This window comes from Pieris brassicae, chromosome 11, assembly GCF_905147105.1.
Source record: "Pieris brassicae chromosome 11, ilPieBrab1.1, whole genome shotgun sequence".
NCBI classification, from domain to species: domain Eukaryota; kingdom Metazoa; phylum Arthropoda; class Insecta; order Lepidoptera; family Pieridae; genus Pieris; species Pieris brassicae.
This window is the reverse complement of record NC_059675.1, coordinates 4,223,060-4,367,238: the sequence shown is the minus strand read 5'-3', so window position 1 is coordinate 4,367,238 and position 144,179 is coordinate 4,223,060. Positions and strand designations below refer to the sequence as shown.

At 32.7% G+C, this 144,179-nt stretch overlaps 10 protein-coding genes, 1 long non-coding RNA gene and 1 other non-coding gene across 21 annotated transcripts; 5 read left to right on the top strand and 7 right to left on the bottom strand.

The window, feature by feature from the left end:
* The first annotated feature begins 6,627 nt into the window (after positions 1-6,627).
* Trnav-aac lies at positions 6,628-6,700 on the top strand. Its single transcript has one exon. It is a non-coding gene; the product is annotated as a tRNA-Val (tRNA).
* An 18,075-nt stretch (positions 6,701-24,775) lies between these two features.
* LOC123716606 (insulin-like growth factor-binding protein complex acid labile subunit) lies at positions 24,776-72,466 on the bottom strand. The gene is made up of 3 exons (XM_045672435.1): positions 72,270-72,466; positions 40,342-40,418; positions 24,776-28,609 (listed from the first exon to the last, which is right to left on the bottom strand). Exon 3 carries the CDS (start codon positions 28,579-28,581, stop codon positions 26,854-26,856), a length of 1,728 nt encoding a protein of 575 aa, XP_045528391.1. The 5' UTR covers positions 28,582-28,609; positions 40,342-40,418; positions 72,270-72,466; the 3' UTR covers positions 24,776-26,853.
* Positions 72,467-78,994: 6,528 nt separating this feature from the next.
* LOC123716060 (adenylate cyclase type 2) lies at positions 78,995-94,224 on the top strand. 7 transcript variants are annotated; one of them, XM_045671570.1, is made up of 21 exons: positions 78,995-79,009; positions 80,013-80,146; positions 81,950-82,132; positions 82,719-82,865; positions 84,137-84,302; positions 85,478-85,674; positions 86,944-87,093; positions 87,380-87,498; positions 87,995-88,139; positions 89,158-89,294; positions 89,422-89,571; positions 89,856-90,000; positions 90,065-90,142; positions 90,504-90,631; positions 91,017-91,187; positions 91,532-91,841; positions 91,912-92,275; positions 92,347-92,525; positions 92,593-92,860; positions 93,017-93,141; positions 93,469-94,224. In XM_045671570.1, the coding sequence occupies exons 2-21, from the start codon at positions 80,144-80,146 to the stop codon at positions 93,895-93,897; spliced, it is 3,594 nt and encodes a 1,197-aa protein (XP_045527526.1). In that variant the 5' UTR covers positions 78,995-79,009; positions 80,013-80,143; the 3' UTR covers positions 93,898-94,224. The 7 variants fall into 7 exon arrangements, with proteins under 7 accessions (XP_045527526.1, XP_045527524.1, XP_045527527.1 ...); XM_045671568.1 differs by having other exon boundaries at positions 85,478-85,680; XM_045671569.1 differs by lacking the exon at positions 78,995-79,009 and having other exon boundaries at positions 80,035-80,146; positions 81,953-82,132; positions 85,478-85,680.
* Positions 94,225-94,255: 31 nt separating this feature from the next.
* LOC123716062 (general odorant-binding protein 56d-like) lies at positions 94,256-94,944 on the bottom strand. The gene is made up of 2 exons (XM_045671575.1): positions 94,769-94,944; positions 94,256-94,615 (listed from the first exon to the last, which is right to left on the bottom strand). The coding sequence occupies exons 1-2, from the start codon at positions 94,823-94,825 to the stop codon at positions 94,256-94,258; spliced, it is 417 nt and encodes a 138-aa protein (XP_045527531.1). The 5' UTR covers positions 94,826-94,944.
* Positions 94,945-97,279: 2,335 nt separating this feature from the next.
* Positions 97,280-99,331, top strand: LOC123716276. Of its 2 annotated transcripts, XM_045671934.1 has the most exons (5): positions 97,280-97,389; positions 97,712-97,947; positions 98,136-98,286; positions 98,704-98,769; positions 98,913-99,331. In XM_045671934.1, the coding sequence occupies exons 2-5, from the start codon at positions 97,735-97,737 to the stop codon at positions 99,005-99,007; spliced, it is 525 nt and encodes a 174-aa protein (XP_045527890.1). In that variant the 5' UTR covers positions 97,280-97,389; positions 97,712-97,734; the 3' UTR covers positions 99,008-99,331. The 2 variants fall into 2 exon arrangements, with proteins under 2 accessions (XP_045527890.1, XP_045527891.1); XM_045671935.1 differs by lacking the exon at positions 98,704-98,769 and having other exon boundaries at positions 98,913-99,329.
* A 716-nt stretch (positions 99,332-100,047) lies between these two features.
* On the bottom strand, positions 100,048-112,065 carry LOC123716275 (N-alpha-acetyltransferase 35, NatC auxiliary subunit). 3 transcript variants are annotated; one of them, XM_045671930.1, is made up of 15 exons: positions 111,861-112,065; positions 111,741-111,784; positions 111,315-111,397; positions 110,963-111,114; positions 110,507-110,730; positions 110,158-110,335; positions 109,653-109,842; positions 109,025-109,206; positions 108,138-108,347; positions 106,646-106,786; positions 104,230-104,393; positions 103,288-103,474; positions 102,540-102,697; positions 100,705-100,798; positions 100,048-100,188 (listed from the first exon to the last, which is right to left on the bottom strand). In XM_045671930.1, exons 2-15 carry the CDS (start codon positions 111,773-111,775, stop codon positions 100,048-100,050), a joined length of 2,139 nt encoding a protein of 712 aa, XP_045527886.1. In that variant the 5' UTR covers positions 111,776-111,784; positions 111,861-112,065. The 3 variants fall into 3 exon arrangements, with proteins under 3 accessions (XP_045527886.1, XP_045527887.1, XP_045527888.1); XM_045671931.1 differs by lacking the exon at positions 111,741-111,784; XM_045671932.1 differs by lacking the exon at positions 111,741-111,784 and having other exon boundaries at positions 111,971-112,065.
* Positions 112,066-112,589: 524 nt separating this feature from the next.
* LOC123716462 lies at positions 112,590-116,808 on the bottom strand. The gene is made up of 6 exons (XM_045672226.1): positions 116,712-116,808; positions 115,962-116,068; positions 115,497-115,644; positions 115,022-115,114; positions 114,044-114,201; positions 112,590-112,796 (listed from the first exon to the last, which is right to left on the bottom strand). Exons 1-6 carry the CDS (start codon positions 116,806-116,808, stop codon positions 112,590-112,592), a joined length of 810 nt encoding a protein of 269 aa, XP_045528182.1.
* Positions 116,809-117,942: 1,134 nt separating this feature from the next.
* LOC123716461 lies at positions 117,943-122,476 on the bottom strand. Its single transcript, XM_045672225.1, has 8 exons — positions 122,404-122,476; positions 122,011-122,166; positions 121,843-121,932; positions 121,421-121,765; positions 120,285-121,304; positions 118,674-119,186; positions 118,257-118,425; positions 117,943-118,189 (listed from the first exon to the last, which is right to left on the bottom strand). The coding sequence occupies exons 1-8, from the start codon at positions 122,474-122,476 to the stop codon at positions 117,943-117,945; spliced, it is 2,613 nt and encodes an 870-aa protein (XP_045528181.1).
* A 2,484-nt stretch (positions 122,477-124,960) lies between these two features.
* On the top strand, positions 124,961-127,484 carry LOC123716460. The gene is made up of 5 exons (XM_045672223.1): positions 124,961-125,024; positions 125,895-126,041; positions 126,332-126,424; positions 126,866-127,088; positions 127,268-127,484. The coding sequence occupies exons 1-5, from the start codon at positions 124,961-124,963 to the stop codon at positions 127,482-127,484; spliced, it is 744 nt and encodes a 247-aa protein (XP_045528179.1).
* LOC123716193 (pancreatic triacylglycerol lipase-like) lies at positions 127,321-130,982 on the bottom strand. Its single transcript, XM_045671804.1, has 6 exons — positions 130,888-130,982; positions 130,118-130,253; positions 129,552-129,700; positions 129,063-129,311; positions 127,918-128,248; positions 127,321-127,755 (listed from the first exon to the last, which is right to left on the bottom strand). Exons 1-6 carry the CDS (start codon positions 130,937-130,939, stop codon positions 127,698-127,700), a joined length of 975 nt encoding a protein of 324 aa, XP_045527760.1. The 5' UTR covers positions 130,940-130,982; the 3' UTR covers positions 127,321-127,697.
* Positions 130,983-132,480: 1,498 nt separating this feature from the next.
* On the bottom strand, positions 132,481-136,721 carry LOC123716693 (pancreatic triacylglycerol lipase-like). The gene is made up of 6 exons (XM_045672550.1): positions 136,530-136,721; positions 135,171-135,222; positions 134,810-134,958; positions 133,490-133,732; positions 132,795-133,143; positions 132,481-132,581 (listed from the first exon to the last, which is right to left on the bottom strand). The coding sequence occupies exons 1-6, from the start codon at positions 136,576-136,578 to the stop codon at positions 132,524-132,526; spliced, it is 900 nt and encodes a 299-aa protein (XP_045528506.1). The 5' UTR covers positions 136,579-136,721; the 3' UTR covers positions 132,481-132,523.
* A 1,509-nt stretch (positions 136,722-138,230) lies between these two features.
* On the top strand, positions 138,231-140,810 carry LOC123716565. Its single transcript, XR_006754575.1, has 3 exons — positions 138,231-138,491; positions 140,058-140,357; positions 140,626-140,810. It is a non-coding gene; the product is annotated as an uncharacterized LOC123716565 (long non-coding RNA).
* The last annotated feature ends 3,369 nt before the right edge of the window (positions 140,811-144,179 follow it).

The following is a 144,179-nucleotide window of genomic DNA, read 5'->3' as shown; positions in this document are numbered from 1 at the left end:
TCTTAGCATGTTTCTACTCTTGTTGCTTAAAAGCGATTGCTTTTGGAATATGTTAAAGCGTAAATAAATGTTTTCCGACTCGTAAAAACAAATTACCTGTCCGTATCGTATCCCAAATAAAATAAACAGATAACCTGATGTTAAGTACCTATGAAAACTCACGTTACCAGAAGGCTCGCAAGTGCGTTGCCGATCTTTTATGAATTGATATGGTCTTTTCCCTGAGTCGAATTGGTTTGGAAACACTTTGGTGGACAGCTACATAGTGGTGGTGTGCGGCAATAATTATAAAAAGCGATCCACAGCATTTACATTATCTTTATTATTTGGTTTTATTGTCTTTTTTATTTCTATATATTATCAGTTTCTTCTGGTTGCCTGGAGAGATCTCTTAGAAGCAATGAGGCCGACTGTTCTTTACTAAACTTAGATTTTCATATTGTCCCGGTTTTGTAATGCTACCAAGTGTTATAATAAATTAGTTTTGAACACATTTTCGCCTTCCTTGTAATGTGATGTTAAAAAATTAAAAGAATTCAAATACATCTGAGAATTATTTAGGTTAATATATAAATTATAGCCGAAGTGCACCCGCATCTCAAAAACTACTAAACCGAGTTTGATCAAATTTGGACTGTTCCCTGTGTTGGAACATACCCGATTGTGAATTTGTGTGTGCCATACCAACACATGTTATCCGGTAACGTACTATTTAAGTCGGTTAATAAAATATGAATCAGTTCATGAATATATTGAAATTAAACTAATATTTTTTAGCTTACACGAGATTACATACTTATATCGCTTATTAAAATTTATGTCGCAGTTATGTACATTATTTCAATTTATTCAAAAGTATTTTAAATATCATTGCAATTGGCCAATAAACCACATCCATTTGCGGTCAACATTTCATTTATTATATTGATTTTCGATAAACTTCTACTTTCAACACGTTGTTTGCGGCTCGCCTATAATTTCAGAAGGGTTTAATTGTTACAAAATGAATGAAAAACGATATCAGTATTAAATATTTGTAGTATTAAAGTACACTACTTTAATACTGCGTACTAAAGATTTCATATAAATTATATTGTTTTTATATTTTAAATAATTTATTGAAGAAATAAAGGAAATACTTTGTATATAATGAGGGGGTGTCAAGCTGGAGGCTCACCTGATACTGGCCTGATACTGAACACTTACTCTGTCTAAAGACTAGCTATTGAATTGCCAAACTTTAAGTATTGTTTCGCTCTTTTCTGGAAGGTAGTGGCGCGTTATACAATGATTAACAAATAAGATTACCCACTATGTAATAAATAACACTTCTTATTAATTTGAACAGTGCATTTTAAGTAAGCTACTTTTAAACCTGAGATCGTGGATTCAAATCCCGACTGCACCATAGAAATCAACGTTGAAAACATTTATATAACGTTGATATCCTAAGGAAACGGGTAGTATTAATATTCATAGGCAGGCACACAAAGCGTGTCAAAATTCTGTTTTGAAGTGGAGGGTTATGTGGGACTCGTTACCGTGCATATCCACTAATACCCCACGGAATCACCAGAAAACACCGAGGCATAACATAACAGGCCCTCTTCGGCCACTAATGATGTAGGCTGAACCTTGACACATCCATACGCACATCGGCCAAATCGCCCTACTTTATAGAGCTGGAGGAAGTCAATTCCTATGCATGCAAGCATGACTTCATACGTAGAAGTAATGTGCAATCTAATATCAACTTGATTGTATCCAAGTCAAGTAACTTGAGTCATTGTAATTTGTTGTTTTGACTCACGTTTATCTGTCGAAAAGGCCTGCCATATATCAACCAGCTGAAGCAGCTATGCATTTGACAGTTGCGTAGGTGCCACTCTCAGTGTAACACCTCTGCAATAAACAAGGTTTTAAATCTTGCAAACAACACAGAAATACGCCTTTCTTTAAAATATGATTAATATAAGTTTGGTGTTATGGGAATACACAACTATCAAATACGATTTATGGGACCAAATTGCTTTATAATATTAAAAAAGTTACATATGTATTAAGTCATAATCGTAAATATCATGACATAATCCATCTCGTGTTAATATAGGCACACAGTATTATCGCACAATACATTAAAATCTTAATAGAATTAAGTAGAATATCGAAGAAGTACTGAAGAGTAAAAAAAAATAGTAAAGATAAATAGTATTGTTGTTAGACATTATTCGATGGACTTCAAAATTATTTTTCTAAAAACATGCGTTTAATTGTGAGCCTACGAATCACAATATTTATAATACATATCATTTTAAAAGTACAATTTAGAAAAACAATTAAACAAACAACTGTGTGAATAACAGTCACGAAATACAATATATCAGACCCTGCCCTTGTGAAATTTGACTTCTACATGTACTACGCACAGATAATTCTGTGCCATGAATAATTCCCGCAGACTGCATAGAAATATTTTCTGCTATGTCGGTATCTAATCTATGGACGTAAGCGGATCACGTCAGCTTATTTGTGTTTGTTATGAGACGGTACCCCTTGGCGCCTGCAAATGTCTTGTAGTTAATATTACAAACTAGTCACCGGTTTGTCTATATCCAGATAAATTAGGTTCTGATGTATCATAGATTTTATTGAGTTTCGCGTACAGTGTGGTAGATATTTTATGCAGAATTTGTCTTTTCTTCTTCTTGACTTTGTTTGTTATTTATAGGCTAATATATGTCTTATGCATTAAATTGACTTTTTGTACTACTGGCCACTTTGACCACAAATGTCTCATCTTTGGTTTGAACTTTTGGTTAAGAATTCCAAATTCAATTTTTAGAGTTATTTACTCCTGCATTTGTTTTTAACCACCACGATACATTTCATTTTCTCGTTTTTCTTACGTCAATTTATAAAATGGAAAACATGAAATATAGCATTATTTACGAGAACGAGATCCACGGTTGCACCAGTGCTGTAGAAATAGCTTGAAGGATTAATGATGATATGGCGGCGGTGTCGCAAAAGAAAACACGGTGCGTTCAACGTTCCAACGTTTTCGTTTTGGAAAACGTTCGACCTGCAGAACAAGCCTTGGAGACGGCTGAAAACCAAAGTTAATAACGAAGAATTAAAGTTTATTGTGGAAGCGGATCCATCGCAAACTACGTCTGACTTAGCTGCAGGCTGCGGTGTTAGTGATAAAACTGAATTAAACCATTTGGTAGGTGAAAAAGCTTAGAAGGTTTGTACCTAACGAATTGAGTAAAGCAAATCGACAAATGTGCGTCGACTGCTGTGTTGCATCACTAAATGAAGGGATCATCAAAATAATTAAGGGATTTTAAATTGAATTATTTTCTGTGACGAAAAGTGGTGGAAGCGCTCATCGCAATGGCTGAAACCAGACGAACCAGCCAAATCGTGTCCCTAGCGAAAATTAACGTCGAAAAGTTACTTATGAGCGTTTGGTGGACTAGTGCCGGGGTCGTTCACCATGATGGAAAAGCTAGCTGATTAACAAATAATCGCTCTAGGCCACTGCTGCTTCACGAGAACACTAGACCTGGAATGTATAAGACTTCCACCGTACTTTTCGGACTTCAGCTCCAACAGATTACCATGTTTTTTAGAAATTCGGATAACTTCTTCTAAGGTATTAAATTTAACTCTGATGGGGCAGCCGAACCCGCCTTCGAAGACTTGATTGATTCCCGTCCGAATGTTTTTTTTAGTAAAGGGATCAATGAACGAATGATTAGTTATGGTACATAGTTTGATTAATTAAATATATTCTATTTAAAAATAATTTACTTTTTATTCCTTCCATACAAAACGCCAATTCCCAAATCAAATCGCCAAATCTGTCTATAAAAATGTAGAATAAACAAATTTCGTCTAGCTATGATTTTCTGAAAATATGCCTGATTTATCTTAGCATACAAACTCAATCTTTACGTATAATACTTATAAAAAACAATGACAATGAGGTCCCAATACTCAAAATTCAAAAATCATTTATTCGTATAGGTAACAAACAAAATGTATACTTATAACCATCAAAAAATAAATATATATGAAAAGCGTCTAATTTTACATTAACTGCCAGTTCTTAAATCTTTTTAATCACCAAGTTATTTTTATTTTACCGTACACTTTTATTATAATAATAGCGACCTATCGCGGCATCATATACCTAGATTAATTTGAAAATAATTATGCATTTCTTAGGATTAATGTAACATGCTAACGGTATGAGATTCTATTTATACGAGAAGAAAGATGAAGATAAATGAGATTGAAATGATTTGAAAAAAAACGAAAAAGGAGGTAGCTGTTTTTGGGGAGACAGAGTTCTACTAAGCCACGCATTATGATGTTATAATAATTTTCTCGCATTATTTATATTGTCATTTGGAACTCAATTCAAAACGTATTTATACGTTATAGTTAATATTACGTCTAGTTGTCAGTCTAATTTCGATCGGCACTGTTATTATTGCGAGGATATTGCGATGCTGAAATTCTGTTACATTTAATTAATTGTCAGTTAAATATGGTGTATATGAGATATAAATTTATAATTAACGTGATTTTAATAAGCTTCTATTATACTTCTATTATAAGAACACTAACTCACACAATGTAACTCTGCTCAGGTATTCTTTGTCATTTGCTCTCAACGGTTAGGAGTACTTTGGTTCGACTCCCAGCGATACAATAATTGATGAGATTGAGGGGCACAGAATAATGCTCACTTGTCTGTGAAGAAAAATTTACTGTGAAATAAACGGGAGAGTATATCTCCCCCATGCATTAGCCGTCAATTTTCGATTCGAGGCTTAAGTGATGTTCATAAGCGATATAAGTGATTTTAAATAAACAAATTTATATTAATACAGACATCTATTTAGAAACATAACAAAGCCTTAATCACAATAACGGATATAGATAGTTACCACGTTTAGGAACTTTAAAGAAAGTAAATATAAATACAAATTATAAGGGAATGCTCCTTGCCTCCCCTTATAAATTGCTTGCATGGATCATACTCTTATAATTTGTGCTTTCAGATTGCTTGAAGGATCTCCCTAAGACGCGTAACTCCTTAAATTTTAAGGTATCATAGTTATCTACGATAATAAAGTTTTAAATAAACCAAACATCTCATAATACATTAAGGAAATGATTTTGTAAGCCCGTATTTGCTGTGTATGGTTCTAGTACCGACACTTAACTGTAGTAAAAAGTTTGGTCAAGTCATACATATAGTGAAAAATTTATTCAGCAGTGGACTTTATCTTTGAGCTTTGTACTAGACTCCCTCGGCTCACTTAAAAGTAAGTACAAGTAAGGAGTGACTTGCATTTAAAATACGTGAACTGCCGTCGATTGGACTTATTCGTTACTTGTCCTTTGGGACTTCTTCGAGATATAGTGAGATGAATCTGTAAATTCGAAGTAGGGTGTTCTATTAAATAACAAGTGACAATCATTATTATTTCAAAATTTCGCAATAATTCAATTTATATTTTCGGCTTTTTAAGTTACACATTTATAGTTAATCAGCATGCTTTATACAACATAAAGCATGCAGTGTCCGTTGATTTGAATTAGTTATTCTAGCTTTTTTTATGTTTCTATAATTAAGCTTATACTGTACTGCCCGTTATGAAAAAAAATCTCATATATTTGACAAAAAGCGACATACTCACTGTATGTATTGTTATGATATATAGATATTAGTTGCATACTTTTTTAAAATTTTGTTATATTTAACATCGTTAACGAAACACAAAAAGTTTGCTTAGCGGAATGCATGGTATCTAATATTCAGTCTTATCTTTCACATTATTTCTGTTTTCTTCACTTATCTGAATTGACAATGAGGTATGTTGAGGCGTGACTGCAGCGCAATAATATATTGATAATATTAAATGTAAATCCACCTATCTGTTCTTAGTGCTACACACATGTATTTGATAAATGCTGTTAAGCCAGCTTCACAAACGGATTGCAATTTAGAAATTTAAATTACTAATATTAATTTAAAAGCGGTCGTACAAATTTCTTACAGTGATAAAGAAAATATATTAACATAACGCAAAAAATACAAAATTAAAATTTCATCGGTATAAACGAATAGTAATAAATTATATTTTTATTAAGATATAAAGTGAATAGTTTTTTATTAATGCCTGAAATGACATATATATTTTCGTTAGCGTAAATTGTAGTTGTATTTTACATTATATGTAAAAATTATAACTTAAAAACTGTTTAGTAAAAGCACAACAGCTAATAAACATAAATTTTACTACGTTTTGACTATTACATTAAAATAATATTTTTTTACATCACAAGCTAAGCTAAGATTTGTTTGTTTCAGACAACCAACGCAATTTTGGCTAAAAAGACTAATTATCTTATGTTCTATCTATGCATACTATATCTATAGTTATACTACTAAAAATCGTTGTTTGGAAAATTCTTTAAAAGATAATCGAATTATATAATAATATTGAATAATAAATAATGATTTGATAAGTTGACAAGATAACTGTACCTTGTTAAACTTGTTTTTTTAACCAGTATATATTCTGTATTTTAATTAATATTGTCATCGTTTCCGTGGTGTAGCGGTTATCACATCTGCCTAACACGCAGAAGGCCCCCGGTTCGATCCCGGGCGGAAACAGTCTTTTTAAGTTATTGAACACTCTCTTGAGTACTCTCTTACGTAATTTTAATTTATATATGTATTTTAGTTGCACGCTTTTTTTAATAATTTCTGTATTACTTTGAATTTTTCCTTCAATATTTTTTTTATTATTTTTATTATCAGCGAGAGGACTGCCCGTTGCCCTGCTACTTATTTTGTATTATAATGCACCGAAATAATACATAAATTTATTTATTAATTAATAAAAGTTTTTTTGCAAAAGTCAAGTTTATGTAAATTAATTGTGTAACTCAAAAATAACTACAACAAAACATTTCTTTAACATAGCGCATAAAATTGTTAATATATACGCAATATACGTATATATTATACGTATCTTACTTAAGGCCAATACATTGACTTTGCGCCTTACTATTATTTCCTGATCAAAATTTATAGCATTAGTTTAACTATCGTATTGAACTGTAATCACTCTATAAATTGGTCTGTTGCGCTATTTCACGCTTCTATAATTATTCACTATTGAAATTCCAAAACATTTTTGCGAACGCAAACTCAATTCAACACTAATGAGAATCGAAACAGACTAAAATCGAACAATTGACGAACACAAATCATTCAAATTAGAATCAGAATTTGTTAACCATTACTCTCCATTAATTAAAATATTAAAAGTAAACCTCATATAATTAGCGGCTGTCAATTAGCTGTTGTAATGCGTACACAAGGCGCTAACGAACCAAAGCACCCTGCACAAATTTGCAATTTCAATTGGCATACTCCTGACGCCCCTGAGAATTCTGTACAATTATTATAAAACTTGTATTGGAGGCGATGATCGATTTTTCGCAAATGCCAACGTGAGAATTGAAACGAAGGCACGCTTTTTACGCTAAAATGTTTTTTTAAACATACATAAATTTTGTTTTGGATTTAATTTAATACATTATTAATGTTTAAACAAGTGTCCACAACTTATTCATTTATAAGTTTTAAAACATGGATGCTTAAAAAATAGAACAAGATTAAATCAGAATATACAAATAATAAACTCGGATCTTCACATCCCACACACTTTGTTAGTCTTTTCTTTTAAGCTTCGGAATTTTGTTCCAAAAAAAACATCGGTTGTAGGATGTCTATTCTACTTTATTTTAAAATTGAACTACAACTACTAATCTTATTTATGGTATTTGTAAACGTATAAAGTACGTCGATAGATTTTTCGTCAAAAATACGTCTCTATAGAAATTATATTATCATGAATCGGATTATAAAAAACAATACATCATTCAAACTAGCACTTGGTAAAATCTACAATCATTTTTATGTATAGTTTATTCATAAACAAGTCTTCGATATACGACTCTGATGGAATCATAAAATCATTTTTATGCGATCTCGTCACTTCTCCCAGTGGGTTTTGTCACAATGTTGTTTTTACGAGTTGAATTTTAAATTGAGTAAGGTGAGACCGACTGTTCACTTTATTTTCTACGTGACTTTTTAGAATTTATCCACTTTTGCGCGTTGTCATATTTTTACATCTGCATTACAATAACGTAGTAGCGACTTCTAGTGATAACTAATTTAATTTTTAATATCTAACAATATAATAAATATTTAAAGGATTTATTAATGATTAAAAGGTACACGACACCCTGTTTTGATCCTTTATAGGGTTATGTAATATCTATCAAACTTTTAAGGAGATATACTTCCACTTTGGTGGAAATGTAGATTTTTATAAATATCAACTTGTAAGCGCTAGCTACTCCAGCTTGCCTATAACAAACTCTCCCATATCAATACCGAAAACCTATAATACATACGAAATTGAAATTCCTGCCGAATTGGCAGGAACGTTCCTTGCCATGCCAACGCGTTATAACTTAGGTATGGGTATGTATTTGATTATAAACTTAGTAAAACTGCCACTTATGGAATAATTTCTCAGCGACATTGAAGGTTGCTTTTAGTCTGTATTAGATTAGTTTGTGTTATATATAAACAGGAGTGGTGTGAATACCTACAGCTCAGTTTCATAGTCGAGACAAAATAAATTTCTCCCGTATGACGACGTCTGTCGCTTTACAATGGTGTTTTAGGCACTAGACGCTGAGAGCATTTATTTCCAAACCAAATATCTTGGATTTTCTGGAAAAGACCGAACGCTTTCTCAACTGACGGCATTACTGGACCTAATGTGAGCCTCTTGTCCATAAGTATATGTTCTTTTTAAAATATGAGATAATATATTATCTTCACACCTTACATTCTTATCAAAACATCAAACCGTTTTAAATACTTAACACTTAAAATGGTAAACCGATGGAAATACATTGTACACGGCTTTATCTCTTTATACAATAAAGAGCGCTTCAGAAATTGGTAGTTTCGCTGTACCTCGCTCGCTCGTTTTATAAGTTTAACAATATTTCAGTTATCTGTCAAACGAATAAACCAGTTTTATTTTATAGCCAGTGCACGATGGACTGTCATAGTTTTATTTCCCATAACGCTATTTCGAAACACGGATATTTTAAATAGTGGCGATTTTTAAGGCTAAATTCGTAATTTTTGTATTGATTTTACTAACAACTTTTACGCATCGTTTCTGCAGTCCCTTTTTGAATTTTGAATGCGAATTAATTTAGAAAACTGTTATTTTTGCTTTAGAATATAACCGTTTAATTGAAAAAAAAACACTAACGGCTTTCGATAATATTTTAATCAATAACAAGCTAAATGGAAAAAAGGTTTATCAATATTATTTCAGCCTAAAAACGTGAATCACCAAAGTTTTAAGACGCGGTTATAATCTCCACTTCGCCTGAGTGCTCGGAGCGTATCTCGAATGTTTTGTTTCAGTGGAATTTTCGCCACTTTGTCGTACTACGATACTGTTAATTAAAATCCAATATTGTCTAACCAAAATTGATCACTAGCTCCTCGCTCCGGTTTAATCTGTCGTCACAACGGGATACAAAGCTTGAAGGGCACTCGTTAAACAAACTGCTATTTGTTACCAGTACTACTGAATACATTTTATTGGAAATACAGGTACTATGAACTCACCAATTCACTAAGAAAGATATTATGCAATTTTTTAAATTTCAGTTTCCCCAAAATATCTATCAAAAATTACTCTGAAGTATTTCTCATTATTATTAAAGTAAGTGTAGCTGTTTAGCTGTCTAATTATACGTGACATTACCTAATTTGACAGCCAAGCGATAATTTTGCAACTGGCGGAAAACTTGAGAAAAACATAATCGTTAAAATCACAACCAATTATACCAATAAGGCAGATATAACGATAACGAAGATTGACCCAAAATGTTTACATGCACCATTCATTAAGGTAACATCATATCAACCATTTCAAATAGTCATTAAAAATGAAAACCAATTTCAGTATCCAAAAGCGAATAATACCTCCAATTTTTCCATTTGTATTAATCTTTCAGCGGCAGGGTCTTTGATTTGGCCATTGAAAAGCGAGCGCCGTAAATTAATCATGTAGACAATACTGACCGTGACACTGGAGTGTTTACAATAAATTATTCATACGCGGTGATGGAATGTAAACAAGATATGATTGGCTATTAACATTGCGTCCCCAGACACGCATACCATATTTATATTATGAACTTAATACGTTTAGTTTTATTAAGCCCAATAAGTTTTATGTTTGCTAGAAAAATTATTGCGAGTGCCTCTATTTATCTTTAAATAATGCTATAAGTTTTATTTTAAAGTTCTTGAACAGTGAGACAAGATGTTGACTTAATTTAGTTTCATAAGCTTTGAAATTTGGCATTCAGCGCCATCATATCTGCTTAAACAAGAAGACCCAAATTAATTGAAATAGTCAATTTGTTATATGTAAGTGTTCATAATTAAATATAATTACAAATAACGAAAGTCGTGTTTATTAGACGAAGCATTCTTTTTTTCTAGTTGTTAAAAGGGTTTATGACTCAAAAATATTAAGACGCCTATAAAGAGGTAACAATTTTATAAAAATAAAATGAAAAAGAATTATATAAAAGTTATCTTTATTTATAATATTTAATACATAACTTTTTCTGTCTAGAATATGAGAAATTATTATTTAACCATAGTAATATTAATTATATACTAAATTTCATTTTTATATTACAGTCAGCGTGTAACAAAATTATGTTTTGGACGGTGTTTATTATTTTATTGGAGAATAAAAATCTTTTAAAAATCATCGTACACCTAAAGTCACTTGTTTATTGCTTTTTAGAATACCTTAAAATTTTATTGAGATTTAAAATACCTCTGGTCAAAGCAAGTATATTACTCGATTTATTTTATCGCTCGTAAACAAAGCCTGTAAACTCTGTCAGTCTCGTTTTGAGGTTTTATTGTAAATAACATTTTATAGTAACGTTCCTGAGCCGCCATCAGTTACTTTCGTAAAGCATTATCACTTTATATGCAAATAGTATGAAGTATCTTATTTCGAATCCAACTTGGGTGGACAATACTTCAATGAACAGTTTGTTTTGTATGTATTGTAATATGAGATGTTCAAACTCACAATAGTAAAGGGCGTGTCAAAAGTTTACAGAATTATGATTTAAAAGCCCTAATATACACATTTTGTATACTTTATTATCTTGTCGTGTAATATTTTTATCAACTTAGGATAGATTATATGTTTGATTAGAAAACGTTTATAATATAGTTTAGCCATATTGTCGAGTACGAATGAAAATGTACCAAATAATGTAAACTGATTAACATCAATGCAATTATCATGAACACATTATGATTTAAATCAGCTTAGTTCCATTACAATTGCGCAACAGGTTCAATTCCTAGATGAATACCCGTTCACCGTGGACTTTCTGTCTATCGAGTATGTAAAACTCGCTCGTACGGCGAAGGTAAACATCGTGAAGAAACCGTTGTGTCATTAGACCCAAAATGTCTATGGTGGCAGTCACAGAAGGCAGATAATCGTGCCTATTAGAAAAAACAAATAATCACGAAACAAATTCAGAAATCTAAGGCCGAGACGCCTATGTTTTAACACCAACAACATAATTAAAAAGGTGGAAGTGTAGTTCTTATTCGGATTTTTTGAGTTCAATTATAAATAAGGTTTACTAAGAAAAATTATTTTACAACCGTGACTGTAATTAGCCAATTAAAAGTTGGCGACGGTTATCAGTAAACATTTTTTATAACCACTAGCTTAGTTCGATTTTCAAATTCTAATCGAGTTTTAAATTGCAGCAATTCTTATCAGAGCTCGTGCCTCGGTCTCGAACTTTCATCTCTCATCTACTGTCCCATTCCTCGTTAGTCGTTAGCTTCTCCTCAAAACTTCGTCTACAACTTCGCCAACTTTTTAACTCGTCCAGAACTCATTTCTCGTGATTAATTAAATTGATTGTGTATGGAGTCATTCTCAACTCGGTCCATTATATCGTGTTTCGGGTCAAGCCAGGGGTTATTTTCGCCCAGTCACCGCGAGAACAGATTTGTCACACCCCGCAATTTCGCCTCTTATTCTGAAAGTTCAAAGGTTTTTTACTAAAATTAGACATCCAATTTCTTCATGACTTTGTTCCGCATTACGTGACAAAGTTTCAACAGTTTTTACTTTATAATAATTCATGTGGTTAAGTTGTACAAGTTGACATATTTAGGTCGCTTTTAGTAATACTTTAATTTTGAACTATAGTGTTATAGCTAGATTAGGATCTCAAATAGCGCAAGAAATATTTTTCATTAAAATTTTGTGTAAATAACCAGTCAACGTTTTAAAGGCCTGTGGTTTATGACACGCAACGGAATGAATGGCTTAATATAGAGTAACTTAGTAGGCACGTTAGAACTTAATCGGTAAAACAAAACCGCCTTGATAACTCTAAACCTAATCATTAATAAAGGTATCTTTTCCGTCTAAGATTATTAAAATGAAAAATATTATGCCGTGAAGTGGGTATTTGCAACTAACCAAAACGTTAAGTACCAATATTGCGGCAATAGATGGCGTTATTATGGGATAATTACAATGGACACTAATCTCGATTAAAAGAAGCTAGAATAACGTGAAGTAAAGTTAAAGGAGCTGCCTAAGACGGAACAGACTGGGGTTATACGCTGGATGCCGTCTGTCAAACACAAGGGACATAGGGATCTTAAGTTATCATGATATCAAATAGTTATAAGTCAGTTTGTAAGTGGCAGTCTCAGCCATAATTTTTTTTTATCAATATTGATTTTTTTTATTACTCTTTAATGTATAATATTCTATGGTTTCGATATGTAAGGCACGTGTATACTAACAATTCAATAACTGAAATGTCTAGTAGTTTTATTCTAGGAGTACATTGTCTTCGCATATAAAATAACTATTTAACTAATGTATGCAGATAGAGTAGTGTTGGCGGATTGGCTTGAGCGTGCGACACTCATCTCTGAGGTCGTAGGTTCGATCCCGGCTGTGCACCAATGGATTTTCTTTCTATGTGTGCATTTAACATTAGCTCGAACGGTGAAGGAAAACATCCTGAGGAAACCGGCTTGCCTTAGACCCAAAAAAGTCGTCGGCGTGTATGAGGCACAGAATGCTGATCACTTGCTTATTCGATATACAAATGATTATAAAACAGATACAGAAATCTGAGGCCCAGACCTTAAAAGGTTGTGCCTTTGTTTTTTTTAATGTACACAGATATTGTAAATCCTATTTTAAAAGAGGAAGTGAGGAGTTTATTTCCCATTCTTGTCCACACGAAACTACCTTTTGGAAGGTAGTAGAAACATATTTATATTGCAAATTTAGGTGGTCTAATTGTAATTAATGATTTGACTTGAATATAGATAGATATAACTGAAGAAAGAACTGAAATATATGTTGCTGTAATGTAATGAATCACAGTTCGCATCAGTTAAAGACATTAAAAACCAGTAGCGCTACAACCTTTTAGGTCTGGGATTCAAATTTATGCATAAGTTCCGTGATGATTTTCTGTTTATGTTTTTTCTTAGTCTGTTTATGTTAAATTCGCACATGGAACCCAAGTCATAGTGCACTACCGGAGCTAGTGTCTACGATCTCAGGGACGAACGCTAAAATCATTAGGCCACTAAAAACACTGCTCTTCAGATAAACAAGTTGTATTAAAATGCGTAACGTTCAAGTAAAACAAGGATAAATTAAAAATTCTTAAATATACTAGACCTATTTAAGCGTATCCATAAACTCTCAGCTGTAAATTACACATCCAAATATTATTATGTAAATATGCCTTAATATGAATCGTGTTATTTCGAAGAGCTCAATATCATAAAGAGAATTCATTAAAGCTCTACGAACGTTCAATAATGATACGTAAATAGTTGTAGCGTTACTACGAGTTGGGGTTTATATGAAAAGGTTTACATTAATTTAAACATGCCAAATTAATATAGAAATTGTAGATGATAAACCTTACTTTGACACAAATATTACAGTTATTATCGCAATAGATTTCATCAAATATAAAGGTTTTAAAACTCCATTGATATTTTATCATTATTCTTTATTATTGAAAATATTGACCTAATTATAACAGAATTGTTTCTAAATGGAATCCAGAGCAATTAAATAAACTTTAATAGCAAGAGAAAATAAATTTTATTCCATTTGAAATTGCTTTATTAAAAGAAAATTAAGAGCCCAAATGCGTTGCACCATTTATTTTTCTAAGAAACTAAAGCCCACTGCAAAGTTTAAAAGGTTAAACAATTTTATAGCAATTAGTTATAAGGGGTCAAATGTTATCATTGATAAATAAATTCAAAGGCACCGTAAAAGGTTTTTCATAATCCACTAATTAATAAAGAGAAAAATGAAATCTGTTCTCAAATAACGTGAAAACACTTTTCAATTTCGAAAGGGTTTTATCAAAGCACTTTCAATAAGTGGGGTTCACAGAACCCATTTTCGGTTAAAAATACTTTAAATCTTTTCATAATATTGTAGATTCCAGTTTACCTTAATAAACTTCACATTGTAGAATCTCAATGAGTATTGAAAATTGTAACCTTTAGAGTCAAAAAACGCCTTCGTTTGTGTCAGTTCAAATAGATTTTTAAATTTCACAAATGCGACTCTTCATTCGATTTCTTTTTAAATTACACAAAATGTCAAATGGTGCGAAAAAGGGTTCGTTATTTTCAAATACAAAAATGAGGAATTGTATGACAAACATATATTCAGAAGTAGTTGCTTTATTAATTTGAATAAACAAAGACAACTGAAATACTTAGGGTATTCATTAAATAACTAGCAACAATCAACAGTGTAAAGGTTGGCATGTTGCCAGTATCACTGCCAAACAGATATCTTTTATTCAGTAAACTCAAAGTTTTCACGACATAAATCTACAAGAGGGTACTTTCATGAAAATGTAATGAGAAAGAACTATTTATGGCTAATCCTTTCGAAATAAACTGTTTGAAACGGTGTCCATTTGAATTTGCCTTTGTGAGAAAGTGTCTTTGCAAAGTGTAACAAAAAGTAATAGTGTGAAAGAGATGTTATTATTGCATCATTGTAGGAGTAAAGGAGATAGAGATAAAGCAAGATATGCTAGAGGGAATTTTTGAATTGCAAATGGGGAAATGAAACTGCCTTGGTCGCTCCCCGCATCTTGAGTTATAATCATCCTAATAACATGGAAGTGATTTAATAAATTTATGTAGCGATCAAAGCAAAAGCCTCAAAGGAGATGTATGGCTGAATTATGTATTCAATTAACATAAGCGGGACAGTTGTTAATTCTTTTAAATAAACACACTTAATAAATCTAAATACATTAAATTACTTTATAATTCATACTAGATGGCCATATGTACTTTAATTAAATTACCAAGTACAATCTTATTGTAAATCTTTTTAATACTAAATACCATCCGTATCACCTCGACGTCTGTCGATCCTCAACTAAGCGTTACTTAAGGCAAATTTTGCTGCGCACAACCACTATGTGGAACCAGCTGCCCACTGAAGTATTTCCGAACCGTACCACTTCTTAAAAGGCCTTCGAACTTGCGAGCCTTCTGGCAATGTGTGTCCACGGCGGTATCATTTATCATTACATAATAAAAAATAGCGCTGAATATGTATTATTAGTTTATGTTCCTAATACTCACATGTGTGTGAAATATTCTTTAACGGTATTTGAAACTAAAACAAATATAGATCTATTTTTTTGAGATTAAATTAGCATTAGTATAAGTATTTAAACATTACATTTATAATTGAATGCAATGTAAAGGACGAGTTGGTACTCGACACTGAGTTGGGTGAATATAATTCAACCGTGTAACATTCCGCCGCAGATTGCATTCCTGGTAACAGCAGCCTTTTTGTTAATTAAGCGAAAATTGTTGTCATATTGTATAATCTAAAGTAATATCAATACTAGTATTGTCTTTTGTTAAAATAGCTTTTACACATTAAGAAAACCACTTTTCGAACGGATTAAAGCTATGTATTATTATTAAAAACTTATAATTATTTACATAATTCTAAATTTTTATTTTTTTTCGACGTTTCGGGTGCTTTTCAGCGTGCGTGGTTATGGTGACTGCAGACAAAAGGTGTTAAATGTCAAAAGTATCACAGCTGCAGAGAAAGTTGTTTTATCTGTATTTATTGCCCCGAAGTTGATATCGACTAAAAGATGATGGATTTTTGCAAAAAAAAACCTCGAAAATAGAGGACACCGTGAGTCATTAAAATTTAGAATTATGTAAATAATTATAAGTTTTTAATAATACATAGCTTTACTCCGTTCAAAAATTGTAGTGTTGGTTTTTCTGTTTTACTAAAGGCCCCCATCACAGGAACTAATAGTCCGGGTTGAACAATGAAAATTCTCTGAATATGTGAATTTTATCTAGAAAACCGCGAGAATGATTAGAGAAAAGTTTTAATTTTTTTTTTTAAATTATTACATATTCTCAGAAATTTCTTCATAGTCACTAAGATTGACAATAAATATGGAGGCGAGGACAATTGACAATTTTAACTTATAAGCCATCAATTTTTGTACAACAGGTTTGCTTTTTCGATAAAGATTTATAATTCTCGTGTCTCATTGTTTATAACCAAATTCCTCCGAAACGACTTGACCTAGGAAATGGTAGGTTTGAAAGTAAGTCACAAACAATTTTAATGGCCGATGTAAGGGTGGTCTACCTCAACTTTTATTAAATTTATCATTAAAAACATATACTAACCTAATTTACGTCGTTTTACATACCATACGATACCACAGCAATATTAGTACTGTAAATCTTTATACTGCAGAACGTTTGCTAGGTACCATAAAAAAACCGTACTTCGAATATACGTCGCGTCAATTATAAATATGGACCAGAGGCAGTAAAAAACAATTACACAGAATAAATTAACAATAAACAATAGAATATGTAAAGGGTATACAAAGGAACGATGCTCGAAAAGTCAAAATGTACTCCAGTGAAGGGCATGCAAATTGATATCACTTGTCGCTACAAAGGGTCTGACTGGTCAAACAGAGCTTTTTAAATGTAATGGAAAACATTTCGGCTTAGGAATAAGTCGACTTTACTACAATTTGGTAATTATAATGGACATCTGAATTTTAAATGACTTCATAATAAAGTTTAATTTTCATAATGATTTAAAAAATTAATCATAAATTATTAAAAATTGATTCTTTTTCTGATTAAAGTTATATAAATAATAATAAATAGTAAATGTTTTAAAAATATAATTTTAAACTATAAAAACATATTGTATAACATTGTACAAATAATTTAAGACGAGAGGCAGAGTTTTGTCCATATTAATTCCCATTATAAGCTTCTTGCTTCTGCATCTCTCAAATCAAAACAATTACAAGTTGAATTTACCTCTAAATTAAAACTCACTTTGTACTGGTCAGTCTTAGTCATGATGGTATGAAAAAAAATGGTTAAATATTAATAATTCTAATTCACATTCATCATCTATTATTTATGGCAGTACCTGTGTTCCGAGTTCTATATTATTAAGACGTTGCCCTAGGCACAGAACAGGTTTAAATTACGAGAAACACGTAGTTCAGTTAAGTGTTCATCCAAATTACCAACTTTATCTATGTTAGTTGATATATTACTCGAATATTTTTATAAATACGGCGAATTAGGGAGCACAAATCATTTTTTATTGATTTCCTTTAACCTTGCATTCTCAAGGTCTTAGTTAGGTTCCCACGTCTCACAGGTTAAGGATTGTATTTAAATAAAAAACCATAAACATAGCCGTATATAAAATAATATCTAAATATATATATATATAAAATAAATTCCCTTGGTCACGGTCATGTAAGAAAAAATAATATCGGTTAAAACAAATGCTTTGATCGAAGTTATTAAATTGATAAAATACATGTATGAAATAAATACAGTCGCTAATTGTTTGTGGTATAAACCTTGAAAATCCATAGTTTTCAGATGGCTGTGATGGCCCCATATGTGTCGGAATACCAATAAAACTATTTATATACGCGCCAGAAAAACAAACAAAGAATGTTAGTTAATTAATCCAATGTTACATTATATTTTAAATCTAGTGCAAGTCAAAAAGGTGGCAACAACCTTTTAGCTCTGGCCTTCGGATTTGTGTATCGTGATCATTTTTTTTTCTAATGGGCAAATGGGTGATATAGGCCTTCTGTACCTGACACACGCCATCGACTTTTCGAGCCTAAGACTACTCAGTTCTGCTGATTACAACTTAGCTACGAAATTTAAAACTCGATCTAACTTTTTAAAAATATTAGATTCCAATTGCATCTACGGTGTATTTAAAACTTTACTTAATGTTTTAATTAACTTATTATTATTAATCCATACAACAAGTGGTCAGTTTATATTCCTTAATATTAGTATTAGTTCTGTTAGTATAAGATTTAAAAATTGTAAGTTAGATTTCATTTTTAGTGGTCTAGTTTTAGGGTAAAAGCCTCCTCCATATTTTTCCATTTCTCTTTGTCTTGAGCAACATTCATCCAGTTTTTCCCCGCTAGTTCTATAAAGTAATCTGCCCATCTTTTCTTTTGTCGTCCTATACATCTCTTTCCAGTAGGTCCAGTCCATATTGTTATTTCTAGTGCCCATCTTTTATCCCGCCCTCTAGCAATATGACCTGCCCATTTCCATTTAAGCCTTAGAGCGTGTATAAGTGCATCTAAAAGTTTTTTTTTTTACGAATGTCAACATATCTTGTTTTGTTTATTCTGCTTAACTTTAAGGTGCTGGAAAGCCATTGCATGCTGGCAAGACAAGATTTTTCTTGTTCTTTTCTTGTTTTAAGTAACTATTAACCCTTAATTAGCAATTGAGTACAGCAGAGTTTTATGTTAATAAAACAGCAACCTCAAACGGTATTAGTTATTATTCTATCTGTACGTATTTAAAATTCATACTAAAAGTTTTTAAAATTTAAATCCATTGAATTTTCAGTGACGCTAGTTTTTCATTCATACTTTCCACTCGATATGAGAGCTTATCTCTTGTTATTCAAATGAATTTTTGAAATATAAAAAAAGTTCATATTACAATGTGACTTGCAATTAATATAACAAGTCGTAGCATATAAAAAAGTCCTATATTGAACTTTAATTTATTTGCCATCTAATTAAAAACTTTTGTTATGATACTATTGATTATTTTATCATTGTTGTAAAATGTGTTCAATTGAAATTATTACAAGAATGATAAAGACAAAACATTCAATGGCTCAGGTATTTAGTACGCGTCGGAATAATTTATGAATCCAGACGCCATTACGAAGTAAAATAACAATCCGTTATTATCGACGCTAGAATACTAGTACCTTTTTCTACCTATTTACAATTAAAATTATTTACGTCTATTGCGAGCAAAATGTCGCATTTTTATTTGTTTGAATGTTTTGCATTATAAAATAAGAATGCGACATAGCTACGATGCGACGCTTCTTTGGGATCGTGACACATACTGCGCGTAACCCAAAGATTCGATTACCGGCATAATAATCATTATTTTATAGGTCCTTAACTCTTAAAATCTTTGTACTCACTGGAATCTTTAACACGTTTTTTCGTATCGCATCACATTCATAAAACAAAATAGTTGCCTATATGGGTCACAGATTTAGGAACACTCCCAAATATTTAGACAATGATTGAATATTAGCTCTAAATATATTTTTCATTAAATATTCAGTTAGAGCAAAGAAAAACGTAAAAAGTTCCGTTAAATTTATCCTTAGTAATTATTGAAAATCTTCCAAAGTGAAAAGGGTTTTGACGTTAATTGAATTTATATATTTTTTTTCTAACCAGTGAAAGATAAGTGAAGTGGCAGAAAGTTAATAAATGTTATAATAGGTAGAGAATATTTTTAATATAGTATTATAAAAAATCAATGGCGCTACAAAAAATGTGTTAGAACATAAGCGCATGTTAGCGAATTAGCACAATTGAGCCAATGCAGTATACTCATCCCTAGGTAGAATTATTGAATTATACACAATGCATATTATTCATCATGCATATTGAGAGATAAGTCATGGGTACATAAACTGAATAACTAAATAAATATGTAGCAGTTGTAATCGTAAGGGCAATTAAGTTTTATATTATTCAGTAAAGTCAGATACAGTAAGATAAAATAATACTTTTTTACAAGATTCAAAAAAAATTATACGTTATAAACAATATCATATACTGAGCTCCCTAAGAGGCATAACCAAAGAAAAATCGGAAATAAATCAGGCTCGTTAAATATTCTCAATAATTATTTCACCAAAAATGAAAAATGTATCCGTGGGAATTATTCATTAAACTGTGATAACACGGCCGTCAAATGGAGCTTTGTTATCCCTCTGAAATGAAAAACGTAATAAGAAATCGTAATTTATTTCTTATTGTAAGAGAATAATAGACGCTAAGAGCCAAAATGTTCCCTATGGACTTACGTGAAATATTAATATTAGTTATTGATGTACAAGAATTAAACATCCTGTAATGTTGAATAATAATTGTCGTTAAAACCAATTTACCATAATATGTTTACTATGATCGATAGATGTATAAAAACCTAAATAAATACATTATATAATGTAAGGGAACTGGACGAAACTGAAACTTGTTAAATAAGATGTGTATTTAAAGAGAGAATTTGTTATACATTTAGTAACATATAGCATAATTCAAGGAAAAACTTAAATACAATAAACTAAAATCTAAAGCTTACTGAACAAGGTCTTGTCAATCTTCTTATTATGTATGTGTACTAGCAAAACTAAATAAAAAGTGCGTGCGTACAAAGTACACACTACAGAAGTGAAACTTTTGAAGCCTTGTTCATATTCCCAGACTTCGATGGAGGGAAAAGAAGATTTATTAGGAATTTTATTGTCATTAAAATATTAAAAGTGTCGATAAATTAATACAAATTATAAATTTAATTTTTGTAATTTATTTCTTAGATATTTACATTATTCGACGCGATTTCTATTGGTATTGTTGTAAAATATGCAATATAAGTTCGTTCTACTCTCGCTCCATGGCTATTTGCTTCATGCCACGTTCGCCCTTTCTCACTCTCTCTCAATCTGTCTCAATGGCTCTCTCCCTTTACTTCGACAAAAACGCTGCGCTACGCTAATATTATTATTATTGCGTTTCATCCGTAAAAGTTTTACCCTCATGCAGCTTAAGAAGTTTTCAGTTCAAAAATACAGATGACAGTGTGTATTACGAGACTTCACTTTGATTACCAATTTAAAAATGTAATTTTAAACATCAAAGGAAAATTCACATTGTCCTAAAGAAGTCGCTTTGCCATTTCATTTTAAAAGGACTCCGCAAATCTATGCAAAAGATAAACACATTTTGGTTGTAATTTTTTCGTAACTTTAAGTGGATTACAATGTTAATTTTATTGATGCAGGCCACCCTTGAGGATAGACGCCACGGCCGCGCCATTAGTATGCTGATGGTAAAAGAAGATAAATTTGTTTCTACAGCATTTAATTTATGCGCTTTTTTGTGAAAAAATTATGTACATTCTTCATAGTCCTCTCATTATAAAGGTCATTGAATTTTTTTAACACTATTAGAGAAGAACCAGGACTTTTCAAACAAAACAATTTAGAGTTTTAAATAATAGATTATTTAAATTAGAATTCAGGTTTTTTCATGCGCGTTCATGAAGATATTTTACGTTCAGACCAAGGTTTTAACGTATCGCGTGATTTACAGTCGCGCCGTAGCGGAAAATGGCTTACGGCCTGTCCTGGTCCTTTACGTTTTAAGGCTATTTATATTTTAAGTTTATTTTCGAATTAGTAAATACAATATACTAAAATTAACTAAAAATATCCAATACTTAAATCTATAATGTATAAATATAATAGAAATAATGTGAAGTAGTTTTTCAATTACTAAGGTAATGAACTTTGATGACTGCGTTTATATCAATAGCGAACTTATATGCAAAGCATCCGTATCATTAGGGGAGTGCTTCTCGTAAAGCTCTCGTAATGGGTTTTATCTCCGACTATAAAATTTATTTACACTCTACCACATTATTGAGTCTATTTCGTACATTGCGAATACTTCCACGTTATTTATTGTACTTCTTTAACGCGATTCTAACCGTACAAGAAGATTACTAAGTAATAAGTGAAGTTATCAACTATGTATGAATCGATCAATTATAAAATTATTCGAATAGAATAGATTATCTTAATACTTTACTCTACTCTACTTTAACCAATATATACTCTATATTGCCTTATTTAAAACAAACCAACTTTGTGATATTTATTTTTGTTATACATAAGTAATAAACAAAGTGCAATGTTGGCCTAGTGGCTTCAGCGCGAGACTCTGATACCTGAGGTCGTAGGTTCGAAGTGCACCAATGGGCTTAATTTCTATGTTCGTATTTAACATTCGCCCGAACGGTGAAGGAAGACATCGTGAGAAAGCCGGCTTACCTTTCACTCAAGGGCCTATTAGATTGACAAATAATCATGAAACAGATTCAGATATGTAATGCCCAGACCTAAAGATGTTGTAGCGCCACTGATTTATTCAATTTTTTATTTTTAATGTAATAAGCAAATACAACAAGTTAGCACTCAGAAAGCCTATCTCATTTCAACCACAATAAACCTTGATCTGCTGATCTATAGAAGGGGACTGCATTCTGTCCCTTCGGTGCCATAACGAGTTCTGTCATGAAATAAATCTCACTACCCCTGAAGCCTCTTTTCAGAAGGCCTTTATGTTTACGCGCTAAAGCCTTCTAACGTAGTTTGATTGGACGTCACGCGTTCTTGACTTTTTTGAGTCGTTAACAACGGTTGGTTTTTATCTGTACTTCTTTGTCACTGTTTAAATGGCTTGACGAATCGAAATGTTATGGTGTCGTATACTCTATAAAAAACGTAATGTTTTAGTAGATTTGGTTATTAGGTAATTAAACTTAGTTCTCTTACACAAAATTGTATAATTTTAGACAAAAGGAATTAAGGTGAAACTCCAACAGTAATGACTCCTCTAGCGCATATTAAAGCAACTAAACAAATTTAAATCCTAATTGGGAAATAAATACCTTACATGTGAACTCCATTATGAGAGTAGCACGCGCAATGTATGAACCCGTCGTAATTTGAGTACTTTGACATTCATTTATCTCTATTACAGATCTGGTGTACCCTCGGCGCCCTCACAGTCGTGCTAAGCATACCTGGCTTATAACTGTTGTGTGTGTGTTACAGCAAAATAAACCTCCACCTAGTGTAATGGGGTGGCGATTATACTGCGCCGTGAAGGTGAAATAGTATATTACGCGTCAATTTTAGTCTCAGTTGATGGTAGGTTATCTATAAATAAAGAAATTAGATTTTTGTTGTAGTAGAAGTACATGCAACTTGGTACGATTTGTGAAATTATTTATGCATTGTTGTTGTATTTGTTACAGCAAAGACAGTAAAAGGTTTTTAATATGAACATTCGTTCGTTTCACAAGAGAGCGTTTTTTTAAGCTTTTGCCGCGCACCACCACTGTGTGGTACCAGCTACCCACCAAAGTATTTCCGACCCAATTTGACTTAGTGTCTTTCTATAAACAGCGAACCAATTCTTAAAAGGCACTGGCGAGCCTTCAGGAAGGGAGTGTCAATGGACGGCGGTATCACATAGCATTAGCTAAGCCTACCTGTATTAAAAAACATTCTCCAATAAACTTAATTAACATAAATGACTGTATCATAATCAACTTGTATCCTGACCGAAATTCATTAGCCGTTCTCATTTATACCTTCAATTTTAAACGAATAACGAGTGATTGTGGATGTTTAATTGCTCTTTATTTCCACATTTTCAGTTTAATTGTTGTATTGTTTCGGCCCAAAACGTAATGGAATCGTGTTGTCAAGGTTTCTTTCAATAAATTAAATGTAGGTTTGTGACAATGTTTGATACTCACTATTCAGTTTTTAATTGTGTATGTTAACATATAATTTCTACGTTGGTTTCGATATATAATTACAAATAAAAAAAATTCGTTTTATGCATTGACTGATTTTAAGTGGCGAGATTTGTTTCAAAGTTTTAATTCTCCATATATAAGTTGTGTTATAAAAAACTTATTTAAAAACATAGTTGAAGAGGACTTGCTGCATGCCTGCATGAGAGCTAAGATATTCGCATTTCGGATTTCATAACACTTTTCGGGCCATAGCGCCAGCGGACTTCTATATTTAAAAGCCAAATATGGTTTTGACAAAATTTCTAAGACGTTTTGGGTGACTAGACTACTACAGTTCTTCCGTGTTATATGGTACAATAAATGGTGTATAAAAAAGAAAGGGAATATGTTATGTATATGTAGATGTGTGAGAGATATGTACATCGCTGTCTTGGTTATTAAAATCTCAGAGGCATGTCAAGACATATAGTAAGGTTTTTGTAGTGGTCATAAGATAAATAATACATCAAGTTAAAATTTTAAATTGTTTATTTGTCGTTTGTTTTAATGCGTACATATTTAATAAGTTTCATAACAAAATTTTAAGGTTATATAAATATACTTATTCTACAGACTGTATGCTAATTCGATTAGTTTTAACCTTGGGTATAGGCAGATACAGGTTAGTTAATATATAATTGTATACTTAGAAAATGATTGAAGGGTAATATGTATTTTAGCTATATTTTCAAGCGTTTATTCCTGAGACGAAAGTATTACTAATAAACTAAGAGTATTGCCGTTTCATTCGGTAATAACTTTCAAAAACGACATTACAATTAATTTTTATTAGTGGTAAATCTATCATTACATTTATAATAATTTTATTGGATTAAAATTTAAAAATTCTAATGAAACTTAAATATATATTTAAAACTGTTAATTGAGTGATCTGTCTTATAGCGCAAATTACAGTTTCAAAGAAAAACACAAAAATACATTATTTTTAGAGTCAATTCTTCAATTTTTCCGAAGCAAAATAATATTTATACATCAAAAGTAACTAACATAATATACTATTTTTATCCCAATAAAATTACCTTCCGTGAGTCGTTTGTTGTTAGTACTTCAAAGGATAGTTAACTTTACATATTAAAATATTAATTCCAAATATCTTGATAACGTGTTGAAAAAGTGTCAAAGAAAATTATAAAAATAGCCAAGTAACATGCTAATCATTTTGTACCCCTCACCATCAGAGCAACTGGTTTTATTGCATTATAATTATCATATTGAAATTTTGGACAAAATTCGGTATCAGTTATTAAATACTTAATACTTTTATTACGTAACTGAAAATAACTATATTAAGAAAAACAGAAATGAAACGAGTGACTCATTAAACTAATTTTTTAAACAAATATAGAGTGTTGATTGTAAACATTAGAAAATTTTCAAAGCGTTCTTAAAATGCGATAAATTAAAGGTAATATTCCAGTTTTACTTTTCTGTTTAACTAATGCAACGGCCGGTAATGAAAAGCAAAAACTGAAAGTAACATCGCAGTTAGCAAGCTGACGGTTAATTATTCAACTTGTTAGTTATGCGAGTTAGTTATTGAAGTTAGAATATTTAACTCGAAATAAATGGCGATTTAAACTACGAATGTTACATTTAGTCGCAAAATATAGTCCATACTATATAAATATAAATATATTGTTGTATGACTAACAATCGCTGTTATCAGCGTTGTTATAGGGCTATGCCCATTTATAGGTAACATATTCAGAAGTGTTAAAGATTCATTGAGTAGCCAAAAAGTATCGTTTTAAAGTTCTTATTAAATCTTTGTTTTACATTTTTTTTTATAAATGTCCTACAAAACATGGAAGTAAAATGATAGAAAATTATTAGAAAATAATCATAATTATTCCAAAAGTTTTCTATTTATGTGATATATTGATTTAATGAGATTTGTACTAACTATCAAAATATCTCGCGCTTATTAATCTCGCATTTCATCCAAAATTTCCATGTGCTGTCAAGCGAATAATTTTATACTTTAACAATACTCTCAATAGTAAAAGTTAACGTATTTTATTATAATATGAAGGAAGTATTCTATATTGCTCATTTTTGTACAAAGTTTTCATTAAATATTGGTGTTTTATTCCAGAAAATATAGTAACTACGATATAATTACAAGTTTTAAGTATTTTAACCCCTATATTAATGGAACTACCCATAATGTCTGAGGAACTACATAAATAACCAAAATGTTAATTATAGCGAATTATATAATTAAAATATAATTACAGTATACACAATTGTAAAACACATACTTGAGGTAAGGAAAGGAAAATCTGTTCGAATCTAAAACATATTAACAGCTAATAATATCTCAACTGTACATTAAAATATCAAGGAAAATATTCACATTATATCTAAACAAGTTAAGTACAAATTCAAAAATATTTAAAAATTAATCTATATACATCTTTATATACAAAGCTATCACATCTTCATAACATTATTTACATTATTGCAGGTTACTCGTTCACATATCAATTGTCTTTTATTAAACGTCTTATAAAATTGTTTACGCTTTTGACAAAGTCCATCACTATAACCTTATGTTACACATACACTATGTGTGGTTTCTCTGGGGTCCTGTGTGGGGGGATTGTTTCATAAGCAAACTGTTGATAAATGTGCTCATCACTATCTTCCTGGTAATAAGGGTTCTTATCCATGGCTTGCCAGGGAGGATTTAACGAATGGAAGTTGTTAGTAACAGACGAACCGATCATTAAGTATTTATCGACCTCCCTTTTACTATCAGTTTCTCTACCACGGGTTGTGTAAACTAATCCGTTCCCCAATTTTGAAACATCACCGTTAAGCATAACGCTCGTCATGACTTGCTTTGATTTGTCTCCTTTACATTTCTTTAGAGGTCCAATAAAGTACAAAACTCCACCAACAATGCTTGTGATGATGCTTACAGTCATCACCACGATAGCGACTATAACCCACCCACTGGAGCAACCAAACTCTGACTCGGGAATCTGAATAAAGTGAATTCCCGTTAAATGCTCTGGTGCTGCACATTTTACGTCTTCATAATCAATTTTAAGTATTGTACTAGTATTTTCACTTTGTCTGCTGCGAAGTTCACATTCTCTTATAAGATTCCATAACCATACTAATGAACAGTTACATACAAATGGATTTCCCGATATTTCAAGTTCTTGTAAAGTATCAATTGGAAAGTGTGAAGCTTCGAGTGTTTCTAAAGCATTGTTTTTCATATAAACGTGTGTCAGCTTCGGATTTCCATGGAATAATCTCGGAGGCACTTCTTTTACTCTTAAGTTTTCATTCATCCATATCTTTTGTAGATTTATATTATCAACAAATGCTCTGAAATCAATTTTTTCTAAATTGTATATCCTACTTAAGTGTAAATGTTTCAAATGAAAGAGGCTTTGGAAAGACAACGCTGATACATTGTGAAAAAAATTTCCGCTCAAATACAAATGAGACAAATTCGACAACTTTGACAAAGCTGATGTTGGAATCGTAGTCATGTTGTTATCGCTAAGATCTAAGTGTCGCAAAGAAGGTAAGTTGTGCAGGCCCAAGTGATCGATTTCTTCTATTATATTATTGTTCAGATCTAAATGTTTCAATTCCTTTAAGTACGGCACCCCATGCTTTGGTATCCTTTGTATCAAATTTTCTGAGAGATCTAAAAACTCTAGACTTATAATTGTCAATAGATTGACGGAGGGTATTTCTAGTATAGAGTTGTTTTTTAAATATAAAATCCGAAGTGAAGATAGTGGTTCAAAGGTATCAGATTCGAAAGTCACTAGTTTATTATTAGACATATCGAGTCTCTCTAATACTGTTAGATCCTTAAAAGTTAGTGCATCTATAGTAGATATTTCGTTATTAGATAAATTCAGATCGACGAGTCTCTTAAGACCAATGAATGTGTCTTTGTCTAACTTTCTGAGAGCATTGTGACTCACGTTTAGATGGGTCATTTCGATGTTGTTATCAAAATTTCTACTTCCTAAGTCTTGTACTTTGTTGTACGAAATGTCGAGGATGGTTAGTTGGGTATAAAAGCCGAATGTGTATAGAAGATTGTCGATAGAGTTGTGGGTTAGGTTTATTTGTGTTGCTTCTGGGTTGAGTTGTATAGGCACTATTTCGAGGCCTGCATTGGCGCACGATGCCGCTCTGAGCGCGTCGTCGCATTCGCATCGTGGCGGACATAATGTGCGCGCTGCAGCGCTCCACGCCCACGCTACCACTACCACCCAGCTCCAGTGTGCTACGCCGCGTGAGCCCATAACATTTCATATAAACTCCACTGAGTACCTGAAAGAAAGAAAAGTTCACGTTAAAATCTCATTTAATACAATGACTATTTAATGTCACAAAGTTTAAGATAATACAGATTTTTATGTTAACTTAAAATTTATCCACAGTATTAAATTATTTTACCCTAGATAATTAAGTTTTAAATCATAGAGGGGAGGCCTAAAAAGGTGAGCTTATCAGTATGATAAAATCTTTGTCTTATTTCTGGGTCGACCTGCTTAGAAAAATACATTCCTCTCCCTCAATTAAGTTATATAAATTGGAATTGTTTGTGGTGAATCAGACTTATAGGCGTAGATTAAATATGTTTTCAAATATTGTTCTAGTCTATAGTTACCTAAATGGTCTATAAAAAATTTATTTTCTATATGAGTAGTACGTATTAGATCACTTTAGAAATGTACCGTTGTGAAAAGAAGTAGTAGTTTGGACTCGTTCCGTTAATCCTCCGCCGCCTAAATAATTCCACACAATACCAACGAAAACGCTTGGCTATTAACAAAGGAGCATTTGGTACTTTAAATTAAATGTTCGGCTTTACAATTCGACGGAATGTATAATGAATAGCACCGTAACATCTGTTAACGAAAGCGAACGATCTCAAAAGTTTTCACGCGCGGGAATAACTAATTGCGAAGGTTGGAATTCAATTTATGGCTTCTAGTGTACCACCAGGGAGATCACGCTACGCTAAAGTATTAATAATGCAAAACAGTGTCACGAAAAGTTTCTGATTTTGAATGCAAATTAAATTAGAAAACGAAGCAGGGTTTGAAACTTTCAGCACTTCAGATATTGTTGGCTTGCTAAATGTTAATCGCGTTTTGTTAACAGATAATCAAATTCCTCAGATAAAATGTAACACGTTTCGGAAAATAAATACAATTCTATAAGGAGTTGGCGTTCGTGTCTTTGTGAAGACGTGAGAAGTCGTTTCTCGTGGCATCCCTCCGCAATTTGATATCGCCCTACACGAATGGATTACCCCATTGCGCCTGAATTACAGAAACCATACATATACGTACATTTGATACATATCAGACCTGGTATTAAGATTAATTCGGGTAGCTACTTTTTACATTCTAAATCACATTAATAGAAAAGGCTTCTATGGACTCAGTGGCTTACAAAATGTACTTATATTATATTTGTTAAACATTTACCAAATAAACATCTTGAGAAATTAAAGAAATCTATAAACAATACTCTGATCATAGCGTTATAGCACAAACGTTCGAAGTGTACGTTTGTCCCCCTTTTGGGTTTACTCAAAGGTGGTCGTGGTTAAGCGGCTCCGATGAAATGGCTAAGGGAGGGCACACCCTCTATTTCCGAGCCTATACTGCCCCGGTCGGTACTCTTTTGTCTTTCAATTTCCTGTCCGCATTACGAGTTAAGATCGTGAATTTCGCTTTCGTTAACATGTTTCGTTCTTTGTTATTACCGAACTTTTCTATTACAGCGGTAAAATGAACCCCCAAATTCCACTTGATGAAAATCCCATTACAATTGTTCCGCAACACGAGCAATGTTTCAAGTCTCGATTTTACTTTTAAGTAATTGACTTCCCAGCTTTATTCTTTTGTCTTTGTAAGTTAAATCTCGTTTAATTTGTATGGTTACAGGACACGTTTAAATTAAAACCAAAATCCGTTTATCACATTACCTAAGTGTAGATACAATATATTGGGATAAATTCCTGGCGCCGAATGAATTCGGTACCCTATCTATTACATGCGACCGCTAACGATTGAAGATGCCGTAATTTACTAAACAGTGGTGAGCGGCAAATTCAATATTAAAGGTGCCGTGCTATTAATAATAGTCAACACTATTGGGTTATTATCAAAACTCTCCGTTTAGTTAGATCTAATTGTGGTATTGTGGCCGATGCAATCAACGCCGAACCGTTCCCACTAAAGTTATCGCACTGGTAATACAACTTGAGACATTACTAGCACAAAGGACGCTTTACGAGGGGTGGAAGACAATAAAACCAGTGTAAAAGTCGGCTAACCACTCTTCCCAGAAAATATCCAAGTGTTTCGTTTTTAAAATAGTCCCTATTCACTCGATGTTGAAAAATTATTGCATGTAGGGGGCAACGCTTGAAAATTATTTATGTTGTGCGGTTACACTTCAAATACGTACGTTTGTGATGGTTTTAAGTTAAGAACGGACTTGTATAATGAGAAAACTTGGTCAGTCAGAGCTGGTACCGCTAGCGAACAACACAAAAAGCGGACTGAACGACAACCGTTCTAAATGCAACTGCAACGTTGAGTTCCACGAAAATAAATGACGGCATTCCTCTTAGGAAGAAATGCAGTAAATGTAGTTTGTAGAATCTGCAACTTGAAACAAATGCCGTACTTACATTGACAGATCAAGATTTTGTAAACTCCCTTTCAAGAAAAGCTGTTTAAACAGAGTTAATGCGAGTTTGTGGAGGAATTTCAGTAGAATAAAAATAATTAGCTGTATCTTTGAAAATTTAGAATAGACTGTCTTTTGTTTAACGTACTAAATTAGTGTAATTAAACTAAAGCGTTATGAGAATATCAATAAACTATGATTAAATAATAATTAGGCAAACCCATAAGCGCGACATTCTAATCGAATTTCAACGTCTAATTAGTCCTTAGGGTAGTTGTAATTACCCTTTATAACGACGATAGAGAGTCCACGCCCTAACCAATATACCGAATATGATCATAACGTTTTGACATTGCTAAATCATTAACTTACACAAGTGCTTGTAAGCTTCTGGCAAAGGTAAAATCCAAAATTATTTATATTTAAAAACAGTCTGACAAGTTTATAGCAGATGGGAGAAATATTTGTAGTGATTTATCATCTTGGATATTATGTAATATACAAGTCTTGCAAGTTAAAAAGCAAACAAAATAAAACCTTAATCTTGCAGGCTAAAAACAAAAAGAAGTTTGTGACTGAGCCCTACACAAGTCCATTTTCTCTTTCATCGCAACTGAGCGAAACTTAGTGAATCAGTGTTCTCTATAGCGCCTTTATAAACGCAATAATGAGAAGTGCTAAAGCGGCATTCAGCCGTGAGCGTAACGAGGGCCGTCGATGAATCGTCCATGAGGCGAACACAAAACTTGCCACTTGCTACGTAATCACGATGGATACCGAGGCTTAAAATCTTTTCTCTACGGTAAAGACATTTAAGATTAGTTGACGATAGCAAAATCGACCAATATTTATTCCAATAAGAAACTAAATATATACTTCTCATTGATATAACTACTGAATCAATTGTCTATTTCAAAAGTGAGTAATGTATTTTACAAACTATCAATTTTATTATTATTTAAAACTTTAATTGTTGTACTATATACATTAATAGGCACTTGATCAATGTAAGGGTTTATAGTATAGTGCCGCCCATTTGCCAAAGGCTTTAGCTTGACTTTCCTCTTTCTATTACGATGCCACAGATGAATAGTCAATGAACGAATTTAGGCCAGAGCGGACGTTGCAGATTAAAAGCATGTTTGTTCAATGGTAACTCGATTAAAAATGGCCAGACTGAATGCTTCATTTAAACCAGGTTTATTCTACCAAGAGTGTAAGGCGTTTCATAACTTGAATATCAAGTATAGGCTTCGTCGTACCGGGGTATTAGAAAACAGAACTTTGTTTACACGAGTTTATACCGCAAGGATTACTTTGAAACTCCATAAGGTATAAAGTATTAAAACTAGTTATTTGAAGTTAATCTTGTATGAAAAATTTAGAAGTTGTTACTTTAAGTAGTATTACTTAAATTTATAGGAAACTTGTATGTATAACTTTAATAAAAATCCTTTAATCTTTTTAGGTTTACATATTAGTATGAATTCGTATTCATACTATTAACGATTGAAAGCGAACCAAATATTCAATATGATAGTGAATGTATGCTGATAAAAATATCTCAAAGATTCGCGATTCCCGCCGGGTTAAATAATGAAATAGCTCATTGAGCCAAAGTCACTCTGAAGCCGTGTTCGGAACGCGAGCCTAGTTCCTTCAGAATCCCAAGGATTGCTTTAAATCTAGTAGCTATAACACTTATTTAATGAAAACATTTTAGGGTAATAAAAAGAAATTCTTCCCACATTGAAAAATGTTGTCAATAAAGCATTAAATAAGCCCCGTTCATTGAAAGAAGCCTTTTATAGCAATAAAAGTTGTAGCCACTTATGGCAAATTGCCAATACGTTAAAGGAAAAGAATAGTTAACGGAATCGTTCTTGTGAACCACAAAAAGCAACAAAATGTGTCTGTATTGATTCAATGCTATATTAGATCCAAAAACGTTTTTGTTCCCTTCAAGTACGCTTATAAAGTATACTTTTCACTGGGTTTTAATAAATGCAAAATGCAAGGGGTTTAACCCGACGGGAGCGAAAAGCTGGCTGCGTCTATAGCGCGCTTAGCTCAGCCGCGCCTCTAAAAGCGTGGCGTGCAACAAAATCCTACGTTTCAGTTTCCATTCGGTATTGCAACGAGGGATTTCCGGTAACGTATTCAAAGTTTACAGTCGAGACTACGGGTTAGGACGTAATGTGTATGAATGAATGCGCGGTGAATGGGAGGATTCCCGAAATAACCATTGGTAAAAAACGCATCGAACAATGCGCTTTGCACTGACGTTCCCAGATACGTGAAAAGTGTGGCTTCTAGATTTGGAGAACAATTGAAAGTACCGAATGGTGGATGGAATTCATTCCGATGGAGTTTTAGCACCATTTTCTTTCATTTATCAAGAGATAAACGTTTCCAACGTGGACGAGCACAATCCACATCTATGATTTAATTGACGAGCTTACATTACATATATGTCTAGATCGTTTAGCATGGAAATTAATTTGAACTGAATTCTCTATTTGTCCCATTTGCGAGGCCGAGTATCGCGAGGTATTTATTAATCAGTGTTCTGCAAATGGTCTGCGCCTCTCAAAGGCAATGCCGAGCTGATTAATTCGATTTGACCTTTGATTGCGTAGCTACAAGACGAAAACCATTCCCCGCATCGAAACGAATCTGTTGATTTAAAAACGTATTTTTTTGGGATTTTTACATTTACACAACCATCTTAAAGATTATTAAAAGATTCAGTAGAACCCGCAATATACTAAAGTATTAATAATGAGAGAGATTTATTTTTTCAGCTAAATAAAAGTATATTCCTAAAATAATTCGTCAAGATAATATTATATTAATACATTTATTGATTTTCATCAAAAAAACTTTAAGTAAATAATTACTGTATGCATTTCATTATAATTGTCGCCACCGTTCGGTTCTTGAGGGCTAACGTAACATTCTTTTGTTTTTGGACTTCCACCCCACTCCATCGATCCAGAATCGTTTAATCGTTAACTCCTCGAACTTCGTGAATGGAGTTACATTGAATTCCTTATTCGAATTACTAATATGTCCATTGATGTTAGTAATATAACGTAACAAACATAAAAAAAACTAACGAGTCTTAGGATGTCTAGCGGGACATATCCTGTACAAGTAAAAAGATTTGTACCGCAAGCTAGTTCTGTTATCAGTCTTCTGGAGGTCAGTACCCTGGCCACAGATAATGTGATTTATTGCGGACATCTGTATTCTACATTTGATTATGTAATGTTATTGATATAATATATTGTCCAAAATAATTATGTTCCTTATTAAATATACTATGGTATGTGGTATTTCTTAAGGCTGTACAGTATAAAGCCTGGCTGGCTGGCCTAGCGGCTTGAAAGCGATTCGCGGGTCGTAGGTTCGAGCCCAGCTGTGCAATAGACAACGAAAACATCGTGAGGAAACCGGCATTCCCTTTGCTATCGACTTAAAAGCAGAGACGGTAGTGTAGGGAGTGTGTGAAGCACACAACGCTGACCACCTATTAGAAAAACAATTTATCGCGAAACAGATACAGAAATCGGAAGCCCAGACCAAGAAGGTTGTAGTACTATTATTTCTTTCATTTAGAATTTAAATAAATATTTCAATTATTAAATTTATATTTAAAACCATAAGAACGAAACTAATAAGGTTGTATTGCTAGTACTTGTTACGTAACATTAAATTTGATTCAATTATATAATCATTGAATCAGACGTGCAATAATGACGTTACTTGAGTTACTATAGACGGTTTTAGTAGGGTTTGTTCGAGAAGTCCAGCCGTCTTATGATTAAAAGCTTTGTGTCATGTTAAAGTTTTTTGAATAGCTTTTTTCCTTCGGTAGGTTAAATTGATTGCTTACAGGCCAGTAAGTACAGTATGATCTTACAATACGCCATATATATGAAAAGTAATCACTTGGTCATCGTTGAAAAAAACACTATTCAATTTAAACGTTTACAATACTATTACAAATGTCATTTACGGCAATGACCTACTCCATATATATAAGTTACTAAAATTCAAAACAAATTAGAATTCCTTTTAGTCTGCCAAATAATTTCAATACAAACTTCGTTAAAAGTTAAAAGTTTTCAAGTATGTTTAACAGTATTATACAAAGACGTGAGAACCTGTTTGACAAGTTTCAGTAGCTTGAAGAGTTTCCTTCGCTTTATAAGTTCCTAGACAACAGATTTCTACAACAAGATTCATTAAAATACCTAAGTGCAACTTTGCTAATGCAATTTTTTATTTCAACTTGCAGGAATTCAACACTTCCACTTTAATTAAGAACATTAATCAACAAACGCAATGAAATATTTTAGTTAAATAGTTTTAATAGAAGATAGATCTTTGAACTTAATTTCTTTAGAACTGTCTGTGTAAATTCACAGTTAGAAGCTTAAAACAAAAACACAGTAAGACTACTAGCTGTGTGTGTTAGTGGTTAAGCATGCAATTACCAAAACATATTGTGTACTTCAAGTAACGCACTAATTGATTTTTATGTACATGTGCGCATTTTCAATTAGATTTTTCGTTGTACGTCTGTAAAAACTTTATACGATTTTTTCATACATAAGTGATATTTAGCGCTAAGACTTGACTCCGCTGACTGTTTGAAACCTTTAGAAATATAAACTGACAGGATATGTCATCCGACAAATCGCACTTGTCACTGATACTCTTAATTAAAGGACTACCTCTTGGTGTCATTAAAAAGCCGAAAAGTATCATTATTTTTTATATCTTTCATCGTATCAATATTTATGTATCGGTGTTTCTATTAATACTAATGAGGAAATAAAAAAATATGTAATCGAAACTTGAGATCAAACGGGTGTTTATGAACCCACGGTCCCAACCGCACGTTATCCGATGATCTATGTGGTGAAGGAAGAATATCGATTTCATATTCATAATATTATAAGATCTACATTCGCATGGCATGTACATATAGAATATCAATCGCCATCTAAGTCAAATCAATATTGATAAATGGACCATGAAACATATTAATATTATTTTACTATCCAATCGTAACTTTTAAATGAAGTACCTATAGGTTATCGACCTTAGGTATAGGCTTTTGAAAACATACTTACCGTGAAGTAGATCAATAAAACATTATATTTGTTTCAGTTCTCTATATCATTGCCGACATGTTATATCTCTCATAAAAAAATATATCGTCTTTATCCTGTTTTTTTTTAAATCTAAGACAATGCATTCAAATGCGAGAAATGAATAAAAATTTCGAAGTATAAAAGCACCACAGCGGTGACCGTGATCTAACCACTAAGTGTTCCGTTCGTATCAAATGTAGTTCCAAACTCAACGTTCCCACCGTTTCGCTCTATTGACCGTGGATATAAAATTTCTAGCTTCCATAATTATTTTTCTCGTGAACCAATACAACAATTATAGCATTCGTCACGATCTTAGAATGATTTGAAACTATTTATTGACGTAAAAAATTTGGGAACAATAATTAATAGTGTTCTATAGAGTAATATAGAAAGCGAAACATAATTTTAGGTTTAAAAATGATGACGTCATTTGATCGAATGATATTTTAATATAAGTGTTATTTTTATAACGCTATAAATGACCTTTGTTTGAAGTCACGTAACATTCAATGTGGTGTGGAATACAGACATTTCACCGATCAATTCTTTTAAGATATGTAAACGATTAACTCATGGAACACAAATCAATTTTGCCGAGCTTCGACATGTTATATCTTGTATTTGTAAGGCTTTGGTAAGTAAATAAAGTTTTGGTGCAAATCATTATAGCACACATAGTATATTGGGTGGAAGTCATATTAATAAAGCGGTATTTTAGTATTTAAAGGTGTGATCAAATAACGAGATTTGAGGAAGACAGCTGCAATGGTTTTATAAATAAACGTCAAACCTATTAGAACTAAACCTGCTTTAAGTTATCGTCTCTGAAGTTTTCTCCTACCCGGTAAACTATATAACTGCCAGAGATGTAACAATGAAACTATATCCACGAGGTACAAATAGTCCCCATTCGAATTCACGTCAAGTCGGCGTATTTGTAATTCAACACGGAGTCTCCGCGCGTATTGTTTTACCTACTACCGCTAAAGGGGAAGCTCATTGTTCATAAAACATTTAATAGTCGCGAATCGGTAATGAGTCGCCTACGGCTTTCAAATAAGGCAAGTAGGGCTGCGGCCTGTCCTTGACTTGTGAACAATATTGGGGAAATGTAATTGTACCACAGTGACGTTTCAAGTCTGATCTTCATTAATCAATTTTGAATTCCTTTAGTTTTTGTATAGACATGGTTTTGTCAGAGTACTTGAGATACAATAATTGAATACAAACTGTATTTTTTATGTTTTTATATAGACCCAACCTATTGGCTTAGTGACTAACTTACTTTCTATTAATATATATAGATCGGAGATCGTAAAAAATATATTCTCACTAAAGCTCCTGTTATAATTATGCTATAAATAAATTTACTAAATATACAAACCACAGATAAACTTCATAACAATTGAAAACATCCCAATGAGAAATATATCAGACTGAATTCAAACTCATGAATATAGATAATCAAACTTTGTCTTTTTCATTCAAAACTGTATACATAAAATATGATAGAATTATTCATGAACGCATAAATAAGTCTTAAAAGTTAAAAACGATTGAAACAGGTGCAACAATTCGTAAATATTAACCATTTGTACCACGACGAGGAATATATAGAATTGGGACAAAAATACGAAATGTATTTTTTAAATTCTTTAATAAGATCTTTACATCATCAAGCTCTATTATAGCCGAGTCATTCATACGATTTACGGTTCCCTATGGCATAAAAACAGGTTTGAATCAAATTATTACTTTTAGTTCTGAATAAGACTTAATAAGTAAGATAACCGTGTCTATATTAATTCAGATTGGAACAATATAATCGTGTAAGCGTAACGAAAACCGATAGATACATAGGTGAAGCAATTTCGAGGCAACGTTAATTTCGTAAAGCTAGTAAACCGCTGTCGAGATGACGAACTGCCTCTGGAAGCGAGGAGACTCTTCATTAAGGGAGGGGTGCGGCTAGGCCCGCGGGGGGCGATGGCTTTATGGGACAATTTGCATTTACACGAACCCAAGCACAGATTACGTCAGCACTTATCCGCCTGTCGAAATGAGGCTCACCTCCGCTACAGGCTTAGTCCAAACAAGCCTTTGTTTATGTTGCGTTGAATTTTTAACCGTCATTTGTTTTGACGGCACGCTCCTTAAACACGCCGGCTTTTAGCTTTATTGTTAGATTCACGCTCAGGTCTTTTTTCGCGATCCCATTTTCTGATTACCAGACCTTATAAATATGAAAGGCGAGGCTTAGACTCCAGTTTTGAGACGAGTCACGATTTGAGGCAGTACGTCTAGATAGCCGGGTGCGAAATGTTGACTGTGTATTACGTTTTAACAAAGAGCGTTCAGTGGAGGCGCCTCGAATGTTGTCACAAGACTAAACCGATAAACAAAGGGATACAAAAGCACTGAGCATACAAAAGTACTGACATACCTCCGGAGAACTATTCACAAATCCCCCTGACCCAATTTTGGGTAACCACCTTTGGATCGCTCCGACAAAAGCACATCTATGTAGGAACATCATTCTGTGCGACCATCTAACATCAATTTAGAGCCCGCATGGCCTATCGATAGCAACCACAGAATTACGAAGCAAGTTTGGCAGCTACAGTTGAAACATTTTAATTAAATCTTATAACAAGAAATACTCCACAAAATTTGCTTACAGCATTTTGTATTGTCTTTAAAAATTAAATACCTAGTTATAGCAACTAAAATTTATTGAATTTTTAAAGAATTCGAATAAAACCAAAATAATAAAGAACCGAGGGTAGGATCACCACACCGAAACAAACATTTCGAATAGGTTTGACTATAAATAAATACTGTAAGCTCCATTCGTCAGCGTAAATTCAACAGTACCTCTGTCATGTGAATAAAATATATAACTGAATTAACAATGTGTTTTCATAGAATCGCCGGCTGTCTACTGCATATACCGTATCCAAATATTAAGTTAGCTTAACGTATAAATATTCATTGGAGCTCAGTTTCAAGCTATTTGCCACAGTGTCGCTGGTACGTACCTACAATACCCTTAATCAGTGAAATTGCTAAGTAACCGAGCTGAACCAAACTTTGTATGATAATGAAATAGCGAAACGTTATTCTCAAATTCAATGTTTTACTATGGTGTGTATATTTAAAGCAATTATATTTATTTTTAGATTAACAATTTTGCTGTTAAACAATCCTCTTCATGCAACCCGATATTTTTTAAGTTTTTTACGAGTATATCCTAAAGTTCTCAGGCGTTATGAGTATTTTCGGAACTGTTTTTCCAGGAATGAGTGAGCTGTACAATACTGTGTTTGACTACAAATTTTCCGTAATTAAAAGCCTTTCCAGTCATGTATATGGAATGTAAATTTTATGTATCAGTGTTCGCTGTGCCCGCTGTCACCCGCGGTCATTTGAACGCAACGAACCGTGAGATTGACATATTAAAACTCTTGGTGGAAAGTAGCACATTCTAAATTCTGATATGACAAATTATAGCTCATATATTATGTCAATGCGTTTATTCATATTACTGTTATATTTTTGAAAATCTGCCTTATGATATCTGAAATATGTGAATGATATAGCAATTAATAGATTTTTTTCATTATCATATCTGAAATATGCGTGTTTTTTATAGCAATTAGTAGTAAATAACCACTACAGATGTAATTTAGATAAACATAAAAATTGTTCATTCAAATATCACAATTTCACAATAAATATCCACGGTCACATTCCAATAAATATTTTTTATACCCGAGCAAATATTACTTGGTCAAAAGGTCGTATGAAAAAGCGATGTTTCCCAATAAAAATACGAAACCGGAAACGCAGTTGGAAAACAGTTTTTCAATCTCGGTAGAAATGGTGAAACATTTACAATACTTACAGCTTGGAGCCACACAAATGGTGCCCAGGTGTTGTTTTATTGAAAAAAAGATACAAATCACCCCGTTCTTCAGAAATTGTGACAAATTAAAGCTTACGGTGTGGTTTAGAGGAAAATTTAGAAACACTATCCACGGAAGGAAATCTAAGTATTTACGTAAATTTTTCTTTTATTTCATAACTATCACACGTATTTTACGTGAATTTATGTATATTATATATGCGTATATTTAATGAAATTTTAACATCTTATTAAAAAACTAATATTATGGAAATATTTACCTAATTTAGGCAATAGCTTGATGTTATAAAGATGAGTCAGTTAAAGTCATGAGCTGGACTTGAAGACTGCTTACAATCTGGAACAAGAGAAAATATTTTTTTATACATCTATTCCTTATCCGAACATTCTAGGTTTTCAAATAGCAATAAAGTGTAATTTAAACATCAAATATATTAAATTCATGAGCGCATAATAAAATAATACGGTGTTATTAGTTTTATTTACTATCTAAGACCACTATTACATCCATAATAATTTGTGGATAAAGGATAGTCATGTTTAAGACCCTATAAAACAGACCTTCATAAATGAAAGTTTATAGACTCTCGTAATTCATGATCTTTGACTACTAACTACGTATTTACTTGGTGAACATTAAGAGTAGCGTTAAAGTTAACGACTAAAACCCATTTCAAGAAAGTATTTACCACAAACAACACAGGTACTGATAAAGTTTATAACTTCCTAAAACATCCTAAAATAATAATTTTGACTTATTTGAAAAAAAATGAATACGAAATAATAATATTATTAATATATTTATGTCTATCTTTACAGTCTAATTTCCAAAAGCATAACTGCTATGCTTTCTAGTAAAAAAAATCATAACAAAATGTTACTAGCATTGGTAGATTCTAATTCGATAAAGCTATATTTTAAAATATTTCACAACACAAAACTCTTCCTATACAAATGTACACTATTATTAGCTGACAGAATTGTTCAATTTGTCAATGAAACTCAGTAACCGTGGAGATCCTCGCGGGCTCCAGGTTTCTGCTCGTTATAACTAAGAAAAGGTAGTACGTAAAGTATTCAGAATCAGAATGAATCAATAATGTGTAAACAGGTCTTGAAAAACAAATGCGCAAATCTTGTTGTCTTGGTGATGGCACTACCGTTCTCTAATCAAGCGGAAATGTTTGCTCGGCCGGACAGGCCTACGAGAGGACCGGACGGGTCGCTTATTCACCTGAACACCACACACCTGATGGAATTCAATTCACATGCGCCCAATATCAAACGAAAATCTCAGTTCCAACCTCCAATATTCAAATAAACTTGCGGAAAACCTGTTCCAATTTCACCGACAGTGAAAGATAGGTACAAAGTAAATTACGTGCATTCCATCTAATCTTAGAGAATTAATGTTAGTCCAACACAGGTTATTCGTGCCTATTGCGCTGGTTTGTCTTGTAAATTGCGATGGACGGATAGGGACTGAATACGCGAGAATTCTTTTGTTTTCATCATGGACGAACGCAGCTCGTTATGTGTAAACCTTTTGACATTTCGCTAAAGGGTTCATTTCGGCTGATTAATGCTGTAATTCCTTCGGTTGTACGTACAAAAAAGACAGTGGAAGCATTTATCCGTTGACGGCTCGTGAGCGGGAGAAAAATGAGGGGAATTTATCTAAAGCGTGTATCGTGGCGAGCGGCTGACGGGTGTCTATTTTAATGCAGGCTATTTTACTTGGAATTGAAAATTCATGATGAAATGTAGCTTTATATTTATTGTCGTGCTAACAAAGATAAGACAAAACCAACTATTAAATTATACGACATTGACTACGCGGATGTTCGATTAACTAGGTACAATTTGTGGCGAAACAATTATTGTTTCAGGTTAAAACAGAAGGCAGATCACTACTTGGCATATAAATATAAACAATAGAATAGACGAAAACTATGGGTATACCAAAAAATTATTAAAAAACAATATGTTTTTTTACAAATACAACAAACTAAGAAAATACAACTAACTAGAACAATTTCCGTGTTAATATCTAGTATCACAATTAATGCTAAAGTTTCCAGAGCAATGCTAAACAGGAGCACCTGGCTACAAAGGAGTGCTTTAGGCTCCAGTTAACAATCTAACTCATTAGCACTGAGTATTCCTTTGCTCAGCTACAGAAAAAATCGCGCAGATTAATTCGACTTTACTGCTATAATTTTTTCACCGCGTTAACGAGCTCTAGGAACATACGTAACAAAGTTGCGATTCAGACTTGGGCTTTGGCGCCGCCCTGCTTAATTTTCCTTTCAAACTCTTTAAATTTTCCAACGCGTTTAAGATTCGCTTTGCTGTAAGAAATTACGTAGCAGAGTAATTCAGCTATTGCCAGGATCTGCGCCGTATTAAAGTTTAGTTATTGCTTTTAAATTTTAATGTAAACCTTTTCAGAGGTAAATTCATGAATCTGCAGTGTATTTCGGAAAGTTACTTGCAGAAAATTAATGCTAAATCAAACTCTATAAGAACTTTTCATAACTTTCAAAAATGTACACTGCAGGTATGGAATTTTGGTGACCGTCTTGAGATCTGACATTTGTGACTAAAGGGGAATGTGATGTAATTTATAGTAAATTTTAATTCATTGGTTACGGGCGCAGATAAAGTTCATTTTTACATGCAAATATGAAAACACACATTTTTAATATATTTTGTAATGAATTAATGGCTTCAATATAATATTATCTACAGATTTGTCCAGGCTTATCTCGGTAATATAAATATGTAGAGTTGTGAAGCGTGGGTAGGTTGTTTATTTAGGTACCGGTGGAGCATTTGTAGGAAACTGGTCTCTGGTTGTCATTTAATGTAACGCTGCCTACGATTTATAGAAAGGCTGTATTCATAAAGAGTAGGCATGGTATTTCGAAAGATTTTCTCTTTATGTCCTGAATGATACAGTAGTCCAGTATTGTTCGATATGTTTATGTGTATGTTATCATTAAAAAGGAAGACAATCTATTTAAGATTAAATATATTTAAGTTGGTATGCGGTAACAATTATTATAGTATTATCTTTTGTTAACATAGCTTTTACACATTAAGAAAAACACCTTTTGAACGGAATGAAGCTATGTCACCGTGATCACGCAGGCTGAAAAGCACGCGAAACGTCGGAAAAAAATTAAAATTATGTAAATAATTATATGTTTTAATAATAACACATAGCTTCAATCCGTTCAAAAAGTGTTTTTCTTAACAAATATTATGTTTTCAATAAGAAGGAACGAGAAAATAGATAAAAAACTCAACTTGCCTGAAATAGCAACAATTTACCTACGTATTTATATCATCAAATAAGCTACTAGTGTGAACTAAACATGATTACTTCATTAAATCCATAAAACCAGTCCTATAAACACATTCCACTTCAAAATAACGAATAAACACGCAAGAGCACATCAAGAATGATTCAAGACGTCAAAACATCAGATTTCATTCCGAGAAAACAAAATTCAACGCTCCAAGAAAGGGCGACGTCCAACTTAATAACCACTCACGAATCCCAAACTTATAATTAATGCTTGTGTTATTTAATGTAAACTGTCTTAAGACCTCCGCAGTTAAAATTGTCTTTTAATTAATTATAACAGTTACATAACATTATACTTTTCCTTGTTAAAATTTCAATTTATTTACTATAGTTTACATTTGAATTGACTACTCATACTACGCAATTCCAAGATTGTAACGCGTTATTAAAAAATGTATAGCGAATAGGTTTGTTAGATGTTCATAATTATGGGAATCGCGTCTTTTTGGACAGCTTCAGCGAATTTTATTCATCCCATACAAGCTCAGCTTATAAAATCTAAACTGATAATTAAAACACTACTGAGCAGTGAGTTTTCGTTCTATTATGTATGAATAACAAGGCTTTAAGGAAACCTGCTGTGATCTTGTCAAAACCCACATTATTGTAAAGACGCAGGTGCGTGTCAGTAATTAAATAAACATTTAATTACAACCTAATATATGTAGGAGCATGTACGACGTCTTCAAACAAGAGATAGTCACGATGGAGCTTAGAGCAAATAGCGTCTAATCTCGTATTTGGATTACAGTTTACACTGTGCTAACACTAATTGAAGATTATAAAACATATACATAATAATTAAAAATATCTATACATTTATTAGTAAAGAGCGTATTAGTTTATATTTAAGATACACATTATATATTCAACTTGGAGTCTGGCATAGAACAGAATAGTCAAAACTTGTACGATTCCTATTATATTGTAATTATTCTTCGATTTTTGGAACATAATTTTCATTTTCTTTCTTATTTATAACTAAGTATTAACATATTCCTTATGCCACAACTGGTAAAATGATAAAATGCTACTGTGTTCAAATGCTAAAATTATATCCATTATATATCCGAAACAAATTACGTCAATGTTTTGCTGCAAACTATGTATAATTTATTTCGTAAGAAAAAAATTCTTAAACAAAATTTAAACCTAAAAGTTATTCATTAAGCTTTCTTGTTGTGTCCATTGACTACATATGACAAAATAATTTGCAAATAATAATTACGCATTATAACCTAGACTTATTTTCTCGCATGGACATTGCGGTTGGCTGTTATATTGTAATGTTGTGTAGACAAGTGATATAACGGCGACCCCACCTTGCGCTTCTCACGCGATAGGGGTGACTTACTGTACTGACATATACAAAAGTACTTTTTGGTATAATTAAATGTCATTGATTTTCAAGTAAAGTAAAGTAACCATACAAACTAAATGACATGTATATGTTTTTGATTGGATGAAATAAAGAGTGTAGATCAATACTGAATACACTTAGAACATAATACAGGTTAGGTAATAAGACATTTCGTCCGTCCACAGTCCACATGGGGACCAGATCGGACTATCTATTGTAGATTTATGTAAGGATTATTATACTAACATCATATATTAGTTATTTACATTACTGGATGGTACTGCAATAAATTAATTGAACCACAAATTTTCTGCTTCACTGTACCAAGGCAGACGAACGACCGTCGGTTAGTTCGTGAATTATAATTAATCATACTCTGACGTATGTCTACTTTGAATATAAAAAATGCAAATACATTTAATTTCAACTAGACGAGGGGAATTGGCGCCCTCTCTAATTAATTAGATACCACCTGCTATAAAACACACTGCGTGAACTTCGCCGGTTAAAAAAATTGTTAATTACGCGCCACGAATTTGGTGAGACCGCGTTTTTACTTTTTTATGTTTTAATTAACCAGCCAGGTAATTTAAAAAAATATTATGACTTATGACATTTATTACGCCCTTTAAGTGACCATAGAGAAATATATATCACATATTACCTACATCACACAAACCCAAAACCAGAACATACACTTATATTCTACATAGACTTCGATACATTTGTCAAAGAGTATGTTTATTGCTTATGTTTTTTTTTTCAATAAATGGTTATCTTTTGTAGCATTCACTTTAATTTCGTGCGGTCTCTAACGCACGACAATATCCTGTTTTATTGTTTCTATATTACTACAGAAATAATGACATACAAATGTATTGAGTGTTTAACATAAAACGGTGTAACCACAATCCTCTAAGAATAATGCTATAAAGACGCTCTTGAATATTAATTTCACCTTACCGTCAAAGACAATTTAATAAACGTCACGTAAATGAGCAATAATCCGGCGCAGTCACTGCCCGGATCATAACCGAAAATCTTCGGTAAGTCGAAGAGGAGTCACGGCGGGTGAAAAACGACCTCCATTAAGGAAGTGAATACATTTAAAATAATCGGCTTAGCCGTCCGACGTTGACGTATATTCGTACTTATCTCACGGAGATACCGACAGAGATATCCAGAACTAATCCCTTCCACAAACATCTGAAAAAGACTCGCCTTATTTGGACGAGCCAAGTAATTGAACAAGCTGCGACCACTACTTCGATTTGAACAAAAGTACCTAATAATTTATGCTCTTAATCTGACGCGTCTCGCTCGAGTTTTATTCGTTTATCAATTCTTTATTGAATTCAGATATTAACTCGACAATACTGACAGTCACAATATTACTAGCATACGCGTTCTATATTATGTTCTTTCTTTTGTCTGTCCGCAATATTTATATGGTGGTAGATTAGTTGGAGGATACCGAGAATTCTTAGCTATTTAGATTTCTGAAAAGGATAAATGGAGTTAACATCTGTCTGGGCTTACGTGGATCGTACGTGCTTACGTCAGAGTTGAGTTATTTGAAAAACTTTTGCAATAATAATTATTAACAAAGGACCAACAGAATTAGATTTTACGATTCATTTAATGTTTCTCAAGTAGCACATCAGGAAATGGCCATTATTTTTAAGAACTTCCTTTGACGACAAACGCCTTGTTTACTTTGACAAAGACGTAACTTTTAATGGAGTTACAATTACAGTTCCGAAGGTTGAGGGTTCTTTAATCAATGAACTTTTGATTTCGAATTCCAAATTTTAAACACCAGTAGAAGTTATAGTTATAAAAATGTTCGTTTCGCAAAGATTCAAGTACGGTAAAGTGAAAAGTTTGAAACGAGTCGATTCAAACTGAAAGCTGAACGTAGTTGACATAAACGTTTAAAACAAAACTTGGCAACAGTGAATACAGGTTGAAAACAAAACCATCCAATCACATCTGTTACAAAACCGATATTACTGGGATTGCTCAGCGACAAAAGTTCCCACATAAAACAGGAAGCACCGTGCCATGTCTCATACAAAGTAGCAGCTTTGCAAATGCTTTTAAATATACTTAAAGCCAAGAACTCTGCACCCCTTACTTTACTGTAATGATTCCAAGAATAATTACGACACATTTTCATTGAAATCTCTTGCGGTTTCTTTTCTTGCTTTATATTAGTTATGTCAATCTAAAGAGCCACTTAACTTTTTTATTATATACTTATTGACACATAAATAAATACTAAAGATGTCAGATTATTAAAAGTAGCAAATTATACCTTGTTATGAAGAACGACGGATATGTTTGAAAGCCTATGACATAAAATGGCGGACGAGAAATTCCGTGTTTAATCAAACTATCGATTGAACTGTAGTTTCCAATTAGCCCTTGCTACCGTAGAATAAACAATGCACGAGGTTTTCTCTATTAGTATTCTATCGACGCTAAAGATTATTGAGGCTAATATAAATCGATAAAATCGACCATATTTGTTAAGTGGTATAATAATAGCGGTAAATTTTCATATGTAATAAAGGGATTTCAAGCCCTATAACTCATAAATTGTACCATGTATACTCTAGTACTGCAAGTATATATATAAGATGTTAAGATTGTAAGATTATCACCGTTAAAGCCAATAATCAACCAGATAATGATAAGAATTTGATCTTTGACGTTTTCTATTTAATTTGTATTGTATCGAGGTTATTAATATAGTGAAAGTGCTGACACTTATGTATGTAGAATGGAGTCAAAATCTGTTACAACGACACCGAAGGGACTACTCAATACTCATATTTGGTCGTAAAAACCGATAGTGTTCACAATGACGTTGTTTTTAAGTACCTAATACAATAGAATCCATCAGGAACCGGAAAATGTTGGTCAATATAACGAAAACTAGACGATGTCGTCGTATACGGTTTTGACTGTATTATTTTTGACTACTAAGATTCATAGATACAAATATTTAACGAGTGGTTATTTTTAATTTTATTAATAGGTTTTCAAACAGAGAGAGAAAGAAAAAATGTATGTTTCACTCTGCAATTTTTTTTGGGTTCCAAACTAAAACTTCCGATCTGTACGGTTTTACGCTTTTAAATGATACTGAACAAATCTAATAAAATATTTCATTTTCAAACTTTTAATGCAATTATTTACTTAACAAGTAACGAGGTACTTACTAGTTAAGATTATTTATTTTTGTACACTCAACACTCCAGTCCAGCCCACGCCAAATGCGGACGACTCGTCCTCATCAATTTGAAACACTAATATTATAAAGTGACTACATTTAGTTGACTTACAAAAATAATCTTGAGGTGGCTTCGGGTGACACTTAAAATTCAAGTTTTATAAAGGGCTTTAGAATTGATATTCTATATGAAAGTTTACATAATATGGTTGTGAAATACAGGAAGTAAAAGTTTTCATAAATAAGACTTTATTTGAAACTGCAAGTAATCAGTTATTGTTCAAATATATCCTAACATTGTACTAAAAATTAAAAAAAAAACTTATTTTAGCAGAAAAAGGTTTAGTTAAAATTCTTAGTGTTTCACTAAAACTTTTAGTGTCTGAAAAACAACGGTTATAAGCAAAAGGCCCGTTTTTGCAGTGAAACGTCTTTATAGGCGTTGGAAAAAAATTTACCGTCACATTTTTCGCTTACGCGTCACATTTTTCCGATACGCGCCATCTTTTTCTTGTCTGGTTCATTTGAAGAAATTCAAAGCCAATCTATAAGAAGAATATAAAATAACGATAACAATAGTCGTAATAATTCTATTACATGAAATAATTGTATTATTTGTATTCATGTCTATGATAATAAAAGCCTTTTGTTAAACTTTATCTTATTTAAGTTTATTTAACCAATTTCTGTAATGTTACATATAGTAGATCCTTTTTCGAAGAATAAGGTCGTAAAGAAGTTTCACTTCTTACGTGTGTACACTAGTACACGCAAACATTTTTATAAGATGTATCACCGAATTTAATGTTTATTGTGATCTTGTACGCAAATAAGTGTAATTAAATAGATTTATATGTACTGTATACTAGATATGAACTATCCGAATAGATATTTATTTCGTAAACTGTCCTTTAAATTCTTTTAAAAATAAGCCAAAGTTGGAAATTGGTAGTCGAACACAAATAAAACAACATAAAATTCCCATCTCAAAATAGCCAAATTAAAAATATCCGAAGAAGTATCAATAAACTTAAATAGCTTCACCACGGCGACTAACAGCCACTACGTCTTGATAGACTATTAGTTTTAAAACATTAAAGACGAATGCTTAACGATCGGATAAATGCGTCCGTGATAGAGAAAAACGAAGGTATGAATTGATGGCAGAGTAAAGGAAACTATAGAGCTTTTAAAAAAAATTTAGGCGTTTTATTGACAAACGGATATTTATAACAAGAAAGTTGAACATCAAGGTTTTTACTATGATGACTTTTGCTAAGCCCTGTTGAAGATTTATTGACGTATTAATGTTTCTATATCACTTTTCACATAGCTGTGCTAATTAACTTTATCAACGAAATTTTCCAAAATCTCATAGAATTTATTCAGTAATAAATTGTCATATCTTTTAAGTCTGAGCTACAGCCGATTTATCCCAATCTCCATTTCCGTGGCGCTCACGGTCACGTGCAACCAGTAGACGTAAAGAAACCCTCTTCCGCACCGTCAACTCTGACGAATTAAGTTATTAACGCTTCAAACAGCTGCTCTACACAAATCAAAGAATCTATCGCCCTCGCAGCACTCACGCCTTAAAGCTTTACGTCCATTTTATGAGCCTCCATATTCAACTCCACTCACTAAACGTGATTGAACCAAAGCGAAATACGTAATGACTTTTGTGGCTTTCTGTCACGTATTCTTTAAAAACACATACACTTTTGAGCACTGTGATTTTACTTTGAGTCAATCCGGAACGCAAAATATCTTCTCATAATTTTAGTAGTATTGCACTTTATAATTTACTCTCATTGATAAGATAATTTGTATTGAATATATATATATATATATATATATATTAAGGTAATGGCGAGAAATAAATGTCAGGTGTTACACGTCGTGTTTCAGCACGCAACCCAGCTTGTCATCGTACAATGTTTGAAGGTAAAACGAGTGGTTATAAATTATTTACAATTCCGCGCGAACACGGGGTATTTGTCACCCCGGGCCAAGGTATTAAGATATTGCTACGTATTCCTAAGGGCCTCATTACGAGTCGGGGTGGGCACGCGATACCTCTAATATTTCATCCTTAACCTTCACGAACTAGGAAAATAGCTCTTATAATTCTAAAATAACGTAGAACGAAGTATTACGAAATTGGAGCAAAAAATATATTCACCCGTACTTTTAATCTCTCACAATCTCGTAGCTTTCGTGGGAAAAAGCAAAGAATTAAAGCGCTAAAAATCGTATGTTTCATTAAAATAATTGGCGTCGGACTGTGAAAGATTTTGTAGTATTAAAATTGTCGACTAGGTAAGTTTTTTTATTTACGCGTATAATTTATATTGCAATGAAATATCAATGAAACAAATTTTATAGTCATAGTTTTTTACGCTCAACTTTACTTACATCTAAAAAAACATGATTCTATATTTTTTTGTGAACATTACGAAAGCACAGATTAATTAATAAAACACTTCCATCATAAGTTGATTAACTGTGCGTCTATTTAAATGCATTAAACACAGCTTATATAGTCATTAATCATGTGCTATAAAATGTAAAGTCATTACAAAGTTTAAAAAAAATGTCATTCCATCTGCCATCGCTGTCACTTTGGCGCCCGCAGCCCCTACCGCTCAATTTACTCACACAATGAACAATATAATAAAGTCATCATACCGCTGGCTGGTTATCATTTTCATTATACGAGAATTAAAGAAATGCTACTCGATGTTATCTGAAGCGTGAGTCGCGTGAGGAAACTGAGATGAACGTTATTAAAAAAGCACATGTGCCCCGAGATGCGTATCGCAGCGTTCGTTAATTACTTTTGACACGCAGCATATGATTCAATTATCATATGATTTATAACGAGCTTTGAGCTGAAAGATGTGGGGGTAGAATCGTTTATTTAAGCGCTAGAATGTTACAACGTATCGCGTTTCTGGCAGATGGCAAGCAATTCTCACAGTAGCCGATCACGCTACCAATCTGTGTGGTCAGCGTCACATGTTTTTAAATTGTAAATCATGCATGAAATCATAACCATTTAGTATTGTCTTTGTTAAAATGGCTTTTACACATTAAGAAAACACGTTTTAAACGGATTTGAAGCTTTGTATTGTATAAACTTATAATTATTTACATAATTTTAAATTTAAATCACAGCTACTGTGATACTTTTAACATTCAACACCTTTTGTCTTCAGTCACTGTGACCACGCACGCTGTAAAGCACGCGAAACGTCGGAAACTTTTAAATTTAAAATTATATAAATAATTATAAGTTTATAATAATAATATTTAGCTTGAATCCGTTTAAAAAGTGTTTTCTTCATAACCATTTTCTCACAATATCGGGGAACAGATTGCTCTTTAGGATAGATAACTTTAACACTATTATAAACGTATAAATTATACTATCGCGTGCCAGATCTTAGAATTCGGGCGTTATTCTCACACAAAAACCACTTTAATTGCTTAACTAATCCGTTTCCTGACCACATTAGCTGGTTCTTAATTGCTGTATACACAAAAGATCGCTGTAAATCGACATAGATTCAGAACTATAAATTATTACTAATTACAAGTAAAACTTAAAGATACGATCACAACCTCACAATTCTTTGTATTTTGAAGCCGCATTGAAGTGTTGCATATAAAAAAAAAACGTCTTTACCATAAATAGTAAATCTTCCGTGACGTGTAATGGTCTTACCAGCTTATTTATCGGCATAGTTCGTTTCGAATGAACCGTTTAATAAATATTATCACACTTTAAGTAGTCAACAAACGTGAGAAGATAGCTGTTGACCCGATTCGTGATATTTGTCTCGTTTTTGGGATTAAAATTGATCGCTGCCGAACAGCAATGTCTTCTGTTTGTCGAACATGTCTTTCGTAAATAAGGCAGCTGGTTTATGAATCTTTTGCTTTGTTAGATTTAACGTCTTAGAATAATTAGTATGGATTGAAAATAGCTCGAGAGCTCTCGAACGACAAAGGGGCCTTCTGCGATCGCAGTGTAAAAAGGATCTCCATTTATTTTTGAAGAGATTTCAATGACACCACTTATGCCTGCATTTGGCAGCAGGTTTTTTTAACGCATCCGGTTTAATTTAAAAACGATGAATAGTGAAAAGTGGTATTGAATTTAGAACTTCTAATGGCACCACTAAGCTTTAAATGATTGTATGGAAAAACATTATAAATAATGCCCTTGATAAATATTGTACAGTAAAGTTAGCATTGTAATAGGTAATTTAAAAACAGAATTAAATATAACAGTAGCGACTTAACAATGGAGTAACGAAGTCATTTAGTGGGGCAATTTCTTGGCGGGGTTCCCACATTTGCCACATGGCTTGCATTAAAACATCTCCGATACAACGTATTCAATAAATCCGGATTACTTGTCACTGATATATTTACTCATGGAAAAATAGAAACTCATAAAATAATATCAAAATAGTTTTTAAAGAGTCACTGAGAAGGTTCAATCTTCAGTAATTCAAGATAAATGTTAAATTCTTTTAAGTAGAGGAAATGCATGTTGTTGCAGCTTATATCCCGAAGTTACCCGCTGAGGCAAAGGCAGCCCATTTTTTGTGACAGACTAACCGAGTGCCATAAATAATAGGTGAGGGTCGTGCATGCGAGTTTTGTAATAAATTCGATGCTCTTTTTGGTAGCAACGAACTATTGAATTATGGTGATACGTTAAGCCAGCTAACGCTGTTGGAATCCGTTTTTATTTTCTTTTCATTTCGCTAAGCTCGTGCTTGCGTCTGAATCCTCGCTTATCCTTTAAGAAAAGATCTGTTGTTACTTAAATGCTCGACGTTGGTATGCATTTTATTCTTTTTAGTTAAAGTTCATCCTGCTTGATGTATCGGGTTACTTGCACTCCCGGCCATTTGGGAAAGACAACATACAGATGGTACATCCGTATTGGTTATCTCTTAAAATACAAGACTTTTAAGCCACCAGAGACCGTTAATATTTTGTTCGGTAAACAAAAGCATCTATCCAGTTTACTTAGAACTTAGATCGATTGATGCATCTCCCAGGGAAAAAGAGACTTTAACTAAATTCAACATTTTCTTCTTATTATTCTATATAATCTAGATGTAATGTAATACATTCAAACTTAGATATAAGCAAAGTATGGTGTAACAACACAAAACATTGTTGATACTAAATGTGTAACTTATGCAAATACTTCTAATGAAAATAAATCAAAGCCACTTTGTAATTTCACGACACGCTAGCTTCCGGCACTTTAAACATAAGATATGCACCGGTAACATTAAAAGACTTAATTTTAGTACCTGACGCCTGTCACTGCTTGGAAGTATAAGGTTTCTATCAGGAGTTGCGCGGCGGCAGAGCAGAGACACGGCGCGAGTCGCACCGTTCACATCATGAGTGCCTCTCAAATTACCCCCGGATAAGTCAATCATTGGAAACGACCACGTCAACGTCCACGATTGCCCAAAAATAACACAGTAAATGTTGCGTGTGGCGCTCTCGGCATAATGCGTTGCGACAGCCGACATGTTTTGTGCGAGAAAATAAAATTGATGGCACAGGGAACGCTTCAGACTTAAATAGCTCGGCATTCGTGTAGCAGCTAAACGCTTTTGTCTATTTTATAACCGGCGTCATGTCTCCCCGGCAAACGCTTTTAATCTCAGTTTTGTATAACATATTAGTTTTGCAACGAAGTCATTTAAATCGTTTCGAACAAAGTGCCAAATCAAGGGTCTCTCGCTTATTGAAACGATTGTCGCTTTGGCTTGTTAAACTGTTGAAAAGGAAGTAATTGGACAAGTGTTAGCGCCGACGAAACCGACTACGGGGTCCAATTTCCTGCTTTCGCCACAGTCTTTGGGCAAATAGCTCTTTGCAAATCAAACAAGGGGTCGTTTGGCTAGTCCACATATCAACTTTGTATTGTTCCACGCCCATCATCGAGCTGACCAGAGGCGTTTTCGATTATCCGCCCTGGGAGAACAAAGCCCGTGACCGCAAAACCAAGTCAATTACATAGTTCAACAACTCAGCCCTTATAACTTTCATGGGCCACCACCGGAATACAGAAAAGGGTATTCTGTTTTCAATACGAACGCGATGCGATTGACCTCTTTGAGTGTCCGCATTGACTTTTAAATTACTAATCCCGCGGGAGTAAACAGAAATAAAGCCTCGGGGGTGCTTGTTTACATGGACGAGTGCTCTCACATATCTTCATTAGCCTTCATACCGCTGGCCAACTTGCCTTGCTTGCTCAGCACTCGTGTGGCGGTTGCGAACCTCGGTGTGAGAGCGAAGCTACCTACAACTCACTACTTGACACAAATCCTTTGTTTTGTTTTTAGTTTTTACCAAATGGTATTTCGTATAAACTCTATGTTATATAAACATACTGTATGTTGTGTCTAGCTATAAACCGGCACTCCACCATCGCAACATAGCGACATACATTGTCTAATGACGCATTAATTGTAATATTGCTTTATGTTTAAACTAATTACATATGCGGCCATAAAATACAACGAACTTAACGCACTGCATTATGCAAACATGCACATCGAATTGATAAAATCTTAAAACACGTATGGGGCTTAATTAATTGAATTAACATTTTAATCAAATCTAGTTTGTTGATATAAATCGTTGTCCGGAAATAATTTAAACTAGCAGCCATTATTTTAGAGTGCACAGAGGGTATCTATGAATGTTTATCTAAACATCTGAATAAGAATGGTCTGAGTGGGGCAGGCGTCCGTTGGGACGCGGTCATGCGAGGCCATTTCATCTGATGGCTATATACCCCCATTTTTACGTCAACTACAGCCAACCCTTCCATACCGAATGAATTACTTAATTTTCCACGCCCAAGCTGAGCCACGAACCCTATTAGAATTCATTATTTCTTTATTGTGGTAAATATTATTATGAGTAAATATTACTCACAATAATATTTACTTTATCCAAGAAATTTTATGAATTCTATTTCAATTTGATTGCCCGTTACTATAAATTCATAATAACCTAAATCTCCACATTGTTCAATATTAATCACATATTCGACAACCCTATTTGTGCGACACAGTATTGAAACTGCCGAAAACATTTACTATAAATGTATGCGTTAATCTAAAATATTTCAATATATTCCCTTTGTATCGGCGCGTTCCTCGCATCGCTGGTTATTAATGAGCCCAAATTGTTATTAGGGTCTATTGAGGCAAAATATAAAAATATCCATTAAGTGTTAAACTGCCGTAACCGATCGCCATTCGTCCCACTGCTTCAGCTATTGTGTTTCATAAAAGAAGTGTTTATGTTTGGGTGAGTTTTTTTCATAATCAAAAATATGACTACCTGGGTAGACCATCCATCACGCATAACCAGAACAATTATGTTAGAAATTACAATAAAGGTTTGACGTCTATATTTGCGATATAAATTTCATATAGAAATAAAACTATAAAAGCTGAACGGAAAATGTGCTTGAGTGAATTTTAAGTTGAATCTACAAACTAATAATGATATTGGAATTTCTATACGCACTCTTATTTGTACGAGACTAGTGTTCAAATTTGTATACTTCATTACAGAAGCTAAGGTTGTTGTTATTCTAAATTGCAGATTAGGAAAGGATACTTGACAGCACTCTACACCGCCGTATGCCTCGCTGAATGAATACTCATGCGGTTTGGCGAAGAAATTAACATTGTAAATTGTTTTACATTCCTAACAAACGATTTAATTATTATACTACAAGAAATATACAGCACGAGTGTTATAAACATTCAATACATAATATTAACAATATTAATTATAAGTATAGAACAATATTAGTATAATGGTCTCTCTTCACCAATATGTTACTTACTATAAGCGGAATCAACTCTTGTAAATAAAGGAAAATATCGTGAGTAAATTGACATAATTCAAAAAATCATACGTCAGCCCCAAAGGGCTAACCGATTTTAATAAATACAGTGAAGCTCATGAAAAGCTTATCTTGATACTGAGCCTGAAACTTTTTTTTATCGTTTTAGTACACAAGCTATAAGTAGGTAATATTAGAAATGAAAGAAGTTGCGAAACCTAAGCTAACAAAAACGTCGCGTATATTATTCAGAGTTTTATGAAAAATGACGGCATTATGATACTATTATACAGAGAACATTTCCTTCTCGGGCAAACTGCCAGTTTACACAATAATTTGGCGTAAACTCAAAGAAAGTTCCAAATACATACTGATACAATGTATTTCCATAGTCATGTTTTGCATACAAATGTATTGAACTAGTACCGTAGCGGTTTTACTGTAATTAACATACTAGAACGACAATATAATTTTATGCATCCAGTTAATGTTTCAAGTGTACTTCTCATTCATTTGTTTCATCACTACGTATAAAAAACCTATCCCCTTATAAACAAAGAAACTATAGGGCAACTCTACAGATTCAATGGCTGAAATTGGTACTCTCTAAATATGTTCCAATTATAGGATAATTATGACGTCAACAAACGATAAAACGTAATTCATACATTTTTACCAATACAGGATTCGGAACTCTCGGTGGTAAGCTTGCTGGCCCTCTGATAATCTTACCGAACCATATGGGTGATACTGGTAATTTTTTCACGAGTAATTTATAATTGTTTCGTCGAAACATACTATTTTATTTTATAGTATAATATAATAATAATGTATCTTAATAGAATATTATTTAAAAGGTACACTAAAACTATTTTATTCTAAAAATTCTAACAGCTCTTACAATTACAAGATATATTACCATAGGTAGTATGTGTGGGGCGTCGAATAATAGAAACATTCCTTATTAACATATATAGACATCGACATCGTATAAATGTGCATATCATTACACTTAACAAGAGGGCGTGTGGTCCTATTCCACTCGAGTCTCTCCAATTAAAGTAGATTCTTAAAACAATGTTTCAACGATATTTAAACATAACTTCAACTCTTCGACGTACCTATGGTATGTCTAACTCTAATTTATAAAAAAACTACGTGTAGAATTTGTTTACCAGATCACTATAATTTTAATAGTTTAATTATATTTCGTAACAAAAAAGCAAAGATGTTATAGTTTGGACTGAGACCCAGTTGAATTTTTTGTGCGTCAGGGATAGATAAATTAATGAAGCCACAACAAAACGATCATTTTAGTTATTTATTTTGACACAGATATATTAAACATTCATTAATGGTATGCACGAACGATAAATCTCAACTATTTAGTGGGAGCATTGCCACTAAAGTTATTAGCAAATACTTTTATTATTAACACGTAAACTAGTTATGTTTTCATATGTTTTGTGTTCTGTTAATGGCTGTATAGGAAAAATTATACGAAATTGTTGTTATTATTTTGATACATTCTGAATTTAATATACACATTATTTAGGATAAGTATTGGCCTTGTAATCTGATTCTCAGACAATTTTAAGTACATTGTCAATAACAATTTTGTCATTAATAATATTATTGAAAAAATTAAGACTGTTGTTATTATATACCAAAGAATGTTCGAAATGTTTACAAAAAACATTTCAACAGTATCTTAATAAGAAGAACTAATTTATTATCTTTAACAAATATTGTTTATTTATACCTAAACTTTCGTTAACATAACTATTTTGTGACAAGTACATAATCTTTAGTTTTCAAGATTTATGGTCGACAAGGGTCGATAGTTGTACCCATTAAGATACACCGTATATTAGAAAGGAGCTTAATTAATAGCTATCAATTAAAAGGCTTGATATCAATTCAAATAAAACGCCTTTACAATTTAAACTAATATAGCAGTGTCTTTCTATCAATCAACTTTAGTCCTGGTGGGTATTATAAATATGGCAAGTATATCTGAAATACTATTCTGGACGTCGAACCCAGTGGTAAAACCGTTCTTATAATCTTAGTAAACAATGCTCGATACATCATCTCACGAATATGATTAGAAAACCCATTGTTTATTATCAGTATCTTTATTAATAATCCATCTTGATACTCTTGAATACATTAATATAAAATTATAATTTATAAGAAAGTTATGGTATTGATTTTTGTTTTATAAAATCAGTTTATAATAATATTTACAATTTTAAATAATTAAGGATTACCACGGTAATATGTAAAAAGATAAGAAGGATATAATCTTGCGTGTAGCTATGGCAAAGGTTAACAGTTTAACAGCTGGAAACTTAACTGTTAAACGTATAATATAGGTTGGAAATATAAAGCCTATAAACTGTTTGAAATTTTAAATCTTAGAAGAACTATTATATTCCGTTACATAAATAAGTCGATTTAATTATATACTGATTCTAATTTTCAATTTTTGGAACCTACGCTATAATTAAAATTTCGTTACATACATACATTGAAATGCTAATAAGAGTATAATGGAGCCAGAAACAATAAGGCAACGGATAATAGAATTACTTAACGACCCATCAATCATTGATACGATATTATCTGAAATGGAACTCATCATTTATAGATCTCTACGTCGGCACGAATATTAAAAGATTCATATCTGGTCAACTGAATTTTGTAACGGTATTACTTTTCTGGTATCACTTCCTAACAAATTATAGTTCATCGTACTACATACTGTAATTGAGCCGACTTGTAATTTCATATGAAACCAGCCGATGCAACTTTTCAACCTACCAGTATTAAATGATAGGTAAGTAATTAATACAGACCAAAGACTATTGATAACATTTTGTAAGACATATACGTGACCTTACCAACCTGCAATTTATTCGTTTAATCAATTATAGTGGGTTTATTAAAAAAAGCTTCTATATTAAACTGCCGATATATATTGGGATCCCGACTTCAGTGTAGAGTTTTTGTACTGCTCGATCCTAATTTTGCGACACAAGCTGTACAGAACTATATCGACTCTTCGTACAAAAACAACTCGAACGGTATTGATACTGCTAAAGGAAGATACACACAGTACTATATGAGACACTAGAATGAGTATCAGTTTGTGTAGCATAGCTTTACCTCCAGTTACTTTCCTATTGTATTCCTATTTTCCGTTACAGCTGCGATGAAGATCACTTTATTAAATATAGTTGACTATTTAAAGATTGCCTTTAAATGTAAGATGTAGTACAAAGGAATCGACTTAGCTTAATTGTTTTCCAATAATGGCTTGCCGAGCTCACTATAATTAATTCGAAAATTCTTTTTAAAGCAGTGAAGTTTTTCAAAGAGCTTTAAGATCGTCAGAATAGTGTTAAATTGGATTTTAAGAGCGGCAATCCATAGGTACACAAACAAACAAAAACAACTCTAATAACGGGCTGTTCTATGTGCACAACATATCGATCCTTATACATCAATCTATTTTATTTCTATATTTATTCAAGTTTAAATGAATAATAGAAGATACAATGTTGTTACCCAACTTAACCAAAACATTACGAAACATTAACGGCTAATAATCTGGGTATGACGAAACTTAGATGCGAGATTAGTTCTTCTGACAGCAACGATAACTTAAAACTTTTTACTTGTATACGATAAGTGACTTTAGAGCGTAGATAGAGATGTATGATAAAAACCCTGTCAATATCATTAAAGCTATATCAACTTCTCAGACTTGATTGTAGCTTTAGAGATAATGAGTGTATCAAAGTAAGCTCGTCACGGATTTGTTTTGGGTGTAATTTTGTGTTAAGAATGTGGTTTGTGGCTTGAATAGGGTACCGCTAGTTTTTATATGGTGTTTTTAAGCGGCTTTAGCGCTTTATTGAACACCATTCAATGATATTGCGAGCTTCCGAAAAGTCTTTCTCAAAACTTATGCTGGGCCGAATTTGTTTTTATATTTATTTAGTATCTCGCGCAATCTGGCCGCACAGTTCTGTGTCCAAACAGCGGTAATGATTCTCGCCTGACTGTAAGGTATCGGATTTTGACGTAAGAGGTTCTACTGATTTGAGCCATTAGCTGTCAAATACATTTTGTAAGCCTCGAATGTTTGCATTAACATTAAGTTCATCATTTAAATGGGCTTTGTTAAAGTGTAAGTTGAAAGCTCTAAAACCTTGTAGTGTGTGCTCAACCATACACATAGTGCAGTGGACTCGAAGCCGAGATACTCAAACACGTCGTTGACTAACAAATACACAAATATATTCAGCAGGTGTCCACATATTAACATACAATTTCAACTCGACTCCCTCTTAAGAATCTCAATCTTGAATACTCAAGTAAGATTATAAGCGAGATTATTTGAATAAACATAGAATTTTAAATGTGTTTACAATTACGGAGTGACTTGGAATAAATTCGTCGCATTAATGACTTATAAGCTCATATAATATTAATACGAAATATAGGCGTTTAAATGGGGTATTGTTTTGACGTTTAACTTGTTACCTGAACTGGCGCATTGTAAATAAAGGTTAACGTGATATGAAATGAGAAATGTTTACGGTTATTAAATTTACGAAGAAAATTCGTAAAATACTTTTAATATGACACCGTATTGTCTGTCGAAAATTGAAATTAATTCTATCGTTATATGCTATCTAGGAGCTAATTATGTCACTCAAATATGGCGCAATAATCACACTGACGGTTAACAGTTAAGAAAAAAAAATAAGTAGATAATATCTTGCTGAACACAGCTAAAATACGCGGCCATAATTTGGCGTGACATATAACAGAAAACATTTCCCGACATTAGCTGGACATCTTCCTACACTGTCTTATTATAGGAGTGGAAATGAATGGCAGAGTGGGAAGCTCGTAATTTCATATTTACATGGAATTAACCTGCCATATAAATGAAATACAGGAAATGTTGGGCAAACAAAGCCATTGTATTGTAGGGGCTGCGCCGTCTTGCAGTCGTGATATGCACTGCCTACTGCAATTATTAAATTTATTAAAGCTTAAGGATGTATTGTGAATACGAAAGTTAATTTGATGTTTTTTCTTGTTTTATTCTAGAGCTTTTTCTACCATAACGATTTATAACAAAGCAATGCATTTTTTAAACATAAACATCTCAAGAATAGCATTATTGAAGTTCTATATACTAATTCTTGTGTCCTAAAATGTATATGAAATTAAAATAATTGTTTGTTTTAGAGTAATCCGCCTTAAATTGTAATAAATCGTTAAATATATAATAGATTACTATACCAATATTGATTCGTAAATAAACATTTTTGTAAATATTGAAAGGAAATCGAACCATAAACAACGCTTCCCAATCGCACTTACTTCCTAAACCTTTGAAAAATAAACAATCCCTTAAGTAATGTACACAAATCTTCGTTTTAATTATTAAAGTTCCGGGCTAAGCTTTAAATAATTATTTATAAACAAGAATGGAAGTGGAGGTTATTGCTTTGCGCAAAATCATCGGATATTCAAGAAAATTTAGCTACTCGTTATGCTTTCACTCGCAAAGAATTTCATGCTTAGACGTTAAAAATTATGAATTACCAAACAATTTCTTATTTTTAGGCTCTGTGTTGACAAAACATATATCATATAAATTACTTACATTCAAATAATATAATCATAGTTGCATTGTCAACGTTTGTTAGCGATATAAGTTTATATGGTCGGTTAGGAGTCTTTTGTAGCCAAACCAATAATTGAACCATTTTATTAAAATGTTTTATTCAATGAATATCTTGATTTCCGTCAATTTTACCCACATTTCCAGGTACTTCTTTTGCAGTCTTTATATACAAAATCATTTTCAAAGTTTCAAATTGCGAGAATACGTCCAACATTTTCAATAAATATTACTATTAAGGTTTACTTTAAATAATATATATTTTTCATTCGTAAAAATAGAGTGAGACAAAGGCTGATAGTTTTATCAAGTAAAACCTTTTGGGGAACGACTTTTATTGTATTTTAGTGACACTAAAGATAATAAATTGATCGGGGTAGAGACGTAGGCGTAGTTAATTGAATCTACATTTACACAAGGAAAGCTATAGGTTTGCACATAAATATGTGTAAGCAATATTTCTTATTGTTTGTACCACCCTAGAATATTTGGAAGTCAGCAAATCTGAATCTGAATCCTGCGTTTAAAACCCGGCACCAAGATTCTCGTAATTTTGTATGAGAAAGAAAAAGATAGAAAGGAAGTTGTAATATAAGATTGAAAAATCGAGGTTATGCATTAATTTTCTATTGTATTTCTTCGAGTTATGTCTCAAAGAGATTAGAGACTAACTGTCAAATTGAGATATTATACAACACTATTTATCAGTTTGAGAATAACTCGAAACGTAAATCCTGTCACAAATCAGTCTTAAATGTAGCCAATTAACATTGCACTATAAATTAACTTCTCGGTAATAATAAATCGATCTGAAGAATTTATATAGGCCAGTACACATACATTAGTGGTAATAAAGGTATATATTTTCTCATAAAATCGTCTAATTGGCTTTAAAAGTAAAAATTTACTCATTACTCACTTAAGAGATATTGGTGATCAGCTTTCTTCGGGTACATTTAGTTATATTTAAGTAAGTTATTCCAATTTATAAAGCACTGTGCTTTTTTTAAAATTGGCTTAAAAATTTGACTTTATTGCAATTAACAACTTATAGTGTAGTCTTTTTAATTACTTAAATGATATTAAAAATGTAATAAAGTCCGGTTCAGTAGCTTTCACATCATTCGTTTTATATTAAAAGCTGGTGACTTTACAAATCTGCATAGACTCGGAAGTCTATATTAAAAATACCATTCGTTTATAATATCGATAAGTGATGAGATTTAATAGTACTATATTACGTGGCCTATGTTTTATTCAGAGGATATTAACTCCCGCTCGACTACGAAGGATTTTAATGGCATCTGAGCGCAGTAGTCATTTTAATATGAACTAAACGCGGCGGGTCGCCACAGAAAGCTCACATATTAAATAGATTTCCGAATATCTCACACTGAGATTTGTTACTCACTGTAAACAAAAATAATTTCGTTAAATATGGCTACCTAACTTCCTGCTAAACGTAATAGTTTGTTGTAAAACTAAAACTAAGTAAAACTCTGTTCGCCAGTATTAAAGTAAAAATAATTGAAATGTTCCACTTTTCAAAGGACTGCGACACGGTTAGTAATCATGAGTCACATTAAGTGACACGCATGACCACATTTTCTTATTAACATCGTAATATGATTCCATGAGACACTAATGATATTTAAAATTAATGCAAAAAACAATCCTTAGTAGAAATTCGATAAACAAAGAATAAATACAAAGCTAATCCACCATACCTAGAATAATATCGTCTAATTACGTCTCATACAGAGCGTAACCAAACGTGAATTATAAATAATAATCGACGATTATATAACTGGAATTCAAATTACAAAAGGACGATTCGAAGCTTGACGGGCAGCTGCGGAATGAAATTATGACCATTTTTACCTCGACCGTTCGGACGGTACACCTGCCTACCCGCTCGGATTGACACCTACCCCATTATGACTTCGATAAACAAAAAAAAATTCTAACAATAGGGGCCTTACGCAGCCGCCTGAGAATTGGCCCTTTACAAAATGAACCATCATTTTACATCTTCATACATTCCAAAAGACGCGTGTGGGCAGTGTGGGCACGACGTTAAATAAAACTATTGTTGAACCTAACAAAACGTCCAGAACATCTTTATAGAACGATGTCTCAGTCAATCTATTGTTAGCTAATATTTTTTTCCAAGGAATTTATTGCTAATTCTGCTCACTGTTTACCGAAAATTTACTGAATGGTGGGCAAATCATTTGTAATAAAACGCCAGAATGTAAGTGATGAAAGCCGAAAACGTTTGAGCGAAGTGATTTATGACGCTCGTAAACACTGTTATGGCAAAAGTTCGCACTTAAGGAAATTATAATAATCGATTATGCTTCAATTAAAAGCTATAACTATCAACTAGCCATTAAACTTTATTTTGAGTAGTCCCTGTGTGGCAAGAATATTTAATATATCACTGACAGTAAACTAAGTCATCTTTTAAAACTGAATCTGTAATCTGTACCACTCACGCTACGAAATTTTGAAATTGGAATAATTCACTCTATCTATTCAAGCAACTTATCACAAGTCACATAACTGAACCGCAGGTGTAAAAGAATACGAATCCACAGAAGCAGTAAACAAACCGCAAACACGTTCGCGTGCAATCATCTCGCGACACCGCCGCACTATATTTAGAAGAGTGCTTTAGACTAGATTGCAAGCGTCGCAAGGTGCCAACCGTAACCACACTTAAAATTATCTTAAACCAGCTTGCTATAACTAGTTCGTTTCAGTTCCCCCAAGCAATTTATATGGATAAACTTTCCGATACGATCATTACCTAAGACCGTAATTAAATGTAGCCAAATCGTCTTCTGTTAACGACAGTACCGCGTTAATGATTGCGGCTTATTCGAAGAAACTGAACCTTCCGTTATGAGGAAAGCAACTTCGTTATCCGCCTCTCTTGTAATGAGTCGCTTAATTTGATATAATTGTGTCTAGTTTCTGGCCCAGATAAAATGTTGGCTCAATATTAGAACATGTTTCGAACCCTGTTCCTGTCTAACAACGACAAACTGTAGGCGATTACAATCGATTAGACGCTATAAATCACACTCGCTACATTTTCTATTAAATGCTTTATTCGATAATAAACACATACCCTAATTTGTATGCATTAAACCTTCGGGCCTTCCTATCACGACGTTATAATATCCGTTCATATAAACATATTTAACAAAATCACGTTCTTCTGGCATCCGTTTTGAAATCTTTCTTTTAATCGCTATTCGTGCGTTTGACATTCGCAACTCATGTGCGGCGCTTTGATAAATAATTGCGAAGCTGTTTAGTTATTCAGATCAGCTAAAACAGATCCTATTATTTAAATATTAGGGCCTGGGCTATTGTTTTTTCTTTCTCTCTGTGGTCGTTTAGACATTCTGTCAGTAAGTAGAAGCTAATTCGAATTAAATACACCTACCGCGCTCGAGCGTCTCTTGCATAATAAGAAGGCAAGCGCCACTGCAGTGTACCAATCTCACAGGAATTGAAAATGGAATGCAGCTATGTTTTATTTTAATATTGTAAACGTGTTCCATCTTGAAAATGCATTATATTTAGTTAAAATTAGTATAAGAATCAAGTCTAAGTCCTTTTAAATTATAAATAGGTAGCAGAAGTCATCTAAGTATTATTAAACAATAGATATTAAATAAGCTATACATCTATGCCTATTTTATTGCTTGAAAATATAACGTCTAGACCGAGAAGAACGTGGTAAAACTAAAACGAATACTCTCAGATCTGACTTTAGTACAAGACTGAGGCCTATTGTTGGCGTGAGGCACCGTCGTAAATTCTCATGAATCACTGACAGCACCATTTATCCTACAGCTATATAATTACTCTTATATATTTAAATCATAAAGTACAAATGTATTTATATAATACAACATAAAAATTGTTATTAACATATATTAAGTATCATAATGTTGCACGTTGAGCTCATTGTAATATTTAGTGAGTTCGTTGAAGAGCTCATTACACTTCAGTTAATGCATTAATTGTCTTCCTGTTAAGGTTATATTAAAGCTTTGTAAGCCTCACTCGTGATGTCGAGGTGTTCCAGATATTATATTTGCTTGAGTGTGCGCTACTGGCGTTAATACGCTATGTCGTTGGAAAAGCTCTGCGGCCGTCCCGACGGCAACATTTATTTTAATCTAGTCCTTTCTCGCTTTATACGACGAAGCCTCATTCCTTATTTATCTTTTCACCTGTAAACTCCTTTTGAACCGGCAAAACTACAATCCTTTATTGATCGTCTCAGACGTAATTAAATAATTATATAGCGTATTCGAACGCCTCTGACGGTGTACATTTAATTAAGATGTATTGTTCGACGTAGCCAGCCGTGACTTTTAAAAGTTCTTACCGCATTTGAAGTCTACATTGAAAATGTAGCACGACTTCCGCACTCGCCATATAATTAGAAAACCATGAACGATTGTCAAATTATATATGTTCATACTTTTGTTGAAATAGCGAACAATTACCATTTTCGATTTTGCTTGCTTTGCATGAAACGTTATGAACTAAAAGACAATCCATCCCAATCCCGATGCTAGGAAAAATAAAACAAACATATCTTATTCTACGGTGTTTTGAAATCAAACAAAAGATAGATTTATTTAGTCTTTATTACGATTTACGGTGAACAAAGAGCTTAATCGCACAAAAAATTAATGTTCCAGATTGTAAACAGCGTACCGTTATTCTGTGAATGCTCTTTCATTTATTGATTCGTTGTTTTGATATTGCGTTCCATTTAAAATGTCTATTAATTCTCGACGATTGTGAATCTTTTTTTCTTACAATCCAATGTTAGTCGTAATTGAATTACTATCTATATTGTTGAGTTGATTACTTTTTTTTATTTCTTTCTCTTTCGTAAATTTTGAAAACCCAGTACAACTTATACAGCCAAGAGAGCGTTTGGTGCTCCAAGTTAAAAGAAAAATCCAATCTAAACTCAAAGCAAACACCACTATAGAGGCAAAACGAACCCTAGACAGAAGAAAAATAAAACTCTTCAAACACGATAAATGCCAGCGGCGCTGCAAGCGGGTGAAAAATCAGAATTTCGAAGAAAAAGATCTTTATAAGCACCTGCCCCTTGAAATAAGCACAGACAGTGTTTTAAGTATCGGGCGGATTACGGCCACCACTGAAAATTCCGATAGTTTTTGCGTGAGTAAAAACTGATATTCCGGCTGCGTTCCGTGGGTCGTGATTATAGTCCTGTTTCGGTTAACTCTTGGGGTGTGAGAGAGATGGAATATCTTTCTGTCGGGGTTGTTATAGTCGCATTTTATGGTAAGTTGGCGGACGGCAGGTGTATGCGTTGCACCTGCGACGCGGTCCGACGGGCTACGAGATGGGATGGCAAGGACAACGAACTCGTTTCGAAACTTGGAGATGAATTTTGATTATACTTTTGAGATTATATTTGGAAAGAGTAAATTCGAATACTCGCTTAATAGTAAACCAGCTTAAATTAGATCCCGATAAATTTTACTATTTTGAAACAAATCTGTGCTCTCCAAAATGTGATACTATCGAAACATGAGTATAATTGCCACATCAAAATTATGTTAGACATTAAAAATAATTTGGTTGTATTTTTTGTCGTCTATTAATATACTAAACGTTTTTTTCTTCTGTTTAGTGATTATAAATCTGATTTATCTCAGGTGAACTTCTATGATTTAAACAAAACACATTGGATTTTGTTTAAACAAACAAATTTAGTGATGACACACATATTTTCAACCAGGGCTCGAGCACACGAATTGCGCGCTTCTTTACTCAGCTTTTTGGATGATACAGTAAATATAAATTGAATACTAAATAATTAATATGTTATTAATAATAATCCCGATCGCTTAAAGCTTGTTCACTTGGCTACGAATAATCGTTACAGGAAGAAGCGATTTCGTCCGGATATTGAATATTGATCGGACTCTTAACCCTGATGTATTGGTAGTTAGCGACCTCACACGAACGTTAAAGGTCCTTTATACAATAGACCCCAAAAATTCGGAAAACAATTACCGGTTCTAAATTCAAACTGCTCTCGGAAATGAAATAGCTATAAATGTACCTCAAATGTTTGAATTTCGAATGCTATTTATACTTGCCAGTTAGAATTTTAATAAAGCAATTTTAAAACCTAACAACTTTTTATTTAAATATAAATAGATGTTTTTCTGTGGTTTTCTTTAACTTTTACACTATTATCTCTGACCATATTAACCTTATCAAAGCTAAGCGATCTTTAACCGAAAACCTTATAATCAATATCAGTAGATCACACACCTCACAAGTTCGCAATATATTATTTTAAAACCGTGTGGAAGATAATACAATGCACGGCTTAAGGCTTATCCTATCAGTAAAACTTTAATTGGTAAATAATCTTGACAGTTACCTAATATTTTCCGCAGACAGCGTTGTATCCTTGTAACACTTCAGTACAGTACTTTTACTTTTATAAATATATTTTTATTATATTAACATAATCTTTGACTCGTCATCTTTAATTTTCTGAACCTTATTTATTATGTTTAAATTAAAATCTTACAACATATTGATATGAGTATACATAACTTTTTTCACATAGCACAGCAGTTATAGAAAACAGCTTATTTTCACCGTGGGAAACGCTTCGTCAATCTACAGTGGTTGCGTTGTATGTGAATGGTAATATATGGTATTACCGTCCACTGTCTCGACTTACAATAGTGTAATTGAAATGAATTGTTTACATATAGACAAACGATACGCGTTTTAGAAATGTAAATGTTTGTCAAAATTATTGTAGCAAAAAACTTACTTTTATTATTAATTAGCGATCCACCTAGCAGACCATTTCTTTTCACCCACCCGAAGGAAAATCTTATCAATTAGACGCGTATTTTTTAAGGTCAAAGGATTTTTGAGTTTATTAGCTGTAAACATACAAATATGTATTTAATATTTATTTGTAACTAGCAGACCCGGCAAACGTAGTTTTTCCATGTATATTATTTTTAGGAAATAACTATTTACTATAATAAAAAATAGGGGTTGTATGTTGTTTCATACAAAAATAAAAACAAAAATTTTTGACAAAAAAGTTAAATTTGGGGTGGACACCCTTTATCACTTAGGGGTTTGAAATATAGATAATAGCCGATTAATAGACTTATTGAATATGCAGAAAAATTTCATAAGAGTCGGTCGAGCCGTTTCGGAGGAGTATGGGAACGAACATTGTGACACGAGAATTTTATATATATAGAGATATAGATAACCAAAAAATTGATCTTTTTTCTTATCCATGTTTTTTCATTTATAATCATGGTTAGTTATCAAAATTTATGTAAAACATGTTCCCTTTAAAGTTCTTATTTGCATATATAAATGCCAGAAGTGAATTTGAAGGTGATTGATAAATGCGTTTGTTATTATGATAAAGGATATCGCTTCTAATGAAATCGTTTCATATCCTGACAGTTACACTAGAACCAACAAAGCGAACTAATTTTGCCTTATAACTTATTCATAATCACATCGCATACACTTTGTCCGATATTAACAGGCAATGCTATTTTATCCTGTCATTTTCCTTTTTATTTGTACTATTTAATGGCATAGCAAATCATGAAATTAGCCACGTCTGATAATGGTAGTGTGTTTGGAAGAATAGACTATCAGAACATATGTTTATAAGTGAGGGAATAATAACACATAGGCTTTGAATCATTATAGGCAGATTTGTAGGCATTTAAGTAATCCGTTTGTATATTATAACAAAAGTACTTTTTCTTTATACATTCTCACAACCAAATACACACAGAAGTTTTCTAATTTGAAATTGCCAAATTGATAAAAGTTTGAACAAGCAGCCAATTCCTCAGAAAAATAAAGCATTATAAAGAGAAACAGTGGAGATGTTTTAAGTGTAAAATATTAAGCGGACGGTCCTGGAGTTGGTAAAGTAAAATGTTTATGAATGTAAGAATAAAGTTTGTTGGAAACTTTTAACGCCTTTTCATGGAGCGAGGATTACATGGAAACTGCTTTAGGTCAACTGTCTTGATATGATAGGCAGAATATTAAATCTCAGATTTAATGATTGCCTCAATTATGTTTTGATTAGTAGTTAAGACTAATAAGATCAAGCGTTTGTACCACGGCTTTTTATTTCATCTATTAAATTAACATGGTTTTGTAGTATATATAATTTCTTAATTTGGGCTATTATTTGTTATATATTTCGTATAAAATTGTAGATTAAGAATAATGTTCACTAATGCTGGCAGCATAATATTATTTGAAAAACGAACATTTGTAGCAAATTATCCTAATATCGTTGCCATTTCTAGCGTGAGTTAAACAAAAAATGCGTAATATTAATTTTAAATAACCAAATCCATCGTTGTATTCCTCAAATATTAAGATGTAATCTAAGTTAATCCGGATTTAATCAAAGCTTAACCTGCCGCCGGGTATTAATCAATCAAGAATCCATAATTCATATTTTGCTACATAAACATAAGGCAGAATAATTGACTCACTCATTCAATAATAAACTGATTTAGAATAGAGAATATATAAATGAATTATTCTATATACCATCTAGGAATGTATGTATATTATGAATTTAATAAAATTATTGTTAATTGCTTATAACTTTTGCGTGATAAAAATTAAATAGATTTTTTTATTTTATATTTAACCGGAGTTTAAGTGTTTTGAAAAGCTTGCACTTCGTAGTCATGTGATTTAATTATTATTCTTGTGGCATAAATCTGCTCTCAGAACTATAAAATAATTATTTAGGAAGGATGATAAATATGCAATATAGACCACATAAACATTGAAACTTAATACTTCAATAGTTTAAAATGGTCCAAGTTGTTCTAATACAAAATTGGACTTAAGTCCCTTCAAACCTTATTTATTTGGTTGTGAAACCATTAACAGTTCATAACCTTGACAGAAATATTAAATTTGAACATTGAGTTTCTAATGAAATCGTAATATGATATTGGAATAACCGTCATTAAATCGATGTCCTAACCAAAGCGGTCAGTCAGATCAATTACTTTAAACCAGCTCCTATCAAAGTAAGCCGCTCTTTTGCCTAATTGCTGGTCAAATCATTCAACTCAAATTTAACACAGATATTACGGTATATATACCATAAAATATTTTGAGTTCATAACATACATAAATCCAACTTGTGTGGCGATAATGGATGTTTACTATTTTCACTTAGACTCTTTAGTAAGTAATTTCTATTTTTTTACTATAACTTACTATCGCCAAATGGTAAACCAATTTTTATGCATAACAGAGCTTGGTTGGGAAGACGATAATCTCCCAGCGAGATCTACATAAAAAACTCATGTGTATAAATAATGTACCTTATGCAAATAAACGCGGTAGAATTTTACAAAAAACTGAATGATTTACTTAACATTAAAGCGAGGATATTATCAAAGAACATTTGAAAATGTCTTTCTACGATAGATATTTTCTTTAGGAGAAACATTTTTGCTTACTGGGCAAGAACGCGTCTAACGGATAATATTACACATCTAAAGATTTTTTGCTTGAGGAACTCTTGTGAAACGAATCTGACACAGTAATTTACTCACGTAAAACAAGATACTTGAAGGAAAATATTGAATGGATCGCTCCACTAAACAGATTATTAGGAAAATAATATGAAAAATATTTTTACCAATTATAATTCTTATTTCGGAGTCGTTTAATAATTATTTCTTATTGAATTTTATTTATGATAAATAGCAAGCCCAGACGCTCATTAGTTAGGTTTAAACGAATATTTCAAAGTGTGAAATTTGTATTTGATTAAAAAAATAATGAGTATCTAATAAAAACTTCTATACATTTAAATTTCTATTATACGAATATAGTTCATTTTATTTTATTCTATTTATAGTACTAAAATATAAGTCAGCAATCAAATGTAGCTATGATTAGTTTATTGCTAAGAAAATGCCCTGTTATTCTACAAAAGGACCTTAAGGTAAGTTTTCCGTCAGTGTTCGCAAAGTGGAAATTCCACGCACGCCTCACTTCACCGGAATCACTGACCGAGATCTAATGTATCAACGAAAAAGATAGCCCAATAAATATTTCATACGTCACTATATATAATTTACCATTTATCATGTTCGTGAAGGCTTCGCTTTGAATATTTTCCCCAACTTTCCCGTATCGTGTATCCCGTCGTAACTAATTTATTAACGACCCAAGCGTACTCAAACTTTTTCTCTTATTCACTGTAGCGAGAGAATGAAAAGCGATGCAAATCAAAAGAAAAACTGAAACGGTTTTTCCTTTTCAATCAAATTTAAGATTTTCGAACGCTTTTATTTCATAAATGAACAAAAGCTCTTGTCAAATAGGAAAATTGGATTGAAAACAAATTAGTAAATGCGCCGTATTCATTTCTAAGTAATACTAAAATCTAATTTAGACAAATTTACAATTATTAAATAAGTTATAAAATTATTTGAAATTTGCAAACATAAAATACATACCTTATTTAATCTTAAGACCCGCTAAATCTTTGTAAAAGTCCATATAGCTATAAATTTAATTCAATAATCAGTCACTAAATTACAGCATCCACAGAATCACTGTACCCCAAAATCCAATCGTCACAGTACACAAGCAAAATTTTCGGCAATATTAATTACGATCGCAGAGTTGAAGGTAAAAAGGACGTGCGCTCCGCTCGCATCCAAAGCGTACACTGACGTTCTACGGTCTCTGAGTGTTCGCTTTTCTAAATATACACCCCCGTCGGGTTTCCGCGCACCCTGTGAGCGCAACGCATGTACCATGCAATTTTCTATAAATTTTCGTATAAGCTCCAAAGCCGCGCTGTCAAAATCTGTTTTTGCTGAAGCCCAGGCGAACGCTTTCGGTGCATGCCATAATTGAATTACCTTCAGCTAATTCGGCATTCATTAAACGTTTTAAAATTATTAACGACGCTTTTGTATATTTATTTACAATTCATTACGATAGCGAAAATGAACACAAGTATACACAAGAATATTAAATTATTATGTTTGGCTAATTGATTTGCTCCGGTGAGTTGATAATTGTGTTTAAACCTAAAGATAGATTCGTAATTATTTAAGATTTTGTGTATCTGTCAAGGGATGTATGTCAAAAGTAATCTATACACTAGATAATTAACTACGCAGCAAAATTTCAAACAATTACGGTCACTTGCCGACATCTGCACCTAAGTTGATAAATGATAACAAACTTTTTTTTTTGTCTTGACGCTGTTAATAGCTAGTTAGTAATTTATTTTTTACTTTTTTGTGTTATTTTAAGACATTTGGACTATAGAAAATAAACTTAAATTATCCACATGATTCTTAGCATGTTTATCTTAATGCTATCATTTTATCAAGAGCTTTAATTAATGCGTTTTAAGGAAGACCTCGCATCAAATTGTAAATGTTAAAACAACTAACTGTTGTAACAAACGAATGTATCACAATCATTTCGAATTACAAATTAGAAAGTCTCAAACACATATACATATTTAAATAATGTATGACACGAGGTATATTAAAGAATGTGTTCTGTGCACTATTTAATATAAAATATCTAAAAACACTTTTAGATCCTAATAACATTAATCATACCCAAAAAAAGTCTTTACAATTGTTATTCCAACTTAATTCGATTAGCTCTTCGTATAATTTAAACATCAAAGATTTATATAAAACAACAAATGTCAACGTGAAAAAGGCTGATCGAATGCGCTTGAGAACTACATGCAGAACAATACGACTCGTAGAAATTACGACTAGTATTCTACATATGAAATCCACGCATAAATATACGTGGATACTAGATTGAATTGTCAGTTTGATGTATAGTAGAACGCAAATACAGATGCGATTTCCCACACGTCCATAAAATTGAACAAAAGCTCAAAATTAACTCTTAACTTCGCTGAAAGCAAAAAATTACATCATAATCCTAAGAAACATTGTAAGGCGTATTCTTTTGATCGTAATAAAATATCTGGGCGTTTCACAGAAAGGGCAGTTAAATCGTATGAAATATTGCCTATTTTGTTACAAGTATACAATGACAGGATACTTTTTGCTATGGGTGCTACTAGGGTCTAGTATAGAGACACCTTTTGATGGCTACATCTGTCAGTTCTTCATAAACATCCGTCCTTCCTTTGTATGTCATAATAAGTAATGGGCGTTGTCTTTTTGTAAACGTCCTTTTGGAATTATGTTCTAATACCTACACGTGTGAGACGTTCTATATTGAGTTGTCAAATTGTTAATCCTAAAAGATCGTTTTCTGAACGTAAACAATATTATTACTGTCGCTGCGTTTATATCTCAATAACTTTAATTAATAAATTTTATAATAGTATTGTATTTTATTAAAATCACTTTTACACATTTAAAGAAAACACTTTTTCAACGGATTGTGTTTTCTTTTCTGATGTATTATAAACGTATAATTTTACATAAAAGGTGTTGATCCAATAATATCCAAACTAAAACCCCAAGACTTCACTTTATTTTTTTAATGGCGACTTCTGTGTCATTCGCAATTTCGCCAATGTCGCGTTCTAAGTCTAACACGGTGGTGATAGTTTTGACAAATTGAATTTAATCAAAGCAGAGTTACCTAAAACAAAGATGACGACACAATAAAGACAACACACATAGACATATAATAATATATACAAGAGGTTAACATATATTACTATATATACTATAAGGTAGTGGAGAATCTTATTTATAATTTTAACTTATTCATAGAAATAAATTTCCCTAAAATTTTGACGACAAAGCTGGATGGGAGGGATAGTAGGGAGTTAAGGTTACATAGACGAGGGAAATTTGGAGGAAGATGGTCAAATAACGAGTCATTAATTAAAGAACAGTTAAAAAATATATGGTCTGGCTAGCCTTCGTCCATACCACACTCACAGAGAGAACTGTCTTTAATTTTAATTGTGGCTAGGTGAACGGGAGTACAAGCGTGTCCTGTACGAAGACGACAGATTATAGACGTGACCGTTTTGCTTAAAAAATTATGTTTAAAAAAACACGGCGAAGAAGGCATTGAACATTGAATATTAGCATAGTGCCTGCCAGTTTTTACTTTAGAAGATTGCCAATCAGTAGTCCAGGATTTTAAAAGGTGGGAGTACGCAAGAGCTGTTAGGTCATGGGCTGAGATGTTAGGATGCTGACAAGGTCCGCGGAAAATAGCACCTTTTGCATAAGAGTCAGCAGTTTGATTACCCGCTATACCACAATGACTAGGTATTCATATAAGTACAATGTGAATATATTTTTTTTACACATAAACAAAACTTCTCTTATTTTTAAAATTGTATTATGTTTTTTTTAGATCGGGCTCTGCAAAAATCGTTTTTTTTTTAACTCTGTTCAGGTTATGGGACTATACAAAACAGCTTCCAGGATTGCAAAAGCTTCACCTGAAAATACGGACGTCAAAGGAGGAAGTTTATAACTTAATACCATTTTGAATGAAGGGGGTCCCTTCATTACTGACGCACCGCAAAAGAAGCTGAGAAATGACAACCATAAGGAACATGGTGATTGAAGTCACCCAATATTACAACAGGAGGAGAAACCGAAAGAATGATAGAACGAAGATCAGAAATGTAGTCGAAATGGGGATGGGGAATATAAACTGATATAAATGAGATATTAAAAGCCCTCATAGCAACAGCATTAATACCATCACTACAAGGATGGGTTAGTGAGTGGAAGGTGAGGGATCGGCTGACCAGTCATCTCGGAAACACTGATACCCAGAAACCCTAAAGTGGGAATCCGGCAATAACCAAGTCTCCGAAATGGCTAGAACAGATGGAGAGAATTTATTGATTAAAAAAGTTATCTAGTCTATTGTGTTCAGGACATGCTTTGTTGGTGGCATAGTGAGAGGCAGTGTAAAATAAACATAGGGATTCTGATTCAGGGATACTACAATTATGGCCAGAATGGGCTAGAGCACAACAATAACATCTAGGCTTAGATCGGCATTTTATCTTTACATAACCAAATCTACAGCAGTTAAGACACTGGATTGATGACGTCATCAGCAGATGACCGAACATTTGTCATTGGTTTTTTGGAAGGTTCCGCTAAATCTTCATTGATAGTATTGAGTCTGCGTTTGACACCAGGTTGGGGAAACACTGGAGAAGATAAATTCATTGATTCCACTGGAGAAGAGACCCGGAGGATTAGGGGGGTCTGGTGGGCGTTTCTCCATTATATACTACCAAAAATATAACAAGGTAAAGGGATAAATATAATAAATAAATAAAAATAACTTACGTTATTAGTTGATGTTATTAATTAACCACCACCGATAGGATAAGTCAGCTTAGATTCATTAAACTACGAGAAAATTAGAAAATAATAAATAATGAAATTTAAAACACGTGTATACACTTATACCCACAACCGACGGAATCAACCCCAAGTCAAACAATCCGCGAAAATAGAGGACAACTTGAGTCATTTCTGCAAAAACCCGTCATCTTTTAGTCGATATCAACTCCGGGGAAATAAATATAGATAATATAACTTTCTCTACAGCTGTAATACTTTTTGACATTCAACACCTTTTGTCTTCAGTTACCGCGACCACGCACGCTGTAAAGCACGCGAAACGTCGGATTTTTTTTGAAATTATGTAAAATAATTATAAGTTTATAACTACATAACTTCAATCCGTTGAATAAGTGTTTTCTTTAAATTTGATAATGTCTTGTATTAATTACAAGTTCTCATAGGATTTACGACTAATGACGTTTTGACAATCAAAATTATTTACACTTTACCCTAGGCTTAATAATTAAAAAAAAGATAGTCACAGCATATTTAAAGACATAAAAACCACGTCGGACCATACGGAGTGCGAGTGTGTGAATAAAACACAGGGAAGCAAACTCAAAATTAATTTTCTTGTTTGTTTAATTTGTCACTTCAGGCTAATTCTATTTTCTATGTCAAGTTTAATCTACTATAAACCATGACATCTATTGTCTATTTCCTCTATACAACAACATAACCTAATTGTTTTGTATTGGTTCTAACAAGCAGTAATAGAGGGCATGAATCGACGTATAATAAGTGTAAAAATTTCTTTGAGAATTAAATGTTTACGTAAGTTATGTTTAAATTGTTGTATCAATCAATGTAACAAAATGTTTTGTATCTATAATAACTTAACACATTCTTCTTGGTGTATGCAGGAACATCAAGTGTAAAAAAATTGTTTGAGAACATTTATTATAGTATCCGTACGTTTCGTAGATTCGTTTGATACTTCTCTCTTATTTTCTCTTTTTAATAAATATTGTACAACTTTTTGCATAAACTCATGTCAGGTCTTCTGTCTTTTGATGATGAAGAAATCTTCTAATTGTACCAATTTTGTTCTTCTAGGTACCTACAAATGTATGGACGTCTCTGTGGGTCTGATGATCTAAATCAATAAGGAAAGTAGAACCTGGTTTTACCATCTAACGATGACGACACAATCAGTTTGCACAACTTGTATGGTTACAGTAAATAGGCATGAACAAACTGTGAAAAATATTACCTGCGGACTACGTCACATGTTAACTCACATAACAATAAAGCCTTTGTTTTCAGCTTTTAGGTTAAAGTCTTTTTAGTATAATGATACCCTTGTCATTTGCCACTTGCTAATTGAACCTTAAATTTTTTCATTGTTTATTTAGATGTACAGGCAATCAGCCAGCACGATGTTCCTTTAACGCAGTAGCAAGTAGTAATTGGTAGATATCTATTAATGCTCAGCCAATCAATGAGAATTACACACTTATTCGCTAAGCTAATTTTAGTAGTTACTTAAATTGCACACTGCCAAAACCCTAATAAGTCAGTGGTATTTACTGACTGAAAAATTATACAGAATATAGGGTAAATCAAATAATCAAATAATATTAACAAACATCAAAAAAAACTTAGCCCGGCCATAAATTCTGTTACAGTTGAAAACTAACAAAACACTACATTTGAATTTGGAAACTGTCATTTTTATATGATTGTTCATTGAGTATTCTTTTTTGGCGCCAATACATTGTTCTATATTTTGAGATATTAAAATGGAGTGTGGTGATAATTGTGTACCAGGCTATTAATGGGTACAACGAGACCTACTCTGCTGGTGACAGAAAAAGATCTGGCTGTCCACGTGTTCGTACGAAAAAGTTGGTCAAAGTAGTGAGAGAAAGTATTCGACGAAATCCTGTCCGAAAGCAAAAGATTTTATCTCAGGAGATAAATAGAGAGAAAATAACAGCTAGAACAAAGTCGCGTATTTTAAAAGATGTCTTACGCAAAGGGAGGTCACAAAAAAAATTGTTTACGGATTATGAAATTTTTACCATTGAGCAACATTTTAACAAACAATATGACCATATTTATGCTCAAGGCTTTAAGGAAGCTTTTCAATTAGTCGACAGAGTGCAACGTGGGCACTATCCGACTTCAGTGATGGTTTGGTGGCTATGGAGTAACTGAGTCATAATTTTAAAGGTATCTTAATACACTTGTTCCGATGTTTTGATAAACCCCATACCATTCTTGAGAAGGTAGTGAAGCCCCTTAACAACACCATGTTCAATAGCCAAGAGTGGTCCTGCCAGCAAGACTCGGTGCCGGGTCATAAAACTCGGTCTACGCAGTCTTGGTTGGATTCGAACGTTTTGGACTTCATCAGAGCTGAAGACTGGCCGTCGTCCATTCCCGAACTTAATCCACTAGATTATGATTTATGTCAGTTTTAGAGACTACGGCATGCTCTAAACGCCATGTTAATTTGAAGTCCATAACACAATCCGTATTGGCAATTAAGAATGGAAAGAGTGCGTGCTTCTATTGATAATTAGCCTGAACGTTTAAAGGGCTGTGTTGCAGCCAATGGAGACCACTTCGAATAAGCTTTTTATGTTTTAAATTGTTTTATATTTTGTAAATAAATAATAAAATTTCAGTGTTTTTGCCAAGACTAAGTATATGTATATTTTATCGCTATAGTGACAATGGCTTTTATATTTTGAATTAACTCACATATTTTTACCCAACCTATAACTTTTATACGAAATCCTCGTTTATTAATTGACACCTTTTACAAAACGAGGCCACTGGTAGACAAACATTTATTCAAACGTCTTTAAACGTTACTAAGATTCAGTCGTGACTTAACAGTAAGTTCTTTCTCATGTTAATATTATCAAAATGTACGTATTTGTGTTTATGTACTTAGTATGTGGGTAAATTAATATGTTATTCACTCATTTGCGATTAAAACTACAATACATTACAATTCAATATATCAAATTTAATGTACACTTTTTAGAATAAATATAACTTGCACATTTATTCATGTAAAATAACGTAGTTCCAGCCAAAAGTTATGTAACACAACCCTAGTTAAGTTACATATAGGTATATATCTTAGTTAAAAATTAGAAGCGTAAGCAACCATCGTACACTTGAAGCCGATATGAGCCCTTTAGTTTTTACCACATCAATTGTAATTCAACATTCTAGTTACCGATATTGTCCAATAGGTCAACTTCCCTTATACTTTATAGGTAAAAAATTTGTCACTTACATTTATGAACTCTTAGATTTGCCAAGTTTGTTTCTGTTAGCGTCGCAACCCCTCCCCCCCTTAATTTTGTATTAGTTATAAGCTCATACTTTAAACCATTAGAGTTGTTACCCAGCTTCAAACAAATAATTTTATTTAAACATCTCCATACAAAAAACTACCATCGAACATTTTACACATCATTAATTCAAAGCTGAACATTTTTAAGCGGTTTTCTTAATTTCAAAAGCACAGCGACTACTTCAATAATCGTAGATATTGTTCGCCAGCGTTCTCTTGAGCATTTAAATATCAATTCAGGAATAAATTATTTAGATAGAAATAATGTATTTAATTTTTCTATAACATTTTTACTCCCCTTATAGCTCATTTATATTATTGTATTCAGTAGTAACGTGATTACATTTATAAAATTGAAATATGCGGTAGACTAAATACTTACGTAAAAAACTATTTAAAAATATTTAAAACAAAAATGCTTATGAGTAAACAAGGCTCTGATTGTTGCAAATACAAAAAAAAACCGTAAATCTAATTTAATATTTGCCCAACTGATTATAATGATACATTATCGTAATCTATTAATTCCTTAGTGAGACAAGTGGCGCTTATCAAATTATTATCAGAAGCGGTATTCGGTCCCTAGTACCAAGCTTCTTGACCAGTTACTACTGAGTGGTGGAAACGTGTTGTTTTCTTCGATGTGGTGACGAAAGATTAAGTCATGGTAAGTTGGAGTTTTATTTCTTACTTACACGACTATACGCCTATCTTAAGACGCTTGGTTGAAGTAATAATTTTGTTATGAATTACTAAACTTATTTATAATTAACTATATTGGTTACGCTTGTGCAACCATGCGCTTTTTAATTCCTTTTTTTAATATTATGTGGGATAAAACTTAGATTGTTTAAATTAATGTTTTAGTTACGGACGTTTCTGTATTCTATTGTTTTTACGTTTCGCTATTATGCTCAATTTAGAAATTTTGATACCTTAATAATCCACTACCAAGTTATGTTTTAATAATATGAAATGATCAGATGTCTTAATTTTTTATTGAATAAGCAAATTTTTATCATCGACTATCAATAGAGTCGAAGAATTTTAACTTGCCTATCAATTAGTAGCAATCAATCCTAACAAGCATTCCCATAGATAATGCTATCAGCACTGTGCCATTGAATACAAATTGTCGTTGAAGTGTCCTTATCTTAGTTATGAATCATCAGTTATCATGCTTTGTCCATTATTATTGTTTGTTTGTATAGGTAATTACAAGTTAGCAATTGAACGAATTTAGCATATTACCACATGTAACTAATGTTTTATGTTACAGACGTTAAAATAGTTACGATATTTAGACATCTTCATGTATTTTCCTACGGTTATAACAGCAAATTTCCTTAAAGATTTAAGCGGACATCATATTTTTTTCAACACATAGTTTATTGTGATAATACGGAGGCGTATTAATAAATAAATAAAAAGGGGAGGAGGCGTTTAAATAAGTAAATAAAAATTAAAAATCACTTTATTTGACTCAAAATCATTAAATTTTGAACTTTAATGCTTTTGAGTGAAAACTGAACACTCTAGAGGTTGTAAATAGGCAATTAATTATTGAGATACATAATCATTTTGGTTAAGCTTATACATGTTATAATTATATGAGCACTAGCGATTAAACTAGGCCTAGCCTATATATTAAACGCTAGTTCTTTCCAGTGTCAAATAAATTGGTAAAGTTGTTTGTCATAAGATGTTTATTCATGTTTGTGTGTTTTTCATGTACTATTTATTAAACTAAAACTTAAATATGTGTCTATAATCTACGGACCATAGGTCTGCATTTTGTGACTTACACACGTCAAAATTAAGTCTAAAATATGCCGAATTTTCTTACTATTTCCGCTTAATATAATTATCGACTGTTATCGTATAAGAAAAAAATATACAGTGATTCATAAGTCAAGGATACGGTATATAAAAAAGGTGGAAGGATATTTGGACAAATAATCTAGTAAAATATTTGTTTCTTACACTCCTATTCCAATTACTTTGATACCAGAGTTTTTGCTTTTACTCCCAATTCATATTATATTGAGGAACTATGAAGTATGAATCACGTGATACGTGCTTAAACGATTAGGTTATAATTACGGCACGCGTGCAATGTCAACAACACTCTTACATCCTTATCTATTCTGTGGTCAAGGATTTCTTGCTGCAGAAAAATTTCTGTACAGAAAAATTAGATATAAAAGAAATTAAAAACTTTTTTTTAGCAACTTTACATTTGACAAGGGCGATATAAACTTACCAACATAAGGACGTTATGAAGCATCAAAATCATTTCCGCCGCATTCCTTTCATTCATTAACATGATCTTTTTGTAATATTTAAGCTAAAAACTTCGGAATTTATTGCACTTCCATAGGGTTTACGTAACAGTCCCATATCAATGCTTTCATTTAATTATACAGTATCTCTGTTATCTTATTCTAATTATGTATAATTAATACATCAGCAGGATGATAATCTATCGCGGACCACCGGCTCTGTGGTATTACAAGTTGGAGCTCTGGAGCTATTGGCGAGATACTCCATGAACTCTGGCCGGGCTACGAGTATGTTGTCTTCTATACACGAGTTCCGAAGCCAAGAGGTAGAACAGGCGGGTGGAAAACAATGGAACTGGAAGTATTTAAGGGTACGATATTTTAAATGAGAGATAGAATGATATGAGATAGACATACTAAGTGCCCGGTGCATAACCGGTAGATTTGGGAATGGATTTCTATCGAAACAATCACTTCGGGTTGGCAGGTGTATTTTCGGCTGATTACCTAAATACCTTTAAATTTGTCAATGAAATAGAAATAAATGTACACATTTGTTACATATATCAAACGAACGAAACACACAAAAAATAATGCTATATAAAAGAAATATTATTCTACAGTTCACAATTATTAACATAATTTGTGACGCCAAAGAGTAAGTTGTCACGTTTCCAGGGGATACAATTAAGAAGTAAGTAATAAGAAGATAGTATTGTAAGAAAATATTTAGTAATTAGTTGACAGCCCAAAACGACTTATAAACCTTAATCTAATCCAATACTTAATGCAAAACAAAAATCTGGAATTCATCAAAATCTAGGAAAACAATTAACTTAATATTGTAATTTCGGTAATAAAAGAAAAATTCGATTTAGGGATTATTAGTGACCGATAAATTAATTAATTAATTATAAATATCTTTAGACACGTTAACATTGATTAATTTTATCGTAGGATCAGTTCTATCAAAAGGATTTGGAAGGATTATACAGAAAGTACGACAACAAACTAAGGGAGACATTGATTTATATATATGTATCTCTTCTTGTATTCTTTTCCACCATCCACATAACTTCTGTGGTAGTAAGCACTTATTATAAGGTTAGTATATTATTGTCATTTAAAATAACTTATTGATACAAAGATCCACGTTCGTGTTTCTACTGTCAGATATTTTTTATTGAATATCTCTAAACAATTAAGAAAAAAAGCTTATACTAAACTTCCAATTCTGCTGCGTTATACCTTTTATTCCATCTTTCCATGTTTCTGGTGGGCGTCTTCACTTTCTTCTTCCCATCTGCCATCACAAATACGGGCAAATGGCCGGCCCATTCCCAATTAACGTAGACAATAGACATACATAAAAAGCAAACATTTATTCAAACATATGGATTAGGAAGTAAAACAAAACGAACAGTCAACCTTAACATTGTATGTTCAAGATATATACGCACCAATATGTTTTTCTATGAGAGCAATTGTGTACGATGACGTATTTGAAAAAATCGGTGTGAGAAATCCACGAAAAAAAATTGTGTCCTTTACACAAAGCCTTTCCCATGAAAAATCTAACATAAAAAAGAAGTTCAAATATGAGGGTGACTCACATATTCTGCGTCGAGACTTAGCGCTAAGTACGCGGATGTCAAAAGCGTAATGGATTTTGACATACGGGAGTTATAATGCGGTGATGAATCGTGGAATAGAGAATTTGGGTCTCTGTGCAAACACTTGTGTATTATATTATCATGCGTTCATTCCCAGTTTCATATAAGCTAGTTGGAGGTGGAGTTGAAGATTAAGTCGGCCAAGAGAATGTTATAGACTGTCATATGATATATATATACATTATATATACTATGGTAGGCCAACGATCTGCCTTACGTATAAAGTTTCAGATAAATTTCGAAACAACAAACCGTAACAGAATCTGGTATGTGGTTTGAAAGTGGAAAAGTAATAACGTTTTATTTATTTGAAAACAGTAAGATTTATTGCATTAGTTGCCTCGTCGTGCAACTCTCAACCATAAGGGTCATGCATTCGAATCACGGCAGTGCACCAATAGATATTGTTCCATTAATGTGCACAATGTCTTGCGCACGGTGAAGGTAACGATCGTGTTGAAGCCGGCACATCTTTGACCCAAAATGCGAATGTATGAGGCACAGCAGCCTGATTACCAAGTAAAAAAATAAAATGACCAAAATGACGTTGTCATATTCACGTATAACAAAACTTGACACAACAATTAAATAACGTTGTATAAGACTCAAAAACAGGCTATTTGATTCAACAGTTTTTTTGGGAAAAGAGGCTGATACCTGGAAATAATTATTGTATGACTAAGATTTAATTAACATTTTCAGAATTTAGAATGGAAATCGACGTACCTAGCAGTTGCGATGTACTTATTGCGTGTTGGAATTCCTTTAATACTGTTATGTAAAAGTATTTACATTCCTCTAAAGGAGCGGTGGTGTTTAGTACCAATAGTTACAACTGTCATTCTTACCGTGGATTTGGTTCTCTCAGGTATGTTTTCATATTATGTTTGTTCAAGTCCTAATCCGGCCAAAATTATTCACATTAACGAGTATTACCTGATACATTTATTATAGTTGTATTTAACAAGGTTAAATAAGGCATAGTTATTTATTTATTATTTAATTTTAATTGGGTTTTATAACGAATCCCCGCGAACTTAGTTTCGTCTAAATATGATCTTTTTACTCAGCCTACCTTATTAGTAGCTAGTAACCAACATATTGCTATGCTACCCCACTGAGACTATCACTGAGACGATAAAAAAAGTTTTATATGGTTTTCAGTAAATTTTAGATTGTTAAAACCTTATTCAGAGTTTAAGTGATTAAAAACATACTCTTATTGATCCAGCTATCTTCGAGATTTGAACTTAGCCACATATTCTGCTATTTATTTATATTTATATATTAAGTCGTAGGCTAAAGTTTTCTACGTAAAATGTTTGATGTATTCTATCATGTAGGTACTACATTAAATGAACATAATAAAATAATCTTTCATATTTTGTTGTGTGGATGTGTTCTTACGTTGTTAACATACATCTTATCGATTTGATTTCCGATTTCGATTACTACATTAAGATAATTTCGTAAAATGAAAATCGGTTTTCATATTAATAAGTAATATTGTTGTAATTTATTTATTGGTTATAAAAGTGTTTGGCTTAATCTTCCTATTTGGTAATAATAAGAACCGTGGTGGGCCTTAAAAAAATAATAAGGTGGAATAGTAAAGAAATATTACTTTTTATGATCGCTTTCCAGCCTGGCTAAGTTCATATATTACTTTCAAAATCCTCAATATGTGCAATTTTTTAAATCATTGGCATTTCAGTCATAGCTTATTAACAAAAGACAATACTGGCAACCACTTTTCATGAAAGCAATGATTAGTAAAATTTTGCGTTACTTTGATTTGTTGATTGATTTAATTTAAATAATGCTGATATAAATGTTACCCATGATATTTTGATTAAAAACTTATCTACCGATAGATTTTGTTTACTGCATTAATATATTCATTAAGCATAATATACAAGGTATACAATAAATACAAATTAAATATAAATACTTTGCGATCACTAATGTATTTCCAAACAAACTTTAGAATTATCTTATACGAATTATTTTAACTTGCGATTGTAATCATTTTTTATTTTTCAGATATAACAGTGTCAATCGTCTCCGCGTATGAAAGTTCATACCTTCAACCTGCGTATGTCACTGTGGCCTTATTGGCTGTGTACATTTTTCTACCAATGAGAAATAACTTTATTGCTATAACTTTGGGTGCCATCGTTAGTGCATCATACACCTTTGTTATAGCTTTCGTTTCCTATTATAGCAACCCACAAAGAGAGGTAATGGTAAGGGTATGCGTATATTTTAATATGCTATGTGTATCACCTTAGCGTAGTAGTTTTCACACTCATCCCGGAACATTGTTGTGCCTTTAATGCCGGATTATTCGAAATGTGATTGAGGCAATGCAGTACTAAAAATGTCTTTGGTCTATTATACCATTTTGGTCAGCAAATTTCAAATAAACAATTAAGATAACAGCACCTTTAGTCAAAACATTAGAAGTGTCATGACGCGTATAACGTATTATGTTCATTAGTTCAAATGCAGTTTTGTCTTTCGTCCTAATCACTCACCCCCAGAGCGTTTTGATTCGTAAAATATGACGCACCGTCAAGTGTGTTATCTATAGGAAAACTGACAACTCGCTATTATGGGTTAGAAATATAATTGTCACCATGATGTTTGTATTTGCTTTCAGAATCGATGTTTCAAAAAAAACTATCACTTTTGTTTATGCAGATTATAAAGATATTTTTGTATAAAATACAACGAAGTACGTCTTATGCTCTAACTGACTGTAAAAAATTCAAGAGGCTGTACAGAGTGTTGGCCTAGTGCCTTCAGAGTGGGACTCTCATCGCTGAGGTCGTAGGTTCGATCCCCGGCTGTGCATCAATGGATTTTCTTTCTATGTTCGCATTTAACATAAGCTCGAACGGTGAATGAAAACATCGTGAGGAAACCGGCTTGCCTTAGACCCAAAAAGTCGAGGGCGTGTGTTCGTGTGCACCTACTTGCCTGTTTGATTAACAAATGATCATGAAACAGATACAGAACTCTGAGGCCCAGACCTAACAATGTTGTAGCGCCATTGATTTTAGGCATACAGTTCCTCCTGTTGTGTTTATGAACAAGATGTCTAGAAGTGTCAAAAGTTTGTGTGTGTAAAAACTAAATATACATACATTCAATGATGAGTAGTAATTTCCTAATAGCGCACTGTTTCCTTGAACATCTTTCTAATCAGACAGACCGTGTATAGCGGCATAAATTAATATTAACCGGGAATCAAACCCAGCTATTAGATGCCCTATTAAGCCAAGAAGGTATGTAGGCAGGTAGGTAGGCTGATAATTTATAAGGAATATGCTGCTTTATGTCGTAATATATATGGGTTTGATTCCCGGTTAATATTAATTTACATATTATTTTCTAATTTATTGTTCTTTACATGCCTTCATTGGCTCAAAATTTTTAAGGCACTACAATATATTTATATTAGATAAAGACAATTTTTCCCCTTACAAGTTACTTTCTTTTTCCAGATAGCATCTTACATAATATACCTAATCGGAGTTAATCTCATGGGAATTTACTTCCGCTTGATGAATGAAATTATAACAAGGAGGTCTTTTTTGGACAGACGAGCTTGTGTTGAAAGCACTTTGAGGCTAAAATTCGTTAAGGAACAAGAGGTAAGTTAAACCAAGTCTTAAAAATACATGTTTTTGTATATATTACAGTAACAATATGTTTTGTGGACATAAATGTCAGCTCCTCTTGAATTTTTTATAGTCAGTTAGAGCATAAGACGTACTTCGTTGTATTTTATACAAGTCATAAATAGAGGCGAATAAGCCCAACCCAAGTTACGGATTTGATATTGTAGACTAAAAAAATCACAACCAGTTTCGATTCGTTAGGCTTCGTTTTAATTTTTCCCAATTGTCAATTATGTAAATTCATTAAATTATCCTTTAGGAGCGTCTCATGCTGAGCATTCTACCAGAACACATTATGTCCAAAGTACGACAGGATATAAGACATATGTTTCTGAATATTCGCTCACACAGTTATAGCCACAATATGAGATCCTTTAGGTAAGTTGCGTTCATTTTTAAATCAATGAAATTCATAGTACATTTTTATGATAGTAATTTCGTTAGATAACATATACAATTAAAGTGTAAAAACTGTTAAATTATGTATGAGTTAAGAACATTAATTGTTTTAATAGCGTCTCTATGCAAAAAATACTAGAGCGATTTAGCTTCGCTTTATATCGTTTTCAAACAAACAAATTGGGTTGAAAACAAAATGTTTTCTAATAAACATAAAAATGAGATTGTTTGATGATACCGCGAGTATTATTGTTTTGTTAAAGAGAAATTAGTATTGTACTCAATGTCTTAAAATATGTTATCTTATGTTATATACTATGCCGCAGTATACCAACATAAGTATTTTATTTACTTTTAGTGTTTAAACAATCTAAAAATCTAAAATATTTAAACAATCTATAAAAATATGACAAGTAGACGGCTCTTGCCGATTTTGTCGCTATTGAATGAAAAATAAATATGCTGTATTTTTTAGCCAATTATACGTTGAAGAGCATGACAACGTGAGTATATTGTACGCTGACGTTGTGAACTATACAAAAATATCTACCACATTATCTCCTTTGAGGATGGTTGAGTTATTAAACGAGCTTTTTGGAAGATTTGACGAAGCATCTGAAGTAAGTAATGTGAAAGATTTATTAGTAAATTCATGAACGTATGTCGCATATAGCTATGCACTCGCGGGTCCGGTCGGTCGGTCTGTGAAAAGGAAACTTAACACATTAAACTGTGTTATTATGCGTTTTGTGGAATTAAGGTCACAAGGTGACAAACACATTTGTGCGTCTGCTTAAGTAATCATTTTAACACGAGTCACATCAAATAACAAAGCAATGTAGGCCTAGTGGCTATTGGGTGGGACTCTCATCTCTGAGGTCGTAGGTTTGATCCCCGTCCATGCACCAATAGACTTTTTGTCTATGTGCGTATCTAAGACCAGCTCGTACGGTGATGGAAAATATGGTGAGCAAGCCGTCTTGTCTCGAGTATAAAAATCGACAACATGTGTCAGACCGGTTGAGGGAGGGAGGAGTTTGAGGGCCGAGGCCGACTTTATATAATATATGAAATTAAAATTATCAAAGAAACAGATGTAATCTGAGACCAAGACCCATATACGGCCTTCTTGCTTGTGAACGCTCCTCTTCTAGGGCGGTCATCGGCCAGTCCGAGCAAAGCTCCAGCTGGTGGTGTAATTGTTGATACAGGACGGCACTGTGACTGTAGAGACAATATTGTTTTATCCGTTGTAAGGCCTGGACTGCGAGCCGTGAATCTGAGTAACCTGCGGATGAAGATGCGTTATCCTAGCCCCGATATCTTGTCCAGCGGTCCAGTCACGCGGGTACGGAAGTCTCGTATCTGTAGGACTGGATTGCCTGACCCATATAGCGTCAATGGATTATCATTATTAAGATTAACTAGCTAGCCTACTGGCCCATAACTATTATGTCACTGGATATAGAAGGCTTTGCTTGGCATACGTATTAACACATTCAGAAGCGAAGACTATTTATTGAAGTTATACTTTATTCGTTAATACATAACATTCCTGGTTCATGAAGGAAACACACAATATGATTCTTTTTTTTATAAATTTTCCTTTAAGATTTTATAGAAACTAATTCATTACAGGAACATGATGTTCTAAGAATCAAGTTCTTAGGGGACTGCTATTATTGCGTCAGCGGTATACCCAAGCCAACATCGCAACATGCGAAGAACTGCGTTGATTTGGGGCTTGAAATGATCCATATAATTAAGGACGTCAGGTTAATATAAACAAAATTAATTTGTAAAATTACCAACCCTAAACCCGGGAACAAGAACTATCCTAGACCTATAAGACTTATCTGTTTTTAAGGAAAGTTATCAATTATACTTATTTGTTATTATTAGAGAAAAACGCTCACTAAACATTGACATGAGAATCGGCGTACACTCAGGAAAGATTTTGTGTGGCCTAATTGGAATAAGGAAATGGCAGTTTGATATTTGGTCAAAAGATGTCACTATTGCTAATAAAATGGAATCAACAGGAAAAGCTGGGTTAAGTAATTTTTTTTTTAATTTAAAAGAATACAATCAATATTGCGGGTTTTAGTTAAATTTTTATGGTCCTTCTATTCAAGCAATTCATACGAGTTTGCAATTTGAATATCGTGATGTAAACAGAGATTGATTATCTGCACGGATCAGATGAACGAACTTGATTTGTAGCGAGTTTCACAGTAATTGAATAAATAAATCTATTTTTTAGAAGCACAATTTGAATTGCGTCGCAGTATTTTAAAGCTCACGTTTTAACTCCATGTAAATCTTTATTTTTTTAGAAAAGTACACATCACAAAACAAACTCTGGAATTGCTATTGGACTACGCACGGGAATACATAATTGAACCAAATTTTGAATCTCAAAATGATCAATTTATTATGAATAATAGAATAGAAACATATTTAATTTCGAGACCACCTAGGGTAAGTCTATTAAGGAAATTAATTATTAATTGTAATAAAGTTACTAACGAAATTATTGTTTTAGCCAATGGCTGACTATAAACCATTTCGACGACCATCAGTGGGTCTCAATAAAATAATTAACCCGCGATCGAGACATAGAGTAAGTTATTTGTATATTTTCTTTTCCTTTAAAACAAGAACTTAACTAATTTATCCGCTCATATCATTAGTCACTATTTACTTACTGACCTGTGTCTGTAACCGAAACAAAACTTGATATTAAGTGATGAGGTTAAAACACTATTTGAAATGATATTTGTTTATAAATACATACAATTATATATATAAGACGTCTTGGAACACGTCTTGTCACTTACAGGTAAACTTATAAACTATAAAGTTCGCTTAAAAGCTTTGGAATTGTCTTATGAAAGCTTTTTAAAGATGTTATATTTGTATAGTCAATAAGTACTATAAATAAAAACTTAACGATTTATTTCTAATCTTCATACATCTAGTAGCGATCGGAAAATAGAAACTATCGCAGGACGACCGCGTTTATGGATGAAAATTTGGTGGAGTATCAGCAAATGTTGAAAGCGGCTGATGCGCAAATGGCTAAGGAAATAGAAGATATGACAAGCGGAAAGTATGTATAATAATAATTCAGTAGTGATACAAACCTTAATGAATCTAGGTGATCAGCTGTTATGTCTGACACTCACGTCCAGGTATTTGCTGGTTAGGTGGAGTAAGTCATAAAACCGCTCATAAACGGTTTACGAACGTATGTTACGTTAACTTCACTAACACTAATATCGAAAGTATATACCTATCTAAAACTCGTAACAAACCAGTTTATAATGGTGAGGTGGCGTATGTGTTTTTTTTATATCTATATAATAGTATGCTTGATAAGTATCTATATATAATGCTTGATAAGTTTTGCTGACTAGATTAAGTTTAAAGTTATATAATTGAAATGAATTCACTAAATGAGTAAAAAATGTACTATTTTTCTTATAATATTACAGAGAACACTTCAAGCAGGAATCAAAATTAAATAGATTCACACTTATGTACAAGAGTATAAAACTAGAGAAATCTTACCTCCTATTACCAGATCCTCTGTTCAAGTATTACATAACATGCTGCCTAGTTATCTTTTTATTAATCACAACTGTCAACATACTAACAACGAGTTGGTGAGAATATTACTATTTATATATTTTTTTCTAATAGCGAACATATATTATGTTACAATAAATATTTAGAGCAGGAATAGTAAATATAAAATTAATGTCAAAGTTAGTTCCGGTTTATTATCGTGGTAATAATATGTATTTAATAATTACGATAAAGAAAGTATTTTCCGAATTACAACAATTTATTTTATATTTAAAGTTATAGAACTGTTCCTGTTCATGTTTCTCTATTGTATATTTTACATCAAGTGGTTAAATGTGGTAAAGAAAGATTATAACGTTAATTATATTTTTGTTATAATGTGTGAACATACTTTATAATAATAAATATACGTATGTTCTAGGTCACAAGAGTTTGAGTGGTACGTCTGGGTTCCTGTTGCAATTTTAATTGTAATCCTAATTATACTCCAACCCCTCACATGGTTCCAATTTTTTTGGACGAAATACAAAGGTGTTAACGAGCCCAAAGGACGGTTTCTACGCTACATCTATGATTTATCAGTGATGATAATTAAATCTACAAAAGTTAGAACTGCTATTTATATGGTGATCAGCTTAGGCTTGGCAATCACGTCCATTCTTGAGGTCCTTGGGTGTAACGTAAAAGAGGAAGATCCAACTGAAATTCAAACGTATTGCATTTCGTCGTGGGTAATAACTTTACATTCAAACACAACTGTGATTCTCTCTACACGTTATTTAGCATCTTTATCTTCCACAGCACGTGACACAATGTTGGAGTTTGGCTCTTCTCCTGAACTTCATCTTCAGCCGTGTCTTCTTTATGTTCAAATGGGTCGTAGCTGGTGGAATGACAATTTTTTACTTGTTCGTAATATGGGAGATGAAAGGTGCCTTCTTTTCCACTGGAAGTACATGGGACATTGGCCTAGATCCTCGTATCTCTCAAAGTCTATCTGTGTTTTTTATCACAATAACCTTGTATTGGATCGACAGAAGTACTGAATATAGACACCGTTTAGACCACTTGTGGCAGAAACAATTAACCGAAGAACAAGAAGAAGCTGAGACAATGTTAAAAGTTAATAATATGCTGTTGGAAAATATTTTACCCGCTCACGTAGGTTAGTAGTATTCCGGGATTAAGTTTCAAAACAATAGAATAGTATAATAATTTCAATATGTTTTCTTTTAGTACAAGTTTATTTAGATTTAAACAGACCCATTGATGAATTATACTATGAAAAATACGATAACGTCGCAGTTATGTTTGCGTCCCTTACTGATTACAAATTGGGAATTGAGAGTGATACGGAGCTAAGTGATAAGCTCATTTTAAGTATACTTGATGAAGTCATATCAGATTTTGATCGGGTAAGTAATTTAAGCACTGAAAAGGCCCACTCTTTAGCATGTTAACTTACATACTCTTTGATTTCAGCTTTTATTAATGGGTTCATCGCTGTATAAAGTAGAAAAAATAAAGGTTGCCGGCTGGACGTATATGGCGGCGTGTGGACTGGACCCAAATAGAAGGGGATCGTTTGACACATCATCTTACTGCTCAGTTGGAGATAGAAACCAAAATAACCTATACAATAGAGCAATCGTCGTTACAATGGTTGAATTCGCAGCTGCGATGATGATGCAATTGCAGAACTTTAATCGCGGCTCCTTTCAAAGTTTTGAAGGGCTTAACCTTCGTATTGGTAATGATTATTATATGCACAATAAAGATATATATTTTTATCAATTGCTCAAAATGTGAGAGATTTCATGAATTAAAAATGCTATGAGTTGAATAGTCAAAAAAGGGTTGCATTATACAGCCGTGTGTGTGATGTATTCTTTGTTTAATTTTATAGGAATTTCTAACGGCGAGGTCGCAGCGGGCGTAGTAGGTTCCCTAAAACCACTATATGATATCTGGGGAAATGCCGTAAACTTAGCATCACGAATGGATTCAACTGGTGAAAGAGGACGAATACAGGTAAAAATGAAATAATAAATAGAGGCGCTACCTTTTAGATCCGGGCCTCAGATTGCTGTATCTGTTTTATGATCAGTTGTTTTTTATAATATGGAAGAAGGTGATCAACCTTCTGTGCCTGCCACACACCAAACAAATTTTTGGGTCTAAGGTTACCGCACGATATTTTCTTAGCATATAGAAAGCTATTGGTGCACAGCCGGGCTTCAAACCTACGACCCAGGAATAAGAGTGGCACGCTATAACCACCTCACCAACGCTTCTCAAAAATCAAATAATTTGTGTAAAAAATCGATTCAGCTGTTTAACAACTAACATAATTTTTAGGTTACTGAAAACACTGCGTTTATTTTGGACGAATGTGGAATTCTTACTACGTACCGAGGAGAAACGTTTGTTAAAGGAGCGGGTTATATTAAAACATATTATGTTCCTTTGGATGAAAATTTCCACCTTGTCAAGAAAGAACAAAGTCAAAGCTTTTTTAAAAATCAAAATTACTATAGTGCTAGAAATTCCAAACTTACGGATACCTCTATAGACTCATTTGAATCGGAATCACATCATTCTTTGAACATTGGTGAACTTTCAACAGATTATAGTGACCATACTGAAGACGATATAGCTAATATAGACGATACAGAAAATGATAATATTGATGATATCAAAGTCATGGGGACACACACGCCACGTAACCATTTAAGCGACACATCTTCAGATTTTGACAACAATAGCATAATAGAGACACCATGTTAATATCTGAAATCAGTAGAACGGGAATTAATTGTTCCAAGGGCTGAGTGCTTGTAGTTTAACTTGTATGATTTTAAGTTATTTGCGCCGAGAAAGGCATATATATTTTTAAAATATATATAAGTATATGAAAACTGAAACATTACGCTTTAGGTCTACAAAACATATATTTCTTATTGTTAATTAATATTAATATGTATTGTTTGTTTTTGGAGATTGGCAATCATTGCAAAACATCATTCATTGCTCAACACGTCCGAATCGACTAGTAAAACTTTAATTACAAAGATGTTAAGGTTATCTATTATAACGCATCTGTTTATATAATGTATTAAAAAGTATTTATTTTATAAAAATAAACCTAAGCAAAAATTACGTGTTGTTTTGTACCACCGTAATAACATTTAAAGATTTCATACGCCGTGTCTGCGCTATCCTTGCCCTTCTTCGCTTTACATTCATCAAGCAATTTTGAAGCTGCGGCTTTGTCTATTCCTGGTGGGAGCTTGGATAAAGCGACTTCCGTATTAAGTTTTGCATCAGATGTCAGCATTCCAGTTTTTTGAAAGAAGCATAATAGGAATTTCTTGAAACCCCCATCATCGCTCAATTGGCCCTTTTTCGCTTCTTCTATGAGCTCAGTCTTAACTCCAGTTTCTTTGATACATTCTACGGTGTATTGTTGTACTTTTTCTTTTTGATCTTTTGATAACTGCACGTTCTGTAAACATTTTGTACATTAATAATTGTATGGTAAAACGTCTTAACAATATATTGCGTCAGAATATAATATTTATATATCATGTCAAGAGGCAGATTAGTACTTTAGTTGAATCTTTAAATATGGTATATAATATCTACTGAATATACTTACATGAGCTTCAAGACTACAAGCCATGAGCACGACACATAAAAATACTATTTTTTCCATATTGCGATGTTATCCTTACTAATCCTTTTTCGAAAGTATTTCGTAATGTCTCAGTGTTGGCTTTTATATTCAGTTCAGAAGGACAACCGGCAATACACATTGCAACTTGGTTAATTACCGCCTGACCGATATTTACACTTTACAAACGTATATTTTATTGATAATTTATGGCAGATCTCAATATTTTCCCTAAAACTATATATACTGATCGTACCTGTGCTTTTTGTAGGTAACTAAGATAAATATGGTCAGCTACTTGCCAATGTTAAATAATTACCGAAGATACATATTTGCTTCATACTTTTTTGGAGGGTGTGCCACCCCATCTCGTAATTTGTCACATCTTAAGCTATTTATTTTAATCATATTAATATCAAGTCACTTCAATCAGTTCACCGACTAGGGCCTTGTGAAGGTAACGTAAATTGTACAGACAGATATGTCATCTATAGAAATAGTTAAATCAGTAATAAAAAATAAAATACCTGCAGTAATATGAATTTCAAATAAAGCTAGCACACGAAGAAGCATGTTAATGTAACAGCTGTTCTAATAAGTTGCAAGCTTACACCAAAATGCAATGCCAAAATAATGCACAATTATGAACCTTACTGTGGTGATACGTTGTCGGCCTCAAATAAGTGGGTCGACCGCTTGTATTCTGGCCAAGTGACCGTATGGTATAAATAATTGCTTATTATGTAAAATAAAACGCTAAGGTTCTTGTTTTGGAAACTCATAATTTGTCTTTTTATTTCACCTTCGTCGTATATACTCACATGTGATCGATATGCGGTCTTGGGTCATTGTTGGCGAAACAATACATTTCGCATGTACATGAGAAACGTTTGCATATTAATGTAAATACGGTGCTCTATTGAGGAGTTATGTGACTGCAGTAAGTTAAATTCAAAGCAACGAAATCAAATAATAAAATTAACTGACATTGTTGCTACAATGAACGAAAGTAGAGGTGGAGATTCCCAATTACGCTGGCCAAGGAGATGGAAACGCGATATTATATTATAGATAGTCATAACATGAGAAGTGACACATATAAATATTAAGTAGAACAGCAGATGAGGCCGGATGTGAAGAGGTAAGCTGAACGCCATAATAAAGTATAATATGCAACTATGAAACTTATCTACGCCTCTTTTATAAAGTATTCGCAGTAAAAGATTAATTTGTATGTCAAATTACTTTTAACGTAGTTTGAATTGACGATTAACATTACTTGTTATTTATATTAAATCCAAATATTCCTTCCGGAGTATCGAATTTACCTGAAGATTGTCTTCAATCTGCTTACGTTATTGTCGTCTGTTTTTTGAATTAAACGATTTCAGAAAAACGAAAAATGAAATTTATTTGTTAGAAATATCAATTAAAACACTTTGACCAACTAAAATCAATAAAAAAATACGAGTTAAACCAAATTATCCATGAAAGTTTTCATACAAGCCCAAATAAAAAATGGATAAATTATATGTGGTAAAAATACGATAATCCGTTGTGTACTAAATAAGTATAATTAGGCATTAGTGTTTAAGTGGGCGGGGAAAACCTTCAAGTGTCGGGGATTGGAAACATTTTCTTCTATCTCTATGAAAATATCTATCTATATTATGACGATATACTTAAAAAATTAAGTAAAACTAAGAGACACACAACATTTTTTAATATTTATTGGATCAATATCAGTTAATTAGATTCTAGTACAGAAACACACTGTCATATATCAATGTTTAACTAAAATTTCGCTTAATTAGATCAATACAGTTACTTGTGGCAGCTTCCTGTACCTTCTAGCATCGGGACCTGTCAGTAGTTTTAGTAACATATTTGGAAACAATACGTTTTAAGTTTTTACTCTTTGAATTATTCTATCCTATCGATCTATATATCTTGTCTAAAATATGAAATGTTCTAAGAGGAATTAATTATATTATTAATCTCTAAAATCTACTTTTTATTTGAACAACAAAGAAAATGTGAAATTAAAATGCTACCTATAATTCATTTTCATTCATCGTTCTATTATAAAGGATTTCATATTTCTAGTTATTTTCGCTATCATACTTTCTATATACATAATACGACTGCGTCTGTATATTCGTAGTGTAATGCTATGATAAAAGCACAAGGTAAATGCTCTTTAATTTAAATTAGAAAACTAAATAAAGTTCCTAATGCTACTGTTAATATATATATAATAACAAATGTATACACCCCTTTTTCTAAGATTTTTATATACGTAAACCGTACGCTATATGGTTACTTATAAAATATATTTCATTAGCACACTAGTTTTACTTGGTAAATGAAATATTTAGCAAATTCCAATAGAATTCGGTCTTAAATTGGCGTAAAACCACGGGTGGTAGTTATATATAACAATCTCGTCAAAAGGTTTCATAGCGCACGGATTAAATCATATGGCTTCTTTGGAGCTCGAGTTTGAGTCCTTGGTCTAGTAGACCGATGTAGGTCTGACGGAGAAAGTTTTCTGTGGTGCTGTTGTGAATACGTGTTTGATTGTTTCTAAGGAAATTGTGTAAAAAGTAATATTTTTTTCATAAGTGAAAATTTGTATGTTTATATTCGATTTTGAACATTTATTACGTTTGTGGACTGTTTTAATGGATGCGAATCATTATTGTAGAATAAATCAGCCAGGCAATATTACAACTAATATATATAGCTAATATTATTTTAGGTCTATTTCTAATTAAATTGCGTCAACTTCCCGTTTGAATTTTGTGTTCCCATAAATATACAAAGAAAATGTATTTCGTATATACGCTGTTCTGTAGTTACCACGAGTTATGCATAAGGGCTTACAACTATAAAGTAGTCTTTATATAATAAATACCTCTCCTACAGGAATACAATAAGCAAAAATCACAATGGTCGACGAGGAATCAGGCTGTCATCTTCGTAAGCGGCGTTTCGCTGGTACCCCAAACTTGGCCTTGAACCTTGACGTTGGGTATCAAGTTAATGAAGGCGGTAGTGGACTTGGTACCCCTTCACCGGGTTACAGTAAAGCAGCACCAACACCAACGTCAGCGCAGCTACGTCGGGAGTTTAGGAATAAGCAACAATCCCTTGATATCCCAGTAGGTACAACAATTATGTACAATTTATCGACGGGTATTAAGCTGAACTGGGAACCGTTTTTTTATTAAAGTTACGTCATAACTCTATAAATTCAAAGAGATGACTCTATTACCGAATTGATTAAGTATAAGACTCATCAACGTTAAACTTTGCAATAGATCATTAAACTGTTTTCTTTCATTTTTAGATAGAAGACTGTGAAGAGATAGAAATAGTAATAGAGAGTGACGAAGAAGGTGATAAAGAAGAGGAAAACGCATCTGCCGTCATCAAAGTTGATCGTCCTGTTACACCAACACCTGTACAGGACTTTGGGGCGAGTGTTGTTTACACCGAAGGTACCTAATATTACAGTAACATTTCCAAAGTCAAAATTGGATTAACATTGGAAACCATACATGGATAATAGATTAATTCAAATATAATTTAGTCGGAAACTGTCATTTGAACAGCATAGGCGACAAAGGCGTTTTTTACGACTTGCTTTTGCAAACTTTGTGCTCTATAGACTGTATATAATAAAATAGAGAACCATTACTTCTATCTGTGGTCTTATTTCAATACCACAAGACTTTTCATGACATTTGCTAGCAAAAAAAATGCTTGACGTTGACGGATACATATAAGTAATTTCCCGTTACCAGGCCATAAAATTAATTAAAAAAAAGTAATTTCCAATTTTAATTCAACTTTTACTTCATTGTAAATACTTCAGTCGAAATAGGCGTTAAGCTAACGCAGGTGTTCGCATTCAGGTAATATACACAAAAGGCAGAGTTCACTGGATAATGAGTGCTATTCACGGACGGTTATAACAAAAGGTGAGCTTCATGAGGAAATTCTTATCATCAAAATAATATAAGTTTTCGCTGAGGCTCACTTTGTCGTTAATAATAGATTGTGTAGACTCCAACCCATTGGAGGTTTTCAGCTAGAATCGAACTAGATAATTTGTGTTTTCCAGGACCACAAGCGATGGACTTTCTCAACGTAAATGCGATAGAACACGACTGCTACACTGATGTATCGGATGCGGACTCTGATGAAGAAGACAACTAAATATGATAAAATATTTAGAATTATAAAATATAATTATCAAAGATTTATAAAATTGTTTTACAAAATGTATCTGAAAACACCTAATTCGCTTAAATTCTATATTGCTTCTTCTTTATAGCAATTTATTATAAACAAGGACTATGCATAAAATATTTTAAAAACATTTAGTACAACGAAATATTATTACGTATTTAATATAATTATCACAGATTTTATTGTATTCTGTAGTGTGTATGAAAAGAGAAACTTAATCATGTCAGTTGAATAAGTTATTTTAATAATAAACAATACAAGGACTGCCCATTTTTTTCTATAAAAGACACTGGCCGGAAAGAGGTTTTTTATAATCATATTATTTGTAATTAATCTTAATTTAATATTTTATTTACAAATGCATTAAACACTTTTGAAAAATCCAATAATCAAGGAAATCAAACATTGTCGCTTGATCAGAATTATATGATTTAAATTATAATGACACGTCTAGTCGTCGAGTCGGCAAAATCTTAAGTGAGTTCAATCACTAGGGTAAGCCTACATACAGGATGGCCAAAATGTCGTAAATCAAAAGGGGTTAGATGGGCTACAAAAAATTGTTCTACGGGAGGGCCTTAATCTCGACCCCTGTAGACTTATCATTTATTTATGTTTTCATAAGAAAATTGACTTATTTTACTAATACTTATTAAGATTCGAAAAAATCTACATGCTGTATCTTTTTTATACTATAGATTGGTACTGATGAGATATTGCGTCGTCTGAAAATTTCATTGTTATATAAAATATCGGAAATACAGTTTGCTAGTTATAAAAGCTTTCCTGTGAAGAAACGAACCTCCTTTGAAGCATTGCCTGAGATAATGAGTGTCGGTAGCACCTATTACAAACGGGACCGTAACTCTACTGAGGGTAGGTTAAATTAATTCCTAATAATATTATTAATAATAATATTCCTAATAATATATAATACAAGTAAAAATCAAAACACGTTAAATTAAACCATATATATTTATAACATTTACAAGATATACAGAATCTTATTAAACTAATTTAATTAAAGGGAAATGTCTATGTACGGAAAAATCGAAGTCAGGTGGCGTACTGGAATCGCTCTTGTGGCCATCAGCCAGTAACTTCAATACTATGAAATTCGTTTTTGCCACCTTCAGTAAATCTAGTACCTGAAATTGTTTTAAATGTCTGCTGAATTATTGTCGTAGAAAATATAATTTTGTTGCTCATTATTATTAAATGTTATCGTCACTAAATATTGATATTTAAAATCAAAATACCATCTATTCTATAAACTTAAGGAAAAAATTAATGGCGCCAAAACCTTTTTAGGTCCGGGCCTTAGATTTCTGTTCTGTTTCATCATTTATTAATCTAATAGGCAAGTAGGTGATCAGCCTTCGGTGCCTCACGATGTTTTCCTCCACCATTCGAACGAATGTTACATAGAAAGAAAGTTCATTGGTGCACAGCCGGGGATTGAACCTACGACCTCAGGGATGAGAATCGCACGCTGAAGTCACTAGACCGCCACTGCTCATACTACCAATACATTAATGAACGTCACAAAAAAAAATCTTAATACTCCCAGTTCTCAAATCAAAGGCGTAGAACAGACGAGAGGAATAATATACTCAAGATAGGTTTTTGTGAAACTTAATTAATATTAGACTTGTACAAGGTACCTCTTGGTCTGGTGTTGTGATGGTCTCCAATAGATTTCTGGCTTGTTGAAAGTGTTTGCAGCCGCCCAGGTATAATATAATAGGGTTTTCGTATCTGAAAATTTCATTGTATCGGAAATATAGTTTGCTAATTATAAAAGCTTTCTTATCAAGAAACGCAACTTGTAAACAATGCCCGAGATATTTAATGTCGGTAGCACGTATTACAAATGGAACCGTAATTTGAGGGTAGTTTAAATAAAAAAAAATTAAGTATAATGTGAGTTGATTTTTTGAATTATGAAACAAATATTCAATTTCGTTATCTATGAAATTTTTTGTAGTGTACAAAAAGGCCAATCAACCTCTTGACATCACAGGCCTAGTGAGAAGACTTAAAAGGACAAAATCTTTTGAATAAGTGTTAGTGCAGGTTAGTCTTAATACATATTTAATTAAGTGGTAAGTGAAAAAATAGAATACAAGATCTCTCTCTCTCTTCTTATGTAAAATATCCTTATTAGTAAATTATGTTAAATTTCTTATTAGTTTAGGCTAGATCATAATATTCCATGATGTCTTAGTATGACACGTGTAAAAAAGTGTACAAGTTTTAATTGGTACAGTATAGAAATAATATATTTTTGTATGAGCTAACAGCGTATGGTGGCCGTAACTAAAACTAAACCTAAAACTAATAGAAATACAGTGTAAATTACGTGTAACATCAATGTAACATATCCATATAGCAATTCTATAAACGCAAATTCTTTTCAGCATATGAATATAATATATTTAGACATAGACATAATGTTTATTACTTACAAAACACACACAGAAACACATAAAATAACAATAATAAAAAATAAAAAATAAATTGAGATAAAAAATTTTTTTAAAGAAAAAGGTTTAATTGTGTAATGCTTGTGTGCGGTGGTTGAATTGGCCCTGGCTCAGCATTATGCTGAGGGACTGGGTTGTTCCACAGCGCTGGTCATTCTGCCAGAGACCACAGCAGCTAGTTTGCGCCTCAGTCGCAAAAAATAATAAGAATCTCAAAATATTAATACTCAGTAGAAATAAATAATAATAATTAGTAGTAAAAGTTAGTAGTGTAAGTAAGAAAAAAATGTAAATTTAATAAAATTAAAATTAAGAATAATTGTTAAGAAGTATTTACAGTATACATATGATATAGCTTTCTTTGATTTCATAAAAAATACAAACACATTTACGACACAAATGATATTAATAAGGCAGTTTTTTCCAAACACCAGTACTATTTGGAACCAGCTACCCATTGAAGTATTTCTGAACCAATTCGATTTAGGGACCTTCAAGAAAAGAGCGTAGCGTGTTATAGGCCGGCTACGCACTCGCGAGGTCTAGGACATCGAGTGTTCATGGGCGAGTATATCACTTAACATCAAGTGTACCTCCTGCTCGGCCTATAAAAAAAGGCCCCATGGGAAGTCTTTTATTTTTAAAGCATTCCACAATTTTCTATTTACAATCTCCAGCAGCCCGTCTGTCCGTCTTGCACAAGCCCAGCCTCTCTAGTGCCTCGTGGCTTCGACCATGTCACCAGTCTCTGTGTGTCCACCTGTCCAGCCCATTTCCATTTTCCAAGGGAGAAAGTTTATACACACTTCTCTATATCTATCCCAAAGATCTGCTTATCTCTTAGATGACACTGGAGTCCCGTCTACCTCATCACATCCTTGTCCATTTAAGTACTTGGTTAGGACGGACACGACTGGTTCTGGTTCTTCAATTAGTTCATCTTCAAATAGCTTTCTGATTGCCAAGAATACATTTATGTGGCCAAATACTTAATAAAAATTAAATATACTTACTGCAAAGGTCGTGTCATTTCACAAAACTCATGATAATGAACTTGCGGCGGCGTCAGAACCGCAAGAGGTGCGAAGCGGTGCTTGTACCGCACTGCCTCGTTGTCGAACTCGCACTGCGGCTGACGAATCTTGCCTTGCAGTTTGAAGGCTACCAGCGCCTGCGCATCCAAATAGTCATTAAATTCAAACCATCTCATTAATCTTAGAATAAATAGAGTTACGTCTAAACATGACATATAAGTATGACTCGCGTGTCAATTATGAATTGAATTTAACGTGAACGAAAAATCAAATTTATTAATGTTCAGTACATAATAAGGTTTAAAAACGCTGACTGCGCAAGTGTCTGTCAAATTGCGCTTCATTAGCCAACTAGAAAAGTTAAACTCACTTTAAGTACCTGTTAACATTATTTATAAAAAAAAATCAATGGCGCTACAACCTTTTTAGGTCTGGGCCTCAGATTTCTGTATCTGTTTTATGATCGTTTGTAAATCGAATAGGCAAGTAGGTGATCAGCCTTCTGTGCCTGACACACGCCGTCGTTCGAGCGAATGTTAAATGCGCACATAGAAAGAAAATCCATTTGCCGGGGATCGAACCTACGACCTTAGAGATGAGAGTCGCACACTGTAGCCACTAGGCCAACACTGCTCCGCCATTATTTATACATGTCCTTATAAAATCTACAAAACTGATTTAAATATTTAAAAAAAATCAATCCGACGAGAATTTTCTTCATATTCACCTTATAATATCCCCCACACATACTCTGCAGCACCTGACACATAAGTCCCTCTTTTGCTGAGGGTCGAGCTCTCTTCTTCATTTTCCGTGAACCACTTTTTTTCTCCGAACGCTTTGCTTCCCCCCTTAGTCCTTCCGCCCGCCCCAAAGCAGACACAAGCCAACCGTACAAAAACTCATATAGATACCTGAAAACAAAAATAGTAAATGTCATAATTTTTATACATATAAATCATTATACTGTTTCTGCTTTGTATATATTTGCAAAAAAGATTCTCACATTTCAATATGTATAATTGTTATCAATTTATTTAACATTTTTCAAAATGGCTATGAATGTACTAGTTTAAAAAGAACGTTAAAATAAATCAATTGCGCTACAGCCTTTTGAGGTCTGGGCCTCAGATTTCTGTATCTGTTTCATGATCGTTTGTGAATTGAATAGGCAAGTAGGTGAGCAGCCTTCTGTGCCTGACGCACGCCGTCGACGTTTTGGGTGCAAGGCAAGCCGGTTTCCTCACGATGTTTTTCTTCACCGTTAGTGCTATTGTTAAATGCGCACATAGAAAGAAAATCCATTGGTGCACAGCCGGGGATCGAACCTACGACCTCAGAGTTGCGAGTCGCACGCTGTAGCCACTAAGTCAGCACTGCTCCTAAAAAAAGAATCTCAACCCCTTATAAAAATACAATCAGTTTAAAATCATTATATTAACTACAGTACTCATTCGTCTTTTTAGGTCAAATTTTGTTTACGCTGTGATGAAAAGACAAATGAGTACTTTATTTAAAACGATGCAATTAGAGTAAATTTTATTGCAAATAGCGCCATCTATGTTTAGAATTCAGCCAATTAACTTCGTTCCATAATTGGAGGCTATTAATAGTCCGAATACGAGCACATATATAAAACAGACAGTCCCATATAAATATATGCACTTACCAAAATATATAATGGTACTCGTGTACACTATACAACTCCAACTCCAGTCCGGACAGCAGATATGCGATCATAACGCGGAGTACGTGATACAGCACCCACGTACCGAAGCAAGCTCGCGCTGGCATACCCATGGTCGCGCTTATGACTGCGTCCACGCTTTCCGCCTATTACAGTATTATAAAAAAGTATTGAGATAGTATTGTCTTTTGTTAACATGGCTTTTACACATTAAGAAAAAACTTTTTAAATGGATTGAAGCTATGTATTATTATTATAAACTTATAATTATTTACATACATTTATAACAATAATCCATAGCTTTAATCCGTTTAAAAATTGTTTCCTTAAGTATTGAGATTCTTAGTGTTCTGTACATGTTGCTTTGGGCACACAATTTTATTTATAATATTCTGTGTTATTAATGTGCAGAGTTGCCTGGAAGATCAAGCCTAAAGATCCATTTTTTTTAAGGTTATCGGTAATATTATTATTTAGTTCTTGTGCAAAAGGTAAATTTAATATATATAAACAAATAATAACATCTTAAGTACAGTTTTAAATGTTACTCTTTAATGTCGAACAGAATAATGATATAAGCTTGGACACCTAACGTTTCAGTACAGAAATCTAATTTGTGAAATAAAATGGTAAATCTATACTTTGCTACACGCTTGCAGCACTTCCGTCTATATTAATTATTCCGTAATTCTTTTATATAGATAGGTAAAATTGTATACACGAAATTCACATCTTTAGAGTATTTCGCTTATAAAAACCGTAGTATGGGATATGATTGTTCAATCAATATATGTGCCACCACGCTTGCGGTACCAATACGTGGGTAACACTGAAAATGTTTAGAACTGGCCAGTTAGAAACATTGCTAATGAAAACTTTTTTAGAACTCTTTGGTAAACTAATGTAGTATATTGCATTCATTTGTCATTTGTTTTTGTGAATTGGCGGCAAATCTAAAACTCTTGTTACACGTAAAAAATTTCGGTCAATGATTTATTATGACTTTCGTTGTGGGCTTTCTACAAAGCTCTGATAGGCTGCGATTAGCATTTCTTAATGAAGCCCCATCTCAATAGTGGCATATTTACAATTGGTTTAACGAGTTTAAGCGTGGACGTAGCGATCTCAATGATGATCCGCGTGATGGACGTCCTTTAACAGCAAGTACTGAAGATAACATCAGTCCTGTGCGACTCATGATAGAGGAAGATACGAGAGTGAAGTCTAGGACTCATTGGAATGAGTCAAGTTCAAAAAATATTACACGAACATTTAGGCGTCAAGAAGCTTTGTACCAGATGGATTCACCATACTTTAACCGTCGACCAGAAACACCTTCGCATGGACTGGTGTCGCCAAATGTTAAATAAGTTCAACGGTGGCGACTCAAATTCTGTATTTGACATTGCCACAGGTGATGAAAGTTATATATATATTGCTACGAACCCGAAACCAAAACATTCACAATCACCAAACAGGCAATTAGCTCAGTAAGTATTTCCTTTCGGGGTCATTTTGCGATAATTGTGCTAGAAGATGGAAGGACAGTTAGTACAGACTGGTATGTCAATCGCTGTTTGCCTGTTGTCTTGGATTCGACAGCAGCGCCCTCGAAGCAGGATCCTTCACCACGACAATGCTTCTGCGCACTCCGCAAAACGGACTGTTGAATATTTGACTATGGCAGGTGTCGAGATAATGAGTCATCCGCCATACAGTCCTGACCTGGCGCCCTGCGACTTTCTTTTATTCACAAGAACTTAAGATAAAATTCGAGGTATTCGCTTTACGAGCCCTGAAGAAGCGGCGAAAGCGTACGAAAATGGTATAGAAGAGACCCATAAGGAAGCATGGGCCCACTGCTTTTCTCAGTGGTCCATCGAATGCGACGATGTGTAGAGAGGAATGGAGATTACTTCGAAAAACAATAAAAGTATTGGCAACTTTCTACATTAAGCCGTTTTTCATTTTCTAAACATTTTCAGTGTTACCTAGGTATTAGCATTCCCTCCATAAGTATATATACCGAGACTATTTTAAACTCTTTTTTAGTGTTAAAGGTAGACTGCCACAGGGACCAAACTTTTAAAATTTGTTTTAATTTTCTTTTTCCTATTTTTTAAATAAAATATAAATACTGCATATTTGATAGCCATGATTATTAATAAATAAATAATTAGGTAAATAATTAATAATTTAATAGGTATCGTATGCAATGCAAATCAATTGTTTTATATAGATAGATAGGTTCGAAGAACCTGGTCAAATTTCATACAAGAACTTCATTCAGTCTTAAAAATCTGTAATATTAAGTATGATCGTTTCATAACATGGCACTATACTATATATCGTTACACCCTTATTTATATATTTGGTATGAAATTTAAATAATAATTACCTCTTCTTCCAAGCCAGCGAATTCATCAAGCAGCATCGCTAGTTTATCCCGCTGCCTCGCCCGGTTGTGTCCGCAAACCTGAAGAAAGGCCGCGAACGGACGTACACAACGAGACAGGAATTTGTCTATGAATTCACGAGCCTGAAAATTTTAAAGTATTGTTTTTGGTCACAAATAACTTTACGAATATAACAAAACATTTTAGACTAAAGTCACTACTATCTATTACACTTCATTTTTGGATCAACCCACATTCGTGTCTATGCCCATCAATTTAATATACAGAGCAACAAATATAGGAGTCATTATAGAACAACATATTACATGCCATAAACAAATGTTCTTCAATTTATGGTTATGGTTATGGTACGTTATGGCTTGTGGTATTCCAGAATTAAAAAGTTAATGTATAATTCGTCATAGGTTTCGTCATACAATGATACACTCAACATAACATTACGCTTTTATCCATTAAAATTCCTTTTCCTACTTCAATTTCTATCCTTTTATCTAATATAAATATTGATGTATATAGAATTTTAGCCAGTTTCATTTTTCATAACAATATAAAATTATAATCATTTATGTACTCATTATATACCTAATTTATCTGATCCTTTTCCAAATTCCGATCCAATTTCCAAACCAATAACACACTAACACACACTAACTTTATTGCATGGCTGGCGCACAAACCGTGCAGGCCAAGGGAAAAAAACATAGCATTACACCCACTCTCAATAACGAAACTCAATGTGAGTGATAAGTACTTTTTAATTTGTTAAAATTAGTAAAAACTGCGCAGCTTTTATTCAACCCCGCAATAAACTTGACTATAGGCACCATGCATACGAACTTTCTATGAAATTCGTGTTTTTTTTTATAATTCGGGTTTTATGCTTGCACGTGTACCGTTGTTGACCATGTCTAATAAGTAGGAGTCATGGATTATCTATACGTATTCTTACTTGCTCACCAACTTTCAAACAGTAAACTCTCTGACAACTCTCTATAACGCCATAAAATGCAATCCCTTCAGTGTCGTTACATAGAGTTTACACTGTACATATATAAATCTTGTTCACATAAAATCATTAATTATTTTATACATTAGTTTTGAATTGTTCCACGTATATATCCATCGTATATGATCACCCGCAATACAATGTCAATCATATGGAAGGTAAAAAAATATCAATTGAACAAAGACAGATATATGTGTCCTGTGCCGATCGATAAATTATAACAAATTACTATCAACAAGCATAATGATACTTTACAGGCACTTGGGGCTTAGGACGACGGGATAGCAATAGAATTTTTTTACGTTTTTGTATGGAAAAATTAACAAGCTCTCTGCGTACATAGTTCCACCATCATGCACAGTTCGCAACGGAATACACATAAACAATACATAATATTGTATACGGTCAAGCATTTAAGTACTGACATTATAGTATAACAAGGCGAAGGATAATTACAAATTCCTTACAGGAGGAGTAGTTCCAGGAGGCAGTTTGGCCAATGCCGGTGGATTTACAAAGCTCTTGATAGAATCTCTGAGGATGTCCATGAAGATACGGTGAGCGGGACCGGGACCCATAGTCGTCATCGCGGCAGGGGATGGACTCAGATACAGGAGCTGTAACGCCGACCGGGATAGTATACACGCGCGTTGTCGGCTGAACTCCATAAAGAAATCCTGAAACGGTTATAAAACTACTGTTATTTGTACAATTTTTATTAATAATTGTTTTTTATTGCATCAATTTAAACTAAAACATTATATTTATAACCGTAACTTTCTTTATGGGTAAAAACAGAGAAACTGGTGAAATATTATAATTATCGGATGGAATGAAATTGATTTTACATATATACATGATTATTATTTTTTACATATATACATGTTTATATTGTAATTTTTTTTATATTAATATACATGGGGTACATTATTGCAAGTAAACAGCATATGGAAACCATAACTTAAACAAAGGATGTCTTTTTAAAAGCAGCAAACGTCAATAGTTCCATGTGTATGCATTGCATGTGTGTAACCATGAAGGTGATATATTACAAGATTTTTTTAATGTCATATATAAGACCCTCAATAACTTGAATGGCGGGGTCGTACACAAAGACAAATGGCTTGGTTATTGAAAAAATTATTCAAAAACCAACGCAGGGCAAGAAACTTCATATTTGTTGTATATATAGAACAGCGTGAACGTAGCGGTTGAGCGTGCTTCTCAACCCGGAGGTTGTAGGTTCTAAGCCCAGCTCAAGAAATCTTATAGTGAAGTAAAATCTGCATACAATTTTTCACTTAAATAGGAATCTGATGCCATAAAGCGTGGTAACGGAATATAATGGACAAACCAGAGCTGTATGAAAATTGGTGCATGACGTAATCTTCCAGGCATGTCTTAAACGAGTGACCATCTCATCGAAATACTGCAGGGCTTCTGGTCTGGCCTTTATACGTGTGTATCGTGGAAACGTTGGGGGTAATAGACGCTGATTCATCATAGGCTCGAAGCCCATGGGGTTTGGTGCATCAGCTGGAATTTAGAAAAAATACAATTTAGGGTTGTCTTTTGTTAACAAAGCTTTTACACATTAAGAAAACACTTTTTAAACGCATTGAAGCTATGTATTATTATTATAAACTTATAATTATTTAATATATAGCTTCAATCCGTTTAAAAAGTGTTTTCTTACAAATTAGGGATTTGATTTTTTTGTATGTTGCATCGGCTGGAATTATTAGTGATACAAAGCTATAAAACAATGGTTATGAATATTAAAGTGTATGTAAGTTTCAAGAGAAATAATAATAATAATAGAAAGGAAACAATTATATTTTTTTAAATTAGACTGACTATTAATTTTTTTATATGAAATATATTAATTCAGTTTACTTAAAAGCTAGGAACTTAAATGATTATTAGCAAACTCTGAAACCCAATTCTCAGTATCTATCATGTAAACCTTATATAAACCTCACAATTCTCAACAGGCTGTGTCCCCTTCGCAGACGTTCTGATGATGACCTTCATCATCTCCGAACAACCATTTAGCAGTGCCACACAATCAGCTCCAGAGACTCCATCTCTCTTTGTGATAAGTTGCAATGCTTGATAAAACATTCGAGTAAACCTTATACGGGCTGCTAATCCCGTCCAGGCTTCTGCCATCTGAAATAATGTATATTTCAATGTAGCTATAACAGCATAGAAAATAGGCATATCTAATACTTAACAAAAATAATGTTGTTAGAAAAAAAATTGAGATTAGTTATGTACACCTCAAAAAACTAGTATACAGATCTGATTGAATGTTACGCTTATTCTGAGATTCTCCTACAAAAATTCTAACAATATTCTGATGATTGCAATTGTTAAACTGTTCTCTATTTTTAAATTCAATATCTTAAATAAATTGGCTGTTAATATACTTTTTGAATAGATTTTAGGTTTAATAGTTGAAAAAATATAGAGTTTAGAGATTACCTCACTATCAGAAATCTTAGCCTTTTTATTCAGTTCCTCCTCTTGTTCCCTTAACATGGCAATAAATTTTTGTTCACTCAGATCTAGACTTGTGTCATAATTACCATATTGAGGACTGGAACCTAGTCTATATCCGTAGCTCATTGGCAAAAAATCTTCTTCTTCAAAAACTTGTGCTCTGTAATATAAATGTATGTTTTATTTGAGCGATGACAGAAATACTTATTTTGTAATTGGCCCAATTGGGAAATGGATTTCGAATACAAAAGGGCATATTACAATTTTATGACTATAAAATATAGTTATAAACTTATATAGTCAAGATTATTTTTACTTAAATGTAACTTACTTATTAATGCAATCCCTTATACAATCCAGCAATTTATACACAGCAATGCAGTAAGCCTTCAAAGATTTATTTTTAATTAAATGAGGCTGGTGTAAGTAGAGATTTGTGAACACAGTCTGAGCTAAAGAATGTCCTTCAAGCCAGGATACTACACATGCCATTGTAGCATCTATTATACCAATCAGTTCACTTGGTTCTAAATCATCTATTTTTAATTTTCCGCACTGAAAAGTAAGGTAAAATCTATGAAATTGATATCATGACACATATATGTGATAACAAAGTAGACATACATTGAATGATCTGAAGTTGTTATAAAACATACATATAAGTTATATATAGTTTCAAGCCAACTTTTTACAATTAAATTTCTCACCATTTTTATGTCCAAGACTTTTTGCCTTGCCTTATAATGCCTTAATATTTTTTAAACCCCAATAAATTTATTCATATTACCTCAACAGCCTGTTGAAAATTTAGTGGTTTAGGATTGCCCCTATTACATGCCATCCCTGCATCCATTTTAGGATCCATCATCTCAATGGCAGACATTGCTTCAAACAAGCCAAAAAGATGTCCATCATGCAAAAGTTCTCCTAGCTCTAGATCTGTAAAATGCAGGATTATATATTGAATTTTTTTAAACCTATTTAACCCCTTGAAAGATGGTTTTTATTATTCTTAAATATATATAAATATCTATAAAAACCAGATCATTACTTGAGTTTTAATTGTATAAAACATAGTGTGCACATAGTTTATAAAAAAAATATTAAACTTAATGATACATTTTATAAAAATGACTTACCTTTTATATTTTCAAAGAAGTCTTTAGTTATGTCAACCCAATTATAGGTTACCTCCGGGGCTGTTCCTAGTGGATCCATAATCCTACAACATGTTTAGTTTATATAAAAATAAATAGTCTTATTTAAACTGTAAGCTAGAAAACCACAACAATGTTTTTAATTGGCAAGAAACCTAGGCCCATTAATTAATACAACTAACACTAAGGATAACAGAAGAATGCAGAGTAAGTGATTATAAGCAAACTAGCCATAAATTAGTTTATTATACAAGTTTAAGAATATGTAACACAACCTAAATATATTTTTAGTTGGAAATTATAATTATATACATACAGGAAAAATCAATGTGCAATTAAATGACACCCACAAAAACAATTTATAAGAACAAAAAGCATTTTATAAAACACCATACAGTATTTACTAACCCTTCACCGTAATAATAATCATCATTATCTGCCATTTTAACTACCTACTGCAAAATCGTGTAAAATAATAGAAAACTGATGTAAATTATATTTATATTTGGGTAGTATTATAGTAATCACCTTCGCTAAGGACGTTAGAATTGGAAATTTATAACACAACTTTTAGTAAGGTGATAGATATTTACGTCACATGAATTTGAGTTCAACTAAATTTATGTATTATTTATTACTTTTAGTATAATTTCCAAAATAGAAATCTAATTTTTCGCCGCGCGGCCCGGGCCTGAAGTCTGAAGTATACACATTACACAAATTCAATACTCAAGAGTCAATACTAAAAATGAAAAAGTATACAGTGTAATAAGTCAATAGTCAAAAACTTTTAGTTTAATTTTCAGTTATGACAGTTGACGTTGGAATATATGGGTAACTGTGCTAACAACTGATGGAATATTATGCATTTTTGTTACAATTTGGTCTTACGTATATATTGTATTATTAGAGAAAATATAATGCATTCCAAAATAAGGCATTTTTAAATACCTAGACTCCCTCGCTTTTTTCCCAAATTTTCTTCTTTATCTTCAAACGAAAACTTAGAATAACATTAAGGGCCCACATAATAATACAGATGACTTGTAAAAGCGGATTTAACACACGGACATAATTATTCGCTCTGATTTTTGATTAAAACTTTTCAGTCGTAGGTGTTTCGCGCTAAGTCTGAAGTTTACCCTAAAATTTTAGGTAAGGTTTATTATTTATATACTGGGTAAATTAACATTATATGGCACTGACAAACCAAGTAACAATAACAAATAAGGGATAAATTCAAACAAGTTACTTAATTTAAATATATTTAATACTATTTTTAAACAGGTTGTTAGTTGTCGTCTCTCGGTCTTGCACTACCGGGTCATAGACATCGCTGTCTACTTGTGTAGGCTCTGGAGTGGTAGAGATTCCAACCGATGACGTTGATATGGATCCACTGCCTCCAGGTTTAGATAAAGCCACCCCACCCGTCCCAACATCCATGCAATCCCAGTGAAGGATCTACAAAGAAAGTGACTATTATTCATCACTACATAAGATATCAAAACTAAAGCGATCAATACAATTTATAAGTATTATTTATTTAGGTTAACAAATACTTCATATCTTTATTTATTTATTTTAACAGAATAACCTACCAGTACCACCATATTAGATATATACCACCAAATTACTCTAATTGGCAACTGTTTACATTTATATCACATACAAATAATATACTGTGCGTGTACTAGTGTACATCGGTAAAAAGTGAAGTATTTTTCGAACTGAACTACTATATGCAACTTTACAGAAATTGGTTAAATAAAGTTAACTTGAATAAACTTTAACGAAAGGCTTTTATTATCATAGACATGAATACAAATAATACAATTATTTCATTGTACCTTATAACTACTAAGATTATTACAGACTTTTATTAATTGCAATAGAATTATTACTATCATTGTTATCGTTGTTATATATTATATATTTTTGTTATTAATGGCTTCGAATCAACCATGATAGGGACAAAGATGGCGCGTAACAGAAAAATGTGACGGTTATTTTTTTTCCAACGCCGATAAAGAAGTTTCACATGGAACAGGAACTGACATGAAGCAAACATAAATTATTTCCATATATTCTGTGCTCTCTTTGAGCGGTTAGTTGTTGCGATTAGTAATGGCGGTCGATATTGCCTCCTGACGTAACTATCAGGTACCCTTAGGCCTAGACACTGGAGTGCTGCCCTTTTTTCCCCTTCCACATAACAACTTTATCAGATGCATGGTAAGTGCAAATTCTCGGCGCACTCTGAGTTCGTTGTATATTATTAATAAAATTAGATACCTGGGCTATTCGTCCAGGTATCGAATTTTATCGAAATAATGGGTACGCACCGTACATTCTACAACAGATGCCTTATGAATTGGTTTTGTACCCGCTCCAACATCACCCTATACTTTCTCGAATGACTCATGACTTTTTTAGATTGAAGACTCGAACGGTGGGAATACTTGTGAAATCTCTGGCATGCCATCCAAGATTTCTTAATGCCTTCATACTTATTTCAGTAATGTGATTCCTAATTTCTGACTACGAGGTCCTTAGCTTGCTCACCTCGTTTTACTAAATCGTTAATTTTAATTTAATTTTAGCAGAAAGAATTAGTATATAATAAGGATGGATTATATCGAAGAATAGTTCATATAGTTATTTACAAAAATATATTATTATATCACTAAATATTTCTTAATTATACCCACCAGCACAGGAGCTTTGTCTATTCGCGTGTCCATATCCATACATACATGAAACTTTTGGTCAATAACTGATACATCGTACAGACGTATACACATATCGACAAGTGTTGGTGGTAAGTACGGGACCGGAACAGGTACGCAGAAGGGTGGGGCATTGCGAGCTGCAATAATCATATTTTCATAGTTCAAATAATTAATTAATTTTCATAGTATAATTAAAGCCAGTCATTCACAGCATTCGAAAGTAATAATACAATGAATGAGAATAGGCTAAACTTTACTATGGATGAGGGTTAGCCTAATGTCTAGAAAGTGTCAATTATGTTTATGGAAATAGACGTAAAAATCTGAGACCTGAAGGTGATTATCAACTATACTACGTATTAAACTAAGTATTTTACCACCAAACCGATAGTTGTGTATCTTAACAATTTAGTTATACCCAATTTATAAACCATAACATAGAACATTGAACGTGACTTTTGCGACAGTATTAAACATTTTTTTCGCAACTAGATACCGAAATTAAGATTCGTTACGGTCGCCTTTTGGTATAAATGAACTAAGTTATTACATTAGGATTACTAATAATTCCTAATAAGATCTTTAACGACATAGGAGCCCGTAACTTCTTCTAACTTCCGTCTGGTTTCAAGCCTATTGTATCCATCCCTAACACAAACAACGTTAGGTATATTAAAGGATATGTACCAAAACGATGTGTTAATTTTTTTTCTGTACACACCATACTTCGTCTGATGCGGAGCCAAGCCTGATGAATGTAACTCAAGCATGGTTCTGATTAACGCATTTGACAGGCTTGAAATAGCTTTGATGCTCGTGAACGTTTTGCCCCTTGTATGACAAGGGAAAGGCTAATAAATAGAGGTTAATCGATTCCTAACGGCTTAAAGAAACAAAATAGAACCGTACCTAATTATGTCACCCTAATGTGTTACCTAATTATCGCAACATACATACCTGAGTATATTCTTTGAAATATACTTGCGTTGTTCATTCTTACTTCCATAGAAAATATAGAGTCCTCTGGTTGGTATTCGATTATTGCACAGGCTAAAAAATAAACATTAAATAATAATTACGTAATACGACTAAATTTTGTACCTATTACCTACTTAATTAGTGTAACAACGTTCTTAGCTGATAAATTAACTAAAATAAATGTAAGCTTCTTCGCTATTTATTACGGATTTTATTATTTCTTTCTACGATTCTCTTTTGTTATTTAGCATTCAATAGATTTTTTGTAAATGTATGTAATTTAAAGTTATTGGACAGGTTTATTAAATTAATTGTAACCTGAATCTGGAAGTCTGTTTGATCTGATGTTTATAATGCTACATTAAAAGAATTTGCAGGCAATAGTGCATGCAAATTTAACATAGAAATTGGAAATGAAGATAAATGATCGATGATTGTATGTGACTGAACTTACTTCGTCTATCATAATTAAACGCTTGTATCCTAATTCCGGTGCAACATGAGCATTTTAATTCCTCACACTCACAAGGACCCCCTCTGAAAGGCAGTCGTATAAACCACCCAGGTTTGTACCATGGCCTTGGTAACATTTTTCGAATAGTCTGAAATCAATTTTAATTATTATTGGTTATTAGTGAAATTTTTATGCTTAAGCCAATAAACTAATTTTGATTGTTAACTAAACATTGCACTGTATTTAGATCATAATTTAAAAGCACGCATTGTAATGTTTCATTTTGTATGAACAAATTAGTGGTCTTCTGTACTTCCAACCCCTAGCAATTATTGTTTAGCCAAATGTCCATCTGAAGAGTATTGGCATAAACGCGATAATAAATTTAAAAATTGTCAAGGAATGATTTTTTATTATTATAATTGTAAATTAACATAATATACTACATTATTATACGTATATTACCTCATTAGTATTTAAATCGTAATAAACAGAAAAATCTGAGACATCCATTGCGTTATCCTCTTTGTTACCCCAAAGAGCGAAGTGTCTCCCCTTATTTGTCGCATCTCCTGTAACCGAAATCGTAATCATGAAGGTATATATATCATATATATAATTATCATATATAAAATCGACGTAAATTTCAAAATGACTTACCAGCAGAGAAGCTGACACAAAATGTAATTAGTAAAAAGGGTAGATTTTTTTTCATTTTCTTAGCAACTTTGTAAATTCAAAATTTACAGTTGCTTTCTCAAGGTCCACTTAACAAATGAAGCACATTTGTATGTTACGTCAACACAAACAAATAAAGGCCGAAACTATTTGTATGCGAGATGCGGTGCGCACGCGGACTGCGGGACTTTCTAGAGAAACTCCTGCGCATATGGACGCACCACCACTGGCTATCATTAAATACTCATTTTCAATATCATGCTCGAGTTTTCATCGTAAACAAGAAGATAACGAGAAATAAATTATATAGTTAAGTATCTACACCATTCGTGCAGGTTTTCACAAATTCACCACGCGATTTTTTTGTAATATACTTAATTACCAAGTAAAAAGTGAATTGTTTTGAATAAATAATTTATTGTACGTAATTAAATTCTTAATACTCGCATTATTATTGTATAGGGGGCTATCTATCGAATATTTCTAGGAGCGATCGAACTATGTTTTGTTCATCGTATTCTTCTATATCATCTTCACCAGCATCTATTACGGCATCCACACCACCGTGCGGATTCGGAACATGTAGACCACCATTTTCATCTGGCTTTATCATTGCTAATCCGTTTGCTCCCATTCTGAAAACAAAAATCAAAATAGATACAAAAGATTTAAAACTTTAATAAAAATATATATTTCCATAAGAAAAAAATGACATCAAAATAGATGCTTGACATTGAAAATTTTACTAAAATATTCACTAGAGATAAAAGAAACATACGGCTTCTAACATTGGTGCCCTTTACCTTAAACAATCGAATGTTAGATTAAATAATTCCAAGGCCCTCCATCTTCCAGTCATCCCTAAGCAGAAATGAAAGTTTCTTCCAGGAAAAAATACGTTATAAAATCGTGCGCATACTTTTAAATTGGGCATTCTGGGTGGATTAATACAAATAGGCCGTGGATTTTTACCTAGAAATAAACACAATAAAAAACTTGTATAAAGTAACAAATTGGTATGTTTATTACGTCTCGCTTTGTTTACCTGACATTGAGTTTTCGTAAAGTGTTCGATCGTTCAGCGACATTGCCACATCGAAAGCAAAATCACCTGGATGATATGTAACTTTCATACATGCTTTTTGCTTGAAAAGGTCCAACACGGGCCCGGTACAACATTTACACACACCTAAAGCGCAAGTACACCTTCTATTTGGAGTCGGTTCATCTTCCTCTTCACTACTTTCTTGCCTTGCGTTCGGTGAAAATATAGAAAAATTTCCCATCTTTATTCTGTCGATTAATAATTGTGATGCAGTGTCGTTTTGCACATTTTCTTCCAGGTTAATTACATCTGTACTTGTATAGCTGTCTAATAAAATAAAAAAATTATATATTGAACGTAAGTAAATGAATATTATAAAAATAATTGCACATACTTGTAACATCCGTTGCATTTCCGTTTACAATTTCACAGAACAAGGTCACTATAATGACTACGAAACTTATTTGAGGCATTATTGAACATCAACAAGTCGCGAAGTGTTGAGAGCGTTGTGTGAATAAGACTCGACACTGCGCTTTAGATATTTAAACAGGTTGTATGGTGGAAGCTAATTTATTTATCATGTCTTAACTACTTTCACTACATAACTTATCCTGTGTTTCACTACGAAAGGAAAATTAAAACCCCAAGCATTATATTTAAATTTAGTGTTTAATTCCTAGAATAAGTAATAAATAAAATAAATAGCTTCTTTTAATACATCTAGTCAAAGTATCGTCCCTCAAAAATATCACCAATAGCATCACCAATTGCGTCCAAGGGACCATCATTACCACCTCCAAAAAGTCCCCCATTCGGTCGATTGCCTTCTCCTCCTAAAAGTGCGCCTGCAGCATCCAAAATAGTCCCTTCATTGTTATTATTACTGTTTCCAAACAAATTTACAGGTTGCGGCCCGGAAGACACCGGCTTAGGTTTCAAGCCTGTTTGGACCCCAGCCGATCCCAATCTAGAATATAGGTTATTTATATAACCAGTAATACTAAAAGCAATTGTTTTATCTCAAGCTTACATACCCAAAACATCTAAACGAGGCTGAGTAAATAGTGAATCCAGCGATATCTGCATTAATATCCAAGCAGGCGAAAGCGTTTCCATTTCGTACACGAATGTTACTTATTTCAGCACAAACACGAATAAATGGTGCTCTTCTTGGATTGATACATATTGGTGGAGGATCACTCGCTGTAAAAAGTATACATAATCATACAACTACTAGTCCTTGTGTCAAACTTTCTTTAAAAGACTTCATTAAAATTAATTAAAATCTTTTTAGCGGTAAAATAATGACGGTGTTTAGTTTTTGAATGTATCTTATATACTCTTGTATTCTCTATATAATAAACTGTATATTATCTCATTTCTCTCATACAAAATTAAATCAATCAAATTCAGTGAATGCCATCATTTATAGTGGTATTTAAAAGTAATACCTGAAACACGCCGGCGAATTACTGTATTGTTGTTAATGCTTAATCTTACATCAAAAACGAAATCTTCCGGAATAAAAGATATATTTCCACACGCTTTAGTTCTAAATCGTTCTAATACAGCTCCCGTACAGCAGCCGCATTGGCCAGATCTACAATTGCATGGGAATCTTATCAATGATCCGTTTACGTTGCCTACAGGGCCTGCAACCTCATCTTGAACAATTGGCTTTTGGGTTATATCGGACACTGTTACTGCAGCTGTCACAGGTGCAGTGCTTACCGGCTCATCGCTTACTGGTACATTTTCAATAGGAGAATCATTAATTGGTTCGATTTCGTTCTCGTCCTCATATATAATTTCATTATCCTCGTTGTCTGCTACATTTATTGGAACTACAATGGTCACTGGAGATTTGAGCACGGGAGTTGGATTAAAAGCATGTTGCCAAATACTTTCAGGCACTTTAAAGTTTATAATATCATACCTCCCATCTTCTTTTGTTATAAATTCACCTAAAATATATATATATATATTTATTCACAACTTGATTCCAATATTACAATAATATAACGAGACAGAAAATTGTAAATAACATACCATGTCTCCCATGGCACAATGACAAACTTCCAAACAGGAAGATAAAAAAATATTTAAAACTAAACATAGCAAAAAAATCCTTTAATTACAACAGGTGCGCCTGCCTTGCTGATTGAATTTGTTCTGTTGCATGACCAATCCACCTATTTAAATATCTACTAACTGAGTTTCAATACAGAGTTTCTGTTCTACGGTCATTGAACATAAACAAGTTTTAAATTTTAATGTACAGTCAGGAGAAAGTCGTGACTTCAAATGACAGCATTGATTCCTACTTTCTGTAACGGGGACGCAAACAGAATATGATTATGATGACTTATAAGGTATTGTATTCAGTCTTACTTAGATATTTTCATTATTTTTAGATAGATTATTAAAAATAAATCAAAACCATTATTGTATTAAAATAGCACGCTTTCATAAATTAGTTTCATCGTTTAATGTGTATGTATTATTTGTGTATTGTCTATAAAAATAGTTGTTCTGTGTATTTCTATGAAACAATATGTTACTGATAGCATATTAAAATTTTGATTATATAGAGATAATAATTTATGGACTGTTGTTTTAGCAAAATAATCTTATATTATCGTTTATTTCTGATTTTGTCTTTACCTTTCTTTCGTCTTCATCACACCGTTTATTTTATTGGTTAAATTTATATATAAAAATGATTATCGAATTGAATGTAACATATTTTTAATAATATTTTACTATCTTACTATCAAATATGTAAATAAAACAAAGAAATACTTGTAGAACGCCTTTAATATAGGAATTTTATTGGTAATAAATAATTTAAAATTAACTATTTACAGAGTTGAATAAATAAAATAAATAATAATTTAGCTAAAATTAACTACTAAAAGTGTCGTAGGATTATTTTCTTGACCAATCACGCATCATTTTATTTTGTCTCCTGTTTGTTCTTCTACGTGCGACCTCAATATCCGGTAATCCAAGACTTTCATTGATTGCATCCAGTCCACTAACAATATCATAATCAGCATTACCATTTCTATGCTTTTTGTGTTTATTTTGGTTTTGGCGTTTATGACGTCCAAATATTCCCAATTGATGTCCAACACTTTCACCAATTTTAGTCAGATCCAAAACATCTAAATCTTCTAATTCAAACTGTTCACCTCTACGCTTTTTCTTAGGCATCACTAATTCTTCATAACGATAGTCGTTGTTATGTGCGCGACTTTCATCTACAGTAACGATTTTATCAGATTCATGTTCTCCAGAATTAGAATCAAGGCTCTGAACAATTTGAACCGTTTCTTCGTTTGCATCGTCATCATCAACAACTGTTGCATAAGGAATGGTTGAATGAGGTTTAGGGGTTATTGTTTGCACTTTTTCGTATGATATTTGTTCTTCGCTCGACTTTGTATCCGAGTCCTTTGATAGAGTTGGAATGATCTGAGTTGCTGGCATAACTGAAAGTTGTCCAGTAATATGAGCCAAAGACATTTCTAGTCCTGAATCTTCAAAACTAGTCGCAGTAACTGGAGTTGTTGCAGATATTGATGGTATTTTGTTGTTTCCGGATACAATTTTTTCGTTTGAATCAGTCATTTCTGAACTTCCGGGATTTTTTTGCGTTTGAATCATTGGTGATTGACTTATTAAGTGTGATTCTGTACTAGTAGAAGTTAAACCAGATGACATTTCTGTTATATTTGAAATAGGGAAACTTTCAGCACTTGAAGTTGTTGGCCGCCGTGTTGGCCTTCTGTTGGATGGTCGTCTAGTTGGGCGACGATTAATAGGCCTTACTTTAACTGTAGTGGTTCTGGTTATTGGTCTTGGTGTTGTTCTCGTGTTTGGTCTCCTTGTTGTCCTACGATTGGGTCTTGGTCGACGTGTAGTTGTAGAACTGGATGTAACTTGAGCTTGTTTATTTCGATTTTTGTTGGGTTTTTTCCCATCGCTAGATCCGAACAGGCCTCCTAATAAGTCTTCACCTAAAAGACTAAATCCTGTATAATCAGCACTATCTACGTCGTTAACGGCATCGATCTCACCTAAAAAGAAACAATTATATTACTAACTTACGTAATGACATAAAATACATTTATATAAACTCTAATTCATTTCTATTTTGTAATATGGCGTCTTGACGAAAAATTCAAAGAACTACCGTCGTCATCGTCATCATCATCTTCTTCTTCATCAACGTCGTCATCGTCATCATCAGCGTCCAAGCCGAAGTCGTCTTCTTCCTCATCATCATCGTCATCATCCTCAGTTTCTGTTTCATCCTGAGGTACAAGCGGCAGTGGGTCAGCTGGCTCTGACGTCACACCTTTGGGTCCAAATTTAAAACAGGATACTCTTACTGCAGCTTCAACAGTGCTTTTAGATTGTAACTCTAACCCAAGGCAAGCACGAAAGTCTTCGCCAGCTTTAGCAATATTATAAACTCGTCCGCAGAATTTCGATATACCACCAGGAAGAGGCATGCATACTGGACTTGGTTTACGACCTGTAAGTAAAATAATTGTCAAAAATATTAAATAATAAAATACAGAAATTGTTTGTTAAATCTAAAAAAATACTCACTAGCAACTGTCCTATTTGTTATGACTTTCTTTCCAAAACTCAACGATATAGACATTTTATCTCCGTTTAAATACCTCAGAGCTGCACATCCTGTGAAAAAAAAACATTGTGTTATAATTCACTATGTCTATTATATTTACATGGTATACAAACTTTCTTTATTTTTACCTGGACCGTTTAAATTAACAACTGGTACTGAAAAATCTCTGCAACAATTGCACAGTGATTCCGAACATTTGCAGTATCTATTCAAGCTATTGTCTTCGATTTTAATATTATCATCATCCTTATTCCGGAGTCCTTTTATATTGTTCCTATGTTTATCTATAAACAAAAGAACAATGAATATTTATATAGTAATCGAATATATAATGAACTGAAAAAAGTAATAAATTTATTAATCACTTTCACAATTGGCCAGACATTGTTACTCATTATTCGAATAATTATTATATAATTTTGCTTGATTTCTTCAATCGATAGTTATATGACCTACGTTGTATGACATATGTATGTTAAGATATATTCAAAATCGCATTTAACAATAGTTAAAATACTCACTGATATTTTTTGACGCGGCAAATGCAAGTAGCACAAATATCATAAGAAGTTCAAAAATCAGGGAGAGCTTCATCTTGGAGCTCAACCATGCCTGAAATTAATGTAAAATCACTTAATATAAAACAGTATATTAATAAAAATTTAATAGACGGTCTTCGTTCTTGATTCTACTCTTACTTATATGTATTTGTATTTTCTTAAAGAAAATATTCTGAATTGATACATAGAAAGGCGTGCCGCAAGCGCGTTGAATTCTTTAGGAAGAACTAACTATTTTATATAATACTAATATTAAACACTGATAAATGTAATACTGCTATATCAATACATTTTAATAAACTATATCATATGAATTTTAAAAAAAAACTTACGTTGCTTGTAAACTTCTATTTAGAACCCAAAATGAAACGATTAAAAATATTTCAACCGTAGTCACACCCGTGTGGCGGTTCACGTCCAATTAATGTAATTATTAGAAATAACTATCCAGCCCTAAAACGGAGGCGACGCCAACGAATGCAGCACTGATTCCATATAACAACTCCGACGAAAGAAATGTGAAGTGACGTGCGAGAAAGGAAAACAAGGAACAACTATCTCTATCTATCGTATAGACATCGTGAGGGAGGGGTTGACTCACTTGGCCGCTTATGTAGAATTCAGTGTCAAGCGCACGGACTAATTTACAAAGTAATGATCAAGGATAGGGAAATGCATCTATTTTACGTTTAGTTTGTTTAAATTATTATAACTAATTTTTCTTTCACATATAACAATTGTATTTAGCGTTATACACCATTGGGAAATTAATAATATTTGTAATCATAAAACTAAATTTCAAAAATTGTAATAAAATTCTTTTACATTTATAAATCATAGTGTATTAAGGATTCGAATCTGATCCTCGAAACCTGGTTTGTTGAGTTCGAGTCCTAGTTCTGACCAATAAATTATACTTTTTATCTGATATGATACTACATAAAGAAAAATATAAATAAACAGATGCAAAAATCTAATACCGGGGATTTACATATACACATATTTTGGTTAGGTTAGGTTATATCACAATATTCATATTTTAAACAAATGTTAATACATTTATTTAAAGTTGAAAATAATATGTGTATATTAAAGAACACAGCGCCTATCAAGTCAGCCACAACTACTAGGGTCACTTTCTACTGAGAGAAAGTTTGTTCCGTCTGACTACAGTCTCGTTTTTGTTATTCATATTTACTTTGATGAAATACGTCGGAAATTCTAGAAGCTTTATTATATAAACATGTATTTTTTTATTTCAATTAATAGAATATTTTAAACTTTTTAGTAATATCTAAGAAATGTACGTTTTCCTCTTACATACTAATTGTTCCAGTATACATTAATATAGTCAATGTGGAAGCAACTCACATTATACAAAAACAGGTAGGTCACGCAAGAAATGTGAATCTTACCATTCATATAGAGTTAATATACACGGAAAATTTTAATAAATGCAACAGCAGCTAAAAATATATGTTTTAACTGTGTTCCATAAGTCTTCACCATGTTTTATGATACTCCTTAAAGATGTAACGATAAAAAAAGTTGGTTAACATTCCGTGAATAAATATATTATATAATAATTAAGACAATACCGCATTGTACAAAAAACGAGCGCATTTCAATCAAACTTCCGAATGATAAGCCTATACATATTTATAACATGCATTTAGTGTGCATGAAAACATACACTCGAACAAATTTTCTTTTTTATTTGTTAGCGCAAGAGGTTTAATGATCCCATAAACTTACTGAGCTCATTAGATAGGTGTATTTAAATAATAGAATCAGGAAAATAGGGACGATACCTTTTCTCTGATCGATAGGCTGCATGTATAATTATAAAACTAAACCATACAACACTATGTCTAATATTATTGACTCACTCTATTGGTTGATCAAATCTCTATTTTGTCCTATTATAGATTCTAATGGTATGAATTAATTTCCTTCAAGTGCAATGACCACTTTATAGAGCAGTGGATCACTGTCTGCTAGAATCCGTGTATTTCATATACAGAGGAATTGAAATAAATACAAATCTAGAATAAAAATATATAAACGAAGCTACATTCTTATATGTTACATGCCTGCAGCTTAAAAAGTTTTATTACTAAAACTTCAAAACTACTAGTAACTAAAATACTTTTTAGTATAAAAACAATTAAACATAATATAACTTTTCGTTTAGTTTTTTTCTCGGATGTTGAATTCAAGCCAAAGGAATGAAGAGGATAGAATTTTGTTTCGTCAATAATAAGCGAAAATTCTTTAAACGTCGTTGTATGAATAAAGTTGGAAAATTAAAAGCGCAGCTTTCTCGGTGCATCTCAGTGCATGATCATATTGCTTTATTTTGAATTTCACCGTCTATTGTGATAGTAAGCGAGGTGAAACGGCCGGAGATCGGAGGCAAGGAGCAGTGTTAGCTGAGCTCTGGCAACGTCGCCTCATTCGAGACGTAACCGCGCATTTATTATTCGTTTTTCGTGTAAATATAACGGGCTATCACGATATGTTTAAATTAACATTTACGTTCCTCGCAATTCTTGCATTAGCACATGGGTCCAGTATCTTAGGTGAGTTTCAAATTTTCAATTATTTATTCAAACAAACTAAATACGTGTTTTATTTCACTTTAATTATATACATCATTTTAACATTAAAAAAGCTCTTGAATTTAAAGTAATCTTGAATTAAAAATATAATATCGTATATGAATTAATATGAAGTAATAAATTATAATAATATTATAACAATCAACAAACAAAATGAAAGTTTTGTCATATGTTAAAATATAAATCATTTTACGCGTTAAATTAATATGTTCAGAAAGCTCTGAATTTTTTTTTTATTACGCCCTAACCAAGTTGAATACAAAAGAATGTAGTTTCATAATACGAATAAGCATAACAAAAGTTGAGTATTACATAACGAACTCTCGGTCCTTCGCAGCGAACAATGACCGCTAGTTATCGTGGTTGCACGCAGTGAAAGTGTATGTGAAAGTATTAAGAGACTACCTAAAACGGAGTTCCAAATTAGGTATTAATATGTATAATGCGTCATAATCGGTATTGGTTGTGAAAACATTTTCTTTTGGAATATTTATGATATATACGTAACGAGTATAATGTAATGGAAAGTTTTATTGAAGCCTGTTATAAATATAACATTTTCACGTCTCGTATAATACTGCAATCTAAATAATATTATGTATTATTTTATTTTTAGTTTAAAAGCTTGACTTTTAAAATTTCTGCTTTTGTAAGGCATCTATTATCACAAATACCTTACCTTATTTATTGGATCCTTTTAAATTATGTACTTTTACAAACTCTTTATTTCCGCATAAACCTAATAGAAAATGGAGATGTTTAAAGTCTATCATTGATGACCTGTTTTTCTTTAAACATAATTGAACTATTATATTATAATATATGCTATAGATTTCCTAGACTGGGAAGATGGTAAGAAGTTGATCGAAGTACCAGAACTGAGGAATGACCAGCCTAATAGAAATTGCCTTTGCAAGGGCCCAGCTTGTGTCTGCTGTGTGGATTTCAATATAACATTTGTTGATCTAGGAGGACCAGGTAAAGCCTTAAGTATACAATTTGAAACCAAGTCTCATATTGTGTTTGTCGCTTTAATGCTCCATATCAGATTTGTTTTTTATTTTTTATAAATGATACTTTTATTGAATTACTGATAATCAGAATCTTCTCACCAACTCAAGAACTTGTTGTAAAAAATAAATATAATTTACTAATTAATTTTAATGAAAAAATAATTTTTAATTGTAATAACATTTGTAACAATATTAATTACCTATTTTTTTAATTTTGATTCGTTTGTTTAATATAAATTTTACATTGTATTTAAGGGTGTGTTCACATGAAATACTTATCTCCTGAAGATGGATTTTCAGTCAACGTATCATACGGAAAAAATTTACTCCATACTTCAAAAATACAAGGTAAATGAGCGGAAACTTTATTTATAAAACATTTATTTATTCAGGTTTATTAGTAGAAAGTTGACTTTCCGGTATCAACGTATTATTTAGAAAGCTTTTTGCTTTAAGCTTATAAATGTAACTGTTTTTTAATAATAACAGAGTAGCTAATAAGCACTTGTTTTTGTACATTAATAATATGACGTTAATCAAAGATTAAAACCAATGGTGAACAAATAATAAATGTGATGTTTGGTCTATATAAAACGCAAGTTTATCGACCATAAACCTATTTGTTACGCTAAAATTATCTAGAATCTCTCATTAGCAATACCTGTACTTGTAGACAGTACTTCTATTATTTTATAAGAACTAATAATGATGCTAAATCATCTTCAATATTCAAGAGTTTTACAATTTTCATCTTTTACGCAAAAATAACTTATAGTCTTCCTTTTATAGGTACCAATCCGGCACCTATATGTCTTCAAGTGTTCGGGAAGTTTGCCCAGGTTTGTGCTAAATTCAGTGACTTGGCACCTACCGCCGACGGTCTTAGAGGATGCCTTGAGTTGGAACCTAGACTTTTAGGAGAGGGGCAGTTAGAATTTCCCATTGGCTGTTTCAAGTCGACTCCCGGTGGAATGGAAATGGAAGATCCACCTGCCCAGCCTGAAGGGGAATCGTGAGTAGCTGTCCTATTACAAAAGCGATTATCATTCGTTTTTTTTCCAGGTTTTTTTTCCTTGGCCCTAATGCATATTTTATTGGATGAACTACACATGTTTTATAACCAATTGTATAGATGTTTTCTTTAATATGAATTTTAAATTGTATTTATATTTTTATTTTAATTTCCTACAGGACTACTGAGGAATCTACAACGGAAGACAACAGATTCGATGCCGAATCTTTCCTCGCCAGTGTCTACCAAACCGCAGAACAAGGTGTAGCATTTCTCAGCAGCCTTCTAGATATACCAGCTAAACGTAACTCTACAACAACTGTGGCCCCACCCACACCCTCTGAAGCACCTCAAAGACGAGGGCCTAAATATTTTAAACATCCTAATCATCTGTGATAAAATCATTTTAAAAAAGTACAAAAGAAGCATTTTGTAGTATTAAGCTTTGCTTGCCAAGCTCTCTAGCTTTCACGACTTATGATGATCTTAAGCTGAAGTAACACTTCTTGTCCTATTTATTGCTTTAATGTTAACTAGGTATATAAATAAAGATGTTAAATTTTTATTTCTTTATTTTTTCATTGTCATCCCGTGATGGATTTAACCTTATTATCCCTGTGAGTATGGTGAGGAGGGGTTGGTTTCCAAGTAGTAGACACCAGTTTTTCTAAAATAATAAAGACTTAATACATATTAATGTGTCAGCTCAGTGCACTCCTAATGGCACAGCATGTACCTTCTCAAAGTTGTTATTTAAACTGAAATTTTCTGAAAATGTATGTTGAATATTATATATTTTATATCTACAATAAAAAGTTGAATAACTTACCCATATTTGGGATTTAAACCGCCCATTTGTAGACGACGGGGGTGAAAATCACACATCCCTAAAACAGCGGCATAATAGTTCAAACATTCCCTTCCTGTAAAGCCTCCTGACACTATCGACTCAGCAAAGTATAAGAAGCTTCTGTCATGGTCACATTCGTTTGAGTCACACCCGGGCATTGATATTCCTCCATTGAAATAGAAATCAACGTGTCCTAAATCGCCAATATAACCATGTACATAGTTTGTATGAAGCACTTCTGTGTATAATGCGTCATTGGGAGAAAGTCGATCAATGTTGGTAACCCAGCCAATTAATGAGGGATTTAAACCTGAAATAATTAAAAAATTCTAACTATAAAGATTGCTTGTGAGTTAATTTAATTTAATAAAGAACAAAACTTTAAAAAATACTTTTATGATTTTAAATAATTAGTGCTGAACGTAGTAGAGAACGGCTCGGTCAAAGCGGTTAATCTGCGTTAAAACATACGAATGATAAGCACACAAAAGTATTTATTTATTTAATTATTAGTAATCTTACAGCTAATATATATATACAAACACATAGTGAAAGCCGGAACTGATTACATAGATAAACAATATATATGAAACAGAAAACAAGTAAGTATACGTACATTGACGTATATAGAAAACTGAAATTTAACATTTGAAACAACAAACAATACTCAATATAGTATTGACTTTTGTTAAAATAGCTTTTACACATAAAAAAAACACTTTTTGAACGGATTAAAGCTATGTATTATTATCAAAAACTTATAATTATTTACATAATTCTAAATTTTAATTTTTTTCCGATGTTTCGCGTGCTTTTCAGCGTGCGTGGTCACGGTGATTATGTAAATAATTATAAGTTTTTAATAATAATACATACCTTTAATCCGTTCAAAAAGTGTTTTTCTTAATACTCAATATTTCAAATTACTGCTTAAACAAAATCAGAGTCTTCCCGCCTCTTCAAAGTTTGTACTTTTTTTGGACCTTTTCAAGGATTACAATTCGTGACCTCACGCTTTGTAGACAAACGTGCTAGGCACTACAGCAGTATAAAATACTAGGCCGTTTGTCGAAGAAGATCAAAGATCATCTTAGGCAACTAACAAACATAGAGTATTATCATACCTGTAATATAACCGATTTTTCCAAAAGAAGCTCTCCCTGTAACACCAGCTTGGTGACCTCCAAGTCCATGACCAATGAGATGAACTTGTTCCAAACTTATTCCACTTTGTTGGCTTAACCAGCCAATGAATCTTGCTACAGCTTCACCTGATTTCACAGCGTTTGTATTTACGATCCTATAGTTTAGTGAATTTGCTCCAATAGACCAGTCCACTACAATAACGTTTAGATCCTCGACAGAAAGTAACACTGAAAAAATATCAAATTAGTAAACGAGGAACTATAATTTGAAGCGAGGTGGATTAGTAAAACGACTTCGCCAATGGCATCTCTAATCCATTCATATGCACGCGATCGTGATTGCGTATGCCAAATCATAATCAAACGATACATTCTTACCATCTAAGGAACGCTGTGCATAATATAAAAATTTACACTACTCGTATAGTGTAAGTATTGATTGAATTGAAACTAATTATATTTCTTTACCTGGTACAAGTTCTCTATTGAAATCTGAGGTAGCAGAGTTCAACCATCCGTGAATGAGAAACACAGTTCTCCTATTATTATTAAAGTTGGATTGTGATAGAATATTATTATGTCCAATAACCAAAGGCTGACTTATCAATGGGTTTGACCTAAAATTGAGAAATATACATTATCGTCAGGTATTGTGCATTCAGAAAGTGACAAGTTTATGTATATATTTTAGATATTCAATGGGAAGTAATGTTAAAAAAATTAATCTTTACAATAGACATTAACAAGCCAAGCCCAGTTTAAAATGTTGTATCTGACTTGCGCTGTTTTTTCACATAATAACAAATTTACAACTATTTTTCTGATTTTGAGTATAACAGTCTTACTAAGTACTAACAACTGTAAGAGCTTGAACTTCGGTATATTACAAATCTCATATATCTAACAGCATAAAGTGCGATTTATAACTCATGTGTGTTATGTTGTTCAATAAATGTTAATGCAATAATACAATACCAAGCCTCTATTTTCAACGGCATCTTAAAATAAATTTTACAAAATACGGAATAATTTACCTTGTAAATAGATGGTACTGATTGGTAACGTCGGGATTAAAATTGTTAGCATCATAACTAACTATCGGGATATTATCAGCACCTAATTGATATTTTGTTAAATCCAAACCACTAATATGGTTTGGATTTGGTAGCGCTGAAATGTTTTAATTGATTTCATGAAATAGGGGGTTGTGAAATAATTACATAGTAATAATGAAAGTAGAAACTTTCCTTGGAAAGTAGAAAAAATAAATACTGGATAGCCAAGACCTTACATAAAATAAGATTTAAAAAGTTTAAAACACTGTCGTGGCAGAACGTTATAGTTACTGTTTGTTTTATAGCAAAAGAAAATGTTACAGGGAATGTCCATCTATATATATATATATATATATATATAATTCTCGTGTCACAATGTTATGTTCCCATACTCCGAAACGGCTCGATCGTTGCTTATAAATGTTTTATGCATATTTAGTAAATATGAGAATCGGCTACTATCTATCTTCCAAACCCTTAGTGATAAGGGGTGTCCACCCCAATTTTTGTTTGTTTTTATATGATGTAGCATACAAAAATACATACCCTTAATTGTAACCCCTCTACGATCAACCCCTATTTTTTATTATTGTAGATAGGTTATTTTTATTAAACTAAAAAAAGTGTTTCCTGGAAATAATATACATGGCAAGTTGGCGCGATTACACTCTGACTGGCGACTGTGATCGCAATTTTTACTTCAAGGTCTTACTTCTAAATAAAAACAAAATTTACAAAATTTTACTCACCCCAGCTTAAAACAGAAGACACCCCTAGTACTATTAAAACAATTTTAATCATTTTCAATCTATACACTACCTCGTATAGTGATTCAGATATCCAAAATACGTTTGAATTCAAAATAATTATTAGGATGTCAGATAAAATTTGCTTATCTTATATAATTAATGTATGTAATCCATAAAAAATCACTGATAGCGTTGTTATTGTAAAAGTACACAAATTTAATCTACAATTGGACTATGTTTTTGACAATAATTAACAATTTTAGATTTTGATTGAAATACCTCATTTATACACAAGTCATAAAAATATGTTCCTGAAAAAAAATATCGAGCAATAATTTTAATAGAAACTTTGTATTAACTGCATTGAACATTCGGTAAAATGAATCAACATATATGTTTGAATAAATAATACATACTATCCCGTTTTTCCGGAAAAGTGTGTCAATGTTCTGAATCAACGATTTGAGTTGCTCAATCGTTGAAAAAATAATTTGATAATACATTTTATTGCGGTTGGTCGTACAGCATTAAAAAAACATTGTTAGATTTAAGATTATTATTATTATTAGATTTAATTACTTAGCATCTTATTATTAATACATTAAATCGTAATGAATAAAAAAGACTTTCGAACTTTTGTTTAAAATTTGACAGTTCTGTTTACTGACAAATTGAACAAATCACTGTCAGCACTAAGAACAATACCAAGCGATAATATAAAGGCCTATCACTCCTAATACATTGTTTTGCCGGGGTACCAGAAGCTACTCTATAATATAGATACAAATATTATCAAATCAAATGAAAACTGTGTAAAGATTTTCTGTGGATTCCAAGCAAAAGCGATTGGACATATTTACTATGGCATTCATAATCAATAAAAGATTACCAATAATGTGGATATCATATAAACCAGCGATTATTCATACCGTTTTGGGGACGTGTTAAGATACTTTAATTTAACTAATTTCTTTCTAATTCCATCTACTTTTATTTATCGAAAACAATTAGTTTGTATTTTTAAAATAAATATAAAAAAGTAGATCGCGAGTTTTGTAACCAAACTTTAGTTGAGTTACATATAAATATTTTAGATACTAATTAGAAGCGTAAACAATCACACATGAAGCCAATAAAAGCCCTTTAGATTTTAACACTAGTAACTGTCATTTAGATTTATGAGCTCTTGGATAAGCCAAGTTTGTTTTTGTTAACGTCGCAACCCCACTACCCCTTTACGTGAGTTATAATTTCATATTTTAAACCATAAAAGTCAGTTGTTAACCAGCTTCAAACAGAGAGTTTTAATTAAACATCTCCATACTACAACCGTCACTGAACTTAATTGGCGCAGTCGTGTCGATATGTTATCAATCAAAGTCTTCCTAAAATTAGGGACTGTGGAATATTACCAAAATATCGGTGACCTATTTCTAAAATCGAATGGGAATACCGTGACGCGATCAAAGAATGGAGTAAGGTGGCTGACGAAGCTTTGTTATCACATATAATCAGTGAAAATGGGTGCAACTCGGTTACGCTAATGGGGCAGTGCAAGTGATTCATTTTCATACAAGGAAAAAATCTAGCCAATTTCTGATTATAAACCTCTTTATTTTAATAACATCTTTCTTCTTTATCCTTGCGCGAAAGGACTCCGGGAATTGGTCTCGAATGTGTATATCCCAGAAACTCTGAAAAACAAATGTTATCACTTAGGTAACCCTCGGTTTATATTCGATATATAATAGATTTGTAATATCAGTCGTCGTAAGATTGATATATTATAAAACAGACAGATTTAATAGATTTGTACTATGGGCTCATATGCCTAGTGTCAGAAAATATGTTTTTTTAATATAAAAAACAAATATAAACAATATTAAACTTAGAATATTTTAACTTACGCAGTTTTGGCAGATATTCCCCCGAAAGTAGCATCTTTACTGCCAGTACATTCAAGAGAGTTAGCTTGTTCATAAGAAGTACACTTAGTGCCGACGAATTTAGCACCAGAGCCTGCTTCAGCCGTGATTGACTCCGCGTAGTATACGTAGGAATAGCTGTGAGAGCATGCGGGAAGATCACCACACATAGGCTGATCGACGCCGCCATTTGCATAGAAATCTAAATGACCCAGAGGCAGATCATAACCGTATTTTCCGGCCGTGGTGTGTAGCACCTCCACGAAGGTGGCATCACGGGTGCTCAATTTATCCGGATTTTGAGTCCAACCTATTAGTGACGGGTCCAGGGCTGAAAGATATTGTTTTTAACTAGTTAATTTAATTTATGTGACTAATATTTATAGTAGGATAATATATAAGTAGGATACAAAATTTACACCTTGTTGCTTTATTAATTTAAAAAAAAATGTCGCTCAACCTTTTTAGGTCTGGGCCTCAGAGTTCTATATCTGTTTCGTTATCATTTGTTAATCTAATAGGCAAATAGGTTATCAGCCTTCTGTGCCTGACGCACGCCGTCGACTTTTGGGGATTTTGGAATGTTACGCACATAGAAAGAAAGTTCATAGATGCATAGCCGGTGGTTAAAGATGTACTGTGTTAAAAACTAGGGAAAATATTTGAATAATACCTACCGATAATATGAGGAATGTTTGCATTCATTTTTCTAGCAGCAACACCAGCGGCGTGAGCTCCAAGGCCGACACCAACGATGCGGACATTGTCGGAATTATATCCAAAATAGGTGAAAAGTAGATTAGCGAAGCTAGCAACTATAGTACCGAGCTGGGGAACATTTGCGAGGCCAGCGACGTATCCGAACGAACCAGAGCGCCAGTCTACTGCGACGACGTTAACATCCTCAGCGGCAAGCAGGGCTATGAATTTAATTTAAAAATTGTCAAAAATTATGCCACAGACAACAAAACTGCTATGAACGTATATTTAAACGTATTTCTGTATTTTTCCCAACCATCAGTCTGATGGACTTCCAAAAGATTAATGCCAAAATTACTTGGAATCTTTTGCCAGTTCTTAAGTAAGGAAATTAACATTTTTAAAAATGTTTTTACTAAATTTCTACCTTACTAAAATATTAAAATTATGCAAAGAACAATATGGTATGGATATTGAATTGAATAAAAAGGTTGTTAATTAAACCTTTTAATTTTAACGATCTGCAACCAGCCCAGCTTTTATCAGATTTTATGATATAATTTTGAGGCAATTAGCAAATCCAATAATTTGTTTTCGCTACATAACTCGCAAACTATCAAACTGCGGAGAGTCTCACTTTTCTAAGCCGAAACACGCAGTCCGCCGTTTCAAAGAGGCCCGAACCTATTGACGTATTGCTGAAGTCTCCTACTGTATTGTTCGATTGATCTTTCAATGTCTTCCTCCACAGTGGTGATTCCCAAACATTTATGGATCGCTCATATTTCATAGAGTTTTGTATTGTAGCCGCTGTAGGATTTCAATATTAGAACGCCTTGTTGACCCCCAGAGCAACAGATATTGGTTTTATCACAGTTTTGTAAATGTGAAGTTTATCCTCCATACTGAGTGCGGCTTTTCTACCTTATAGCCGGCTCATGTTACGAAGCTTATTAAGTATTATCTTTCTTGGCTTTTATATGATCGTGCCATGTTAAGCGTTAACTAAGCCTGAACGAAGTATTTTTGGAATACGCAGTCATCATTTAGAGAATTGAGACTTAGTTTACTTCCGTATGTTCCGTATGTGGTGTTGAGTTTTTACTTCGAATCTTGTCCTAAATCAAGTTAAAGTTAACGTAATATGCTTAATCTAATATTGCCTTTTTTGCACCACATATCGTTAGGCTTCAACAATCGTCGGTTATATCTATTCCTAAGTTATTAAGTTTATTTTGCTGTTGATCAAAAGTTAACTTTAGTATAAAGGTTTGGTTTTAAATTATTAATATAGATACCTGGAGCTACGAAAGCTATGAAGTTTCCAGAAACGTTTTCGCCATAGTTGTGAATTGCGAAGATTGTTCTACGGCTGTTGGAGAAATGACGGGACTGGGATATTGAAGCTATAGACGCTAGAAGTGGCTCGCTTGTAGTTGGGTTTCCCCTACAATACAATTCAAGTACATTATATTATTGAAACGATCTAAAACATTGCCAACATAATTTTTTTCATATTTTAACCACAAATTTTAAAAATGTATATTAATGAAATAATTAATCGTAATAACAAAATACCAATATGCCATTTAGGTAACCAACCAATACGAAGCGCTAGGCAAATTAAAGTTTTTTTTTAAATATAAAAAATAAACAAACCTAGTGAACAAGTGAAAAACGACATCATTCACCGACATGGGAAATCCAAGCGCTGTAAAAAATATTACAAATTAATTTGAAATTATGGCCAATATTATAAACGTTTCTTACACACAATATAATAATTAAAAAGTTTCACATGAATAATATAATAATTAAATATTACCTATTGGACCAACCATGATATTTTTTCAAGTTCAGCGCTATATTATTCCTGCTACATTAAGGTTATATTCTAAGATATTAATTAGAATTCTGTTCTGTTTCTTAGTATTAATATCATTATAAATGGTTCAAATCTAATAAATACTTGTACCCAGTATTACAGCAGTGTACCATATATAATAAGATCATATATACATTCTTGTAAGGTTTTTGGACAAAATATATGATTCCTGTGTCTTCAAGACAAATTCCAAATAATTGAATTATTCATTATTACTGACGAATTACAATTATTGTATCGAATCTTGAAGATTTTATGAACCTCCTCCAAGTGTGTTGAGTATGTTTTTATTGATAAATACGTTTTTATTCAAATGTAATTATAGCATTAAATTATCACATAATTTATATTTTATAGAAATTACATTAAATAATTACACAGGAAACACGGATAAGGTACATTTTTTGATAGCATTATCAAAATTGGATAAACGGATTACTATGAATGATTGTTAATACAACCTTGAAACTTATTAAATAATCTAATAATATTTTTATAATTAAGTATTTGCTATATGCAACCATTCACACAGATCACAGAAACATGAAATAAGATATCTGCGACATTTGAGCGCCTGTTATTTTTTCATATAGCCTAATGCCACTGAAAAGTTAAGTATTAAGATTAAAAAGGTAATTAATGTAATTAATGCGTATGATGTTCGTATTAATTAACATTCACAAGAAACTTTTTTAGGAGCTCCGCCCTATTGCAGTGCGTGGATGTGGACTGGGGAATGTGAACTGTTTCTATGCGAGAAAATACTCGCTTGCTGTATGTGCGGTACGTCCGCGAGATCCAACAACATGTTGGCTGTTATATCAGGGAAACAGAATTGCCCTTACGTCTCTGCAGGTGCAGGTTATACAGTAGATACCCTATCGTTTGTTGCAGTAGCGTTTGTCATTGCATCTAACTTATACTAAATTAACTGTAGTTAGTAATTTTGAACACAAACACTACAAAATACTACGTGACTTGTAAATGTCTAATTAAATAAATTATTATTGTTTCAGTCTAAGTATTAATCTAAAGCTCGTTGTTTTAAATGCAAATAGGTGGAAACTCTCGAATAACACTACACACGCAGTATGTCAATGCACATTATCAATATATATAGTAAAACAACTGACCTGGCAAAGCCACGCATAGGACGATGGCACATTTAACTACCGCGTACATTGTCAACCGAAAACAAAATGTATAAAGTAACGATCTATTATATACAAAAAACTTATCGTGGGTATTATAAATCAAACAATAATTATAGGATATCAGATAAATACTGAGAAATATAATGCATATCTGGTAAACGGCTTAATTTTAAACATGCGGTTGAAGAAGTCTGAATATTATCGATGTGGATTTTATATATGAAACGAGTCACCAATATTTGAATATTTATACCGATCGGTGAGATATAATACAGTGTAGCATTGATAATAGTTTGACTATTAAAGTCTCTGTTTGACTTTTTCGTTTAATCTAATCATATTTTTCATAAAAGAATGATGTATTTGAAATAATATTTTTACTATAGTTTATAGTTTACCTTTTATATATAACATATGACATACAGTTTTATTTTATAGCCCTTTCAGCGTTGTACTTATTTTACTTCTATACTATAACTTTATTTATATAAACAAAGATATGAATGAACTGTATTTTTCTAATAAATATTACTTTATATAATTTTCTTTTCAGAACAATAGCCATATATGGCCAAACTTAATGTTTTGAAGAATTACGATTAAAAATTATAAAAACATAAGGCCTTAAATTATTCGCCAATGTCATTGTAATGGCCTTCTCTACCGATTATGCTTGTGGTTTATTTCTGAAACGTAAATTTAAGATAGAATCAAAATATATTATATATAGACAGTCGAAAGTCGGCAAATTCTTAAAATCGTATAATTTTAAATCTGAGGCAAGAAATGAAGAGAACTATCGACCCATTATTATTTTCACTATTATTCTAATAATAAAAATAAATCAAAGGCGCTACAACATTTTTAGGTCTGGGCCTCAGATTTCTGTATCTGTTTCATGATCATTTGTAAATTAAATAGCCAAGTAGGTGATCAGCCTTCTGTGCCTGATGCACGCCGTCGACTTTTTGGGTCTAAAGCAAGCCGGTTTCCTCACGATGTTTTCCTTCACCGTTCGAGCTAATGTTAAATGCGCACATAGAAAGAAAATCCATTGGTGCACAGCCGGGGATCGAACCTACGACCTCAGGGATGAGCGTCGCACGCTAAAGCCACTAACTAGGCCACCCCCTCAACATCAAAATTATTAAAAGAGCGACTGGCTACACCCACCACTATCTCGATGTAATTGTATCGATACAATATTAAGCGTAATCAGTTTATCACGCTCAAATATGGATATTAACGCCATCTAGTAACACATTTTAACATTAGATCTTACTCTATGTCCTCAACAACCTTACTTAATATTTAATACACTAAAATATATCATTTTAAATATCTTATGATACTTTATTTAATATCAGTATTTCTAATGAAAATGATTCGAATATAATGATATTTTCTAAGTAGCATAATTTATTTTCTACGTTTAGAACAGAACAGTTTTGCAGGCATTTTTTATAAGGAGAAAAAAAATACATCGTCGTATTTGATAAAATAAACATTATATATATATACGTAGATATCTACATACATAATTGTAGATATACAAGTGTCAGACAAAAGCCCGTCCAAACGTCTCGCACAATACTTTTTGTCAAAAACCCCGTGGTAAAACCAGTTGGTTGTAAAGTTCGTAGCCTGACACATATATTACATACACATATTTATTTTATTTACACGCTACTAGTATTAAATTAATATGATTTTTAGTTAGCCCCAAGCCTCACGCAGATACGTGTATTAAAAATTTCGCCACCGTCGAACGTATTAGTCGTAGTTTGTGAGAAGTATTTTGAGTGAAGGGACTTTGGTTTGTTTAAATGAATAAAAAGGATTAGGATTATTAATAAAGCATTGCTTTTTGACGTAAAAAAGCCAGAAATTGAATTGAAGCCAAGGCTTGGCTTGATAAACATTATTCGTACTCTGCACCAGGTAAATCATCGTGGTACTGCCTAGGTAACACTGAAAATGTTTAGAAAATGAAAAACGACTTAATGTAGAAAGTTGCCAATACTTTTATTGTTTTTGAAGTAATCTCCGAATTTTTTCCAAAACAACAGGCAAACAGCGATTGACATTGATTGACCAGTCTGCAGTAACTATCCTTCCATCTTCTAGAACAACTGTCGCGAAATTACCATTCCGACCAAAGAATGAGTCAATCATGTTTTTTCCTTGTCTTCTTCTTTTCTACACCTTAGTTGGCCAATCCTCGAAAGAAAACACCCACTGAGCTGATATCCTGCTTTCATCACTTGTGACGATGTCAAATACAGCATTTGAGTTACCGCCGTCGAACTTATCTAACATTCTGACAACTCGACACACGACACCTTCACATCTGACACCAGTCCATGCGAAGGTGTCGTTGGTTATAGTATGAGGAATCCATTTAGTTCAAAGCTTCCTGACGTCGAAAAGTTCGTGTAATATTTTTTAAACTTGACTTATAACTTGCCCGATAGGTCACTCTCTTATTTTCCTCTATCATGCGTCGCACTGATGTTATCTTCAGTAGTCGCTCTTAAAGGACGTCCCTCACGTGGATCATCATTGAGATTGCTACGTCCACGCTTAAACTCGCTAAATCAGTTGTAAATAGTGGCACGAGATTGGGCTTCATTAAGAAATGCTAATCGCAGCCTATCATAGCTTTATTGCTGAGTAAGCCCACAACGAAAGACATAATAAATCATTGACTGATTGATTTAATTAAAATTTGACAAATCGTTGTAGATTAGGAAATGTGCAGTATGTTTTTTATTGGACTAATTTTTTGACGAACCATACATGCAATAACAAAGCTTTAACTCTTTTATATAAGCTAAAGACCACTCATATTTTATATTTGACATATTCAGTATAGACAAAACCCCAACAACAGCCAAGAACTTCAAAATGTAAACGCAGAGCCTATACCAAACAATCACTACAGAGGAAATCGTCCTACCAAGGGCATCGTTGACCCTCACATAAACCCAATGTTCACTAAAGCCTTCCTAGCTGTCATGGACTGTAACGCTATTATTATGCACCGTCTCGCTGGTCAAGAGTATAACACTGTTGCAAGACTAGTGCCAGATGTTGGAATAATTTGGGTCTATTCAATTTCTGTTTAACACCGCTGATGGAAACTGGAACAATCTTTATCTAGTTGACTTCAGTTTGTTATATACATAATGTTGGTAATGCTGGACGCCATTTAAGCGTTCTCGCAGGTACTGCCTTAAACAAGTTTGAAATAAATACCATCTAAATCCAAATAAGTCCAGAAAAGTTCACTTAACATCAGCCTCCTATTACATAAAAAAATATATTTACTACACACAATATTTTTGTGTTGGTTAACATACGAAAAATACCCGTTACAGCATACACAGCAACAAATTCTGCTATATTTCGTTTCGGCAAACCAGTGATCATCCATACCAACAATCATTATTGTATAACAGATATCAAACCTAAGACATCCGCATTGAACCTTCTATATTTTTCCAGATTTGGACCCAGTTGGTATTTCCTAGGATGGAAACGAAGCAATCCATACCGATGGACGGACACTTGGAATCATAAATCCATCACATGCAGCCTTCTACCCCAATGGTCGAAGAAATCCCCAACCTGGATACGATGCCAGCTCATGCTCACATGGAGGCTCAACTGAATTATTTGCTGCAACTGTTCAACACACACATAAGATTAGGTTAGGCGACAATGCCGTAATGTATGCGAAGCTGAGGTGTCCACTTGTCATGGCAATTAATTTTACATGGGTAACGCGAATCTCGGCAAACACGGGTAAGTGTAATACCAATTCAACTAGGTAGATTTTTTACAGTATATCGTAATGGTATAACTAATTCAGGTGTAATTCAAATTGCAATCGTTTTTTTTTTAATGGTCAACGATAAAATGAAATCCCCTTTTCTCCCAATTTGACAATTCTTGTCTATATCGCATTGGTAAATAAACGTTTTGTTTAATTTCAATGTTTAGTTTGTAATGAAATATCAATATCGTCAGTATCTTTTTAACATTATTGACTTTATTTTCCTTTTATTTTCAGTAACGGCTTGTTTGGCTTAACGACTGTAGCTAATTGGCCTATCTAGTACTAATAACCAAAATTTCAAGGATGCAACTCAAATATTTAAAAAAATATTTTAATCGTATCGTATTTCTATAGAAATAAAAATTATAACTAATTAAACACATTTGATAGGAGGTTATGTATCTAAATTTTTCGCTAAGTCAGTCTTTTGTTTGTATCAATACAAAGCGTTATTCTTATAATCGTAATATTATTTAGAAACAAAAGTTTATATTTAATTTCGTTTAATAAATAGTTTTCTTAAGACATATCGTTTAATAAATTATTGTGACGTAGTGTAATTATCCTAGGGCTTAATATGTATTATTTATTAATGTTATCATATAATGTTATGATAGAAATCATATCAATCAATGAATGATATGCCACGCGAAAACAAAAATAATGAATTACCTACCTTTTATCAATTAAAAATATGCAATTCATTCAGGCTCTGGATTTTCCGTCACTGGTCATTGTGTACCTATATAACTAATGTTAGGTAACAAACCGTGACTCCCTTTCTATAAGGGGAGGGGTTCGATAGCTGGCCATGCGTTGTACTCGTGAACGGGTACTATTTGTGGCGACTGGTCGGACTTAGATCATCTTGTATACGTGTATACGTGTTTGTGTATTGTTCCCACAAAAATATAAGAGCATGCTCCCATATCACCGTGCCCTGTAGATATAGGGCTAAAGTTTGGATGTCTTATTTAATTATTCATTATTGTTATTACAAGAATTAAAAGTTTTAAAGTGTGAGGAGGAGGATGATATAATGGTTTCAGATGCTTAAAACTTTTTGTTAAAAAACTTTGTCGATTTAGAAGAGTGAGTGAGTGTATTGCCAGTTCTTTTCATCTGTTCTACGCCCTCGATTTGAGAACTAAATTCTAAAATGACGTGGATTTATAATTGTATTTCCGTTTATTGCCGAAAACCTGAAAACCTAGCCTGTTCCATCAAAGGTCAACTACAATAATTCATTAGAACTACGTAGAGATTTAGCTGCAATCAACTTTGGTTGAAGCATTATTAAAAACGAAACGGAAAGCGCATACTTGCTCGAAGATATCATGAGACTGTACGTTCCGGACAATTATTACGGCTGCCTGAAACATAACCTTTTTGCTGTGCATTCGGCTCGCACTGACCAGCGTCAACAAGCTCCCATTCCTGTTACACTGGCTGCTTAGTGACTCTTCGCCGGAGCGACCTATTTGTGAAGCGTATGGGAGGTAAAGTACTGTGATTAAAAATATACTTGGAAAATATTAGTGGACAGGTTTTCTTTCTTAATATTAACTTAATTGTATTATTTTTTGTTAGAAATTGGCCATGCATAGGCTATAATTAAATAAACTACATCCTATCCGGCTGTTTGACACCGCGATGACTCTAGGTTACAATTGTGATTAAATGTGCAATATTATGATATTTATTATAAATATTATGTAGTTAATAATTTACCGCTACATCACAAGACACGACTAATACATAGACTACAAGAAATTTTAATAATATGCTCGCATGATGAGATTCATCGTACGCCTTGCAGGTTTTAATCATCCTTAAAAAAATATTATTGTATCACTGTTTTATGTTATATGTATCTAAGTTACATGATACATGATAAGTGTAATTCATCAACATGTTAAGGGCGTGGAACATACCTGGGTGATACTGAATCTTATCGTCATTAATTTTAATAATTACAATATTATTATAGATCTATTCAATAAATTTCGATATGAAAAATATAATATTCTAGAAATCATGAAGATACTAAAATGTTGTTGAGGTGTGTCAAGTACAGATTTTTTTACCAGAAACTTACTTAATTTTTAAATGAAACAAATGTTCATTCAATTAATTTGAAGAATGTAAATTAGACTTTTCGTTTTCTCGATTAATAAATTACTGCTACTAAAGAAATCTAGTTGTTATTTATTAATTTTCCAAGTTTCTTAGAGAGATGTTGTATTTGTTGAAGAAAATTATGTCTTTCTATAATAGATAATTCTATTTTTTTATACATTATAAAGGCTTATGCATATTTAAAAATACCAATGATATGAAACAATGATAAAAAATCATAAAATGGCAATCAATACGCTAATACGATTATATTTCATTGTAATGTGTTCGTGTTATCAACGATTTTTCTACATAAACCGGAAGTACAATTGAAATATTCTCGAATTTGCTACTTACGTTCATTACCATTGAAGACATATGCGGGACTCAACAAAAATAAAATAATAAATTTATTCATCCGGTTTTTTGCCTCCACCTAGAAAACGAAAGAAAGAAAGTTAGTTCGTTATCCACATGATATACATATAATAGTAAATTGTTATAGAATGATTAAAAGCGACGTCATGTACTAACCAAGTACTAATTTAAAAAAATAAACTTGTATGTGTTTCTTTAGGAAGTACAAAGTTCATAAAGAAACACATTTTTTACTTTATTTATAACTCGCGGACCCGACAGACGTTGTCCTGTCTTAACTATGAATATTGATTTCGAATTGGTAGAATTAACTAAAAATGCTTTATGGTATACAACATTATTTAATAGGGAAATAGGGATTCATTTGTATATATATATATATATTATAATCTATCTGGCCGACTCAGGTATAGCGCCAATGCTATTTACATAATATGGACTAAGACCTCACCGCTCGATTCTGCACCTCTTTGTTTTTTAATCAAATTATTTTTTTATGTAATAAAGGTCAAACGGGCAGGAGGCTCACCTGATGTTAAGCGATACCGCCGCCCTTGGACACTTTGCCTGTTGCCTTTTATGAATTGGTACACTCTTTTGTTGAGAACGTTGAGGAAGCATGAGATGGATTAACGATAGGTGTCCTATAAAAACAGAAATTACCTGTAAAAACAACTCTTCCATTAAAAACTATTTTTTTTAACAAAAAAAAAATTCAAGCAGTGGGATCTTGTAGCAATACTGCCTGACAAGAAACATTACCATAACTCTCCCCTTCAGAGAGAGAGAGAGAGTTGGAAATAAAAAATATTTATTTATGAAAAGTACAAGTGTAATACAATGGATAGGTAATAAACAGTAGGATTGTATCTTTTTAAGTATGACATTTTGATTAATTTGTGTTATCTCGTGTAGGTGGATTTAAAATAATCAGCCCTAAATTTTCCTAAAGTTGATAAAATAAAAGATTCTTTGATCTTATAGCATACATATATGTAATAAAAATTAAAAAATATATATATACAAATATTTTTATTAATATTTTAATTGTGGTTCCGATTTAGGCAGACCATTTTTAATTGTGAACATCAATCTCAATTTTAGTGGTATGTAAGTAAATAGATTTTTTAGAGGCAGTTTCTTATGTAAAATCATACTCGTAGTACGTAAGTACTCGTATAATTTAAAAGCTTAATACTGTCGCCTAATAAATTCATTTGTACCAACTGCCATGTCTAATACAGTATCTTTATTTCCATTACTTTGCTGAAGATTCAACACATATATTGTTC

Excerpts from the sequence above, each read along its gene's own strand:
- LOC123716276 (XM_045671934.1), top strand. The coding sequence starts at position 97,735 with ATGGTCGACGAGGAATCAGGCTGTCATCTTCGTAAGCGGCGTTTCGCT. Across the intron at positions 98,287-98,703 it reads GAGTGTTGTTTACACCGAAG|GTAATATACACAAAAGGCAG; the intron begins GTACCTAATATT and ends GTTCGCATTCAG. Across the intron at positions 98,770-98,912 it reads ACGGACGGTTATAACAAAAG|GACCACAAGCGATGGACTTT; the intron begins GTGAGCTTCATG and ends TGTGTTTTCCAG.
- LOC123716193 (XM_045671804.1), bottom strand. The coding sequence starts at position 130,939 with ATGATTAAAATTGTTTTAATAGTACTAGGGGTGTCTTCTGTTTTAAGC. Across the intron at positions 129,701-130,117 it reads CAGTACCATCTATTTACAAG|GTCAAACCCATTGATAAGTC; the intron begins GTAAATTATTCC and ends TCTCAATTTTAG. Across the intron at positions 129,312-129,551 it reads CAATAGAGAACTTGTACCAG|TGTTACTTTCTGTCGAGGAT; the intron begins GTAAAGAAATAT and ends ATATTTTTTCAG.
- LOC123716462 (XM_045672226.1), bottom strand. The coding sequence starts at position 116,808 with ATGGGAGCAAACGGATTAGCAATGATAAAGCCAGATGAAAATGGTGGT. Across the intron at positions 115,645-115,961 it reads ACGATTTAAATACTAATGAG|ACTATTCGAAAAATGTTACC; the intron begins GTAATATACGTA and ends AATTGATTTCAG. Across the intron at positions 115,115-115,496 it reads GTTTAATTATGATAGACGAA|CCTGTGCAATAATCGAATAC; the intron begins GTAAGTTCAGTC and ends TTTATTTTTTAG.
- LOC123716062 (XM_045671575.1), bottom strand. The coding sequence starts at position 94,825 with ATGGAAAAAATAGTATTTTTATGTGTCGTGCTCATGGCTTGTAGTCTT. Across the intron at positions 94,616-94,768 it reads CTTGTAGTCTTGAAGCTCAT|AACGTGCAGTTATCAAAAGA; the intron begins GTAAGTATATTC and ends AAATGTTTACAG.
- LOC123716693 (XM_045672550.1), bottom strand. The coding sequence starts at position 136,578 with ATGTACGCGGTAGTTAAATGTGCCATCGTCCTATGCGTGGCTTTGCCA. Across the intron at positions 134,959-135,170 it reads GTTTTTCACTTGTTCACTAG|GGGAAACCCAACTACAAGCG; the intron begins GTTTGTTTATTT and ends ATTGTATTGTAG. Across the intron at positions 133,144-133,489 it reads AAACATTCCTCATATTATCG|CCCTGGACCCGTCACTAATA; the intron begins GTAGGTATTATT and ends AATATCTTTCAG.
- LOC123716606 (XM_045672435.1), bottom strand. The coding sequence starts at position 28,581 with ATGGGCTCACGCGGCGTAGCACACTGGAGCTGGGTGGTAGTGGTAGCG.
- LOC123716461 (XM_045672225.1), bottom strand. The coding sequence starts at position 122,476 with ATGAAGCTCTCCCTGATTTTTGAACTTCTTATGATATTTGTGCTACTT. Across the intron at positions 121,933-122,010 it reads TGTTAATTTAAACGGTCCAG|GATGTGCAGCTCTGAGGTAT; the intron begins GTAAAAATAAAG and ends TTTTTTTCACAG. Across the intron at positions 119,187-120,284 it reads ACACAAAAAGCATAGAAATG|GTGAATTTATAACAAAAGAA; the intron begins GTAATGCTGATT and ends TATATATTTTAG.
- LOC123716060 (XM_045671568.1), top strand. Across the intron at positions 87,499-87,994 it reads CACAATATGAGATCCTTTAG|CCAATTATACGTTGAAGAGC; the intron begins GTAAGTTGCGTT and ends TGTATTTTTTAG. Across the intron at positions 89,295-89,421 it reads CATATAATTAAGGACGTCAG|AGAAAAACGCTCACTAAACA; the intron begins GTTAATATAAAC and ends TGTTATTATTAG.
- LOC123716460 (XM_045672223.1), top strand. The coding sequence starts at position 124,961 with ATGTTTAAATTAACATTTACGTTCCTCGCAATTCTTGCATTAGCACAT. Across the intron at positions 125,025-125,894 it reads ACATGGGTCCAGTATCTTAG|ATTTCCTAGACTGGGAAGAT; the intron begins GTGAGTTTCAAA and ends TATATGCTATAG. Across the intron at positions 127,089-127,267 it reads GCCCAGCCTGAAGGGGAATC|GACTACTGAGGAATCTACAA; the intron begins GTGAGTAGCTGT and ends AATTTCCTACAG.
- LOC123716275 (XM_045671930.1), bottom strand. The coding sequence starts at position 111,775 with ATGGCAGATAATGATGATTATTATTACGGTGAAGG. Across the intron at positions 111,398-111,740 it reads GATTATTATTACGGTGAAGG|GATTATGGATCCACTAGGAA; the intron begins GTTAGTAAATAC and ends AACATGTTGTAG. Across the intron at positions 109,843-110,157 it reads CTAAGATTTCTGATAGTGAG|ATGGCAGAAGCCTGGACGGG; the intron begins GTAATCTCTAAA and ends ACATTATTTCAG.